Source organism: Lynx rufus, unplaced genomic scaffold (genome assembly GCF_022079265.1).
Source record: "Lynx rufus isolate CCGP_SWC_20201006 ecotype Redwood Valley unplaced genomic scaffold, mLynRuf1.p SCAF_40, whole genome shotgun sequence".
In the NCBI taxonomy this organism is placed as follows: Eukaryota; Metazoa; Chordata; class Mammalia; order Carnivora; family Felidae; genus Lynx; species Lynx rufus.
Window position 1 is genome coordinate 1,894,219 of NW_025814857.1, and position 111,361 is coordinate 2,005,579.

Genomic DNA, 111,361 nt, shown 5'->3' on the forward strand with positions numbered 1-111,361 from the left:
CAAACGAAGACGGTGCTCCTAGCCGTGTGATGAGCGTACGAAGGCTCAAATTTCTCCGTATCCTCGCCAACACCTAATATTATCTGCCTGTTTGATTATAACCTCCCTAGTGGGCGTGAAGTGGGATCTCATCATGCCCTATTTCTTTCTTTAGAGAGTATTTATTGACTTCATGCTGGGGCAAAGTCCCAAGGTGGGGGGAGGGCTGAGGAGACAGGGCTCAGGGACGAGGTGACTCTTTCAAGATGTGTTACAAGCGGTCAGATGTTTCAGGAGGGGGGAACTGCCTGGACTGAACCCCAGAGGCATCGACATGCCTGTTTCATTTTGGAAATGAATTGTGCCCTAAGTGCAGTATTAGAATCATAGGAGGTATGAGAGGGGCTGCGACCCAGGTCACCTGGAACACCACTCTCAGGAGCTGTGTTTTATCTCAGAGACCAGTTGCCATTTGTGAGCTGGGGAGTGAAAGAAAAACAATCTGTTTCCGGACAGCCACCCTGAGTGTTGTGTGGAGCATGGATTCCTGGAGGCAGCACTGGAGGCAGCGGGACCAGGGAGCAGCTGCTGTAATAATCCTGATGCGATATGGTGACAGCTGGAACCAGGGCAGAGACGGTGGCAGCAGTGAGTGCGAAGAAGTCCCAGAAGACACAGGGAACAGATCTCTGAGTGGGGTGCTTTCACTCGGTTCTTTCACAAGCTTTTGCCACAGAAAGATCATCTTGGAAAAATTCAAAGGTCAGAGTTTCTAAGGGAAACTTCCGACAGATGACAGAAGGAGAGCTACTGACCTCTCCATGCCCTGAGCCCAGGGCCACCCTCTCTGCTAGAGCCTGATGGAAAGAGTGAGGGCAGCTGAGGCAGGAGGGACCTGAGTGCCAAGAGTACCGAATAATTAGATGTGCCCTTCGTTTTCACCAAGCCAACTTGGCCAATGTTCATTTTGTACCAATTACATGCAGAGGAGAGAAATGCAAAGAAAGATGAGTCCCTGGCTTCCAGAAGTTTCCCTCTAGATAAAATTAACATCAGGGTACATTTTGAAAAATAACAAGAGATGGAAATGCCCACCCAAGGTGGTGACAGATGATTTCCTGCTAAATATATAAGATTTGACTTTCAAAGACCTCCAGAAAGAGGTGCATGATGACCTTGGGCCCAGGGGACACTAGCATTTGGGTACTGGGATAGAGAGGTTAAGGGAAGCACAGTGGGTAACAAAAACCTCAGGTGAAAAGCCAAGGGGACAGGGAGGTACAAAGCCCTTTCAGGGGACAGTGAGGTCACCTGTTGGACCAGAGGTACTAAGGCAGGGCAGGCTGGGCATTGAACTCCAGGCAAAGGCATGCGGCCTGATCGTGTAGGCAACTGGAAGCCAAGAGAACATCATATCCAAGGGAGGACACGAGTAGGGTGGCAGATGCTCTCAAAGACAAGCCACCACTAAGTCAGCAGAGGGAACTGGGGGAGTAAGATGGCAAATGTCACTCCCAGGGCTCTGTTAGACTGGGATGGGGGCCAAAAAGAAGTGACAGGAAGCTGGGACATGTGATCACAAATGGGCTGGGTGTGGAGGGCGAGAGTAAGAAAAGGAGATACCAGTGCACGAAAACCTCTTTCTCTTAGGACTCTGCCTAAGCAGAAAAGGAAGGGCCAAACCCTGGGGAGAGAACCGGCTTCAGGGAGCACTGCGCAGAGAGGCCTCAGTGAGTATGCCTGCCCGGGGAGGTTGGCCCCATTGTCACTCCAGTGCATTCCAGAGGCATTCATGGGAGGCAAGGTGAGGCGGCAGGAGTTACGCCTAGCCGACTGTCCCACATTTTCCATTCTAAAGTGCTTTCCTTCAAGCTCACAGGGTTTGTTTTTTTTAAACAGTTTTTTAAAATTGTGGTCAAATATACATAATGTTTATCATTTTAGCCATCTGTAAGTGCACAGTTCACTGGCATTAATTACATTCACAATGTTCTGTAACCATCACCACCATCTATACGCAAAACTTTGTCATCATCCCCAACGTAAACTCTATCCATTAAATAATAACTTCCCCTTTTCCCCACCCCCAACTCATCGTAACCTCTATTCCACTTTCTGTCTCTATGAATGTACCTATTCCAGCTTATGCACTTCCTATAAACAGAATCGTACAGCGTTTGTCCCACTGTGCCTAGTTTATCTCACTAAGTGTAATGTTCCCATGGTCCATCCACGTGGTCATATCTATCAAAATTTGGTTCCTTTTTATAACTGAATAGTATTCCATGGTCTGTATATGCCACATTGTGTTTACCCATTCATCAAGCAGTGGGCACCTGGGTTGTCTCCACTTTTTGGTCATTATGAACAATGCTGCTACGATCATGGTCGCACAAACATCTGTTCACATCTGTGCTTCCAATTCTTCAGGGCATGTGCGCAAGGGTGGAATTGCTGGATCATATGGCAATTCTAGATTGAATTTATGGAGGAACAGGTGTGAAGGAGTATCTGACTGTGGGTTTGGGAGTGACTAGTCACTTCTTGGCTTGGAACACCTTCTTTGGAGCCTACTTGTTTAATTGGGTTGTTTGTTGCTGCTGCTGCTGCTGGTGGTGTTGAGTTATAGCAGTTTATGTTAATCCCTTGTCAGATATATGATTTGCAAATATTTTCTCCCATTTGGTAGGTCGTTGCCTTTTCACTGTTGATGGTGCCCTTCGAGCTACAAAAGTTTTTAATTTTGATGAAGTTCAATGTATCTGTTTTTTCTTTTGTTGCCTCTGTGTTTGGTGTCTGAACCACCAATATGGCTAGATCCAACATCATGAAGATTTTGCCCAATGTTTTCTTCTAAGGGTTTTATAATTTTAGCTCTTACATTCAGGTTATTGATCCATTTTGAGGTAATATTCGTATATGGTGTAAGGTAAGGGTCACGTGGGCTTTTTGTATGTCTTTTTTTTCTCTCTCTCTCTGTGAGAAGGGAGGTGTTAAAATGATCCGGAACTCAGCATTGGCTCCTAAGTCTTTAAGGAACTAGGTATGAGGGTAACTGGTCTCATGGCACGAGAGTGGGCTTCAGATTTCTTATCTGTAGACTGAGCCCTGTAGAGGGCTGAATTGTGTTCCCCCAAATTCATGTCCACCAGGGACCTCAGAATGAGATATCACTTGGAAATATGGTCTTTGCAAATGTAATTAAGTTAAGGATCTCTAGATGATACCACACTGGATTTAGCACGGGTCCTACATCCATTGACTGGTGTCCTTGTGAGAAGGCCATGCAAAGACAGAGCCAGAGATTGGAGTGATGTACCTACAAGCGAAGGAACAAGGAACCAGAAGCTGGAAGGTGGGAGGAAGGAGCCTCCCCTAGAGGCTTCAGAGGTAGCACAGTCCTGGTGACCCCTTGATTTTGAACTTCTTGCCTCCAGAACTGTGACGGAATAAATTTGTGTTGTTTTCGAGCCATCAAAAGTTTGTGTTAATTTGTTACAGCAGCCACAGGAAACTAACATCCTCCCTCACAGAGTCCTGAAATTATTAAATAGGATCATACTCAAGTGCATATCATAGTGTTGGGCACACTACCTAAGTCCTCTCCAGAAATTCTTGTTCTCCTCTTGAGCTCCGCTTACAGCTGCTCACATCCACAACATAATGCAGAGCTGGTCACCACCTGCCGGTGTGCCCTCCCGGCCGGCCAAGTTCTCTGAGACTGCGTCCGCTTCAACAGCGGGCACCCGGCACATCCATGTCACTGGAGGGAATGGGATTAGCTGCACTGGAGTGTGGATGCCAGGCAGGCCACTGACTGGCTGGGTAGCCTGGCTAATGTCACTTTTCCTACCTGAAAATTTGTTGTGTCGTCTGTAAAGTGGCGATAATAACGGCAATGGCAGCCTTCTCTTTGGGTCGCCAGGAGGACTTGACAAGGTGATGCAGGGGACGGACAGTGCATCTGAAAACTCAGAACTGCAAGGGGCTTCAGAGATAGTCTGCACCACAGACCCACCCCAACGGGGCTTCCCCCAGCTCCAGAGAGGCCACTCCAGGAGAGAGTGGGTTTCCAGCAGTCGAGTGAAGAAAGGGCCAGATGGTAAATATTTTTAGTTTTGTGGGTCACGCAGTCTCTGTCACAACTACTCACTCCACTGGGCCCCGTTAGTACAAAAGCAGTTCTAGACAACAGGTAAACGCATGGGCGTGGCTGCGTGCCGACAGAACTGTATTTATGGACATGGAAATGTGAAGGTCACATCATTTCACGTGTCATAAAATATTCTTCTATTTGATTTTTCTCAGCCATTCTTAGCCGGCAGAGCAGACGAAGACAGCCATGGTCTCAGTCAGTGGTTCACGGCCTTAGTTAGCTGTGTATTCGACTCATCAGGGGAGCCTTCAGAAAAACACTAGTGCCTAACCTGCCTGAGGTCAACTACATCAACATCTTGGGGAGTGGGGCCTGACAGGGGGTAATTTTAAAAGCTCCCCTGACACCCAACAATTCAGGTACAAAGTCAAGAGAAATGAAAACACATGTCCACACAAAAACGTTTACATGCAGGTTCATAGAAGCATTAGTCACAATAGCCCCAAACTGGAAACAACCCAAATGTCCCACTTTTGGTGAATGGAAACACAAAATGTGGTTTCTCCATACAATGGAATAGTATTCAGCCAAAAAATGAATGGGGTTCTATTACCTACTACAACCATGGATGAGCCTTGAAAACATGATGCTTAAATAGAAGAAACCAGACACAAAAGGCCACATATCATGTGATTTTTTTTTTTTTTTGTAGGAAATGTCTCGCAGAGGCAAATCCATGGAGACAGAAAGGAGATTAGTGGTTGCCAGGGGCTGCGGGAGGGGAAATAGGGAGTGACGGCTCAAGGGTATGGAGTTTCCTTTTAGGATGATGGAAATATTCTGGAAGTAAATAGTAATGGTTAGGCAACACTGTGAATGTACTAAATGCCACAAAATTGTTTACTTTGAAAGGGTGAGTTTTATGTTATGTGAATTTTACCTCAGTTTATAAAGGAATCTGAAAGCAGCACGCCCAGTGCGAAGGTAGAGTCTAGCACAGAGGCCGTGGGAGTAGAAAGGTCACTAAGGCCTTACTAGAACATACTGTCAGTACAGATGATGGAAATACACAGGAAAACCTGGAGGCACGAAGCAGTGAGAACTTGTGAGAGCAGTGAGTCAGGCCAGATCATGGAGCACTCTGCAGGCCACGGACAGGAATCTGGATTTGCTCTGAGCGAGATGGAGTGCCTTTAACATGAGATTGATGGGTTTCAAGCAAGGGAACATGATCTGATTTACTTACTAAGAGGCTCCCCCTGGCTGCTGGGTGGAGAACGGGCTGGAGGCAGCTGTGCAGTTATTCAGGGCAGACTTGGGTGCACCCATCCAAGACGATTTAGAAGGCAGAGTTTGCAGGACTTGGTCATGGAGTGAGTGAGACCAGGGAGGGGTCAAGGCTGCCTCGTAGGTTTGGGGCCTCAGCAACTGGGATATCAGTGGTGCCATTTACTGAGATGGGGACCACGGCAGGGAGTGGCAGGGTGCTTTTCGGGACAAGGATGAACAGTTCTTATCTGGACATTGCAATGCCTCTGAAAAAGCATTAGACAATGCAGAGCAGGCATTTGAAGGTACATGTACCTTCCCCAGGGCTGGGAAGGTAAAGGTGGGTGTGATCGGTATGTGAGTGTGAATAAGCTGGCCCAGAAGAGAGAAGGGACTGAGATGTGAAAAGATGCCCAACTCATCACTCATCATCAGGGAAACACAAATCAAAACCACAATGAGATAATCACCTCACGCCTGTCAGAATGGCTAAACTCAGCAACACAAGAAACAACAAGTGTTGGTGAGCACGTGGAGAAAAAGGAACCCTTGGGCACTCTTGCTGGGAACGCAAACTGGTGCAGCCACTCTGGAGAACGGTAGGGATGTTGCTCAAAAATGTTAAGATAGAACTATCCTATGACCCAGGAATTCTATACTGGGTATTTAGCCAAAGAACATGAAAACACAAATTCAAAAAGATATACGCACCCCTATATTTACTTACAATACCCAAATTATGGAAATGTTCATCAATAGACAAATCAAGAAGTGATATATATACATATGTATATAATATATATTATATATGATTCATATATATATATATGAATATTACTCAGCCATCAAAAAGAATGAAATCTTGACATTTGCAACAACATGGATGGAACTAGAGAGTATAATGCTAAGTAAAATAAATCAGAGGAAGACAAATACTATATGATTTCATTCATGTGTGGAATTTAAGAAACTGAATGAGCAAAGGAAAAAACAGAGAGAGACAAAGCAAAAAACAGACGGTATACTCTAGAGAACACACTGATGGTCATCCAGGTTAATAGTTTCAGAAGCTCCTTCTTCCCCTACTGTGAAGAGTGAACAGGAGAGAGGAGAAGGAGAAGTAAGGGCCCCACTCGTGTAGGGTGTCCTTAGTGGGGACGGAGAGAAGGGGTTGCTTTAAGAAGTCTTGAAGAAGTAGAATTGCCAGGCACTCAACCGATATATGTTAATCAATTTTTGTTCAAGTTCATATAACCAGGTACAGGCAGATCCACGCCACTCCAATTTCTCTGCCTTGGTTTACCCATGCCAGGTGATAAAATTCTGCAGTCAAACAGGTTTGGCATTTGCATAGGAGTTAGTGGAATCGAATGATCATTTTGGATGGGCTGGGGTTGAGCTCCTGTAATATTCAAATTCCTGTACACTAGCACCATATATACACGTGTGTGCTTATGTGTGTATGTGGGGAGAGGTGTTTCATGTAGCGGTGCCCCAAAGGGGAGGCAATGCCTGTGGAAAGCCAACAATGCAATGATATTACTATTAATGGGGTGCTATTTTCTACATTTGTGCTCTGTAACTTCTGCACTGCTTTGATTACATGCAAAGACCTAAAGAGGCCACATGTTGATTTCTGTGGTTTTGAGTCTTCTCACTGCTGCAGGGAGACTGCACCAGGTAAGTTACATAAGGTCCCTTACTCCTTTGCATTGCAGGGGCAAATGTTAAGTCCTATTCCCGCAGAGTAGAAAATGCTGCCTCGGAAATATTGCAGAGACATAAGTTATTTTTTGGCAAGTGCTTATGCAAATTTCATATTAACTCGACTGAGCACTAGAAAGAAATTTACAGAACAGTCTCTCCCATTAGGAAAACATGCAGGTATAAGGTTTTGCCCTGCTTGACTTGGCACGCAGGCTTCCAGAAGACGAGTGGGTGCTCTGCATTTAGATTTCCGGAGAAGAGGACTCCTTCTCATGATAATGAGACTTGAAACTGAGTCGTGACCCATGGGCATTTTGCACCCGTCTTCCTTTCCTTCTACACTGTTCTCATTGCGCCATCATGGCCACTACCGTCACCCTTATATGGTCCTTGGTGTGTTAAGAAAACACCACCGGGCCTCCCCCGGCTCCCCATCTCTGGTGCCTCTTCGCTCTTCTCCCTGCCTCTGCATGGCATCCAGCTTCTCCTCCGCTCTTCCCAGGTTTTCACTCTTCGATGGCTCTGTCACCTACAGCAGCATTTTCTAAGGCAGATGCTGGACTAACGCAGCCCTGAGTCTCCTTGAAGAAATGGATCCAGGAAATGCCAGTCTGATCTCATCACCCTGCAGCCTCACCCCAGCCCCACTTAAAACGCACTGGGGTTCTCAGTCACGTTTGGATAGAGTCCAGATCTTGCCTGCTCCGTGAGCCCTGCGCGACCTGATTCTAGCCAACTCAAATTCCCTCTGCTGCCCACTCTCTCATTTCTGGGCGTCTCTCTCAGACACCCCTTCCCCCTCCAGCCCTCACACATGCCCATCTGTCTGCGCGGTGGACTAGTACTTCGATGCTTCCCTCTGCTCATAAGTGCCTGTGTCACGTGAAGGCACAGTTGCTTGTCGTGTGTCTCCTCCCCACAGGGCACCTTGGACTTGCTTTCCTCTCCTGCCCTGAGAATAGGGTCAGGCCCCCACACACATCCCCTCCTTTCTGTAGCCACGTACATCCTCTGAATCCAAACCCTTCTCCTTAGGCCCATGGCTCCCAGCCTCTTCTCCGAGATAATGCCAGGAGCCATTCCTGTGGACCATTTGTGCTGTCCCTGTGCTATGCTTAAAACCCTTCAAATGGCTTCCCTCTGTTCTTAGGATCAAATCTTTGTCATTAGCATGGCATTCAAGGCTCTGCCTGACCTTGCCTTACTATAAAATCCAAGAGAGGAGACTGAGGAATAATTTGTTAACAACTCAAAAAAATGTGAGGGAACATTGTTTCAGAATCCATTTTCAGAGCTTCTGTTTACATGTGGAGTGTGTTTTAAAAATTTCCTACCTATCAGGGCCCTGGGTGGGCTGAATTTTGCTGGTGGTTCCCAGATTTGTGAATTTCACTGGCGAGTAGATTTCCTTTCTTCTCTTTTCTTTCTTATCTTCTTTTTTCTTCCCCCCTTTTTTTTTTTTGAGAGCAAGCGAGCACGCGCAAGTGCGTGCACAAGCTAGTGTGGGGGAGGGGCAGAGAGAGAGAGACTCTTAAGCAGGCTCCACGCTCAACATAGAACCTGACACGGAACCGTGAGATCATGACCTGACCCAAAATCAAGTCAGACGCTTAACTCACTGAGCTACCCAGGCACCACATTCCTTCCTTTTAATTTGGGGACAGATAGGATTGCTAACTTTTTATTTTGCAAAGTAAGCACATTAAACAAAACCCTATTATGTCTTCAGGATATAAAGGACTTTTGTATACCACACAAAAATCCACGATTTCGGAATAAAGGTCAGTATTCTAACTTTATGGGGGATAACTTGCCACAACAACCTCATTTGTCTTATGTCGCCTGGGACTGGTAAAGACTTGCATGTGATGTCAGGCATCTTGGGAACTGTTGTGGCCCACAGTGCTCCCCTCCCTGCAGCTAGCTGTTTGATATGCAGGGAGTCTTTGTCTCCAAGTTGGCCTGCACAGTGGGGAGCACGATGGGAGAGTGTGGCAGCCCTTTGTACCTGCTACGGAGCAGGACCCCACAAACTACTTTGGTGAGGGATGAGGGCCCCAGGCTGTGGGAGGAGAGAGGAAGCCAGGAATGCAGCTGACCTGCCTTGGGTCCCAGGGGCCAAAGGACGAGCTGGAGTTGTTCCCTGCCAGGGCTTTGTCCCTGCCCCTGCCTGCATGTAAGCTCCCTCTCCACTCTGGTGCCCCAAAGATCGGCGAGGGGGTGGGTTTCCCAGGAAATGGCACTCCTAACATGGACAGTGGTGCTTTCGAAATGGGTACCTTCAACCATGGTGGGGCTGGTGGCAAGACCATTCCAAGGGCTCTGGTGAACTGGTAATAGCAAGTGGGGCTGACTTTGGCCATGGGTCAGTGAGGCCCCCTTGGGAGACTTTATAAGGAGGGGTTTGTGGCATTTGGGGGCAAGAACAGGAACCCTGCACTAGTGACAGTGAAGTAACAGCTGTTTTGGAATTTAGAACTAATCTTCCCAAGGATATGGTGTGCAAGGAGGAAGGGGGGGGCAGAGGTTGGGGAGTGGTGGAAAGATGGGCTAGCAGTCAGAAGCCTACCTCAGATTAGAAGAAGCTGTCCCAGGCCCATTTATGCCTCTTTTGTACCCCCAGACCAGCCTGGTGGCCATTTGTCCATGCCGCACTTCTCTGCCTGGGTCAGAGCTGAGGATAGGTAGGCGTTTTGGGAGAGGAGCTTGTCAGGCTAAATGGCTTTCCAACTAGTGACAATTTTAAGGATATAAAAAGTTCAGGAAAGGGTGAGGAGGAACAGGATGGTGAGGTCAAGGGGCTGGTATGGACACAAGGCAGACATGGCCAGGAGTTGGTCCCAGCAGTCATACTGGGGAGCATATATATGTGTAAATGGTACGGGATGTTGGAACACAGAATCACGGTTTCTGAGTGTAGAATTTCCCGAATGTAAATCAACTCCATGTTCAATTGTAATGCAGTGGAGTAGCAGCTACCTGACTGAGAAGCTCACCAAATCCCAGGCTGGACTTCAGCTTGGCAAGGATCAAGGCCTCGATGTCATCAGCCCTCTCAGACTCACACAAACCTAACATATAAGAGACTGAGAGATAAACCAGATCCAGATGAATCATTTTAATAGGGAGAGTTATCTGATAGGCTAACTGACCTCAGACACTTGCAGTATTTTGATTAGTGGCTTTTTTTTTGAGTGGGTATCTCTTGGCACATGGTAAACATCATCCTTTTCTGTTGGTGTTTGGTTTTTTCTGTTTTTTTTGTTTTTGTTTTTGTTTGTTTGTTTTTTTAGAGACAGAGACAGAGGGTGAGCGGGAGAGGGTCAGAGAGAGAGAGACACACACACACAGAATCTGAAGCGGGCTCCAGGCTCTGAGCTATCAGCATAGACCCCAATGTGGGGCTCGAACTCATGAACAGTGAGATCAGACTCAAGCCGAAGTTGGACGCTTAACTGACTGAGCCACCCAGGCGCCCCCTTTTCTGTTGGTTCTTATGGCTGTGTCACGTCCTGTGCTCATTCCGTGCCACACCTGTTAACATTCATCCTTGCCACAGTTCCACCTGCTAAAAGGGAGGCTGGCAAACTTTTTCTGTAAAGGGCTGTGTGGTAGAGATGTCAGGCTTTGCAGGGTCCATGTATTGCAGGGTCCAAGTATTCAACTCTGATGTGGTAGCACAAAACCAGCCATAGACAATACAGAAATGGATGGCTGTGGCTGTTTCCACAAACTTCATGGACCCTGAAATTTGCATTTTGTGTAACTTACCATGTCACAAAATAACCTTTTGATCTTTTAAACCAGTGAAAAATGCAAAAGCCACTCTTAGTTTGCAGGCTGTACAAATAGGCAGGTGGGCTGGATTTGGCCTACAACTACCCCTGAGCTAGGGGATAGCGTTCCTGCATATTATGCCATGGCCACTGCTTTGCTGGTGGGATTTAGGCATCTCCACACATCTTTACCAGGTAGAGCTCCATTAGGGTGTGACTGCTGCATGGTGAGTGCATTTTCCTCACCTCCTCGTGCCTTCTCTGTGTGAATGAGTATATAGGTGCTGGGGTTTGCCCCTTAGAGCCTGTAGGGGTCTTAAAGACCATGATGTCTAGTGCCCTCCTGGTACACATGTGACCACTGAGGCCAGGACACAAGAGAAAGGCCCAGAACACCCGAGAGTTGGTGGGAAAGACTGGGGGCATATCTGCAGCCTGGAGTACATAGTAACTGCTCAACCTCACAGTAGCCAGTATTTTTTTTTTTTTAGCTGTTACAAGACTCACAAGAACCTCTCTGCTCACTGTGTCTCAGATCACCCATTTCTCATCATATCATGAAATCCTCACCATAACCTTTATTGGTCCAGCCAGGATCTCAACCCTGTCTGGCTCCAAAGCACACGTTCTTAGCAGCCATTTACTCACTGGGATTCCTAGTGGTTTCCCTGCCTCTTTGATACTGCAGGACTGTAGCTGGTTAACTCCCCAACCTCAAGCAACCTCCACTTTTGCTCCTTTCCCCTCATTAATTATTGGGGTGATGCAGGAAGTTGTGAGAAATAAAAAATAAGGGGGAAATGCCTGGATTATGCTGTGTATATAGTGTTACCTAGCTACTAGGCATTTGTTAATTCTCCAGGTAGTTAGTGTCATTGGATAAGTACTGCCTGAAAATCAAGACATCCACTTACTCCTTACATGTTTTGTTTTTCTAGCCCCAGGATTCAGAGCAATGGATGGAAGTCATACGGGGAAAGATGTCGGGTCTATGTAAAGGAGACCCCTGCCCCCTACTATGGCTCAGGGGGCAGGAGACACTTGTGCGGAGGTTGTCTCTGGAGGTGCTGGCGGGGCAGAGTGGGGTGGGGAGCCCAGGAAGCCTGCCTGGGGTACACTGGGGGTAGGTGGTAGTAGCCACCCTCTAAGGAGGATGTGATCCAGGGCAGCCCTTGCCGAATAATGGCAGGGACAGGCTCGACGCCGCCGCTCTGCCACTCCGGAGAGCAGTGGAGCTCTCTCTTTGTCCTGGAGAGCTGGCTGCAGCTGGAGCCCTTCTGGAGGGTGTTCACGTCAAAGGCTGCGGCGGGCATTTTGCGGTTCAGGGCAGTGTTGGAATCTGATTTCGCTCAGCCCCGGAGATGGACTCCGTTTGCGGGGGTTCATGGGAAAGGACTGCAGCGCGTCTGTCGATCATTGAGCACGTTTTCACATCGACGCTGCAGATGTGAACTTGCGCTTTCAGCGCATTCATCAAAGCCTCGGGAGAGCTGACCCTGTGTCTCCCCCCTCATCTCCCGGGCCCAAGGCGTTCTGGCTCCAGGAGCCCTCCCCCCGCCCCGCCCCGCTTTTCTCTCGCCTGCCCCGGCGCCCCCGGCCTTGGGCTGATTTCCTTGAGACGTGCCGCTGTTTGCCAACAGCAGGCAGCCACGAAAACGGCCCCTTTCTTTCATCTCCGGACGGGGTTCCACTACAGTTTCCTGCAGGGATCGGCGAGTGGGCGGGCAGCCAGTTGTGAACAGCGAGCTCAGCCAAAGCGACTGGGGCAAGAGCACAGTGCTGCGTCCTGGAGCCGCAGCTGGAAGGGACTCCCAGGGAACAGCCTTTTACCGGGAAGACGCCAAGTCCGGAGGGAAAGAGCCCTGTCCAAGGTCACCGGCTGGCAGAGCGCACCTGTCGTGTGCGCCGCCTGGAGTCCGCTCCGGGCCGGGAGGAGTCTGGCGCGCGGAATGGAAATCACTGCACACCCCGGCCGCCCGCGCCTCTGGCTCTTCTGCCACTGTTGACACTCCGGACCGGCAGGCTCACCTCTCGAGGACTGGGCGGGGGTGGGGAGGCCTTTCGGGCAACCAGCAACGCGCTGGCTCTCGCCGCAACCCGGGCGGACCCACCCGCCGGGTGCCCACCCTCCACTGCCTCGCTCACCAGCCGGCACCCAGGGTGAGGGCCCGCCCTCAGACTGCGGCCCCGCCCCTCGCGCGGCGGCCCCGCCCCCCGAGACTGCAGGCTGGCCCCGCCCCTCGCGCCACAGTCGCAGCCCCGCCCCGCCGCACCTGGCCCCAGCCCGGCGCGCCCCCCAGCGCCAGAGCTCGCTCGCGCTCCTCCTCCGCCCTCCCGGGGGTGTGCGGCGCGCACCGGCTCTGGGCGGGGCCCTGCAGTGGCGGCGGGGCTCCTCCTCCTGCTGCTCCTCCTCCTCGCTCCCAGCGCCTCCCCGACCTCCCCCTCGGGCGCTCTCGCGCTAACTGCGCTCTTCCGGGGCCCCTCTGCCCGCTTCCAGCCATGGTGCTCTGGCGCTCGGCGTTCTTCATCTGCCTCGCTTTCTCCTTGGCCACTCTGGTCCAGAGAGGTAAGGCGGGCGGGGGGCGCGCGGGGACCCCGCCCTGTGGGCCCGCGGGGCGGGGGCTCGGCGCCCCGCGGCCCCGTGGTGCGCATGAGCGGCCCGGCCCCCACCTCGCAGGCCTGCGGCGGAGGCTGCGGGCGGGTGGGCGGGGCAGTGGGGGTGCGAGCCCCGGGCCCGGGGGGACTGACCTTGCCGCGATCCAGGTGGTCGGAGAGGAGGGACCGGGACCCCTCTGGGTGCTGGGCTAGAAACAGCGGGTTAATCCTCCCTTAAAATCCTGAAAGAGGTGTCACCGCCGGTGACAACAGCTGTCCCCAGGAGATTGCTTTTGGGAAAACCTTGAAGAGAGCACACTCATTCCCTTGAGCGGGGCTTCTCAGAAAGAGCACACTCATTCCCTTGAGCGGGGCTTCTCAAAATGTGTTTTGAGGCCACCTGCAGCAAAAGCACCCAGGGAGCTTCCTGGGCGAATTCCTACCCCCTTTTGTCAGGATATTTGCGGGGACGGGATGGGGGGGCAGCGATGTGTAGGTCTAACCAGCTCCCCAGGTGCTTCTGGTGCCCGCCCCAGTTTTCTAGCCATTGGCGACTTTTGCCAAGGAGGTAGAGAGAAATGCTGCGGAATCAAAAGAGCAAGTGTCCTAGAGCCGCACTACTCCAAGTGTGGTCCAAGGGCCCTCGTAGGCATCACCTGGGACTTGTTGGGAATGCAGCATCTCAGGGCCCGCCCCTGACTTAGTGAGTCTGATTCTGCGTTTTAACTAGATCCCCGTGTTGTTCGCAGGCATATTTGAGGAGCATCTTAGAATAAATGCAGTGTGTGGTTAAAAATAGGACCTCCAACGTGTACAGACAGAATCTTCTTACACTTATTTATATCCCATCTCCACATCAGAAAAAGGTTTGAGGAAAACACTGCAATTAAGTAGAGTTGGGCTCTGAGCTTCCTGACAAGGAAGGCAAATTCAGCTAGTGAAAAACATGAGCTCAGCAAAAACAAAACTTTGTCCTTGTACTGAGTGCTAGTGAGATTTATGTTACACACGAGGAACACTGGAAAACAGTCTAAGGTAGTTTTACAAAAGATGCAGAAATATTTCTCATGTGGGCAGCCATTCTGGACCTGATACAAGAAGAGCCATTCAGCATTCTACAAAGGTGTCAGGCTCTGTTCCAGACACCGATGATGCAGCAGTGAATCAAACTAAGACTGCCTTCCTGGAGCTAACGTCCTGGTGTGGGGAGAAAACAAGCATAGACATCACAATCTACATAATATATTGTTAGTGCTGTGAAGGAAAATAAAGCAAGTTACAGGGTTGTTGCATTTTCTGTTTCATTTTTCTTCTTCGGGGTTAACATTTTAATTTTTTATGATGCATTTGTGGGAAAAAGTGTAATCGCTTGATTGACTTTTGTTGGTATGGAATGTTTGAAAGTGCATGCACAGAAAAATTAGAAAAATGATATTCCCTCCAAAGCTATATTCTTCAACATGGTATGCACACTGAGAGGAGGAATAGAAATGAACAGGTCTCAGATTTTCACCATGATGTGTCATACCAGGTGATTTAGGAGGTGCTGGAGGAGTCTGCGAACCATTGCAACCATTTTACAGGTGAAAGTGGCACAGAGAAATGTGAGGTAACTTGCCTCAGGTGGCAGAGCTAAGATTTGACCCCAGGCTTGTCTGACGCCACAGTCCTTGCTTATAAGCACCTGGAGGGTGCCCTCCTGCCTTGGGAAAGTTTTCTGAATTTCACTTGGTTTGCTCGGCCTTGTTAGGCCTAACAATGGCATTTTGAGGGGACCGGGAGTATGTCACTCTCAGATCTGTGGCCCTGCCACCAGCTACCACCTCCTGAGTGCTTGCTGTGTGCCAGGCACCTCACATATCTTGTTTTCAGTTGCCCCAACGATTTTGTAGGAAGGCATTACTTTGCCCTTCAGGCTCTGGCAAGTTGAGACAGACTGTATTTTAGTAGTTCTGCAAAATCCTCTGAGGACAAATATGTTGCCTGTATGCACCTACAGAAATGGGAAGCTGATCTTTTGTGTGGTGGGGGAAGAATCACAGTGGTACAGGAGGGGAGTAATGATCACGAAGGTTCCATTTCCCCAAATGCCTTCCACGCACCAGGCCCTTGGTGCCTCACACATGTTTACCCCTCATAACCACCCTGAAGGTTTTGACAGTATGACCCCTCTCACCTTCTTGTGTCCATAACGGCCATTTGTATATGGCCTTGAAAAGTAACTCACTGGTAACCCATTTCTCAGATGAAAAATGAGTGGCCCAGTGAGGTTTAGGACTTAAACTCAGGTTTGTCTGAATAACGAAAGCAGGGGTCATGAACGTAGATGACCTCTCTGCCTCGGTTTCCCCATTTGTAAAATGGGGATAACCACAGCATCCACATCAAGGGATTGTTAGCAGGATTGAATGAATACAGATGGATAAAGTGCTTAGCACAGTGTGTGGCTCCCAGCGAGCTGTTAGTAATTCTTACGTTGCCTAAAACATTCCAAGCCACGGTTTAAAAATACGCAGTGCAAACCTTGAAAATATTAAGCTAAGTGAGAGAAGCCAGACACGAAAGCCCACATATTGTATTGTCCATTTATATGAAAGGTCCAGAGTTGGAAAATCCATAGAGACAAAAAGTACATGACTGGTTGCCAGAGGCTTTTGGGGGGTGATTGGGGAATGGAGGAGTGACTGCTTCACAGGTGCAGTTTCCTTTTGGGGTGATGAAAGTGTTCTGGAACTAGATAGAGGTGATGGTTGCACAGCCTTGTGAATGTACTAAGAGCCATCGAATTGCACACTTTTAAAGGGTGAGTTGTATGGTGCGTGAATTATATCACCGTTAAAAGTTTTTTTAATATAAAAAAATTTTTATATGTCCATTTAAAAAAATTCACTGTAGTCCAAGCAGAACAAATGAGAGTGATGGCAGCCTGTGACCCCTGGGACTTGGTCACATAGGGGAGAGAGGAGAGCAGTGGTCCCCAAGTGCTGGTGGTATTGGGATGCTAGGCTGGGATCGAGGCAGAAGCCCTGTGGGCCTACTTGGGATGGGATATTGGGTATGAGCCAGACAGGCCACAGGGGCATGTGCTGGGTTGGCCAGATCTGCCCAATCCCTCCAGCCTCCATCCCTGACTTTCCTGGGTTCTTCCAGCACTTGGTGTTGGTGCTTTTCCTGCTGTGTGCCCACTCCTACTCTTTGCACCTAGCATGTCCTCGTCTGCTGCTCTGGGTGGGCTTGGGGAGGCCTGGCTGCAGGGGGTCCTGTCTGCCAACCCAGACTTGGCTCTCCCTGAGTCTTACTCACAAGTCCACTGATTAGCCGATCTCGGTTTGCATGTAAAAGATTAAAAAGTCACCGTAAACGTCTAACCAAAACTTGTGGGCAGTACTTGAAAGAAGGGAGATGATCCACATGAGGGTTAGTGGGAAGCTGTGCTGGGTTCCCGCAGATAGCCAAGCCCTAATCCCTGGCACCTGTGACTGTTAGGGTACGTGTAAAGAGGAATTAAGGTAGCTAATCAGCTGGCCTTAAATAAGATTCTCCTGTGTTATCCTGGCCAATTGAGGGACAAGGGTCCTTTAAATATGGAAGGTGGAGGTAAAGGAGTGAGAACGGTGCGATGTGAGAGAGATTTGGCCCAAAGATGGAGGGCCACAAGCTAAGGAATGCACACACAACCTCTAGAAGCTGAAAAGGGGGACAGACTCTCCCCGAGAGCTCCCAGAAGGAACAGAGCCCCGCTGACACCTTGCTTTTAGCCCAGTGAGACCTGTGTTGGACTTCTGACCTCCAGAACCGTAAGATTAAAGAAATGAAGTGTGTGTTTGAAATCTTTCGGAATTTGTTGTAGCCGCAAGAGCAGACTAATAGAACAGCTAAGGGGTAGATAATAGCTTCCTCTTCATTCCTTGAAAAAACTAGCTTGTGCCGTCTCCTTACATTGTTTTGGTTTTGCTATCTTAAACCAATTCCCAATATGCTCTGAGTTCAGGAGTTTAAATGTGCAGAAAATTGGATTGCAGTGATGTTCTTGGTGTGGAAATGGGCGTTTAGAAGCACCTCTGAGGGCCCTGGGAGACCGCTACATCCTTTTTGCCTGGGTTTGATTTTTTAGAGCTACTTCACAAGGAAATTGGAGCTGGTGCCTACCGTGCCCCCGCCCAGAGGCCTTTTCCTTCTCTTCCCCCCCCCCCCCCGAGTCCTGATGGCTGCTTGACGCAGTGCTCTCTGTGGCCCAGCAGACAGATCGAGGGGTTTGGATTTGTCTGGCTGCACCTGCCCCTTTGCTGAGGAGGAAGGATGTGCGGCCCCACCGGTGTCCTGGCTTCAGCTGATTGTGTGGTTCCCACTCTCCCCAAGCTGGTGGGGGAAGAGAACCAGAGCAGGAATGGGGCCCGGGGGTGGTCCTAGACCTCCACTCGAGCGTCAACCCACTTTGAGCTCTGTTTTTATGACTTTTTGGTCCAGGGCTGCTCATAAGATGTCACGGGGGCTCTGCAGCTTTAGACCAACAAACACACTTGGAAAACTGTGGTTGAATTCCACAGAGAGTAGTGCTCAGGGAACATCTGTTTACTGGGGGGCTAGACAACATCTGGCTGGCAATGCCAGGTGGTTCGTTTGGGATTACTTTCCAAATTAGAGACGGTACCCTCAGCAGGAAATACTGTTGCAGTGCGGAATTCACTGCCACCAAAATAGTGCCCCGGCACAGACTGGGCTCATTTTGACATTCTTTTTATTTTTATTGCTGCTTCAGCTAGCCTGGGATGACGGAATTAACACACAGCCTGCATTCCAGAGTGGCCCCCGCCATTTGCTGGCAACAGTTGCCTTATCTGCACCAAGAGGCTGCTGATGTCTGCTTTGTTGGCCTCACAGAATTGTTGGAGTAGCCAGTTAATTGCTAATGCAAATGGGTGGTGTGTTAGGTTCCCTAGATGGGCCAAGAAGGTGAAGAGGCCACCTTCCTAAGGCGGTTCCAGTGAGAATTCGGGCACTCGTGTTTACAAAAGCCTTTACTTGGCCTGCACGAAAACGCTCCTGAGTTGGTGAGCTGGGCTCAGAGTCCGAATGAGCAGGAGCGGCTCTAATTTAGTTGCTCTTTATAGCCCTTTCACTCCCTGTGGAGCTCTGGGCTGCTCTGCAGGAGCGATCCCTTTTTTTACCTTTCATCATTCATTCATTTGGCTCCTCGCTCTGGCTCAAAAAATGCAAGAATCCACAGTAGTGCTTAAAAAGAAACAAAAACTGCGTTTTAATCTTTTATTCATCACATACTCTATACCATGTGGACTTGTAGTTTGGGGGCTCCCATTAGTTTCTTCCCACCTCTCCCCTGAAACTGCTCCTGGCCAGGGTCAGCGATGGCTTCCTGTTGGGGGAAACGGGACATCTGAGGGACATCTGCCACCCTCTGGTCACCCCTGCACACACTGGAAGCACTTTCTCTCAGGCTTCTCGCCTCTCTGACCTCAGGTGCTTCCAGGCTTAAAATTAAATTCCGTCTGCATACCTCTGAGTCTTCAGTTTGTATCCCCAGCCCTGAGAGCTCTTTACCTCTAGTCTCCTACATTCAGCATCCCCACAGCTGCAGGGTCCCTGCTAGTGGTCAGGTTCTTGAAATCAATCCTTCCAGTTCAGTTCTCCCCACCCACCCACCAGATCCTGGCCCTGCCCCCAGGGTCTCTGGAACTCCCATCCTCCCCATAATCTGGTAACCACAGGGTTCATGCCCTGTGCAGCTGTGGTAAATTATTTTGATGCTTACCCCTGCTAATAGGCATCTCAGAAGGACCCTGTGCCATCCTGAACTTCTGCTTGTCCCCTCCACACCTGCTTCTCCCACCTGAGTACCTGCACCCTGTCCTGCCGGCAGCGGCTGTGGCCACTCCTCCGGGCGGCTCATTCTTTCACACCCCACATCTGATTGGTCCACAGACTGCCTTCCAAATCCTTCAGATTCCCACCTCCTCCCCCCTCCCCCCCCCCCCCCCGGCTTCCTCTCCTGGTGGGGTCACCAGTGCCCCTCTTTGTGGGGCCCTGGCAGTGACCTCCCAAGTGGTGTCCCAGAGTCCACTCCTGACCCCTACAGTTCAGTCTCCACACAGCAGCCAGGTGATCTTTCAGAAACCTGAGGTATCCTGTCCCTCTGCCCAGAACCTTCCAATGGCTTTGAATTATAATGAAAACCAAATGCAAACCCTTACTGAGGCCTACAAGACCCAACAGAATGGGGCCTACTCATCCTCTGGCCTCTACTCCCCGCCCCCCCAAGTAGGCTAAGCACTCCCCTCTAGCTAGAAGGTCCTCCCGCAGATAGGTGTGACCTCACTTCCGGTCACATGCCCCTACCTTAGGCTGTCCCTGACCCCCTACCTGAAATAGCACCCCAATACCCTTCTATCCCAGCCTGCTTGGGCTTGCTTTAAAGTCCTCATGCCCAGATATTTTCTGTCTGCTGTCTTGTCTCTGCCACCAGACTTTTGCTCCATGAGGGAAGGGACTTTGTTTTCATCTGCTTTGTCACCAGTATCTAGAACAATCCCTGGCACAGGGAGTGGGCAGGAAATGGATTGCAGGCTTAGATACAGCAATTCAACCTCTAATTAAAGTGCTCTTTACAAGATCTGGGCAGAGTTAAGGGAGGCCAACAAGGGCTGGTGAAGCAAACACGGGGAGTGATTTGCACCCTGGGCTTCAAGGGAAGGAGGGGTTCTGGCATCCCCAGGTAGATAGGGCTGGGGGAGCTGGACAGGCCACCTGCGGGGCAAGAGCTCAGACAATAAACACGCAAGCATGCCCCCCATCCTTCCAGTCTTTGCTTCTGCATCCTGTGGCTCATCCTGTGGGTCCTGAGCCGTGTCCCTGGGGGCACTGCAGCAAACTCTGGGTGATGCCACGGATATTTTTTCAATTTTGAGGAACATGCATCAATCGATGTCTGTCAGATACCACACAAACTGCCACCGTTGAATTGGTTGGAAGGAAGCACTTCATAAACAGAGCTGTTAGGTATTTCTTTTGGTTGAGGGGGGATGTGGGGAAAACCACAGAGGGCAGGCCTGCACCTGCCCTCAAGGAACCTACAGAGCTGGGAGCAACTCTGCATAGTGACTGCCGCACGTGTCCTGGCTCCAGACCACTTGTTCACGCGGTAGCAGGTAAGGCCTCCCTTGCGCTCTGACTTCTGGTTGGGTTCAGCCCTTTGGGTCTCTTAATGTCTCTGTGGCTTCCTCACACTGAGAAGTGCCCATCCACTCATCAGCTGATGGACATTTGGGCTGTTTCTACCCTTTGACTGTCGAGCATGGTGTGGTCATGAATATCGGCGTATAAGTCTTTGACCACCTCTTTACAGTTCTGCAGGGCACATATCTAGCGCACGGCCTCGGAAGCCACGCGGCGTCCCTTCTCTAACTTCTGGTTCTTTATGAACTAATTGCCATCATGCATCTTATGGTCGATAGCTGTGCTTTCACCTCTTCCCTTGATGCCACGCTGCTGTCATCGGCTCTCAGGGTGTTTCTCCAGTGAGGGTGTTGGACTAGCTGGCTCTGAGGGTCGTTCCTGCGCTGATGTTCTATGAGCTTCACTTGGCCCTATTTGCACAGGCTCCCTCCATGAGAGGGCGAGCACAGTACCCAGCATGCGGCCCCCTTGGAAGCGCCTGCACAGTGGGAGTTTCAAGGGCTTTGGATTATCTCATTAACGTAAGGCAGCTGGGCATTTGTTCTTCTCCCCCTCTATTTCTACTTGAGAAAGAGTCACAAAGGGTTGAGTACTTTCTGTCCTGGGTAGAGGCTGTTGAGCTGAGTTTCTCTCCCAGGGCACTATTGACATTTGGAGAGGGATCATTAGGATATTTAGCATTCACCCCCGGCTTCTACCCATTAGATGTCAGTAGCACCCCGACCCACCCCGAGTCTTGCCAACCCCAAAATGATTCCAGACATCGCCCAGTGTCCCCAGTGGGCAGAACTGTCCCAGGTTGAGACCCACGGCTGTAGAGACAGACATGTTGTTTGTAATTTCAGCCTCTGTTTTCAGTATTCCTCGTGAGTCCCTAAAGTTTTCTGTCCTTGTGTTGCCTGCAGATAGACATGTGGGTGTAAGTCCGATCGCACCCAATCTGGCTTGGTATCCGCTCAAGCTGACGCTAGGCTTCTTGGCTAGCTTTGAGCTCATCCTAGTCTGGTCAGGTACATCCCCAGTCTCTTCAGGTAGTCATTTTCTGCGTAGATTTCCACAGATGGCTCATCCCATCTAGTTTGTGTTCATCCTTATTAGTTTCACTTTTAGATGGTGACCTTGTCTCTTTAAATACCTTTGACGATTTTCTGAGAACCAGTGGAGAAAAATTGAACAGAAAAATGAACCGAAGACTTGACCAGGCAATTCATAGGAGAGGAAATCAAATAGGACAACAAGCATATGAAAAGATATTTAACCTCATTAGTAATCAGAGCTGCAAATTAAACTGTAATAAGATAAAATTACCTACCCTCCAGCAGGCTAAAAATTATAATAAAGCCTGACGATACCAGGTGCTTACATGGTTACAAGAGTAATATGCATTCTTTGTGGTAAACTTGGAAAGTGTAGAGAAAATCCAAATCCCGTAACCCAGGTTTAAGCAGTGTTACTGTATTGGAATATAGTATTTCAGTAATATTTATTATGCAGAAATATATATTGCACCTTATTGGTGTCAAACTGTGCATATAGCTTTGACCTTTGTTGTGAAATCTAATATAGATCCAGAAAAGTGAGCAAGGCCTTTAACAAGTATAAAGTGAAAATGTGTCCTCACCATGCAGATTGAGAAACAGAATGTTGACAATACCCCCGTAGACATTCGCAAGCCCCCTCGTGATCCCAGCCCCCTCTCCCCTACCATCTGATTTTTGTGGAGTCATTTTATTTTCTACTTCTACCACCTGTGTATGTGGCCCTAAATAATACGGTGTAGTTTGGCCTGCATTTTAACGTTATAGAAATGGAATTGCACTGGATGTACGTTTTTGTGTTTTGCTTTGTCCCCCAACATGGCTAATGATCTGTTGTGTGTGTTTGTAGTTCATTCATTTTCCTTGCTATGTATTTTTCTGCTGTTTGAATATACTGTAAGTTTTTGTAATGCGTTATCTTATTGACATATATGGAGATAATTTCCAGTTTTGACTGCTTCAAGCAGTGCTGTGCCATGACCATTCTGCAGATGGGCACAAGTTTCTCTGGGAAAGGAGTTCTCAACCTGTGGTCTGGGGACCTTTGGAAAGCCCATGAGACAATTTCAGCTTGAATTGCCAATATTATAAGTATCAGTGGATATACCTCAAGCACAAGATCTCTGACATTCTCAATTGTTTAGTATTGGAGTCATAAGGCCAAAATTTTGAAAATTGCTCTTCTAAGGTTATACTTAGTCGCATTTCTGGGTTAAACGGTGTTTGTAATTTCAGTCTTAACAGGTGTTGCTGCACAGTCTTCCAAAGTGTTTTTATGGGTTTATCTTCCTATCAGCAGCGTATAAGCATTTCTTTTGTACCACAACCTCACAACTTGAGTATTACGTTAGCTGCTGGTGGGGTTATACTTTTATATTGTTATGGTTGGTTTTGTATCTCTCCGCTTACTCATGAGGTTGAGCATCTTTGCATATATTGTCCAATTTGATTTCTTCCTTTATGCATTGCCTGGTCAAGTCTTGGTTCATTTTTCTATTTTTTTAAATTAATTTATATATTTTTAATTTACATCCAAGTTAGTTAACATATAGTGTAATACTGATTTCAGGAGTAGATTTTTAGTGCTTCATCACTTACATATGACACCCAGCGCTCATCCCAACAAGTGTCCTCCTTAATGCCTCTCGCCCATTTAGCCCATCCCCCCACCAAACCTCCTCCAGCAACCCTCAGTTTGTTCTCCGTATTTAAGAGTCTCTTATGGTTTTCCCCCCTCCCTGTTTTTATATTTTGGCTTCCCTTCCCTTATGTTCATCTGTTTTGTATCTTAAATTCCACATATGAGTGAAGTCATACGATATTTGTCTTTCTCTAATTTCACTTAGCATAATACACTCTAGTTCCAACCACATTGTTGCAAATGGCAAGATTTCCTTCTCTTTGATTTCTGAGTAATATCCCATTGTGGATACACACACACACACACACACACACACACACACACACACACCCCATTCAACTGTCAGTGGACACTTGGGCTCTTTCCATACTTTGGCTATTGTCAGTAGTGCTGCTATAAACATTGCGGTGCACGTGCCTCTTCAAAACAGCACACCTGTATCCTTTGGATAAATACCTAGTCATACACCCTTGGTTGTAAGGTAGTTTATTTTTAATTTTTTGAGGAACCTCCATACTATTTTTCAGCGTGCCTGCAACATTTGCATTTCCACCAACAGTGCAAGAAGGTTCCTCTTTCTCTGCATCCTCACCAATATGTGTTGTTGCCAGAGTTGTTAATGTTAGCCATTCTGAGAGGTGTGACATGGTAGCTCATTGTGGTTTTCATTGGCATTTACATGATGATTGATGTTGAGCCTTTTTTCACGTGTCTGTTATCATCTGGATGTCTTCTTTGGAAAAGTGTCTATTGTCTTTTATCCATTTCTTCACTGGATTATTTGTTTTTTAGGTGTTGAGTTTGATAACTTCTTTATAGATTTTTGGATACTAACCCTTTTTCTGATATGTCATTTGCAAATATCTTCTCCCGATCTGTTGGTTGTCTTTTAGTTTTGCTGATTGTTTGCTTCACTGTGCAGAAGCTTTTTATCTTGATTAGGTCCCAATAGTTCATTTTTGCTTCTGTTTCCTTTGCCTCTGGAGACATGTCAAGTAAGAAGTTGCTGCAACCGAGGTCAGAGAGGTTGTTGCCTGTTTTCTCCTCTAGGATTTTGATGGCTTTGTCTTACCTTTAGGTCTTTCATCCATTATGAGTTTATTTTTGTGTATGGGGTAAGAAAGTGGTCCAGGTTCATTTTTCGCTGTCCAGTTTTCCCAGCACCACTTGCTGAAGGACTGTCTTTATTCCATTGGATATTCTTTCCTGCTTTGTCAAAGATGAGTTGGCCATATATCTGTGGGTGCGTTTCTGGGTTCTCTATTCTGTTCCATTGATCTGAGTGTCTGTTTTTGTGCCAGCACCATACTGTCTTGATGATTACAGCTTTGTAATACAGCTTAAAGTCCAGGATTGTGATGCCTCCTGCTTTGGTTTTCTTTTTCAGGAGTGCTTTGGCTATTTGGGGTCTTTTCTGGTGCCATACAAATTTTAGGATTGTTTGCTCTAGCTCTGTGAATAATGCTGGTGTTATTTTGATAGGGATTGCATTGAATATGTACATTGCTTTTGGTAGTATTGACATTTTAACAATATTTGTTCTTCCTATCCAGGAGCATGGAATCTTTTTCCATTTTTTGGTGTCGTCTTCAATTTCTTTCATAAGCTTTCTATAGTTTTCAATGTATAGATTTTTTTACCTCTTTGGTTAGGTTTATTCCTAGGTATCTTATGGGTTTTGGTACAGTTGTAAATGGGGGATTGATTCCTTAATTTCTCTCTCTGCTGCTTCATTATTGGTGTGTAGAAATGCAACAGATTTCTGTATGTTGATTTTATATCCTGTGACTTTGCTGAATTCATGGATCAGTTCTAGCAATTTTTTGGTGGAGTCTTTTGGGTTTTTCACGTTAGAGTATCATGTCATCTGTGAAGAGTGAGAGTTTTACTTCCTCCTTGCCAATTTGGATGCCTTTTATTCCTTTGTGTTGTCCGATTGCTGAGGCTAGGACTTCCAACACTATGTTGAATAACATTGGTGAGAGTGGACATCCTTGTCGTGTTCCTGACCTTAGGGGGAAAGCCCTCAGTTTTTCCCTATTGAGAATGATATTAGCAGTGGGTATTTTGTATATGGCTTTTATGATCTTGAGGTATGATTCTTCTACCCCTACTTTCTTGAGGGTTTTTATCAAGAAAGGATGCTCTGTTTTGTCAAGTGTGTTCTCTGCATCTATTGAGAGGATCATGTGGTTCTTATTCTTTATTAATGTGATGTATCACATTGATTGATTTGCAGATATTGAACTGGCCCAGCATCCTAGGAATAAATCCCACTTGATCGTGGTGAATAATTCTTTTAATGTATTGTTGGATCCGATTGGCAAGTATCTTGTTGAGAATTTTTGCATCCATATTCATCAGGGAAATTGGTCTGTAGTTCTCCTTTTTAGTGGGATCTTTGGTTTTGGAATCAAGATAATGCTGGCTTCATAGAATGAGATGGGAAGTTTTCCTTCCATTTCTATTTCTTTGGAACAGCTTCAAAACAATAGGTGTTAACTCTGGTTTTTTTATTAAAAATTTTTTTAATGTTTATTACTGAGGGACAGAGACAGAGCATGAGTACGGGAGGGGCAGAGAGAGGTGGAGACACAGAATCTGAAGCAGGCCCCAGGCTCTGAGCTGTCAGCACAAAGCCTGACGCAGGGCTCTAACTCACAAACCGCGAGACCATGACCTGAGCCGAAGTCGGACGCCCAACCAACTGAGCCACCCAGGCGCCCCTGTTAACTCTTCTTTAAATGTTTGGTAGAATTCCCCTGGAAAGCCATCCAGCCCTGACTCTTGTTTTGGGGAGATTTTTGATTACTGATTCAATTTCTTCACTGGTTATGGGTCTATTCAAATTTTCGACTTCCTTAAGCCATACAGAGAAAGACAGATACCATATGTTTTCACTCTTATGTGGATCCTGAGAAACTTAACAGAAACCCATGGGGGAGGGGAAGGAAAAAAAAAAAAAGAAGAGGTTAGAGTGGGAGAGAGCCAAAGCATAAGAGACTCTTAAAAACTGAGAACAAACTGAGGGTTGATGGGGGGTGGGAGATGGGTATTGAGGAGGGCACCTTTTGGGATGAGCACTGGGTATTGTATGGAAACCAATTTGACAATAAATTTCATATATTAAAATAAAAACAACTTCTATTTCTTCATGTTTCAGTTCTGGTAGTTTATATGTATCTAGGAATTTGTCCATTTCCTCCAGATTGCCCAATTTGTTGGCATATAATTGCTCATAATATTCTCCTATTATTGTTTCTGTTTCTGTGCTGTTGGTTGTGATCTGTCCTCTTTCATTCGTGATTTTATTTATTTGGATCCTTTCCTTTGTTTTTTGATCAGTCTGGCTAGGGGTTTATTAATTTTGTTAGTTCTTTCAAAGAACCAGCTCCTGGTTTCATTGATCTGTTCTAATGGTTTTTTGATTTAGATATCAGTGAGTTCTGCTCTAATCTTTATTATTTCCCATCTTCTCCTGGTTTGGGGCTTTATTTGCTGTTCTTTTTCCAGCTCTTTAAGGTGTAGGGTTAGGTTGTGTATCTGAGACCTTCCTTCCTTTTTTAGGAAGGCCTGGATTCCTATATACTTCCCTCTTATGACCACCTTTGCTGCATCCCAGATGTTTTGGACTGTGGTGTTATCATTTTCTTTTCTTTTTTTTTTTTTCTTTTTTTTTAATGTTTGTTTATTTTTGAGAGAGAGAGAGAGAGCGTGCATGCAAGTGGGGGAGGGGCAGAGAGAGGGAGAGACACAGAATTGGAAGCAGGCTCCAGGCTCTGAGCTGTCAGCACAGAGCCTGATGTGGGGCTCGAACTCACGAACCCACGAACTGTTAGATTATGTCCTGAGCCAAAGTTGGAAGCATAACCGACTGAGCCACCCAGGCACCTTTGGTGTTATCATTTTCATTGGCTTCTATGTACTTTTTAATTTCCTCTTTAATTTCTTGGTTTACCCATTCATTCTTTAGTAGGATGTTCTTTAATCTCCAAGTATTAATGGTCTTTCCAAATTTTTTCTTGTGTTTAATTTCGAGTTTCATAGCATTGTGGTCTGAAAATATGGACAGTATGATCTCAACCTTTTTGTACTTGTTGAGGGCTGATTTGTGTCCCAGTATGTAGGACCTGTTCTGGAGAATGTCCCATGTGTATTCAAAAAGAATGGGTATTCTGCTTTAGGGCAAAATGTTCTGAATATATCTGTTAAGTCCATCTGGTTCAGTGTGTTGTTCAAAGCCATTGTTTCCTTGTTAATTTTCTGCTTGGGTGATCTGTCCATTGTTGTAAGTGGGGTGTTGAAGTCCCCTACTATTATGGTATTATTATCAATGAGTTTATGTTTGTGATTGATTTATATATTTGGGTGAACCACGTTGGGGGTATAAATGTTTGCAATCAGTAGATATAAATAAGGGGTCTATCCACCCAGAATGACAAAAGTCCCTCTTTCATTTCTTGTTACAGTCCTTATTTTAAAATCTAGTTGGTCTGATATGTGTACTCTAGCTTTCTTTTGGTTACCATTAGCATGGTAGATGATTCTCCATCGCCTTACTTTCAATCTGAAGGTGTCTTTAGGTCTAAAATGGGTCTCTTGTAAGCAGCATATAGATGGGTCTTGTCTTCTTATCACTTCTGATACCCTGTGTCTTTTGATTGGAGCATTTAGTCCGTTGACATTTATTTAGAATGAGTACATGAAAGATACAAATTTATTGCCATTGTGTTGCCTGTAGAGTTGGGAATTTCTGGTGGTGTTCTCTGGTCCTTTCTAGTCTTTGTTGCTTTTGGTCTTTTTTGTTTTGTTTCATCTTTTCTCCCCTCAGAGAGTCCACCTTAAAATTTCTTGCAGGCCCAGTTTAGTGGTCACGAGCTTCTTTAGTTTTTGTTTGTTTGGGAAACTCTTGATCTCTCCTTCTGAGTGATAGCCTTGCTGGATAAAGAATTCTTGGCTGCATATTTTTCCAGTTCAGCACGTTGAATAACATATCCTGCCACTCCTTTCTGGCCTGCCAAGTTTCTGTGGATAGGTCTGCTGCGAACCTGATATGTCTTCCCTTATAGGTTAAGGATTTTTTTTCCCATGCTGCTTTCGTTATTATTTCCTTATCTGTGTATTTTGTGAATGATCTGCATTAATGATGGTTGTTTTTTGCTAAATCCAATGGGAATTCCCTGTGCTTCTTGGATTTTGATGTACATGTCTTTCCCCAGATTAGGAAAGTGCCCCTTTTTCTCTCTCTTCTTCTTCTGGGACTCCTATGATTCAGATGTTATTCCTTTTTAATAAGTCAGAGTTCTCTAATTCTTGTATCATGCTCTTTTGCCTTAGTTTCCCTCTTTTTTCCTGCTTCATTATTCTCCCTAATTTTATCTTCCATATTGCTGATTTGTTGCTCTGCTTCATCCATCCATCCACTTACCCCCAGGCTCCGTTCAAGATCACATCTCCATTATAGCATTTCAATTTCGTCCTGACTAGATTTTACTTCTTTTGTCTCTGCAGAAAGGGATTCTATGCTTTTTTCAACCACATCTAGTATTCTTAATTTTGTGGTTCTAAATTCTAGTTCAGACATCTTGCTTATATCTGTGTTGATTAAGCCCTTGGCTGTCATTTCTTCCTGTTCTTTCTTTTGGGGTGAATTCCTTTGTTTTGTCATTTTGAAGGAAGAAAAAGAATTAGTAAAATAAAAAATAAATTTAAAAATTAAAAACAACACAAAAAATCAAATAAGGGAAGCTAGATCCTAGGAGTGTTTTGGTCTGGTTGTTGAAAGAAGTTTGATAGAATAGAGGAAAAAAGGGAAAGAAAAGAAAGAAAAGAGAATAAAAAGAAAAAAATTAAAAAGTATATAATAAAATAGAATAAAATAAAATGAAAATGAAATAGAAAAAAAATTTACAAAAAATGAACATAGTAAAAGGAATTAAAATTAAAAGAAAAATAAATTTTTGTTTCTATATCCCAGAAAAAGAATAGTAAAAAAAAAACTTAAAGACAGAAGTAAAAAAAAAAAAAAATTGATTCATCAAACGGAATGAAACCCAAATGTAGTTACATCCAGTTTCCCCTAGAACTGAAACTATGAAGCCCTCTATAGTCTGTACACTAAGTGGGCAGAGAGACTTGTGCTGATCTTCTAGGGAATGTGCTTGGAGGGTGCAGTTGGGCAGGACTTGGTGTAACGGCTCTGTTCTCACTAGGTAGCACTGCTTAGCTTACTGGGGTGGATGGGTGTGGTGCACTTGCACGTGCGTGTGCCTGTGCCTGCACGTGTGCAGGAGAGGTGGAAATGGCTTCACCCGGCTCCCTAGACTCTGGCACAGGAACTTTGGGCTCTCACCAACCTGCGATCAAGCACCCCTCTTTGTCTCAGGCTTCCATCCACTCCCTGCCTCTATCCTGTCTGTATCCAAGCCGTCAGCATGCCAGGAGGCTCTTCCCTCCAGAGTTTTATCTCAGATGGGGCTGTGTTTCCAAACCCCTCACTTCAGACACCCCTGCGGCTTGGACCTGCTCGGACCCACTGGGGAGGGTCTTGCTGAGCAGTGGCTGAGTGCCGGCTTGCCCCAGAGAATGGTCATGTGATTTTACTACAGCAGAGGTTCAGAGATTGTGGCCGGGTGCCAGATTGCCCCAGAAAAATTTCATGTGATAGCACAGCAGCGAAGGTTCAGAGATCATGGCAAATCGCAACACACAGCCGGCGCCGGTTTCACTGCACTCTGGTGTCTTTGTTCCAATACCAGCAAACGTGGCTGTTCTCTGGGGTTCACTGGGACCTTTGCCTGTGGAGAGGCCGTATAGCCTCTACCAAATGCTCTCCAAGCAGGGGAACTGTTTCTCCCCATGTGGCCCATAGACCTCTCAGACCCTGCTGCTGCATGCTCCTGGGGATTCACCCTTCCTCCCCACCAGAGCACCACCAGCTACTGAGTTCTGGAATTTCTGACTCTGCGCTCCTTGCGCTCCTCTCTTTATAGAGTCCTAATGGTATTGAAACCCTCTCCTTTCTCCCCATCAGTGGTTTTGGGGGAACAGATTTCTTGCTCAGTCCCTTGTGAGAGTTTTCACTCTCTCTCTCTCCAGCTACTGTTGGGGGAGTTGTTTTCCTGCACTCTCCCGATGTGCCACACTCTCCCCTACTTTCTCTGTTCTCTCTTGGCAAAAACAGTTCCCTATCTTCCTTGGCTTTTCTCTCCCCCAGTTCCTCTCCACACTGCATACCTGCTGAGTTCTGTGGCTCAAGTTATACAGATTGTTGTGTTAATCGACAGATCCATTTCCTAGGTGTGCAAAATGGTTTGGTGCTGATCTAGCTACATTTCAGGGACAAGATGAGCTGAGAACTCGTGTGCTGATCCACCATCTTGAAAGAAAAAAACCCATTTTTCTGTTTTTATATTCTCATTTACAATGCTTTATTTCCTCTTGTGCTTGGCTATTCTTGGCTGTGTACTGCTCATTGTCCTTGAAATATATATGTGGGGATTCTTTGAAGGCTAGGATAAATGTGCCTTGTTCCAGAGATTTGTATTTGATTTTGTCAGGTGCTTTGGGATGCTATTCATCTTGGCTCACCTAAAACAGGTTCCTAAGCTTTCCCCCTTGTTTCTCCAGCACTAATGCAGCCTTCCTTGCAGCCCTCTGGAGGCCAAACTGGGAAAGGACAAGCTTGTTTCTGAGTCACCCTTATGTCAAGGGTGTAGGTCTTTAGGGTCCCGATTTAATGTTGGAAGAATTTGCTGTTAGATTTCCTCGATTTAGGTGGCATGGCCCATGTTTCAGATCCTTTTGCCTTCCTTGGAAGGTTGTGGAAACAAGTTTATCCAGTTTGGCAAATGCCTTCAGGGCAGACAGCTGGATGTGCATGGGTTCCTAGTCTCCAGAAAGCAGGATGTCCTGCCTTCTGATAGGTTTTGTTGTGGTTGTTTTTACCATCTTGTCAGCTGTTCAGGGCTTTTAAGGGGATGTTCTTAAAATCAGCCCTTTTCGTCATTTGTAATTGGAATGTCAGTCTGAATGATGTGTCCTGCCATTGCTAAAAACACAAGTTGGGATACATAAATATCGTGTGTGTGTGTGTGTGTGTGTGTGTGTGTGTGTGTGTGTATCTTTATCCTGTTTATGTAACCTCATATTTTCTTAAGTAAAATTGTTTGGAATGCATGATTTTTGATGAATATTGCAGTGGACTCTAGGTCTTTGCTGTTATAAATTACATTTCAAAATCTTTGTTCATAATATTTGAGGATAATGGTACCTAATTACGGGGTGGCTAGGAGAGGTGGGAGCGAGAAGGTCTGAACCTTAGTGCTTAATTCATGCCAGTGATTGTAACTGTTGTTATCACCCGCGCATATGGAATGGCTTGAGGGGGCACGTGGAGCAGGCCTGCCTAACGGCCTCAGTGTTTTCTGTGAAGGGAAGACAAAGACAAGTCTTGTGCTGCGAGTGTGAGGAGCCAGCTAGAGAGTGAAGGTTGGAAGGAGCAATGCTGGAGGATGGAGGAAGCCGATTAAGGAATTTTGGATTGCCCAGGCACCCTGAGGGCCTGGCTCGAGGAGCACACCTGGAGCCAGCGTCTGTGCCCGTGCCAGTCAGCACGGGGATGCCAGGCCTGTTCCTGAAACCTGGCCCCAGCCCAGAATGCAGCAAGGCGAAGTCGGCTCCTTCCTTGAAGTGTTAAGTGCTGCTTGCACCTGTTGGTGCTGGGCTGGCCCAGATGACTCAGGCACTGGCTTTGCTTCAAGGAGCTCCCAATCCAGTGTGGCCAGAGGGTGACCTGTGGTAGAAAGGGAACCCGGCCACTGCCAGGCAGCTCCACTGTGCTCCATGAGTAGGAGGGAATGTGCTAGAAGTCAGGGGGGGACAGCCTCAAGCAAAGGGGCAGTGGCCAGGTAGCTGCAGCCTCAAAAGAGGAGGGAGGGCTGTCTGACCGTGAGGATGGTTTGTTTTGTTTTTGGTTTTTGGTTTGTTGTTTTTTGTTGTTGTTGTTGTTTGTTTGTTTTTTTGTTTTTTGTTTTGGTGCAGCCACAATCCTCCCTTTAGCTGAGGAAACAGGCAGAAAATCACAACGGGACTTGCCCATGATCACGGAAGGGACCTTTGTATCTGCTGCCTCTGAAGTGCAGAAGCCTTTGTGTAACAGGTTGATTTCCCTTCCCCTCCTGCATATTAACATAATTCCATTCTTACATACTGCACAATTCAGTGGTTTTTAGTATATTCACAGAGTTGAACAATGACCACGCCAGAATTTTGGAATACTTTTTCACCCTGGAAAAAAAAAAAAACCCATTCCCCACTCGCTAGCCCCACCCCCCTCCCCAGCCCTGGCCACCACTAATCTCTTTTCAGTCTGTATGGATTTGCTGGTTCTCAACATTCCAAACAAACAGTCACATGGTATTTCTCCTCTCGTGACTGGCATCTTTCATTTAGCACCATGTTGGCAAGATGCATCTGTGTTCTAGCACGTATCTGTACTTAATGCCTTTTGATGGCCAAATAGTATTCCATTGTGTGGGCATAGTATTTTATTTATCCATTGGTTAGTTACAGACATTTGGGTTTCTACTTCTTGTCTGCTATGAATACTGCTATAAACATTTGCATACATGTTATTGTGTGGGCTTAAGTTTTCAATTCTCTTCAGTGGAATTGCTAGGTCACATTGTAACAGTATATTTAACTTTTTAAGGAACTGTCGGGCTGCTTTTCAAAGCCGCTGTATCATTTTACATTCCCACCAGCAGTATATGACGGTTCCAATTTGTCCACATTCTTACCAACTCTTTTATTTCTGTTTTTTGTTTTTTAGGAAAAACCCTAATGAGTGTGCAGTAGTGTTTCATTGTGGCTTTGGTTTGCATTTCCCTAATGACTCATGAAGCTGAGCATCCTTTCACGTGATTATTGGATCATGTCCTTGAGTGACAGTCTGTCCAGTGCAAAGGGCATTAAACTGGGGGCCAGGAGACCCAGAGCTATCCCTAACCCTACCCCAGCTCACAGTGGGTGCTTCACATTGTTAGATTTATTGATTCCCCAGTCCTTTATGGTCCAGGGTTTCTGTTTTAAATTTGTCTTCCCAGCTTCCAACCCCTTCTTGTCTCTTTCCATCCATCACCCTCTCCCTTTCTTTGATTCTTCTCACTCGTCTGAGGACCTGCTCAAGTTTTCCTTCATCCTGTCACAGCTCTGCCTCCTGCCTCCCTTTTCAGCTCCTTTCCTTTCTCCTTCCTTCAAATTTCTATTCACTGCACTTTCTCCTCCTCTCCCTTAACTTCTCAAACAGGAACATGACTTCTGTCATTTTCCCCACTGGTCTACAGAAAGGTTTCATTAAGGCCACTGGGGTAAATGTGTTTTTTTAAAACTTGGTGTTTGAGGTAGCAGGTCCCAGATGGTTTACACTGGTGACCTTTCTGGGGAGTGGAATTAGAAGGAAGGGGGTGACTTCCTCCCTACTGTAGTCTTACTTGGGAATGTGCATACAGGGAGATTCCTGAGTACATTTACTTGAGAGCAGGCAACAGAAGTAATGGGGCATAGAACTGATAATGGAGGTTTAGACTAGTGATGTCCAAACAGTGGGCCCCAACAGCCTTTGAAATGATACTGGAGTCAAGCATTGTCTGTAGACACAGTACTGAAGCTAGGTCATTCATGTACTGCAATTTTAAAGTATATTTAGATGTTACTCTGATTTAAAAATTGCAGAAATCTTAGAGTTTGATCGAGCAAGTCTTCCTTAAATTACACTTTTTGTGAAATTTCCTACTTTCCCAAGTGTTTCATGCATATATACTTTAGGGTAAACTTTTCAAAATAAAAAAGTCCATTGGGATTTCGATTGGAATCACATTGACTTGATTTTTAGAGAACCAGTTTTTTTTTTATCAGTATTGAACTTTCCCATCCAAACACAAGGTTTCCCTCTCTATTTAGTTCTATGTTCTTTTTGTGTTTTTTTTAAAAATTTTTTTTAATGTTTATTTCTGAGACAGAGACAGAGCATGAGTGGGGGAGGGGCAGAGAGAGAGGGAGACACAGAATCCGAAGCAGGCTTCAGGCTCCGAGCTGTCAGCACAGAGCCCGATGCAGGGCTCGAACTCACGAACCGTGAGATCGTGACCTGAGCCGAAGTCAGTCGCTCAACCGAGTGAGCCACCCAGGTGCCCCTCTTTTTGTGTTTTATAACTTCTTCATGTTTATAATTCACATTTCATATTACTTATTCCCAAGTACTTTATAGTATATACTCCTGTTGTAAATAGGCTCTTATTTTCCCGTTAAATTTCCTAAGTGATGGTGTTTGGGATCTGACAAAGCTCCTGAGTTTGTATTTATTTTTTATTACCAGCCACCTTCCCAAACAATCTTTATATTTCAGCTAGTTTTTCACTTGATCCTCTTGGCATTTCTAGGTATATAATCAAATATTCTGCAAATAGTGATGGCTTTGCCTCTTCTTTTCAAGTATTTTCTTCCTCTTTGTAACCTCTTATCTGATTCTACAGGCTAGCACACTGAGGAGCACGTTAAGTAATAATGGTGCTAAAGGGCCTCCTTGATTGTTCATGATTTGGGTTAAGGATAAATTCTTACTCCTATTTTACTAAAAATTTGGCTTTTTAAAAAATCGGAATTAAGACACTGTATTTTATGAAGTGATGTTTTGGCATATCTTACATCTGTCTGTTCCCCTTTAACTTATTAATATAACAAATTACATCACCGGATCCTTCTCTAGCATCCAGGTGATCCTTCAGCCCACTGTGGTTTGTATATATTCTTTTTAAATATCTAACTGGATTCTATTTGTACACTTTTTTAATTGAAGTTAAATTGTTATATAACATCGTGTTTTCATTATACAACATACTCATTTAGTGTTTGTATACGCTACGAAGTAATCATCACAATAAATGTAGTTACCATCTGTCACCATACAATTGACCGCCCTCCCTCACCCCTCTGATAACCACCAATCTGTTTTCTGTATCTGCGAGTAGGTTTTGTGTTGTTTTGTTTTTTAGATTCTGTATATAAGTGAAATCATGTATTTGTTTTCTCTGACTTAATTCGCTTAGCACAGTATCCTCAAGATCTATCCATGTTGTTGCAAATGGCAGTATTTTCTTTTTTTATGGCTGAGTAGTATTCTGGTGCGTGTGTGTGTGTGTGTGTGTGTGTATGTGTATCTCACCCTTTTTTATCCATTCGTCCATCGATGGACCCTTAGGTTGCTTCCATATCTTGGCTATTGTAAGTAATGCTGCAGTGAACACAGGGGGACATCTATCTTTTTGAATTAGTGTTTTTATTTTCTTCAGATAAATATCCAGAAGTGGAATATCTGGATCATAGGGTAGTTCTATTTTTAACTTTTTGAGGAACCCCCATAGTATTTTCCAGAGTGGCAGCACCAATTTACATTTCTGTAAACCATGCATGAGGGTTCCCTTTTCTCCACATCCTCTGCAACGCTTATTATTTCTTTTTGGTACTAGCCATTCTAACAGGTGTGAGGTGGTATCTCATCATGGTTTTCATTTGCATTTCCCTGATGAGTGATGTTGAATATCTTTACATGTCTCTGTTGGCCATCTGGATGTCTTCTTTGGAAAAAATGTTTGTTTAGATCCCCTGCTCATCATTTTTATTTTTATTTTTTAAAGATTTTTTGAACATTTTTATGTCTTTTTTTTTTAATTTTTAGAGAGGTGACAGGGGGAGATGGGCAGAGGGAGGGAGGAAGGGAGGGAATGAGAGAGAGAGAATCCCAAGCAGGCTCCATGCTCTTGGTGGTTCTTGCTCTCTTTAGATTTTCTTTCTTCTTAACTAATTTTTGAAATCTTACAGTTTTAGGATAATATTCTTTTAATCCAACTGAATGTAAGCTCCATAAAGACAAGATTTTTTTTGTCTGTTTTGTTTACTGCTGTATTCCCAGGACCTAGGACACATAGAAGGTGCTTACTTACAAATATTTGTCAAATGATTGAAAGAGGAAATCAATGAATAAAGTCAGGTTTATTGCATTTATGAACAAAGGTTGTGAAAGCTGTGTTTTGTTATTTTGATTTCCATTGTGTTAGTAGTCTCTTTCTCATTTGTAATGTATGTATCAGTTAGTTTCTCCTCCATTTTTGATTAGGTTAGTGAGTGATTTATCTATTCTGGTGATCATTTAAAAAAAAAACCTAGGCACAAGTTCCCTATTAGAAGAAATGAAGCCAGGTTCACTTCATCCTTCAATGACACTGTTGGATAGCAGAAGACATCACCACAGTCTCTCTACATATATCTGAGGGGAAAAGTATGTGATCCAAGATGCCTCTTAGAGGCAGCACAAAGGCATTCGGAAAAATGTAGGGCTTTCTGTACAGAAATGTTGATAGTAGCTTTATTTGTAATTACCAAACACTGGAATCCTTTGTGGTCTTTGATGATTAAATGGATAAACAAACTGGTCCGCCCACTCCATGGAATACTACTCAGCAATAAAAGGAAACAAACTATTGATACGCACAACAACTTGGGTGAATGTCAGATCAATTACACTGTGTAAAAGAAGCCAGTCTCAAAAGAATACATGTTGCATTATTCCATCTCTATGAATTCTTGAAATATCCTTATAGAGATGGAGAACAGATTAGTGGTCATCAGGGGTTATGGGCAGGTGAGAGGGAAGGTGAGAGGTGGGTATGGTTATAAAAGGGCAGCATGAGGCACAGAGGTGTTCTTTTTGTTGACCATGTTGATGGTCGCATGAATCTACGCCTGTAATAACATTGTATAGAACTTACAGGTAAAAATAGGAAAACCTGAATGAGTGGATTATATTAATGTCCATATCCTGATTGTGACTGTATACTATAATTTTGCATCATACATATGACTTTTAGGAGAAACTACACAGAGTGTACAAGGGATCTCCTTGCCTCCTTTCTTACAACTGAACTGAATCTATAATTATCTCAAATTTCAATTAAAAAATGTAATGCTTTTTAGGAGCTACATGTTGCTCAGGAGACATCTGTTTAATAACCTAACACAGTCAAGAGGTGGTTCAAATAAGGATTCAGAAAAAGGTAGGTTTAAAGAAGGGAAGCGTTGATAGTGAACACTTTGAAGAGATCTGAAGCATTTCAATGGATCTCAGGCCCTAATGCCCTCTCCCTGTGCTCCCAGAGAATGTCTGCCCCCCTCTTTCCAAACTGAGTTTTTTTATCTTCTTTCTCTCTCCCCCAGGCCTTGGTACTTGGGAAGTCTTCAGTGTTTGGTGACTAAATTATCCTGTGCTAACTTTCTGCTCCATAAGCCTATAAAAAGCATTCACTTGAAGGATTTCCTTTAAATGAAAGCTCCCTTGGTCATTGAAAATACAATTGGATTTGCTGCGATTTGAATCGCAAGCAGCATGGTCAGAGTGCTTCTGTTGTGTTTAAGCCAGACACACAGCCCCTGGAAGAACACCATGTTTCATGTCTGGGAAGCCAGGCTCAGGCCCTGGTTAGAGGCCAGATGTATTTATAGTGAGCAAGACATCACCCTGCCCCTCCTCCTCATACCCTGGGTACTTCCTTGCTTCTCGATCCTTCTCCCACTCCCTGTTATGCAGGCAGCTGGACTCCAGTCTGGTTCCCTGTAGTCTCTGACTAGAATCACTTTCACACTGGCTTCCCTGCAAACATCCCATCTTGAAATGCAGTTTAATTTTTTTATGGCTTTTGAAAACCTTGAGATATGATTCATATACTATAAAATTCACCCCTTTATACAATTCAGTGGCATGTGGGGTGGTCACAGAGTTGTGTGACCATCACCTCTGTCTAGTTCCAAGACCATTTCATCACCCCAAATGCAAACGGACGGCCTATACCCATTAGCAGTCACTAGACATTCTCGCCTTCCCCAGCCCCTGACAACCACTAACCAGCTTTCAGTCTCTAGGCACGCACCTATTCTGGTTGTGTTATATAAATGGAATCACGCAGTATGTGGCCCTTTGTGTCTGGCTTCTTTCACTTTGTGTGAGGTTTACAAAGCTCATCCAGGTTGTAGCATGGCTCGGGCCTTCATTCCTTTCGATAGCCAGATAATATTCCATTGCATGGATAGACCATTCCCAGTAGAGTTCTCTGTGAGGACATGACTTGTAGTTGCCTTGTTTGCCGAAGTTTCCTGGGGCTGAGATCAGAGCAGGGCAGCTTGTCAGGCTCCTCAATAACTGTCTGTTTGATGAATGAAGGAAAGTTGCTGGTTTCCCCCAGTGTCTGGTGATTCTTGGTGTCTGCTCAGTAGAGACCCGGCTGGGGATTCCTCTCCCTGGGCTGGGAGGCGGGCTGCAGGCCGGGGAGATTGGGAATGGGCACGGTGTGGAGGAGGAAGGGCTGCACCCTGGGGCTGTGGGTGGTCAGGGAGCCAGGGAGCAGGCTGGGGCTGGCCAGGTCCCAGGTCTGCCTGGGCTGCCAGCTCCTCCTCGCCAGCTTGCTCAGTTTCTTTAGCAGGGAGATGTCCAGCTTCTCTGCGGTGAAGGGGTGGGGTGTGTGGGCGGTGGAGGGGAGTGGCAGGTCTGTGCTTCTTTCTTGGCCACTTTCCTAGGCCCCTCCTCATTCCCTGTCCCACTGTTCTCCCCCGACACTGACTTGCACCCAGTGGAGATTGCTTGAGGTTGGGGAGTTAACCAGCTACGGTCCCACAGTGTCAAAGAGGCAGGGAGAGGGGCACCTGGGTGGCTTAGTCAGTTAGGCGACTGACTTTGGCTCAGGTCATGATCTCGCAGTTTGTGAGTTCGAGCTCCGCGTCGGGCTCTGTGCTGGCCGCTCAGAGCATGGAGCCTACTTCAGATTCTGTTCTCCCCCTCTCTCTACTCCTCCCTTGCTCATGCTCTGTGTCTCTCTGTCTCTCAAAAATAATAAATAAACATTAAAAAAATTAAAAAACATTGACATCAGGAGAATTGACCTCTTTATGATGTCACATCCTTCCAGCCACAGCCTAGTATGTCTTTCCAGTTGTTCAAGTCTTCATTTATGTTCTTTGATAGTGTCTTAAATTGTTTCTTCACTTAGTTCTAGATAGTTATTAAGTCCCTCTTTTTATTGAGGTACAATGTACACACAGGAAAATGCTCAGATGTTAAGGTTTTCAGGGTTCTTCAATAGCATTTACAAGTTTTTGTGCCCCCAGCTTTCGTAAGGTTCTCAAGGATTTCTTTTATCGAGGTAAAACTTACAAACAGTAAACACTAAAGTATTAAGATCCGTAATTTCCCTTTACATCACCTCTGAGACTGCCTGCCCCCAAATCCAAGCAACAGCTGATCTGATTTCTATGCCCTAGGTTAGTTTTGTCTCTTCTAGAATTTCATAGAAATGGCACCATATAATATTAGCTCTTTTGTGTCTGATTTTTTTTTTTCACGCAGCATAATGTTTTCAGGGTTCATCCATGTTCTAGTATGTATCTGCAATCCGTTTTATTGCTGAGTGGTTCGTGTCATGTGGCTATATCACATGTTGTTTGTCCATTCTCCTGCTCAGGGACATTCGGGTCGTTTCCACTCTTGGCGCTATTACAAATCAAGCTGCTAGGAACATTGGTGTAAAAGGCTTTTTGCAGACCTGTGTTTTCATTTCTCTTGGATGAAGGCCTTGGAGAGCGTGTTTAACTTTGTAAGAAAGTGCTGGAGCTTTCTAAAGTGGTTGTGCCACCTCCCCTCCCACCAACAGTGTAGAAGAGTTGCAGTTCCCCCCACACCTTCTCCCATATTTGATGCCATTCCGCTCCTTTGCCTTTGCTTTCTCTGTTCTGATCTCCTCCACCTGCATTCTTCAGGTGGCCGTCTCTCCCTGACCCCCTCCTGCTGCCAGTGCTTTTCTGACCTTCCCCAGGGGTTTCAGGACGCAGGGAATGTACATGTGCTGGGTCTGCCATCTGGAGCCAGAAGTCAGGGCAGATTCTTAGGTTTTTGAGTAGTTTCCAGTATGGTGCTTTACCTTGAAAGTGTCTGTTACAAACATAAAAATGCAATTGTTGTCCCGCCTTTTGTCTCCCTCCTCTCTGCATTTGTTTTCAAAGTAGAAAAGAACAAAACTGATGCTTTCCGTTCCCTCCAAGCCTTCTGATAAAGGAATATTAACCTTCCAGCCTAAACTTTACCGCACGTCCAAGAATAACTGAAGAGGAAATGGTACTGTTGGCATTTGACATGATTTCAAATGTTAAAGATCATTGTATGGGCAGGATTCACTGGACGAACTGTGTGAGACACATGGTGGAAGGTGGGGGGGGGGGCGGGTGAAACCCTTTCATTCAGTCCCCAGCATGCACGTCCAGTGTGTGTGGCTGCTACCGTCCCTGCCTGTCGCGTCTTCAGGAAGATAACCGCCTGATGCTTTTTCTTATGCAGGCTTTCCTCAGAGGGTCAGGAATGCTAGAGCTAGTAGGAAAAGGGCCGTGTGGGGTGGGACAGTGGTTCTGGCTGTCCCAGTCCTGCCAGGGGGGGTGTAAGATGTGGGGCCTGTTCAGTGGCAGCAGTGCCTGGGTTGGGAGAATATCTGAGAAAAATCCATTGTGCCCCAGGTGTTAAAACATGTTGCATGAACAAAACCCATAGTTTTGGGGTTTGATCTATTGCTTAGGTAATCTTTTCAAGAATAGAGTGTGATACTTCTAGAGTGGGATGGACACGTTTGTGTACTAAGCTGCTGGGAAGCAATTGCATAAGCTAGAACGCATTGCTGCTTTTTTGTTCCCACCTCCGAATGTCTGGTTCAAAACCTCTGTACTCTGTAATTTCTCCTCCTGTCTTCGGCTGCCTTCTATCAGGGATGTGTTGTCAAAACGTGAACATGCTTTCAGAAAGGAATATTCCATCCTGGGAGGGAAGCACACACAGCCAGCCCGGGCTGTAGGCCTGCTGACTTTAAACATCTCCTTTCACCAGAATTTCTCCTAGCCAGAGAAGCCGGGGTGGGGGTGGGGCGACTGGGGAAGAAACCTAATTATGCAAATTTTGATCTTAAAGCTTTATTCGTATGTTTCCTGGCAGGCTGTTCTTTAATCTCAAGAGCAAGATTGCTCAGAATTACCATATATTCCAGTTAATTGCATTAAAATTATAGCAAAGGTTGTTTTTGCTATAATCAAGAATGATTTTGATTAATACTTACAAAATCAAATGCCTCCCCAGTGGTGGGGATGACAACAACCTTCTCAGTCAGCTGTCCCTTCTCTTCCTTCCCTCCCCCTTTTCCAAAGGCCAAAGGCACAAACATTTGAAACGGTTTTATTTTTTTAAATCTAGTTGCCTCTATGGATAGCGATTTTTTTTTTTTTAAGAAAATTTCTCAAAGACCGAGGATGATTATTTTCCTGTGTTTAGCACAAAGGTTATAAAAGAGTCCTTTCTCCAGGAGGGCAGTTGGAGGGCCTGAGCAGAGGTCTTGGCTGGTGAGGGTGACAAGAACACATGCCACGTGATTGGCAGAGATTCGGAGCGCTCGAAAGGCTATCTTCTGTTGGATCAGTAGAGGTTCTCGGGAAGACCCAGAAGAAGCCTTTTGGAGGAGACGCGACCTGCCACATGGAGAAGACGTTAGAATCCTACAGATAGGAGATAGAAACAAAATGGGAAAAGGACCAAGGTGGGGACAGTGGGCCTGAAAGGAATGGCTGCACTCGAGATTTTTCAGTTGAGTTGATGGGCTACATGTGGGTGTGAGGGGCAGGAAGAATCAAGTGTCCTGTCACAGCCCAACTTGCAGCTTGAACAGCAGTAACTGGTGGTTCCACTTACTCGGAAGGCAGTGGTTTGGGGGATCCCGGTCTGGGGAGGGAAAGGACAACGTTTGCTCTTAGTCCTGCACAGAGGCCACCTGGTGAGCCAGCCAGGGAATCAAGTCATTGTAGGGTGTGCTCTTTCACCCTGCAGCTGAGACCGTACCTCTCTTAACCTAGTTACTCCCCAGTTAACGTCCGCGATAAGACCCACTTGGCAGAGACCGTCCTGAGAGCGTTCCAGGCGGTGACGGGTGACGTAGAGTGCTTAACGCGGTGCCTGTGCTGAGGAGGCCCTCGACACCCGTGAGAAGCCAACTTCTTCCAGAGTCCTTCTGCCAGAGTAACAAACCCCAAAGGGAAGATCGCCCATCTTCCCCATCAGCAGAGAGGTGGGGCCTTGGATGTGGCAAGGACACGTGGAACCAGTGTTTGACCAGTGGAATGACCTGCCACTATCGGCGGAATGACCGCCCTTGAGAATACCTGCACATGTACTCTGCGAGGACAGCAGAGCAGCGCTCCTGTCATGACTCACGAGATGGGGAAGTAGAGGTAACTCGGGGCAATACCGTTCCAGCCACCAGGAGGGTGCGTGTCAAGTGGAGGCCTACAGCCATGAGTTCGGGGGTCTCAACATGAGACGAAAGCCAAGTCCGCATCACCCAGGGAGGGGAAAAGAGGAGCGAAGGGACAGATGGGCGGACGGACGGAGGAAAGCAGACAGGAAGGAGTAATGGCATAGTTTAAGGCTGAGGAGGAGATTCCAGTCAGGAACCAGCTAAGGGATGGCTGACCAGGAGGTCGAAGGAAAATCTGAGGAAAGAGAAGTCAAGGTGCACCGACGCAAAGAGCAGGGAGCCGTGTCTTGTGCTCCGGCTCAGTTTCTGAGGACGCCTTCTGGGAGCTGTGGGCGAAGCCAGCCTCGTGGGGTGAGGCCAGCTCCAAGGTTCTGGGAGAGGCAGCACTGGGCTTTGAGTGCACTTGGCCCCGCAGGGCTAGGGCCCCGGTCTTACTTTGCTGCAGAGGGGAAGTGTGATTTGCACCCCGGCTCCCCATTCCTTCGTTGGGCTGCCTTCCCTTTCCTTCCCCATCTGGTGGCTGTGGCAGCTGTGACATTAGCTGCTCCCTGTGGTCTGTGTTAGTCACAGAGCTGAGGAAACCTCCAGGCTGAACTCTGGGGCTGGGTGATCAGAGCTGGGGGTGGGCGGTGGCTTCCTGGCCTCTGTGTCCAAGACCATTCAGCCCCAAAGATGGGCCCCTAGACTGGCAAGTGGCTGTGCCTATTCTGACCGCCCCAACCCAAACCCCGAAAGCTAGCTGCTAGGTCCAGGTCAGGTTTACTGGCAATGACCTGATGTATACACCAGGGGAGCTCTGTAAGTGAGCCGGAAGCTTCCAAATCCTCTTGTGCCCTCTTGCCCCCTCACTCTCTCTTCCGTGGCCTCAAATCACATTTCTCACTGCATCCTGTTGATTGTACCCTGAAAACCTGCCTCCTCTACACTCCCAGCTCCATTGCTGAAGTTCTCCCATGCGATCGTATTCTTTTTCTGTGAGCTATAATTCACATGGCATATAATTCACCCTTCATGGAGTTCGGTAGGTTTTGTTTGGTACAATCACAGCGTTGTGTAACTGTCACCACTGTTGAGCTCCAGAATATTTTCATCATCTCAAACACAAACCTGGGCCCGTGTGGCAGTCACCCCCTCCCCCCCATTTTCCCCTCTCCGTGGCCTCTGGAAACCACTCCTCTTTCTGTCTCTATGGACTAGCCTGTTCTGCAGATCTCATATAAATGGTACCACGTAACACAGGGACTGTAAAGTTTGGCTTCTTTCATCTAACATGATATTCTCAAGGTCCATCCATGTTGTAGCAGGTGTCGGGGCTTCATTCCTTTTCATGGCTGAATACTATTCCATTGTATGAATGCACCACATCTGGTTTATCCATTTATCTATCGGTGGATGGGTCTTTTAAAATATTGACATAAATGTCATTATACTCTATGTATCCTTGTTCTACTCAGTTATAGGTCTCCAGGATCTTTCCATGTAGGTCCCTGTCATCCGTATAAACGGCTGGCCCACATCCACACTACGGCTGTACCTAATCCGATGGAGGCATTTCTCCACCAATTGTCGTTCAGGCTGTCTCCGAGTCTTCCATACAGCAGTACTACAACAAGCATCTTTGTGCACTTCTGTGGCTGGATGCTGAGAAGTGCTCGCAAGGTGACAGGATTCAGAGTCACATCTTGATAGATACTGCCAACAGGTACCCCGTCCCTCTGGCAGCAGTGTGCCCAGGTGCCGCAAAGACAGTATTTCTCCTGCAGTTGACGTTCTTAGTAACTGCTCTTCGGATTGTGTTTCCCTGGATGTTTCTCTTGTTTTAGTTTACCTTCCTCAGGGCAGGGTTGCCGCCTCTGAGCAAAACTAGAACTGCTAATCACCAGAACCAAGGCTGGAGATGAGGCCAGAAGTCCAGGTGAATTACCTGTGGAGTGAAAGCAGACTCTCAGATGTCTGCAAGAGCTGAGACCTTGTCAGCACTGTGGCAAGCATCATCCTCTGTGTGCCCGTGGGCCCTGTGTAAAACCTTCTCTGGGCTTTGTGCCCAGGAGTGGGGCCGTGTGGGTCATGGGGCACACACATGCCAATTCACCCCAGTGCCGCTGAGTTACTTTCACAATGGCTGTGCCGGTTCATATTCCCACCAACAGGGCCCCTGGGATTCCATGTTCCCACATCCTTTCCAAATCTTGGTTTTATCCATTGTGCTAATTTTTCCCTTCACTGTAGGCATAAACTGGGATCTCCTGGTGTTGAGCAGCTCTGGTGCCACATACAGTGCCTTGTGCGTGCATGTGCAGATGCCTTGGTATCTCTAGGCTGTGGATGGATTCTGTATTCTGCTTAGATGTTCTTGGTCCCTAGCCTTTCTCCTTCCCAAGCTGTGTTCTTCCTACTTTTAGAACCTTCTGTCAAGCTCACAGTTTCCTGGGGAGGTTTCTGGATCAACCCTACCTACTCCTAACTCTTGATTATTCTAGAATGCCTAGGTAATGTGTACTTTAATTGTTTTCCTACGGCTGCTGTGACAAAATACCACAAAATAGATGACTTAAAACAACAAAAATTAATTTTGTCACAATTCTGGAGGTCCAAAATCAAGGTGTCAGCAGGGCCAAGCTCCCTGGCTCCCTCTTAGACTCTGGGTAGAATCCTTGTAATAAAATCTACAGCCAAGTACAAGTACATAAACAATCCCCAAAAGAAGAATGTTCGTGTCCTGATGGCGAGGCAGTGTGAAGGTCCACGTGGCCGCTGTCCTTGAGCTAGTGCTTCAAGATCCGTATGGAAAAGTGAGACAGGTACTCGGCGAATTCTCACGTCTTGACTTGATGCCTTTGACTGATTTGTGCTTTGGTCTTCTCATCTGAATGTAGGAGGGTGAGCAGCCTACCTTTCCGTAACTATTGTAATAATTCACAAGACTAGCAAATGAAGTTCCTTTAGGGTGGAGTTGATACCCACTAGAATGGAGCCCCTTCTGTGTTTTGGGTTAGAGTCACCAGAAGATGTTTTTTCTCAGGTAGAAAAGTCTCTGGTGGTTGGACCACGATCATTTGTCACCTCACCTTGTGCTACTGCCCTTGCAAGTGCAATAATTGGAGAAAGCTGCACAAATGACAAGACAGTGGTGTGATGTTCACAAATGTCGACTTGTAGCAAAGATCTAATGATACACTAGGTGTGAATTATGGACCATAATTAAGGCCTTTGTCAGTCATATTACCCAATTAGAATATACATAATTGTAAGTAAGACTCTTTTTAAAAGAATAATTGCTTGTTGAAAGTGTGACATTACAGGGTTAGCTGAATAACTACGATCTGGAAAGATTTCCAAATCAATGTTGCAAACGTGTTCAGAACAATGGTGGACACTTGGCCTGCTTCAAACAGGTGCCAGCTGCTTTGGTGACTTCTCTGGAGCAAGGAATGCTTGCTATTCCCCAGGTCTAGGATGATGTCTGGCACGGCGTGAATGCTCAGCAAAGGTTTGTTGCCAGAACAGATGAACACGTAACATTGAAGGAAGGAAGAGAGTGTATCAGTCTCCTCTTGCCGCTGTAACAAATCACCACGAATTTAGAGACTTAAAGCGACTCGGTTATGTTCTGTTATATTCTGGAGGTTGAAAAGCTGAGAAGGGTCTCAGTAGGCTAAAATCAGTATGTCAACAGGGCTTTGTTCCTTCTGGAGGCACTAGGAGAGAATATGTTTCCTTGACTTTTTTTCAGGGCCTGGTGGTCACCTGAATTCCTTGGCTCATGGCCTCCTTCCTGCCATTACACTGACTCTGACCCTCTTTCACGAATAGGGACCCTTGTGATTACCTTGGGCCCACTGAGATAGTCCAGGGTAGTCTCCCCATCTCAAAGCCTTAACTTAATCACATCTGCCAAGTCCCTTTTGCCACATAAGGTGACATATTCATAGGTTCCAGGGGTTAGGATATAGACATCCTTGAGGGATTCTGCCTGCCACAGGGAGTGTCATATGGTTGTTATTACTGCTTTTTAAGATTTTATTTTATTTTTAAAAAAAATTTTTTTAATGTTTTATTTATTTTTGAGACAGGGAGAGACAGAACATGAACGGGGGAGGGTCAGAGAGAGAGGGAGACAAAGAATCTGAAATAGGCTCCAGGCTCTGAGCAGTAAGCACAGAGCCCGACGCGGGGCTCGAACCCACGGACAGTGAGATCGTGACCTGAGCCGAAGTCGGACGCTTAACCGACTGAGCCACCCAGGCGCCCCTAACATTTTATTTTTAAGTAAGGTCTACACCCAGTGTGGGGCTTGAACTCACAACCCGGAAATCAAGAGTTGCATGCTCTAATGACTGAGCCAGCCAAGTGCCCCTACCTTTTTAAATTGAAGTATAACTAACATACAACGTTAGTTTCGGGTGTACAACGTGATTCAACAAATTTGCACCTCACTCAGTGCTCACCATGTAAGTGTAAACCCCATCTATCACTGCAGAACATTATTAGGATATTATGCACTATATTCCCCATGTTGTACTTTCATCTATCTCCACAACGTTTATTTTATAACTAGAACTTTCTTTTTTATTTAAAAAAAATTTTTTTTTAATGTTTATTCATTTTTGAGACACAGAGAGAGACAGAGCATGAGCAGGAAAGGGGCAGAGAGAGAGGGAGACACAGAATCCAAAGCAGGCTCCGAGCTCCGAGCCGTCAGCACAGTGCCCGACGTGGGGCTCGAACTCACGAACCGTGAGATCATGACCTGAGCGGAAATGGGATGCTCGACCAACTGAGCCACCCAGGTGCCCCTATAACTAGAACTTTCAACCTGTTAAACGCCTTCATCTATTTTGCTCATTCTCCTCACCTCCCCCACCAGTTCTCTGTATTTAAGAGTCTGTTTCCTTGTTGACTTGTTTTTTAGATTCCACATATAAATGAAATCATATGGTTGGTATTTCATTCTCTGACTGACTTATTTCACTTAGCAGAATACCCTCTAGGTCCATCCATGGTGTTGCAAATGGCAAGATCTCATTCTTAATGGCTGCGTAATATTCCATTATATATATACACCACATCTCCTTCCTCCATTCATTTACTGATGGACACTTGGGCTGCTTCTATAATTTGGCTATTGTAAATAATGCTGCAACAAACATAGGGAGGCATATATCTTTTTGAATTAGTGTTTTGTTTTCTTTGGGTAAATATCCAGTAGTGGAATTATTGGATCATATGGTAGATCTATTTTTAATTCTCTGAGGAACCTCCATACTGTTTTCCAGAGCGGCTGCACCAGTTTGCATTCCCACCAACCGTGCCCGAGGGTTCCTTCTTTCTCTACATACTCCCAACACTTGTTATTTCTGGCCTTCTTGATACTAGCCATTCCAACAGGTATAACAGGATGTCTCACTGTGGTTTTGATTCATGTTTCCCTGACAACTGATGATGTTGAGCCCCTTTAATGTGTGTGTTGGCCATCTGTACGTCTTCTTTGGAAAAGTGTCTTGAGGTCCCCTGCCCATTTTTAATTGAATTGTGGGTTGTATATGTGTGTGAATGTGGGTGGTTTTTTTTTGGGGGGGGGTGTTGTGTAAGTTTTTATTCTTCATATAACCCCTTATTGGATGTCATTTGCACATATCTTCTCCCATTCACTGGGTTGCCTTTTTATTTTGTTTGTTTTCTTTGTTGTGCAGAAGCTTTTTATTTTGATGTAGTCCCAGGAGTTAATAATTGCTTTTGTTTCCTCTTGCCTGGGGAAACACATCCATAAATATGTTACTAAGTGTGATGTCCAAGGGCTGACTGCCTAGGTTGTCTTTGGAAGTTTTATGGTTCCTCATATTTAGGTCTCTGGTTGGTATTAACTTTGAATCATGTTATATAAAAATGTTTTGTTTTTGAAATAAAATTAATAGTCTCAGAAAATAAGACAATAGGCATCACCTGTGGATAATTACCATTAGTATTTTGGTATATAGTATTCCAGACTTTATGAGAACAAGAAATGAGAGACTCTAGAGAGGGTTGGTGAGGTGGGAGTGTATCTATAGGCCCTCAGAAGCTATTGTGACGATTCAGGTATTTGCTTCCCTCCCCCCACCCCAGCCCAGGGGTGTATATCGTATTGTTGTCTCCATCAGCCCCAGAAGTTTCCTTGAGTCCCTAGGGAATCTCGCTCTGGGTCCCCATCCCCAGGCAACCACTGCTCTGTTTTCTGTCACTATAGATTAGTTTGCATTTTCTTAAAAACAAAGCCAACATACAAAGATTAGTTTGCATTTTCTAGCGTTTTTATAGAAATGGGATCAAAACAGCATGTACTCTTTCTTTTTGGTCTGGCTTCTGTCACTCTGCGTAATTATCTCTGAGATTTATCCATGCTGTGGTGTATATCAGTCCTTCCTTTTCTTCCCTCAGTTGGGTGAAACCTCCTTTTTAAAGGTTTTGGTATTATGAAAAGAAAATGTAGGGCTAAGCGACTTCATTGGACAAAGGTGATGAGTTCTCAGGCGACCTGCGCCATGTCTGGCCTTGCTTCAGGTGCCACGGAGGGGAAGAGGCACAGGAGCTGGCCTCAGACCTCCCAGACCCGCTTTCTGTGGCAAAGACTGCCATAGATGGGGGTTAGAAGTCAGGTTGCTGGATTTGTTTCTTTGACAAAGGTGCCAAGACAATTCAGTGAGTAGCGCTGTGTTGCAACATTTGTTGCTACCTGTGGGTCTGCTGGCTGCCTGCAGGTGCTAGGTGGGGATGAACATGGTCTGCAAAATGGCTGAGGTTCTTTTTTTTTTTTTAAATGTTTATTTATTTTTGAGACAGAGAGAGACACAGCATGAGCAGGGAAGGGGCAGAGAGAGAGGGAGACACAGAATCTGAAGCAGGCTCCAGGCTTTGAGCTGTCAGCACAGAGCCTGACGCGGGGCTCGAACTCACGAACTGTGAGATCATGACCTGAGCCGAAGTCGGACGCTTAACCGACGGAGCCACCCAGGCGCCCCAAAATGGCTGAGGTTCTTAATGGCGAGCATGCCCACTGCTGAGGTTGCCTTGGTTCATGCTTTAAGGTGCACATGTGGGCTGCAAAGAAGCTTACGAAGCAGACAAATTGGATTCTGCTCCTGACACACAGGAAGCTTTCTTTGCACGTCTCCCTCTTCCCTCCAAACTGAGGCGGGAAGGTTCTACAATGTAGACTTGCAGGATGCTTGTCATTTCCGATGGACTTTTAGAAATTGCCTGTATCCTCAAAATCTGCACATCCCTCGCATGCTCCACCAGCTTGTGTACAAAGTAGTAAAAAAAGGAAAGTTCAGCTGCACAGCTGTGACTTTATTTTGCACAGTATTAAATAGCTTATTTGATTTATATTATTTCATAGAACTGGCTGATTGACAGATTTACTTGGCCAGATCAAGCACACACAGGCCTGGATATTGCTGTACATCCCACGACACCTGTCTCCCAAACCTGGGTGGGGGGGGGGGAATGTGTGTCTCCTTTGGGGATTTGTGTTGAAGGGTGAGCCAGATTGATTGCCTGCTTCAATGATAAACTAACCCGGGGAGGAGGTTACGGAGGAGGATGTATTTATACCCACAGGCTGGCTCTTTCTATGTTTGACACTGCTTCCCAGATTGCTTAGTCAGTGTTTACAGAGCACCACACCAGTGCCAGAGGCCATCAGGGCTTCATCCCTTAATCGTGTATACAGGTGTTGATAGAAGCAACAATCTGCCGCTGGGTATATCAGGGAAGGGAATTAGAGTAAGCCATTACTTGGAAATATGACATACATGAACAGGCTTATCGAGAAAAGTCCTATGAGTCGAAGGGAGGAAGGGGTTGAGGAAGAATGTGGTGAGTGTGACAGGCAGATGAGACCTCCTGGCCAGTTTGGGCGTCAAGACAAAAGAGACATTTCCAGCAATCCAGCTTTTTAAGGTATGACCTTAAAAACACCTGCCTGGACCCTCAACTCAGGTGTTCCTGAGAGGGAAGAGGTTCCTAAGCTTGGTCAGCCTATCCTTTCTGGCTGAGAACCTCCAACTTCTACACTGGAGGTGCGTTTGCTGTCTTCTAAAGGATGGTTGATTAGGTGACGTTTCAGGTTGTGCCCAAAGTTAATATTGCTCTGAGATAGTTGACCTCACTTTTGTGAAGTTTGTTTTTAAGAAACCGTCACTTGCTGTTATTTTTTGAAATTTTTAACTGTGCAAGAAAAAAAAAACCCCATAACCTGAAGTTTACCATCTGGTAAACTTTGTACCGTCCAGTAGTATTAAGCATATTCATCTTGCAAAACTGAAACTCTACCCATTAAACAGTACGTCCCTGGTACCTGGCAACCACAATTCTACTTTGTGTCTAGGAATTCAGTTACTAGGGACCTCCTAGAAGTGGAATCACACAGTGTTTTTGTCCTTTTGTGACTGGCTAGTTTCACTGAGCATTATGTCCTCAAGATTCATCTGTGTTGTAATCACTTGCTGGTATTTTATTTTTTACTCTACTCCACATTGTCTAAGATTTTCAGAGTGGGCATACATTACCTGAAAACAGAGGCAGAGTACAAGAGGGGTGTGCAGAGAGAGGTAGGCAGGGGCCAGATCAAGCCTGGGCCTTGCAGGCCATAGTTGAGCATGTAAAATTTATATTCTGTAGCAAAGGGGGCCTCTGAGAGTTTTGAGCAGGGAAATGATGTGCTGTGATGTTTGTTTAAAAAAAAAAAAGAAAAAGAAAAAGAAAAAGGGGTCTCCCCACCAGCTGTGTAGAGGATAGGTTAGGGTGGGGAGTAGACCTGTGCGGGCTGTATGGGTGGCCCTTGCAGTCATCCAGGTCAGTGGGTGGACCAAGGGCATGTCGTAGTAGTGGAATTGACCATTCATGATGGCATGGCTGTGAGCATGAGATGTCCAGGACATTGTGCAGGTTTCCAGATTGGACAATGGGTGGGTGGCTAGGTCATTCAGCCAAAGAGAGGAGGAACGCAGAAAAAGGTCTTGATTGGAGGGGCAGGTGCAGGTGTTTGGTTTGGGGCATCTTGAATGTGAGGTGCCGTGAGGCCTTGAGGACTGATGGGGGGATGGGGGGGGAGGGAGTGTTTGGTTGTGAAGAGGAGAGAGGGGTGGGGATGTACAGTCAAAAGAGGGTTTTCTAGTTTCAAAGGGGAGAGATGTGAGCATGTTTAAAAATAGACGGGATAATACTTCCCAACTTGATCTGCAGATTCAAGGCAATTCCAGTCAAAATCCCAGCTGTTTCTTTTGTAGAAATTGACAAGGTGATCCCAAAATTTCTGGAGAAAGAATAGTCTTTTCAACAACTGGTTCAGGGACCACTCAAAATGGGTCTGAGCTCCAAAGGTAAGCACTGACCGTGTAAAACTCATGGAAGAAGAAAACACAGGAATGGCTCTTCAGGTCCTTGGTCAGGCAAAGCCTTTTTAAACGTGGCAGCAAAAGCCCTGGCGCAGAAAGGAAAACGAAGATAAATTGGGGGGGGGCACTCCTGCACATCCCATATCTGATGAGGGACTCTATCTGGATTCTATAAAGAGCACTTACAACTCAACAATAAAGACAACCGAATTAAAAAACGGGGAAAGAATCCGAGTAGACCCTGAGACCTGCTTCGGTTTCCCGACTGATCCAGAAACCAATTACCAGGTAAGCCCTTCGTTCAGATTGAGCGTTAGGTGTCTCTTTAATTGTCTTCCTCACTTGCAGGCACTCTCTTGTTAGAAAGTTCTCAAAACTTCGGTGCTTAGGGGAGGGATATCATAGGTTTTCCTCAGCAGAAAATTTGTTCACTGGTTTAAAGAATGAGTTGAAAGTGTTGGTTCCCTGCACATAGCTGGTCTTAGGTTTCCAATCGAAGCACCTGCTAGAAGACTGTTTAATTTGAGGCGGTGAACTGAGCACTGTTATAGGACAAGGCCCTGTAGTATGTGGGGGTATGCAGAAAGGCTCAAGGCCTGGTCCCTGTCTTTTTTTTTAAATCTTTTTTTAATGTTTAGTTTTGAGGGAGAGAGAGAGCGCGTGTGCGTGCGAGTGTGGGGGAGGGGCAGAGAGAGAGGGAGACACAGAATCCAAAGCAGGCCCCAGGCTCTGAGCTGTCAGCACAGAGCCCCATGCGGGGCTCGAACCCACAAACCATGAGATCATGACCTGAGCAGAAGTCGGAGGCTTAACTGACTGAGCCACCCAGTTGCCCCCCAGTCCCTGTGTTTAAAGAATTTACAGTCCACTATGAGCGTGACAGGTCCAGTTATAAGATGAAGCATGACCAATGCAATGAGTTTTACTCGGCAGAGGGGGCAGGCACCAGATGGGCTGCATGGAGGAAGTGCCCCTGAGGATGCTGATGAAGTCTACAGAAAGAGAAGGAGGTTAGGGTAAAGAGAGCAGTGGGCATGGAGGTAGGAAAGTACAGAGAATAGTTGGGTTTTGAATGATAGGCAAGGGGTTTGGAGTTGATTCTTTAGGCAATGGGGAGAAGTTGGTAGTTTTTGAATAAAAACGGTGACCCAAGCAGATCTTTGTATCACATTTTTTGGGCAGCAGAATGGAAAAAAAGACTGAAGCTAAGGAGGGCAGCTGGAAGGCTGTTATAATTGAAATGAGATGAGAAACTAAGGGAGTGACCACAGAAGTGGAAGTGATGGGATGGATATGAGATTATTGTGGTGGTAAAAGTCATATAGCTCCTGCTATACAAAAGGGAGAAGCCAGAATCGGAAGGACAGGAAAGACAGAAGCTACTTGGGCATGTTTCTTTGGGGGAGCTGTGGAAATCTACTCTGAATCACATGGCCGGCAGGATTGGATTTCAGGAGAAGGGTCTGGGTTGGGGACCTGTAGAAACCGCTGTGGGCTGGCACAGGTGGTAACACTGAAATCTTGATGGGCTGGTCAAGTGTAAACTCAGATTCTACCTCCAAGCCTGTTCATGAACATGGATGGGGAAGTCCCTAGCTAATGCCGGACCTCATGATGTGATTGCTTTGCTTTGCCTTTGAAGTTAATTGGGTACATCAGGCTGTCTGTCCAGGCTGGCTCTTTAAGGGGCCATGATACACTCCAGGCTTCACCCAGACACATCTGTATTACATAATGAACTGTCTTACAATGGGATTCTCCTGTTTTTGTTTAACCACATTGGCGGGGAGGGGAGATTGTTTCAAAGTAAACCTTTTACTGGATTCTGTCTCTAAAATGAGTGGGTTGGACTAGGTGATCCCTGAGGTCCTGTTCAACTATGCCTGGCTCTGATTTGGAAGTTTCCATCTATGCAACATCAACCAGAGACGTCTTCCCACCTCATTTAAGAAATTACACAGATATGGGTGGCTCAGTCAGTTACGCGTCCGACTTCGGCTCAGGTCAGGATCCCACGGTTTATGAGTTTGCTCCCTGCATCGGGCTCTGTGCTGACAGCTCGGAGCCTGGAGCCTGCTTCAGATTCTGTGTGTCCCTTTCTCTCTGCCCGTTCCCTGCTCGTGCTGTCTCTCTCTCTCTCGCAAAACTAACACATTAAAAAAATCTTTTTACAAAAACAGAAATTAAGCATATAGCCACTTTACATTTCTCTTGGCTTCAGGGGAAAGGAAATGCCACATACATTGTAAGTAGTCAAGAGCCTGTGGCTTAGAAGTGTTTGGGGATCACCTGTGACACTGTTGTGTCTTGATTTGCCAAGCTTATCTCACATCAATAGGATGTAAAGGTTCATCAGACAACTAGGTGAGTTCAGATCAGAATGTGGCTTTCCTCTCTACGTCTATTAAGTTTTTGAACATTTTATTAAGCCTCTTCCATAAGCTATTTGCTTGTGTATTCTTTTTAAAATTTTTTAATGATTTGTTTTTGGGAGAGAGAGAGAGGGAGACACAGAATCCGAAGCAGACTCCAGGCTCTGAGCTGTCAGCACAGAGCCCGACATGGCACTTAAACACGTGAACTGTGAGGTCATGACCTGAGCCGAAGCCAGACGCTTAACCAACCGAGCCACCCAGGCGTCCCTTACTCATGTGTTTTTTGAGGGCCTCCTACTTAATAACCTGTTACTAGCTTCTGCTTTACTTAATGCCAAATATAATAATTATAGCTAATATTTGAGAGATTCCTGTATGTCAGCTACTATGCTAATCACATCCTGTATAATGACGAATTTAACCTTCACAGCAGCTTACTGCAGTAGTCTAGCATTATCACCGTTTGACAGAGGAGGAAACTGAGGCACGGAGCCATCTCTTGCCCAAGATTTCTCTGCTGGTGAGTGGCAGAGCTGGAACGTCGGCACCCTGGCTGTTTGGTTCCAAAGCTGGTCACTAGGACTGATACCCTCATGTGTTGTGTTGGAACAGCCTTGGACTGGAGTTGAGCTCCAGTTTTTGATGTGACACCAGCAGTATCACTCTCAGCAAGGCATTTAGTATCTTGTACTGCTTCTTAGGCACTGTGGCCCTAAGAGCAGTGTGCCTCTTGTCATAGGGCTGTCGTGAGACCCAAGCATCCTGGCACATCATGATGGCACTTTATTTGTCTGTGGTGGCTTTGTTTTGGGCGTGTCACCCACCTTATTCCATTGGGAGATTGAGGAATCAGGTATGACACCTTCAATTACGTATGGGGAGTAGGTCATTCGTATGACATCAAGTGAATGCTCCAGGGCCCCTGGTCTGTGAGTGACAGCATAGTATCTTCGGGCTCCAGTGCCATTTCTGTTTCTGCTACCAAATGATTAACTGCTGGGGTCCTCAGGTTCCTGCCTGATAAGGCATCTGATCTCTGAGGTCCTGGGGTACCCCTGTGCACAGCTGAATGCTGGGATGGCACCTGGACACAGCTACTGCATTTTATTGAGATGTGATTCACATAACTTAAAATTTACTATTTTAGGTTCAGTGGTTCTCAGCATACTCACCCTTATGTAACCCACGTTCCCCCTTGCCCCCCACTTTGGCTGAGGAGTCCCTTAGCTCTCAGGTTTTACCTCTGTGGAAAAAGGTTATCCTGGGGGCGCCTGGGTGGCTCAGTTGGTTAAGCATCTGATTCTTGATTTTGGCTCAGGTCATGATCTCATGGTTTGTGAGTTTGAGCCCCATGTCGGGCTATGTGCTGACGGTTCAGAGCCTGCTTGGGATTCACTTTCCCTCCCTCTCCCTCTCTCTCTACCCTCCCTCTCCCCCCTTCTCTCCCCCCTTCTCTCCCCCCTTCTCTCCCCCCTTCTCTCCCCCCTCTCTCCCCCCTCTCTCCCCCCTGTCTCTCCCCCCTGTCTCTCCCCCCTGTCTCTCCCCCCTGTCTCTCCCCCCTGTCTCCCCCCCTGTCTCCCCCCCTGTCTCCCCCCCTGTCTCCCCCCCTGTCTCCCCCCCCTGTCTCCCCCCCCTGTCTCCCCCCCCTGTCTCCCCCCCTTGTCTCCCCCCCTTGTCTCCCCCCCTTGTCTCCCCCCCTTCTCTCCACCCCCTTCTCTCCACCCCCTTCTCTCCACCCCCTTCTCTCCACCCCTTCCCCCCTCTCCCTTCCCCCTCCCCTCTATCAAATTAACATAAAAAAAGGTTATCCTTGCAGGCATTCCAGACACCTTTGGTATTTCTCAGAACAGCCATCAGAGACATTTATGTTTCTGTGTGGAAAGGAGGAATGAGACTGTCCTCTAAATCGGCAACAAAACTAAACAAAACCCTCCTCCTTCCACCTTTTAAGTCAAGGTCCTTGCCAGGTACATAGGACACTTGGATGCTTTCTGGAGATCTATGAAAGGATTTTTGGCCACGGCACCTTGCTTACCAGGTTCCCCCTTACATAGGTGCGTGGAGCGAAGTGTGCCCTGTGAGTACCCGAAATCAGCTGTCTGGGTCGCATGTTGCAGATATACTGATCGCGGTGGCTGTTGTGGGCTGAGATGCTGACCCCTGCCTTCTGGTGAATTGTTCCCTTCACATCACTGTTGTCCTCTCTGGGAATGCGTTAAATTTATTCATGAAACTAGTGGGAGCTCAGGTGGCAGTAGCTAAATCCATTTAGTAATCAGAGTAAGAGCAAAACCATTTTCATGTCCCCTTGCAACGCTGCAGTGCTTAGCTAACCCAGAAGATATTAATTACTCAGCGTGCTTCGAGGTGTAAAAGCATAAATTTATCAAGACAGATGTGTTCGAATGTACATTGAGGCAACAGGAGTTAAAATGGTGCAAAAATTCACGGAAATCAGGGAGCAGCATAACTTAGCGTCTTAGTGGTTCTCACCCACTCTAGCACGAGGTGGGAGACAGATACCTACTTGTTTGTGTTGGGGCGGGGTGGGGGGGGGCGGGAATTACTTTCACCAGAGACATTTGTAAACTTGACCATGCATGGCAATGAGTTTGTCTCGTAGATTTTCCACCAGCGGTTTTCAGGAATGTTTCCATGGTAGGCAGCAGGGAGGTATGAAGTTGTCTTTCTGACCTGCAGGTTTTCCTTTTATTACTCACAGCCCCAGCGGCCCCCTGCCAGGGTACAGGGGAAACACACCAGCTTGACATGCAGCCACATCCGATATGAGGTGTTTATCATATCAAGGTGGAGCATCCTTAGTCTGTGGCTCATTTCAGGTTACGTCAACCTGTGCCCCCAACCCTTCCATGAGTAGGCTCTGTCTATAGAGACTGATTTTAGTCTTCTTCCTGAACCCAGGTGCTTGAGGGGCTTATGCCACAGCCCCACTTCCTGGGTTACGGTTTGACCCCTCAGGTCCAAATTTGATTGTGGCCTGTCTTCTAGTGGGTCTTCCCTGCACTTTGTTACCGGCCTTACTGTCGACCAAGTCTGTTTCCTCCTGGAGAAGTAGCTCCACTGTCCTGGAGTTGTGGAACAGAGGCAGGTGCCGGCCCCTGTGCCAGCCAGGGTGTTGTCCTGGCTCTCTTGGACAAACTGAAGTATAGTGCGGGTATTCATGGGAGCTCCGTTCGGACAGACAAATGGAAAATGCTGAGATGACACATCATGATTTAGCAGGCTCAGAAGTCCGTTGTGTGCTTTTTCATGCACAGGAAAGGGTCAAGATTTTAAAATCTGAAAACCGAAGCCATTTAAGTATTATTCACTTACAGTTTGTACTGAACCCTTCCCCTCCCCAGTGCTGCCCCCCCTGCCTGCGCAAAAAAAAAAAAAAAAAAAAAAAAAAAAAAAAAAGCTGCTTATGCATGAAAAGGAAAAAGGTAGAAGAGCAGCTATGCTTAGAGTGCAGGGGCCAGGTGTCCCTGGGCACCTGACGGGCGCTCCTCTCCCTGGCTGAGCTGTGATGGCATCTGAGATCTTGGGCAGCCAGGGCTCCAGGCTGCCTCTGCAGTTCTTAACTCAGCAGGGAGCAGACACGTTCCTCTGCAGACAGGAGTTTACTCTTGGCATGAGACCCAAATGGATTTGTCACAAAGTAATAGCAGAGACTATCTACTGGTAATTCCGTGTGAACAGATCGAAGGTACTCCCCCCCGCAAGCAGTCGGAGTTGGGATAATCATGGTGAACGCACCTGTCGGGTGTGCCTTGCTCTCCAGCCTGTGTTTGGCATTGGCATACAGCTGACCAAGTCCGAGGACCTGCTTCGAGCAGCTCCCTGTCTGGAGCAGCACTGTCCAGCGGAACTTTACGTGATGATGGGAATGTTCTCTGGCACTGTCCTGACACAGTAGCCGCCAGCCACACGTGACTTTTGAGCACTTGGAATGTGACTTGTGTGGCTAAGGAACTGCAACTTACAGTTTTTACTGAATTTTCATTTTATTTTATTTGATTTTTTTAACTTTTTAAATGTTTATTTATTTTTGAGATACAGAGTGACACAGAGGGGCAGAGAGAGAGGGAGGGAGAGAGAAAGACACAGAATCTGAAGAGACTCCAGGCTCTGAGCTGTCAGCACAGAGCCCAACGTAGGGCTCGAACTCACAAGCTGTGAGATCATGACCCGAGCCCAAGTCGGACGCCCAACTGACTGAGCCACCCAGGAGCCCCTGAATTTTCATTTTAATTGACACAGCCACATGTGGCTAGTGGCTGCCATGTTGACTGGAAAGGACAAACACAAACAACCGGGATGGGTGTGCCTTCGGCTTGAACTCAGTGGAACAGGTCGGGGGACAACAGAGGAGGGAGTGATTAATTAAATCAAAATGAAAGGCTACTAGCGGGGCACATCAGGCGGGGCTCCCTTGGGCATCAGACATTTAAATGAGGGCTTTGGCAGGTGCTGGATCCCAGCCAGTGCATGCTGGAATTCTCTAACAAAGACCTGCAGTGCCTTCTTTTACAGTCCTCATTAAAATGCACCCTTAGCTTTAGACACCAGTCACAGTGGCCATATGAGGTCAAGTTTGTTTCCTCCCAAAGGGACAAAACCTACTTTAGGACAGACACAAGCTGCTGGTGTGTCTGTGGGTAGAACTGGCAATCTGCTTCTCAAATGGATCTTTTTAAGGGCAAGTACAAGTCCATGGGTAATGTTTCCAAAATTCTGCCTGATGTGAACAGACATTTGCAGACAGGTGGTACCAGCTCACTACATGCCTTTTCCATTAAATGAAATTCTTTGTGGTCTTCTGCAGTGGAATGAGGCAACTTAATACCCCCCCACCACCGTACAGTGATTTGGGGCTTGTAAATTGAGCCTGAGATGAATCAGCTACTTTTTAATGTCTATTTACACCCAAACTGAGTTGTTCTACATTGCATACAAAAGACCTAGAACACTACCCTATTTTAGAGCATTCGAGGTATGATCTCTCTCATGAGAATATTTGTTCCCTTCTTGATTTTAACAGCTGTGCTTGATTGTAGACTCTGAAGAAGTCTTAATTAGCTCCAGATGTAGATTGATGCTGAGTGGTTCTGTCCACAAATGGTTTAAGTCCACTGAATCCAAGGTCAATGAGAGCTTAATAAATACTGCAAAATTATGTTCTGTTGCTCTTAACTCTTGATGACGTATAGCAGGATATATCAGCAAACTGGGGGAATGGCTCAGGCCAAAAACATATTACTTGTGCAAGATGTTAATTGGAAGACTGAACGTAGGCTTGCAATTTTGGGGTTTTGAAGGAAGACCCAGTAAAATGATTGGCTTATGATTTGGGAGGGGTTGATCCAGAACTTTTAAATTATTATGATAAGAGAAATACTTGTGCCTGATTAAAAACAAGTCAGAGAAGCATTTAAATTAATAATAATGCAACGTTCCTTCTCCCTGACCCCTAATCATGTGTAAGTTTCCAGAAAATTTTTATGGATATAGACATACACACAAATGGAAAACTATTTAATACTGTATCTTGGAGCTCTCTCCCATGTCAGTGTATATGCTCATGCTGTTCTTTTCTTTTTAATAGACTTCATTTTTTATAGCAGTTTTATGTTCACAGCAATATTGAACAGAAGGTAGAGTACCTCCTGCCCAAACACATGCACAGGTCCCTTCTCAACACCGCCCACCAAAGTGGTACATTAGTTACAATTGATTAACTTATACTGACATTCTATTATCACCCTAAGTCCATACTTCAGGGTTCACTCTTGGTGTTGTATATTCTGTGGGTTTTTACAAACTGACACTGATGTATACCCACCATCAGAGTATCATATGGAATATTTTCACCGTGTTCCACCTGTGTGTGCATCCACCCCAACCTCTGGCAACAACGATCCTTTTGTTGTCTGCACAGTTTTGTCTTTCCAGAATGTCATAGGGTTGGAATCCTACACTTTGTCAGTTTTACAGTGGGCTTCTTTCATTTAATAATATGCATTAAGGGTTCCTCTGTCTTTTCATGGCTTGATAGCTTTTTTTTTTTTTTTTTGCATGAAAGAATATTCCATTGTCTGGATGTACCACAGTTTGTTTATCCATTCACCCTACTGAAGGAATCTTGGTTGCTTCCACATTTTGGCAATTATGAATAAAGAAATTATAAGCATCTGTGTGCAGATTTTTGTGTGGACATAGGTTTTTTTAATTCCTTTCAGTAAACACCAAGGAGTACAGTTGCTGGATTGTATGGTGTATCTGTTTAGTTTTGTTAGAAACTATCAAACCGTCTTCCAACGTGGCTGCACCATTTTGCATTCCCACCAGTAATTGAGATTTTTTTTGTGTTCTACATCCTTGCCAGTGCTTGGTGGTATCTGCAATTTCGGCCATCCTCAGAGGTTATGTTAGTTTCAGGTATACATTATAATGATTCCACAACTCTGTATATTACGTGCTCATAACAATAGGTGTGATAAGTGTGCTCTTCATCCCCCCCCCCATCTATTTTACCCATCCCCCATCCGCCACCCCCACTGTCTGGCAACCACCAGTTCTCTATATTTAAGACTCTGGTTGTTTTGTTTGTGTCTTTTTTTTTTTTCATTTGTTTTGTTTCTTAAAGTCCGAGAAAGACAGATACCATATGTTTTCACTCATATGTGGATCTTGAGAAACTTAACAGAAGACCACGGGGGAGGCGAAGGGGGGGGGAAAAAGTTAGAGAGGGAGGGAGCCAAACCATAAGAGACTCTTAAGGACTGAGAACAAACTGAGGGTTGATGAGGGGTGGGAGAGAGAGGAAAGTAGGTGATGGGCAGGGAGGAGGGCAACTGTTGGGATGAGCACTGGGTGTTGTATGGAAACCCATTTGACAATAAATTTTAAAAAAATAAAATAAGTGAAAAAATAAAGTTGACTTGGTTCCATTGGAAAAAAAATTCCACATATGAGTGAAATCATATGGTATTTGTCTTTCTCTGACTTCTTTCACTTAGCATTATGTTCTTTAGGCCATCCATGTTGTTGCAAATGGCAAGATCTCATTCTTTTTTATGGCTAAGTAGTAGCTCATTGTTTTAATTTGAATTTCACTGATGACCAAGATGTGGAGCATACTTTCACATATATAGTTGCCATCTGTGTGTCTTTGGTGAAGTATCTGTTAAGTTTTTTTGGCCCATTTTTTCCTCTTTGGTCAGCTGTCATTTGTGTATAGCTTTAGAAACACTCTAGGGCACCTGTGTGGCTCAGTCTGTTAAGCGTCCAACTTCGGCTCAGGACATGACCTCGTGGTCTGTGGGTTCGAGCCCCGCATAGGGCTCTGTGCTGACAGCTCAGAGCCTGGAGCCTGCTTTGGATATTGTGTCTCCCTTTTTCTCTGCCCTTCCTCTGCTTGTGCTCTCTCATGTGGTTAATCTCTCTTTTTCTTTATCTCTTTTTTCCAGAATTATTGAGATATAATTGATATTACACTGTATAAATTTAAGATACAATGTGATGACTTGATACATGTGTATATTGTGAACTGATTACCATGGTAAGATCATTTAAACCCCCATCACTTTACATAATTACCATTGTTTTGTGCATATGGTGAGAACATTTAAGATCTACCCTCCTAGCAATCTTCAAGTATATGATACAGTATTGTTCACTATAGTCACTATACTGTACATTAGATCTCCAGAGCTTATTTACGTATAACTGGAAGTCTATACCCTTTAAAAATTTTTTTTTAATATTTATTTATTTTTGAGAGAGAGAGCGTGCGAGCGAGCAGGGGAGGGATAGAGAGGGAGACACAGAAACCGAAGCAGGCTCCAGGCTCTGAGCTGTCAGCACAGAGCCCGACGTGGGGCTGAAACCCACAAACTGCAAGATCCTGACCTGAGCCGAAGTCAGATGCTTAACTCACTGAGCCACCCAGGCGCCCTTTGGGAGTCTATACCCTATGGCCAACATCTCCCCATCTCCACTGCCTCCCAGTCCCCGGAAACCGCCATTCTTCTCTGTCAATTTGACTAGTCTACATAGCCTATCTAAATGGGGTCACACAGTATTTCTTTTTCTCTGTCTTACTTCACATAGTATGAATGCTCTCAAGGTCCATACATTTTTTTTTCTTGAAAAGGCAGAATTTCCTTTTTTTTTATGGCTGAGTGATATTCTGTGTGTGTGTGTGTGTGTGTATGTGTGTGTGTGTGTGTGTGTGTATCTTGATCTTTATCCATTTATCCATCAACGGTGGACACGTAGGTAGTTTCCATGTTTGGCTATTGTAATGCCACAATGACTATGGGGGTGCAGAGACCTCTTTGAGATCCTGATTTCCTTTGTTGAGGATGACCCATACTGTTTCCCATAGTGTAGTAGCTGCACCAATTTACTTTCCCACAGACAGTACACAAGGGTGCCCTTTTCTCCACATCCTCGCCAACACTTACCTTGTCTTTTTCATTTTAGCCATTCTAACAGGCGTGAGGTGATGCCTCACTGCAGTTTTAATTTGCATTTCTCTGATAATTAGTGATACTGAGCATCTTTTCATGATCCGGTGGGCCATCTGGATGTCTTCTTTGGGAAAGTGTGTATTCAGATTCACCTAACTGGGCCTTATGTGGGTGCGGGGGATGACTAGGCACCAGAGGCACCTGGGGGGTGGGCCACATTTTCATCGGGTTGTTTGTTATTAAGTTGCAAGCATTCTTTGTATATTTTGGGTAACAGTTTTTTGTTGTTGTTGCTTTGTTTTTTTTTTATCAGATGTGTCTTTCGCAAATCTTTTCTCCAGCCTGTGGCCTGTCTTTTCATTCTCTGGACAGTGTTTTTCACAGAGCAGAAGTTGTTAATTTTAACGAAGTCCAGCTTAAGTTTTTCTATGGATCATGCTTTTGGTGTTACATCTCAACAGTCATTGCCAAACTCAAGGCATCTAGGTTTTCTACTATGTTGCTTCTAGGAGTTTTATCATTTTGTGTTTTATATTTAAGTCTGTAATCCACTGGAGTTAATATTTGTGAAGGATGTAAAGTCTTTGTCTAGATTCTTTTTTTTTTTTTTTTTGGAGGTTGTTGTCCCAGCTCCATGTGTTGAAGAGACTGTCTTTTCTCCACTGTGTTGCTTTTTCTCCATTGTCAAATATCAGTTGACTGTATTTATGTGGGTCTGTTTCTGGGCTCTCTATTCTGTTCCATTGATCTGTTTGTCTCTCTTTTTCCTAATACACACTATCTTGATTACCATAACTTTAAATTTTTTCTTTTTAACGTTTATTTATTTTTGAGACAATGTGAGAGACAGAGTGCAAGCAGCGGAGGGGCAGACAGAGGGAGACACAGAATCGGAAGCGGGCTCCAGGCTCTGAGCTGTCAGCCCAGAGCCCAACGCGGGGCTTGAACTCACAAACCATGAGATTATGACCTGAGCGGAAGTCGGACGCTTAACCGACTGAGCCACCCAGGCGCCCCTTAATGTTTATTTTTGAGAGAGAGAGAGCGTGTGAGTGAGCACGCACACGGGGGAGGGGCAGAGAAGAGAGGGAGACACAGAATCTGAAGCAGGCTCCAGGCTCTGAGCTATCAGCCCAGAGCCCAACACGGGGCTTGAACTCACAAACCATGAGATCATGACCTGAGCAGAAGTCGGACGCTTAACCGACTGAGCCACTCAGGCGCCCCTACCGTAACTTTATAGTAGGTCCTGAAGTTGGCTAGCATCAGTCCTCCAACCTCATTCTTTTCCTTCAATATTGTATTGGCTATTTTGGGTCTTTGTGCTCTCCATATAACTTGTTAAAGAAAAGTTTATTTTTGAGACAGAGCGTGAGTGGGGGAGGGAAGAGAGAGAGAGAAGCAGACGGAATCCCAAGCAGGCTCTGTCCTGTCAGCACAGAGCCCAATGTGGGGCTCAGACTCATGTGAGATCATGACCTGAGCTGAAACCAAGAGTCAGACGCTTAACTGAGCCACCCAAAACCCCTCCATATAAACTTTTGAATCCGTTTGTCAGTATCTACAAAATAACTTGCTGACATTTTGATTGTGATTGCATTGAATCTATAAATCAAGTTGGGAAGAACTGACATGTTGACAGCATTGAGTCATCCTATCTATGAACTTGGAATATCTCTACATTTACTTAGTCCTTTGATTTCTTTCCTCACAGTTTTGTAGCTTTCTTCATCTAGATCTTAGGCTTTTTTCTTTCTCTTTCTTTCTCTTTCTTTCTTTCTTTCTTTCTTTCTTTCTTTCGTTAGATCTATACCAGGATTTCTTTTGGGGGGCTGCTAATATAAATGATGCTTTTTAAATTTCAAATTCCACTTGTTCATTACCGATATATAGGAAAAGGATTGACCTTGCCTCCCCCAACCTTGCTGTCGTCACTTATTAGTTCCAGGAGTTTAAAGAGTTTTTTGCATTTGTGAATCCTTTTGGATTATCTGCATAGATGATCATGTTCTCTGTGAACAAAGAGTTTTTATTTCTTCTTTCCCAATCAGGATCGCTCGATCGATCTCTCTCTCTTTCTTGTTGCAGTAGCTAGGACTTCCACTATGATATTGAAGAGCAGTAGGGAGAAGGGACATCATTGCCTTGTTTCTGATCTTGGAAGGAAAGCTTTAGTCTCACCATCAAATATGGTGTTAGCTATAGGTTTTTTTGTAGATACTCTTTCAAGTTGAGGAAGTTCCCTTCTATTCCTAGTTTACTGAGAGCATCCCATTCTTTTAAACAGCGATGTAACATTTCATTGTATTGAACTACGTTTTGTTTAATTCCTCTTCTTTGATGGACACTTGGTCTGTGTCCATTTCTTTTTGGTATTTTAGGCAGTACTGTTTTGTACAACCTTGCTCATACCCCTTTGGGCACATGTGCAAGTATTTTTCTGTAACAGGTACCTAAAAGTGCAATTGCTGGCTTGAGATATACATATTTAAATAATTTGAATTTTTTAAATGTTGAAATAATTACAAACCTACAAGAAACTTGCAAGTATAAGGAGGTTCTCCCCACCCCCACAATCACCTGAGAGTAAGTTGCTTACCTGATACTCCCATCACCCTCCCCCTAGTCACCCCCCACCCCCCACCCCGCACATCTGCAGTATACCTTTAGGGAGCATTTTCTTTTTTTTTTTTTATTATGAAATTTATTGTCAAATTCGTTTCCATACAACACCCAGTGCTCATCCCAACAGGTGCCCTCCTCAATACCCATCACCCACCCACCCCTCCCTCCCACCCCCCATCAACCCTCAGTTTGTTCTCAGTTTTTGGGAGTCTCTTATGTTTTGGCTCCCTCCATCTCTAATCATTTTTTTTCCTTCCCCTCCCCCATGGTCTTCTGTTAGGTTTCTCAGGATCCACACAGGAGTGAAAACATATGGAATCTGTCCTTCTCTGTATGACTTATTTCACTTAGCATAACACTCTCCAGTTCCATCCACGTTGCTACAAAAGGCCAGATTTCATTCTTCTCATTGCCAAGTAGTATTCCATTGTGTATATAAATCACAACTTCTTTATCCATTCGTCAGTTGATGGACATTTAGGCTCTTTCCATAATTTGGCTATTGTTGAGAAGGCTGCTATACACATTGGGGTACAAGTGCCCCTATGCATCAACACTCTTGTATCCCTTGGGTAAATTCCTAGCAGTGCTACTGCTGGGTCATAGCGTAGGTCTATTTTTCATTTTTTGAGGAACCTCCACACTGTTTTCCAGAGCGGCTGCACCAGTTTGCATTCCCACCAACAGTGCAAGAGGGTTCCCGTTTCTCCACATCCTCTCCAGCATCTATAGTCTCCTGATTCGTTCATTTTGGCCACTCTGACTGGCGTGAGGTGATATCTGAGTGTGGTTTTGATTTGTATTTCCCTGATGAGGAGCGACGCTGAACATCTTTTCATGTGCCTGTTGGCCATCTGGATGTCTTCTTTAGAGAAGTGTCTATTCATGTTTTCTGCCCATTTCTTCACTGGGTTATTTGTTTTTCGGGTGTGGAGTTTGAAAGAATATCCAATGGAAAAAAGACAGTCGCTTTAACAAATGGTGCTGGGAGAACTGGACAGCAACATGCAGAAGGATGAAACTAGACCACTTTCTTTCACCATTCACAAAAACAAACTCAAAATGGATAAAGAACCTGGATGTGAGACAGGAAACCATCAAAACCCTAGAGGAGAAAGCAGGGAAAAACCTCTCTGACCTCAGCCGCAGCAATTTCTTACTTGACACATCCCCAAAGTCAAGGGAATTAAAAGCAAAAATGAACTATTGGGACCTCATGAAGATAAAAAGCTTCTGCACAGCAAAGGAAACAATCAACAAAACTAAAAGGCAGCCAACGGAATGGGAAAAGATATTTTCAAATGACATATAGGACAAAGGGCTAGTATCCAAAATCTATAAAGAGGGAGCATTTTCTTCAAGCAAGGACATCCTTTTATATATTCTCAGTGTAACTATCTGAGTCAGGAAATTAATGTTGATACCTTACTGCCACCTAATCCTCAGACCCAATGCAAGTTTCACCCGTTGTCACCGTAATGTCTAATACAAGGAATTCTGATTTACTGTCCACCTAGATTTCCCAGTTGTACCACATTGGCACTGGTGTGTGTAGGTGTCTCTAAATATTTTTTCAGAATCATTTCAGAATCAGTGGCAAGCAGGCCGCTCATTAACTGTTAATACTTCAGTGTGCATTTCCTAAAAACAAAGATACCTTCTTCCCTGACCACAGTAAATCCATGAAGATGGGGAAATTGACAGTGATCCAGTATTACCACCTGGTCAACAGACCTCTTTCAAATTTCACTAAGTGTCCCAATAATGCCCCTTATGCATTCAGGATCCAGTCCAGGATCACCTGTTGGATTTAGCTGTCACAATTTCCTTGATCTCAGGGATTGCTGTTCAGTGCTGAAAGCTGTTGGCTCATGTTTTGTCCATTTTGTAGTGTTCGCAGTGGGAGAGCTAATCTTATGCCAATTACTCCATCATAGAAAGAAGCAAAAGTCTACTCCAGAATTTTAGAAGCTAGGTTACTAAGTGTCATAATTTTTATTTTCTTGGTGGATTATATGCTTTATAAAATATTGGCCTTTTCTTATTTAGATGTTGGGGTCTTAAATTTTATCGTCATATTAATATTGCCACATCTGCTTTCTTCTTGTTAACATTTACCGGTGTATATTTCTGTTATATATATTTTGTGTGTGTGATTGTGTTGTTTTATGTGTATATTTTGTCAACAGCATATAGTTATATTCCATTTATCTTTGGATAGGAGATTTACCCTCTTTGTACTCATTTTTTTTTTTTTACTGATAGGATTGTACATATTCTTGTGTTAAGGTTCATATTTTCTGTTTAGCTGGTTTCTTTTTTCTGTTTGGTGACTTTTGTTGGATTGATTTTTAGCTGTTGGTGTTGACCTTTTTTTTTTTTTCCTTAAATGAGGTAGACGTTCTGTATCCTATATGTCTTCTTTTAGTGGTTACCCTTAATTCTTTTGCTATGGGAAATGGATTTTTAAAAATAAGACACGTTTTTAGAACAGTTTCAGATTTACAATGCAAAGCTTGTAAAGACACTTCTCATATGCTTCACATTCGGTTTCCCCTATTTTTAACATTTTACATCAGTGTGGTGTATTTGTCACAATTAATGAACCAATATTGATATATTATTATTAACTTAAGTCCATACTCTCTTCAGATTTCCTTTGTTTTAACCTGAAGTCCCTAGTTTTGTTCCAGGATCCAATCCAGGGTACCAGTGACCTTCCATCATTATATCTCCTTAGGCTCTTCAGGCTGTGCTGGGTTCTCAGATTTTGTTTTGTTTTTGATGACCTTGGTTTTGAGTACTGGTCACATCTTTTGTAGGATGCCCATCAATTGGAATTTGTCTCATGTTTTTCTCATGATTATGCTTGGGTTATAGGTATTTGAGAGGAAGACCACACATGTATGGTGCTTGTCTCATCCCACGATATCAAGGGTATATACTATCAGCATGACCCATCACTGTTGATGTTAACCTTGATCTGATGTAGTACTTCTTAGATTTCTCCACTGTAGAGTTACTCTCTCCTCCTACCTACCTTCTCATATTGTAATCCTTGGAAGGAAGTCAACACGTATGGAGTGGAGAGTTATGCTTCATCTCCTTGAGCTAGAAATACCTACATAAATTAATTTGAATTCTTCTGTTTTATCCCTTTTATGTATTTGTTTATGTGTTTATATCAACATGGACAAATGGATATTTTATACTTTGTATTATAATCTAATACTACTTTATTGATTAAATTGTTCCAGCTTTAGCTGTTGGGAGCTCTTTCAGCTGGTCCTGTGCCTCATTGACATATACCCATCAATATCAATATTTAAAAAAATACTTCCTGGAACTATAAGATGCTTCAGACTCCTATATTTCTTGTTCCAATCCTAGAACCTGCCATTTCTCCAAGGAGATCTGTTTTTCTTTAACTGGAGAATGGTATTTAGAAACCACGATCTGGGTGCTAGGTGTGCTTATTGCTACTGGGGTGTTACTGCTTCTAGGCCCTCTCAGGTCACAGAGCAGAGGTGTATGTCCGCATACTAGCCCATGTTTATATACACACGTGTCTATAAGTATTTCTATATGTAACCATCTGTATGTATGTTAAGCTACACATGATTCATACTGAGGTCTCCAACTCTAATCCATTATCACATAGGTCATTTTAGCCTTCTCTTATCTGTAACCTCTATCTGAAACAGTGAGAAGCCTGGCTTCTACAGTTCACCACCCATTTACCGATGTGTTCAGTTCAGTATACATGCATGGTAGTTTGAGAATTGATAATGTATATACCCCTGTAGGAAACTACATGCCCATCAGAGGGAATGATAACTGTCAAATTCAATAGCAGGCATAATTGGGCAGATGGGTCCACCTCTGAGAACAGATTCTCTCGTTAAAAGCTTTTCCATGGCACAAAAACAGACACATAGACCAATGGAATAGAATAGAAACCCCAGAACTAGACCCACAAACGTATGGCCAACTAATCTTTGACAAAGCAGGAAAGAACATCCAATGGAAAAAAGACAGTCTCTTTAACAAATGGTGCTGGGAGAATTGGACAGCAACATGCAGAAGGTTGAAACTAGACCACTTTCTCACACCATTCACAAAAATAAACTCAAAATGGATAAAGGACCTGAATGTGAGACAGGAAACCATCAAAACCCTAGAGGAGAAAGCAGGAAAAGACCTCTCTGACCTCAGCCATAGCCATCTCTTACTCGACACATCCCCAAAGGCAAGGGAATTAAAAGCAAAAATGAATTACTGGGACCTTATGAAGATAAAAAGCTTCTGCACAGCAAAGGAAACAACCAACAAAACTAAAAGGCAACCAACGGAATGGGAAAAGATATTTGTATCCAAAATCTATAAAGAGCTCACCAAACTCCATACCCGAAAAACAAATAACCCAGTGAAGAAATGGGCAGAAAACATGAATAGACACTTCTCTAAAGAAGACATCTGGATGGCCAACCAGGCACATGAAAAGATGCTCAACGTCACTCCTTATCAGGGAAATACAAATCAAAACCACACTCAGGTATCACCTCACGCCAGTCAGAGTGGCCAAAATGAACAAATCAGGAGACTATATATGCTGGAGAGGATGTGGAGAAACGGGAACCCTCTTGCACTGTTGGTGGGAATGCAAATTGGTGCAGCCGCTCTGGAAAACAGTGTGGAGGTTCCTCAGAAAATTAAAAATAGACCTACCCTATGACCCAGCAATAGCACTGCTAGGAATTTACCCAAGGGATACAGGAGTACTGATGCATAGGGGCACTTGTACCCCAATGTTCATAGCAGCACTCTCAACAATAGCCAAATTATGGAAAGAGCCTAAATGTCCATCAACTGATGAATGGATAAAGAAATTGTGGTTTATATACACAATGGAGTACTACGTGGCAATGAGAAAGAATGAAATATGGCTCTTTGTAGCAACATGGATGGAACTGGAGAGTGTGATGCTAAGTGAAATAAGCCATACAGAGAAAGACAGATACCATATGGTTTCACTCTTATGTGGATCCTGAGAAACTTAACAGGAACCCATGGGGGAGGGGAAGGAAAAAAAAAAAAGAGGTTAGAGTGGGAGAGAGCCAAAGCATAAGAGACTGTTAAAAACTGAGAACAAACTGAGGGTTGATGGGGGGTGGGAGGGAGGGGCGGGTGGGTGATGGGTATTGAGGAGGGCACCTTTTGGGATGAGCACTGGGTGTTGTATGGAAACCATTTTGACAATAAATTTCATATATTGAAAAAAAAAAGCTTTTCCATAGAGCCTTTTAAGTTATGTATAATCAGAGCTACTAGATATGGATGCTGGGGTCGGGGGATGATACACTGAGTTGACAGTGGAATGGGATGAAAGAACCTCGCACATATCGATGGAACTTTGGACTCCAGTATTCCTCATTGCAAAAGTCCTACATATCATGGAGAAGGCTTTTTGTAAGATTGTACTTCATGTTCTGTACAGTTGAGCCTTCAGCCTTCTAGTGGACTGAAGGTGGTTGTTTTTTTGTTTTTGGTGAGGGTAAGTTGTTTGTAGAAGGTTATCACTAAATATATCTTTGGGTGGCTTCCACTGATTTCCTTTTCTTGTGTTACCTTCGTGACACTGTATCTAAAGGGAAGTAACCATTATAAGTACTATTTTGTTTTATGCAAAAATAGTTAAATCTTTTTTTTTTAATTTATAGGATCTGGGGACTCTGATTTACGTCTGGAGGATGCATTTGAAGAAACTTCCTCAGTAAAGCGTGAGTAGTAAATCAGACTATTAAACAGCAAACAATAATGATTAGTATACACCACCCGCTCAGGAGACACACTCAAGGAAAACAGTAGGTGGCCTATATTGATCAGATAAAATATGGGTGTCATAAATTGCATTATTTAAGAGAAAATCTGAATGTTTAACATCATTTGTTTCCTTTGCAAAGAATACCAAACAATGTAATAGCTGAGACAGCATTTTCTTCAGCAGCAGCCTCAGAAGACTGCCTTTCCCTAGCTCAAGAAGAGGTACTTTGAAGTGAATAAGAGATTTGTTTCTCCTCCTAGATTTTTTTATGACTTTTCTTAAAATGGTGTCTGTATGTTATCTCTCAAATGCTAAGCTTTGTCATCAGTTTCTCTTTAGTTTTTTTTGAAAAAAATAAACCATTGAAAAAAATAAACCATTTAAAAAAATATGTGAATGTTAGAAAGTGAAGCTGAGATTTTGTGTGATCTTTCCCCATCCTGCTAACATACACTCCTATCCCAGGAGGGAGCTGCTGAAGTGAGTTTGGATCTGCTGGTCCCAAATGATTTTTTGTGCTGTTACATACATCTATACACATAGATTGTTCGGTGGTGGTGGTGGTGTTGTTTTTTGTTTTTTGTTTTTTTTTTTTTGCTTTATATAACACATGTAGAGCTTTTTAATTTACTTACATGTGTGTTATTGCACAACCTTTTTTATTTAATATATACTGAAGACCTGAATGAATATATCTATCTGTATTAATTTCCTACAGCTGCTGTAACAAAGTACCGTAAACTGGCAGGTTTAAAAACCAGAAATGTATTCTCTAACAGTTCTGGAGGCCCAAAGTCCAAAATCAAGGTATCGGCAGGACCACACTTCCTCTGAAGGCCCTGGGGCAGAAAGCTTCCTCACGTAGCCCTGCTTTGTGGTGGCTTGTAGCTGTGAGACTCCAGTCTGTGCGTCCATCTCAACAGGGCCTTCTCCTTTGTGGGGTGTCGTCTTCCCCTCTGTCTCTTACAAGGAGACTTTTTGTTGGATTTAGAACCCACCTGGATAATCCTGAATGATCTCATCTCAAGATCCTTAACTTAATTACATTTGCAAAGACTGTTTTTCCAATTAAGGTCACATTTATGGCTTCTGGGGATTAGGACTCTGCTGTATATTTTTGGGGCCACCGTTCAACCTATATCATCTATATATCTTCATCTTTATATCTGTCCTTCAGATTTAAACTTGTGTTTCGTGGAGCTGGCATTCCAGTGGTGTGGCTTTGGCCATGGCCCATGATGCCATTTCCTTACTGACAGATGATGTGATTTGTTTTCGTTTTGCATAATTACAAATAGGGCTTCAGTGAACAGTCTTGTCCATATCCCTTGTGCACGAGTTCAATGGAACTATATATTTTAATAGATTCTGCCAGAATGTTTCCAAAATGAATGTTTCATTATATATTCACTGAACACTGTTGAGTTCCTTTTCTCCCAGATCTGCACATCACCAGGATCACGTTACCTATCCAAGCCATTTTACCAATATGATGGACAAAATATCTTCTTGCTTATTAAGCATTTCTCTAATTATAGTAAGATGGAGCATCATGCCATAGATTTACTGGCCATTTGTATTTTCCTCTTTGGTGAATTGTCTGTTCCTATCTTTTCCCCATTTTCTTGCTGGTTTGCTTGTCTTTTTTATGGGTTTGTGGGCTCTCTGTATATTCTGGATGATGAAGGGGAGGGGCTCTGGAGCCAGACTTCCTGCGTCTGAACCCTGCCTCTGCCACTTATTGTCACCGTGGATGAGTTACCTGACTTCTCTGTGCCTCTGTTTCCTCGTCTGTTATGTGAGGTTAACAACGAGCCCTACCTACTAGGATTATTGTAAGGATTAGATGCGATGGCCCATGTGAAGCACTCAGCACAGGACTGGTATGAGGTGAGGGCTCAGTAAGTTCAGTGGAATAGAATTGAGAGCCTAGAAATAAACCATTCTACGGCCAGTTGACTTTTGACAAAGATGCCAAGATTGATTGTTCAATGGGAGAAGAATAAGCTCTTTAATAAATGGTGCTGGGAAGACTGGATATCCACATGCAAAAGCATAAAGTTGGACCCCTGCCTCATGCCTTATACAAAACTAACTCAAAATGGGTCATAAACCTGAAACTACAAATCTCTTAGAAGTTCATTTTCTTTTTTTTTTTTTTTTTTTTTAAATTTTTTTTTTCAACGTTTTTATTTTTGGGACAGAGAGAGACAGAGCATGAACGGGGGAGGGGCAGAGAGAGAGGGAGACACAGAATCGGAAACAGGCTCCAGGCTCCGAGCCGTCAGCCCAGAGCCTGACGCGGGGCTCGAACTCCCGGACCGCGAGATCGTGACCTGGCTGAAGTCGGACGCTTAACCGACTGCACCACCCAGGCGCCCCAGAAGTTCATTTTCATGTATGGTGTGAGGGAAGAGCTTAGGGCATTCTCGGGTCTTTCCTGAGTATGCACACAGTTCTGTCCATCCAGGTGGCCTTTTGGATTCCCAGGAAAATAAATATACTTAGTTTATTAGCAATGATGGCTTTCATGAAGTCATTTAACATCTTCCAAAATAAATATGACCAAAAATTAACAAACCCCAAATAAATATAAGCATAAAGATCCCCAGTTAGGACATTTGTTCTTTTCCTGATGGGAGACCTTTTACTATTTACATCATTTTCTCAGTTGTGTACCTGCCCATCTGATCTCCATCACCTATGAGCCAGTGTGTCAGGGACCCATAGGACCACCAGCATGTGATGTCTTTGGTCAGATCATATCCTTCAAAGCCTTATCACACTGCCATCCTTTTTTTTTTTTTTTCTGTCTTAGCTTACGTCTCATGCTACTGAGGGTCAAAGAGCTAGACCTGTCCATCTCTCCTAAGCTCAATTATGTTTTCTCGTGGAGAATGTTCTCCTTTGTATATTGTACCTTTCTTACATAAAGAATCCCTGGACCTTCTAGGTCCGGCTGTTGTGAAGGACCTTCCTTCATCAGCTCAGCAGTGATTATTGAGTGCATGCTTGCTGCCAGGCACTACTCCAGATTTGCCCTCACAATGTTATTTTCTCTGAAGAGACACAGTACACGAAATAATTTCAGGTATCGCTGAGCACTCTGGAACAAGTATAACAGGGAGATGGGACCGGGAGGGCCCAGGGAGGTGGTAAGGGGTGGCTACTTTACCTGAAGTGGTAAAGCCCCCCCCCCCCCAGACAAGAAGTGACCTGCAAGGAGTGGGGAAACAGCTGTCAAGGCCAAGGAAGCAGATGTAAGAGTCCTGAGGCAGAAAAGAACTGTGCTGGCTCTGAGGCTTGGAAGGTGGCCTGTGTGACTAGCGTGTGGTGGACGTTGGAGAAAAGACAGAGAAGTTGGAAGGGGCTGGGTCATATGGGGTCTTTAGGGCCTGGTGACCACTTTATTCTAAGTGCAAAGGGGAAGCTCCTGGAGTCATTTTAAAAACTGCTTTATTGAGATATAGTTCACATAAGATACAATCCATCCATTTAATTTTTTTAATGTTTATTTTTGAGAGAGACAGAATGTGAACAGGGGAGGGACAGAGACGTAGGGAGACACAGAATCTGAAACAGGCTCCAGGCTCTCAGCTGTCAGCACAGAGCCCAATGCAGGGCTCGAACTCCTATACCATGAGATCGTGACCTGAGCCAAAGTACAGTATTTAACCAACCACCCAAGTGCCCCATAATTCACCCATTTAAAGCGTGCAATTGAGTGACTTTTTAGTATATTCGCAGGGTTGTGCAACCATCACTACAGTCCATTTTAGAACCTTTCCATCACCTCAAAAAGAAACTCTGTACCCCTTAGCTGTCACTCCCCAATCCCCTGATTATTTCCCTCCTCCAGCCCCTGACAACCACTGATCTCCTTCCTGTCTCTCTGGATTCCCCTATTCTGGATATTTCCTATAAGTGGAGTCCAATAATGCAGACTTTATGTTTGGTTTCTTATACTTGGTGTAATATTTTCGAGGTTCATCCATGTTGCTTTCAGAACTTTGCTCCTCCCTTGCTCCCTCCCTCTTCTCCTCCCCTCTCCACCCCTTTTCCCTCCATGTGTTCCTTTTGCTGTGTGTGTAATCATGTCATGGGGAGTGTGCTTCTGCTTTTGCCCTCTAAAGCTGCTTATGTTTGTCCCTATTTCCTCGGAAGGCCACGGACACCATCATTAAGCCACAGCTGGGCGAACCTGGCCGGTTTTGTTTACTATGTTGTAGCACATAGGAGAAAGACTCCCTTCTGGTAGGAGTGCCATATTGCTGGCAGCATTTGCTGAGCAGCAGAGAACATTTTCTAAGTTTGTCATTTTGAGCTTCACAGAAATAGGTGTCTTTATTTTAGGAGCTCACTGCTTTGATGAAGTTGACCTACTATTCTAATTCCTTGGTAAGCAGCTAGACTTTCCTCGTCCCAATTGTGGGTGATAAATCCCATCTAAAGGTTCATGACAAGAAAATCTGTAGTTAATAGTATCTTAAAAATCCCACAAATCCAAGCTCATGTTCCACATCCCCGCAGGCTTCACATGCATGAATGTTCTCTCAAAATGGCACCTACAGCCATTGATAAGACTATTGATAAGCTATTGATAAGACTGTGTGGTACTGGCATAGGATTGACATGATTAGATCAATCAAACAGTCTGAAAATAAACCCTTACATGTGTGGTCAGTTGATTTCTTTTTAATCTGGAAAAAAAGTAATTTTACATGAGCTATTGGAGTCCTACAGATTTTGACTAATATTATGTAGGTGGCAATTGCTTTTTTGAGAATTGCTCAGGTAATGGTTTCAGCATCATAATTTCTCCTTCCTACCCATACCTATCACCGTAACATAGGTATACATCCAGAACCTTCTTCACACACGTGTGCTGTACTTCTTTTTACAGCTTAAAGTCCAGCGGAAATTCTACACCTAAAATCCCCTCTAAACTGATGATGAGCTAGATTCGAAAGTACATTGACAGTAGGTTATCACACGTGGTCGCCTTACCGTAAAAACCTGTGCACTGGTGTGGTTTTCACATTGAGGTGCACGTTGGTGTACCAGCTGCCTGCCCAAGGAGTTAAGCAAGCACAGTCGTATCAAGGGAAGGACTTGCCATATTCTCAACTTCCATGTGCACTTTTCCTAAAACTGACTTGTGGTAGAACGGACGTGCAGTTGTAGTGATGATCTTCTCCCCGCCCCCCCCGCCCCCGTCCCTCTTTGTTAAAAATAATTTTTGAAGTGAAATTCACATAATGTAAAGTTAGCCATTTTAAGACATTCACTGTGTTGTGTAGCCATCTTGTCTGTCCAGTCCCAAAACCTTTCCATTCCCTGAAAGTGAAGTTGCTTACCCATTAAGCCGTTTTTCCTCCTCCCTCACTCCCTTTTCCCCCAGATGATCACCAATCTGCTTTCTATAGCAGTTGATTTGTCTATTTTGAGTATTTTGTATAAATAGTATCATACAATATGTGACCGTTTGTCTTTCACTTAGTATATATGCCACCTTGTAGCCTATGTAACAGTGCTTCATTCTTTTTATGACCAATATCCCATCGTATGGATAGACCTCAGTTTGTTCACTCGTTGGTTGATGGACATTTGGCGGTTTCTGCCTTTTGGCTGCTGTGAGTAGTGCTGCTGTGAACATGCGTGTGTACGTTCTTGTTTGAGTGCCTGTTTTTAATTCTCTGGGGGCATATACCTGGGAGTGGAATTGCAAGGTCATATGGTCGTTCAGTGTTTAATGTTTTGAGGAGCCACCAGACTACTTTGCACAGTGGCTGTACCATTTTACATCCCCACCGGCAGTGTAGAAGGATTCCAGTTTCTCCACACCCTAGCCAAGTTACTTCCCTTTTTTTCCCCTGAAATTTTGTACCCTTTGACTAACATCTCCCCATTCCCTCTCCCCCCGACCCTGGGTAACCACCATTCTGCCCTCTGATTCTATGTATTTGACTACTTGAGATGCCTTGTAAAAATGGGATTGTGCACTATTTGTCCTTCTGTGTCTGGCTTATTTTACTTACATCATGTCCTCTGGGTCCATCTGTGTTGTCGCAAATAGCAGGATTTCCTTCTTTTTAAGGCTGAATAATGTTTTACGTACATTAGCACATTTTGGTTATCCATCGGTGGGCGCTTGGATTGTTTGTTTATTACAGCTATTGAGAATAATGCGATGAACAAGGAAGTGCGGATCTCTCCCAGAGATCCTGATTTCACTCCTTTGGGCTATATGCCTAGAAGTAGGATTGCCACATCCAGTGGTAGTCCCATCGGTTTCATTTTTTGAGGAGCCTCCATACTGTTTTGTTCGACGCAATTTTATCGCACGTGTAGGCTTGTGTATTCAGCGTGAAAGGCACAGAACCGTTCGTTCCCCACCAGTATTGTTAGGTGGAGTAAATTCGGTCTTTTATGAGACCGAAAACAGCTAATTCAGCTCAAAATTGAAATAATCACATAAGTGACTTTTCTTGAGTCACTTGTTACGCTTTGAGCAGTATAATTGCTTTAATAGCCTTTCCCATTTCTTTGCCCAGAATGTCAGAAAGTTGTGTACTGAAGGTTGAGCTTTTAATCAAGTATTTTTTCTGCTCCCTTCTATTAATTTTGTATCGCCTCATAGTCAGTTACCATAGATAACTGAGTTAGAACAATTCCAATGCATTCTCTTAGTCCCCTGGGTCAGGAGTTTGGGTTCTGTGTTGCTGGGTCCTCCACTCAGTGTTTTCTACAGAGCTACAGTTGACATAACAGCTGCGGCTGGGCTCTGACGTGAGGTTGGAGGTTGTGTTAGTTTTCTGTCACTGCTGTAATGGATCACCGCAAAGCTGGTTGCTTAAACAATACACCTGTATTGTTTTATAATCATTGAGATCAGAAATCTGATCTGGCCGTCACTGAGCTAAAACCAGTGTGTCAGCATAGCCGTGTTCTTCTGGGGGCTATAGACAACATCGATTTCCTTGTCTTTTCCAGCTTATTCGGGAGGCCTGCGTTCTTTAGCTCATGGTCCTTTCCCTCCATCTTCAGAGCCAGCGGTGCCATGCACCATCTGCAGATCTGTCTCTCTGGCTCTCTCCCTTTTAAAGATCCTTGTGATCGCATTGGACCCCCACAGATAATCCAGTATAGTCTTCCCATCTCTGTATTCTTAACTCAAAAACACACGTAGAACCTTTTGCCGTGGAAGGTAACGTATTCACAGGTTCTGGGAATTAGGACATTGCTGTCTTTGTTGGGGGAGCATCGTCTTTCTACCACATCTGCTCTCTGGCTCCCAAATATCCATGTCCCTCCCACATGCAAGAGACATTCACTCTGTCCCACCTTCTTCACAAGTTTTAACCTATTACATCATCGACCCAGATTCCAAAATCTTAATTTAATCAGCACAGATGACCAAAATCTCACCACCTAAATTCTCTACGTCAGGCGTAGGTAAGTTTCTGGATATAATCCATTCTAAGGTACGGTCCTTCTCCATCTATATACCTGCGAAACTCAAGAAACCGGCTACTTGCTCCCCAGAATATAATAATAGAGATATCCCATTTACGGGAGTGAGCAAATGTAAGGCAAGAGGACTTTACTGGTCTCTAGCAATCCTCAGAGCCATCCTTCCGTTTCCATGAAAAATAGCACGTGTTTGCAGCTGAGTCGTTCTATCCGCCTGTTTCTCTGCCTGTAGAATTGTGGGAGGCTAAACGGCGTTTTTCCTTTTTGTTCTCTTTCTGTCGCCTTGACTTCCAAGCTGGCAGTGTTCCTGCTGCTGTCAAATTCTCAAGAACCTTATGGACCTCCCATGTGTGTCATGGAGATCACTCCGTTGGACAAGAGGCTCCTTCACAGATCTTTCCTGGATGACCCCATCTCTATTCGTGGCTTCTGCTGAGGTGGCTGAGGGAAACCATGAGTCACATGTATAATCTCTTCAGAGAGCCTTTGTGTGACTGAATACTCTGACCTTTTGACCCTTCCAAGGCACTAATGCAAGGTTTTCCAGGCACACCATTGGCCGCCTCTTCAGAGCATGCTCTCTTGGCAGTGAATTTTAGCACTTTTTGCAATTAGGTCAGGATGGAAGTTTCCCAAATCATCAAGTGCTGGTTCCTGTCTGCTTATGAGTTCTGCCTTCAGTCTTTGTTTCCTCTCACATTTTCCTATGGACGGCAGAAAGAAACGAGGTCAAACCCTTAACACTTTTTTGGGGGGGACCCTCCTCAGCTAGCCTATCCAAGTTCATTATTTGTAAGTTACGCTTTCTGCGCAACTACAGGACACACAGTTCAGCCAATTTCCAATAGCATGTTCCTCAATTCCATCTGAGACTTCAGTGGCAAAGCCTTTAACAACCATGTTTCTATCAACAGTCCGTTTGTGGTGATTTAAGGACTCTCTAGCATGATAGGAGTATTTTCGACCATGTTCTTTCTGAATCCTCATTAGCTGTCACTAGTTAAGATACGTATTTCTACTGACAGTCTGTTCGTGGAACCTAGGCTTTTTCTGTGATGCCCCTCAGCATCCTTCCAGCCTTTGTCTATTACCTGATTCCCTAGCCACTTCCACATGTTTAGGTATTTATTACAGCAGTACTTTAATCCTACTACCCAAGTCTATAGTTTCTTATTGCTACTGTAACGAATTACAGCAGTGTGCTGGCTTAAAACAGCACCGATTTATTCTCTTACAGTTCTGGAGTTCAGAAATCTATGATTTGGGTTTTCACTGGACAGAAATGAAAGTACTGGCAGGGCTGTGTTCCTTTGGGAGGCTCTAGGCGGAAGTCGGTTTCCTTGCCTGTGTCTGCTTCTGGAGGCCGGCCACCTGCATTCCTTGGCTAGTGGCCCTTCCTCTATCCTCACAGCCAGCAAAGTGGCATCTACACATTTCTCCCTCACTCTCAGCCCTGCTTCCCACATCACGGTCTCCTCCCCCTGGCTCTCCTGGCTGTACTTTCCCCCTTATAATTACCTGGGGCTTCCTACGCAATCTGGGATAATCTTTTCATCTCAAAGTCCTTAGCTTAACCACATCTGCACAGTCTGTTTCCCCGTGTAAGGTGACCTACTCACACAGTTTTGTTGGCAGAATTCATTTCTGTGCAGCTACAGAACTAGTGGCCACTTCTTCAAGGTCAGAAAAAGGAAGAGTGTCGGCTACCTTTAATGTCAGCTCAGGGAAGGCCGAAAGCCCTCTTTCCAAGGACTTACCACCTGATTATGTCTGAATCACCCAGAATATTCTCCCCTTTGAGTAATTCATTCATATTTATTGGCATCCTAATTATATCAGCAAAATCCCTTCACCTCTGCCATATGTCATAACCCGATCTTGAGAGTGACCTGGTTGCCCCCCTCCCCCGGGCCCCTGCACTCAAGGGGCTGGGTTTATATAGGCTGTGTACACCAGGGGGCAGGAATCCTGGCAGCTGCCTTAGGATTCCACCTACCATCTAGGACATTAGGTAAAACGGTCATTCTTTCTTTTTTAAGTTTATTTATTTATTTTGAGAGAGCGCGCACACACACGAGTAGGGGAGGGGCAGAGAGAGAGGGAGAGAGAGAATCCCAAACAGGATCCGTGCTGCCAGCACAGCCCAATGCAGGGCTCGGCCTCACAAACCGTGAGGTCATGACTTGAGCCGAGATCAAGAGTCGAACGCCTAACCGACTGAGCCCCCCCAGGCACCCCAGAACTGGCATTCCCTTTCACCTGCTATTGTGTAGTGAAGAATCTAACTCATTCTCATAACGTTTGGTGCTCCTGCCCTGGTTCACGCTAAGGGCCAGTTGGTTTACACGCAATTGCTTTTGCACCATGTAAAAAGGGCAAAGCACATCTGAGGATTACGAAAATAGTTATGACTGCATAGACCCCCAGGGGTTCTTGGAACACTCTTTGAGAACTACTGTCTGAGAGCTATTTATGTGGCATCCATCTGTTTTCCCCTAAATCAAAGATTTCTTCACCATCAATGCGCGCTGAGCATGTATTTGTGGAGCTGGGGCGAGCAGGAAGGTCATTTTAGATGTCTTCTGTGGTATCAAGCTCTGCCTTTACAATTTCACTCCTGTAGGCAGTCCTATAAGTGGGGTCTACCTTTGGGGAGGGCGACTTCATAGCATCTTTGAAGCAGCTCTGCTTCTGAGCATTTTCTTTCTAGGCACACCACTTCGTGTGCACAGCTGTCTTGTGTTTTATATCCACCCCCAATGGAACGCTAAAATCCCACAGTGAAATGGCTACATTCTAAGCAGCCGTGCTCTCCAGCCAATACAGAGAATAAGGTCGGTGTCTGGAACTGACATGAGGAAGGTAAGTGACAGAATCAAATGTATGTAGTATGAATCAACTTTTATCCAGTAAGCGTATCCAAGCACACGTACGGGCGTGCATGCTTATGTGAAAACATTCAGAGTAGCCACCTCTGAGGGTTGATTCGAGGCCAGCTTTAGTATTTTCTTTGCGTTCTCTACAATCAGATTACTTTTATATTAAGCATACATTACAAATTTAAAAAAATTCTGTACCATTGGATTACTTTTATATTGACCATATCTAACAAATTTAAACTTAAACAAATTAAAGCCATCTTTACATGAGGAAGAACTCTAGGTGTCGGAACTGGGGAAACCTTCACGACCCCATCCTTCCCTCCTGGTTTAGATGAGAAGGACTTGTCCAAGGTCCTGCTGCAAGCTAGCAGGACCGCGGGACTGGAGCCCAGTGGCTCTGGCTTTTCCTCCAGTGCCTTTTCTCCACAGCACGCTGGCGTTACATGTGTCTGCACGGGGAGGGTGATGGCCCCAAAGGGTAGTTTAGCGTCAGGTGGTGCACCCTGGCCAAAAAAGCCCCAGAAAAGGCCGCTACTGATCCACAGGTCAACCTGCCCCAAAGAGGTATTACAGTCCCTCGCCTCCAAAATGGTAAGCTCTGGCTTTATGGTGATGACTGGCCTGCGTGGCAGTGTGCCTCGCCCATGGAAGATGAGATCCAGTAATCTAGAAAGAAGATGAAAATGGGACTCTGGTCTTTAAGAGGTAAGCACGATGTGCTAACAGAAAAATAGTGACCCCAGGCCCTCTGGAAAAGTCGTATTTTATACCCTCATCTCAAAGAGACTGAGAACTGTGTTATTTGTCCTGTAAAGATATCCTCTCTGGAAGATTTTCATTGTGTCGCAAACCATTGGGATCGAGAAAGAACAAGCTTTAGTTGCCTGGAAACTTCACTCGTGTTACCACCTCATTCCAAGATGTTCTTACTGCCCTTTCCTACTTGATTTGCTCTTTAGTTGGTTTTTTTTTTTTAAACATTTGTTTAGGTTTGAGAGATGGAAAGAGAGAGAGAGCACAAGTGGGGGATGGGCCGAGAGAGAGGGAGACACAGAATCTGAAGCAGGCTCCAGGTTTGTAGCTGTCAGCACAGAGCCTGACATGGGCCTCAAACTCACGAACCATGAGATCATGACCTGAGCCAAAGTCGGACGCTTCACTGACTGAGCCACCCAGGTGCCCCCAAACTTTTTTTTAACAGACTTTTTTTTTTTTAGGTAATTGTAAACCCCTGAAGACCTAAGAAATGCTAAAGAGAGATTCCGTGTATCCACTACCCAGTTTCCCCAAAGGTGACACCCTGCAAAACTATAGTATAATATCATAAGCAGGGTATTGATATGGACACAAAGCCTAGTGTGTGTGTTTTCACTACTGTGCGGTTTTGTCACCTGGGTGGGTGAGTGTGTCCACCACGATAGTCCACAGGGAGCTGTTACATCACCATAAAGACCCCTCCTGCTGTCCTTTTATGAACACTGACCATTATCTCCTCCCCCCGCCCCCGCACCTTTCTAGTCCCCACCCCCTAACCCGTTGTCCATCTGTAGAATCTGGTAATTTAGAAAATGTTACGTAAATGGAATCACGTAGTATGTAATGTTTGGGAATTGCTTCTTTTTTTTTTTTCACTCAGAATTCCTTTGAGATCCATCCAAGTTATTACAAGTATCAGTAGTTTGTTGCTTTTTCCTTGCTGAATAGCATCCCATGATGTAGATGTACCACAGTTTGTTTATGAAGGTCATCTGGGTTGTTTCCAGTTTTCAGCAGTAAACATTTATATATAGGTTTTTACATGAGTGTGAGTTTTCCTTTCTCTGGGGTAAATGCCCAGGAGTGTAATTGCTGGGTCTATATGATAGTTGTAGGTTTAGTTTTTAAAGAATGTCGCGAACTAGGTTTCCAGAGTGGTTGTACCACGTGACATTCCCACCGGCAGTGTGTGAGTGACCCAGCTTCTCCGTGTCCTTGTCAGTCAGTACTTGGTGTTACCACTAGATCCTAGTCATTCTGGTAGGTATGTTGGTGGCCTCTCATTGTGATTTTAACTTGAATATCTTTTGCTCATTTCTAGTTGGATTGTCTGTGTTTTACTTTTGGATTTTAGGAGCTCTTCATAGATTGTAGACACAGTCTTTAGTCATATATGTGTTTTGCAAGTATTTTCTCTTAACCTGTAGCTTGTCTTTTCAGCTTATTAACAGGGTCTTTTGCGAAAGGAAATGTTTTAATTTTGATGTAGTCTGGTTTATCTTTTTTTTTCTTTTGTGCAACATGGTTTTGTTAGCAAGTCTCTGCACTCTTCACCAAGCCCTCAGTCCCAAAGGTTTTCCTCTGTTTTCTTTTTTTAAACATTTTAAAAAATGTTTCTTTACTTTTGAGAGAGAGAGAGAGAGAGCCAGCAGGGGAGGGGCAGAGAGAGAGGGAGACACAGGCTCCAAGCTCTGAGCTGTCAGCTCAGAGCCCAATGTGGGGCTTGAAGCCACAAACTGTGAGATCATGACCTGAGCCAAAGTCAGATGCTCAACCGACTGAGCCACCCAGGCGCCCCTAACCGTTTTTAAATGTACAGATCATTGGCACTGAGTACATTCCCCATGTTGTGCAACGATTACCACTACTATTCATTTCCAGAATTTTCTCATCATCCCACACAGAAGCTCTTTACCCATTAAACAGTAACTCCCCATTTTTCTCTACTCTTACCCCTAGTAATCTCTAGCGTCCTTTCTGTCTCTAAGAATTTGCCCATTCTGAGTGCCTCATGTAAGTAGAATCCTACAATATTTGTCCTTTCGTGTCTGGCTTCTTTCACAGAGCATAACATGTGCAAAGTTTGTCCATGTTGTAGCCTGTGCCAGAATTCTATTCCTTTGTGCGGCTGGGTGATACTTCATTGGATGTGGACCCCATTTTGTTTGTTCACATGTTGATGGACATGTGGGTGATTGCTGCCTTTTGGCGATTGTGCAGAGTGCTGCCATGGGCATTGGTATGCAAGTATCTGGGTCCCTGCTTTCAGTGCTTTGGAATGTTTACCTACTCGCGGACTTACAGGACCCTGTGCTAATTCCGTGTTTAACCTCGAGGAACTGCCATGCTTTTTCACAACAGCTGCAGCATCTTCCATCCCCTGTACCAGTGCGCCAGGGGCTGGTTTTTTCACATCCTCTCCGACACTTGTTAGTGCATTTTTCTTTTCAGAACGGCCTTTAATGATCGTGAGGTGGCAGCTCCTCGTGGATTTGATTTGCATTTCCCTTAACAACTAGTGATGCCGAGCATCCGGTCATGTGCTTATTGGCTGTACTTGTATATCTTCTTTGAAGATCTGTTTAAGTCCTTTGCCCAGTTTTTTTTTAAAATAATTTTTTAAGTTTGTTTATTTTGAGAGAGGAGAAAGAGAGTGAGTGAGTGAGCAACAAGCGTGGAAGAAGCAGAGAGAGAGAAAGAGAGAACCCCAAGTAGGCTCTGCACTAACTGTTAGTGCAGAGCCCGACTCAGGGCTCCAACTCAAACCGTGAGATCATGACCTGAGCCGAAGTCAGACACTCAACCGACTGAACCACCCAGGCGCCCCGATGCAGAAAAGTTTTAATTTGATGAAGGCCAATTTATCTTCATTTTGTTCCCTGTGCTTTTGGCATCACATCTGAGAAATCCTCACCAAATCCAAGATCATGAAGATTTTCTGCTACGTTTTTTTTTTTTTTTCTAAGAGTTTTATAGTTTGAGGTCTTTGATTCATTTGAATTCGTTTTTATATATGGTGTCAGGTACGGGTTGAACTTCATTCCTTGGCGTGTTATGACCAGTTTCTTGGTGCTCTTGTCCAGAATATACATATTGGCCGTATATGTAAGTGTTTATTTCTGGACTCTGTTCTATTCCATTGACCCAGGTGTCTGTTCTTATGCCAGTACCACACTGTTTCGATTACTGTACCACTGTACTAAGTTTTGAAGAAGAAATCTTCCAACCGTGTTCTTCTTTTTCAAGATTGTTTTGGCTATTTGGGGACTCTTTAGATATTCCACATGAATTTTAGAATGGGTTTTTCTAGGGTACCTGGGTGGCTCAGTCGGTGAAGGGTCTGACTTCGGCTCAGGTCATGATCTCACCGTTCGTGAGTTCAAAACCCCGCATCGGGGTCTGTGCTGACAGCTCAGAGCCTGGAGCCTGCTTCAGATTCTGTGTCTCCCTGTCTCTCTGTCCCTCTCTTGCTCACACTTTCGCTGTCTCTCTCTGTCTCTCTCTGTCTCTCTCTCTCTCTCTCTCTCAAAAGTAAATAAGCATTAACAAAATTAACAAAAGAATGGTTTTTTCTGTTTCAGAAAACAAAGTGTCTTTAGGATTTGGGTAGGGATTGCCTTGAATCTAGATCACTTTAGGTAGTATTGTCATTTTTTTTTTTTTTTTTTTTTGGGACAGAGCGAGACAGAGCATGAACGGGGGAGGGGCAGAGAGAGAGGGAGAGACAGAATCGGAAACAGGCTCCAGGCTCTGGGCCATCAGCCCAGAGCCCGACGCGGGGCTCGAACCCACGGACCGTGAGATCGTGACCTGGCTGAAGTCGGACGCTTAACCGACTGCGCCACCCAGGCGCCCCGGTAGTATTGTCATCTTAACGATGTTTGTCTTCCAGTACTTGAACGTGCAGGACTGGGTTGAGTTGTGGTGGTTTGTGGGTTTTGAGAAATTGGTCCATTTCTTCTCAGTTGTCAAATATATGAGCGTAAGTTCATTACATTTTATTCTCTTCTAATGGCTACAGACTCTGTAAGGAAACACCTGGTTTCATTCATTATAATGGTATTTTGTCCTTTCTCCTTTATGTTTCTTAGTAAGGCTAGAGGTACGCCAATTTTATTGACCTTTTAGAGAAGCGGCTTCATTGATTTGTATTTTCTATTTTCAATTTTGTTGATTTCTGCTCTTATTTCCTTCTGTCTGCTTGCTTTGGGTTTGTTTCCCTACAATCTAGCATTTCATTTTCTAGCATCTGGAGTTAAGAACTTAGATAATTGATCTGAGGCCTTTCTTCATCTCTAAGCATTTAATGCTAGAAACTGCCCTTATCACTGCTTTAGCTGCATCCTGCATGTTTTGGTGGTGGTGTTTTTCACACAGTTGTATTTAAAATTTTTTTCTTTGACGCTTTCTCTCTGATCCTGGTTTTATTTGGAAGTGTGTTGTTTATTTCTAAGTGCCTAGGGATCTTCTTGTTTTCTTATGGTGTTTTTGTTTCTAGTTTGATTCCATTATGGTCAGAGACCCCACTCTGTATAATTTCAGTGCTTTGAAGTTTATTGAGCTTGGTTTTCTGGTCCAGGATGTAATCTCTGCTGGTGAATGTTCCATGTGTGCTTAAAAAATTCCTTATCCTGCTGCAACTGAGTGGAGCGGATATTTACTTGATTGTGTGGTTCGGTTCTCTGTCATTGCTGATTTTTATTCTAGTAGTTCTGTCAGTTGCTGATGGTGGAAGTCCCAACTCTAATTGTGGTTTGTTTGTTTTTTTTTCCTTTTAGCTCTATCAGTTTTATCTCCATTTGTTTTTACGCTGTTGTTTGGTGCATACAAGTTTAGGATTGTTCTGTGTTCTTGGTGGATTGACCCTCCATCATGATGTGATGTCTCCCTTTATACCTAGTGAGAAATGTCAGGTCATGTCCTACTGTGTTTTTACACTCTTTCCAGAAGATTCAGACTTACATTTCTTTGATCCACAGGCCTTAAGGCCCTATCTAGAAAAGACAGGTAATGCATTGTAAATTACCTGGGCAGTTTGAGGATTACACCACCACCACCATCACCACCATCATCATCATCATCATCATCATCATCATCATCATCATCATCTAGAGAGAGAGAGAGAGCATGAGCGCATGCACACCTGAGTGGGGGGAGACAGAAAGAGAGAGAGAGGGAGAGGGAGGGCGCATCTTAAGCAGGCTGCATGCCCAGGACAGAGCCCAATGCAGGACTCCATCTCACGACCCATAAGACCATGACCTGAGCAGAAATCAAGAGTCAGACCCTCAACCAGCTGAGCCACCCAGGCACCCGAGGATTACATTTTTGATCTGTAAAACTCACTGAGATTTTTTTCCCCACAAATATTGCTGTTTCTTTTCTGAGTGCTTGCCATATATAGTACTGTCTTTGCGTTTCTTCTCCCTTAAATTTCCTTTCCCTCTGCCGCCTCCAGTTGTAGAACAGTTTATGGAACATTCTGTAAGCTCAAGAAAAGAAACTATTAGAAAACTCATGCATGTCATGCCATGTAATAGATGTGAAAGAAGTCCATATTTTTAGAGGAATCCAGGTGAGCTGAAAAAGCTAATAGTTACAGTAGTAACAACCACGCTTCTAGAAAATATTTTGTTGGTGTTATACTACTTTCAATTGATAATAGACACCCCCATACCCACCTGGGAACATAGCCTCAGTCCATCCCTGGGCAGTATGATTTATGATTCTGGTGCCAGGTTGGTAGTGGTGGAAACCAGAGCCTGAAGCCTCCAAGGGTCATGCACAAGCTCTTGAACTCCCTGGACCCACGGGGTCCCATCCAGCAGATCTAGGCTGAATACTTAGCTCCATGAATCCCAGGATCCTATCTGGGAGCATGTCTGCCTTACCACCAATCCTCTGAAGAAAAGTGAACAGAACTCGTCTCATTTAAACCTTCTACATTTCTTTGCCTTTCTCCAAGGGGTTGTCAGAAGCCTTAGAGGGGCCTCAAGGACCGAGACAATGGTACATACTCACGATGTGACCTACCTGAGCCAAGAAATGGCTGCTGTATTTTGTTACTAAATGTGCTTTCCTTGCTGCCCTCCCTCCCCTTTTAGAGAGATGGGACCATGGCACCACTACAACCAAGAGACCAGCAGCAACCAGAGCTCCAGCCAAGCCTGCAGGTAATATGGATGTTCTGAGGAGGGCAGGAAAGAAGAACACTGTGGAACTCTCTTTGGGCCAATGTCCACGGAGCTACCTGCAGCTTAACCTGTTGACTTTCTCTTTTATGTTTTGGGGCCCACTGCAGATAATGATTTTAACTTGGCTGATGCCTTGGATGATCGAAATGATCGAGACGATGGCCGCAAGAAACCGAGCGCAGGAGCAGGAGGTAAGTCACAGAAGGTTGGAAGCGCTGGCCAGCACTGCGGCTCCCTGGCCGGGTCGTCGCTCACGAAACTACAACAGCCCGCAGAGTCACCCGGGCATGGCAGGCCTGGGGGTACTTCAAGGCCCAGGAGAACCCTAAACCGTAGTTATCGAACTTTTTGGTCTCAGGAATCCCCAAATCATTGAGGATTTCAAGGGCTTTTGTTTATGTAGGTCACATCTAACAATATTGTCTTTGAACTAAAATTTTAAAAAATATATGTAATCATGTATTCATTAAAAATGAACAACGAACCCATACACGTTAACAAAAATAGCATGTTTTTGTAAGAAATAACGGGCAATCCAAAACCAAAATTGAGTGAGAAGAGTGGCATCATTGTACATGTTTTGCAAATTTCTATAATGTCTAAGCAGAAAAGCTAGACCCTCTCTGCTTCTGGATTCAGTTGTAATGTGTTGTGATGGCTGAGGTGTATGAAGGAAATCTGGCTTCGTATAGATATGTAGTCAAAAAAGGGAGGAATATTTTCATAGACTTTTCTGATCAACATAGTTTTTTTTCTTTAGTAAGACACCCAAACTCAACCCGTGGCCGTTTGTTACCATTTAACTACAGTGTGGGACGTGACCATACCAATGAACTTTTTATACGTGATTCCTTACAACCCCACAGGACTCTCTTGCACTTTTAGTGGAACCTCTCCTCATTTGTGGTTTTGCATATTATGTATGCATTGGTCATTTGGAAATATTGGTGTCCTGAGGTCTTGTGAACTTCCAGATAATGCCCATGTTTTAATACGCGGTATCCCAAATTCACATTTGCTGATATCACCCCCATCTCCTTAGATAAAGTCTTTAAGTACTGGGAAGCTGCTGAGATCAGAGAGGTGGATGTAGATTTTTCAAAATTACACGTTTTGTTTGAAATCTTCCCATTGGCAACAGATACGGCCAGTGGTGTTCTTCGTAGTGACCACCCCATTTTATTCATTTGCAAGGAAACATGTGCCAAATAGTCAAGCCACCATAACCATAGTTTGATCATCATTCATTCTTCCTAGGCAAAGTGGTCTTTCAGAGCACAAGGCAGATAATACAGCTCGGAACTGAAACACTCAAGTGCTCTCCAGAGTAACTACAGTTGAATCAAAAAAGCATTAGTTTTCTATTGCTGCTGACAAATTGAGTTAACACAGCACCTGTTTATTAACTCAGTTTCCTTTTCATGAGTGGGGAGTTGAGGAACTGCCAAGCTGAGTTTTCTGTTCAGGACCTCATATAGCTGCAATCATGGTGTCCGCCAGGTCCGGTCTCCTCTGCGATCGGGTCCTCCTCCAAGTTCATGGGGTTGTAGGCAGAGTACGTTTCCTTGCAGTTGTAGAACTAATTGCTGCTTGCTTTTTCAAGACCAGCAGGAGGTAGAGACCAGGGAGAGCCCAGAGAGGAAAACTAGCTCTGTTGCTTCTAGTGGCTTCACCCTGGTTTAAAGGGCTTTACCTGATGGGGTCTGGCCCACCAAGGATAATTTCCCTTTTAATTCATGCAAAGCCAAACTGATTTGGGATCTTAATTCCATCTGGAAAATCTTTTCATGCTTAAAGTGATGGGATGTTAAGCAAGGTATGTACTCCAGCAGGAGGGAATCAGGGGCCATTTGAGAGTTTTGCCTACCACATTCATCAAGGGTATTCTGAACTGGACGTCCTTTTCTGGGGATGTTGGGCAACATATTAACATAAGGTTTTTGTCCCTGAAAAAGGTGTTTTGGAATTGAAATGTGTGTTTTGTTTTCTCCAGGTTTTTCAGACAAGGATCTTGAAGACATATTAGGCGGTGGGGAATACAAACCTGACAAAGGTAAAGTTAGGAGTGCTGGTCCGTCTAAATACCTTAGTCTTGTTACAAACGTGATTACATGGCGACCAGGTTGATTGAGTCGTCCTGACGCAGCCTCTGTGATGGGAGAGGTAGTTGCCAGACATCCTGCTGACAACTTGCGGCTCACTTGGAACAATGTGGGCTGTGCTGCTCAAAGCCGGGATTTATAAGCCAATTCGGAAAAGCCACGTTGTTCCCCTTGATGTCCCTAAGCCAAGGTGCCACATGGGTTAGGATCTCCATACCGAGTCGGAGCCTCTTGCCCAGGCAGCGCCAGGTACGGGTCAGGGGACTCACTGGGAACAACTCCCACCTCCAGCCTGGGGATCTTGTCACCCTTGGGATGCAAAGAGCAAAGCTCATCATGACCAGCATTTTTTAGGAGACCCATAGCAAGTCCGGCATCTTTTAAAATATCTTTTTAGTTTAAGATGCTTTAAAACTCATGGGAAATTATAAAAATCGTTCAGGAGAATTTCTGTGTACTCTTCACCCGGCTTCCTCTGATGATGACAGCTCACATAACCATAGTATGTTGTCAAATTGATACAGGCTGTTACTAAGTCACATATAGGCCTGATTGACATTGCATCAGCGAGTGCGTGTACTCGTGTGTGTGTGTGCGTGCATGCGGACACACGTGGGTCTATGAAATTTTGTCATGTGTGTGAATTTCAGTAACCATGACCGATCGGGATGCAGAAAACAGAACCACAAGGAGACTCCCTCGTGCCAACCCTTTCTAGTCACGCCCTCCCCCCAAACCACCAAAGATTTAAACCTTTTATCTTAAATACACATCAAGAACTGATCCTACCATGGAGACTGTCAGCCAGATTCAATGTGACAAAATATGTTATGGCTGGAATGTGTGATTGTTACTTGCGGTTGTAGCCTGTTGTGACGGTAAGTTGTGGTTGTGACTTAATGTGGTTATACGTGCACGAGTTAGGTGTGTATCTGCTGGTAACCCTGCTACGCTCCCCGCAGTCCTGCCTGTGGCATCAGCATGAGCTCCCTTCTTGTGGGGACCGTGTGCCTTTCATATGGAACCGTGTTCTCTTCTGATTAAAGGATACTGTGGTCACATCTGTCCTTCAAAACCCCTTTCCAGACAATGTCATCTTGAGTAAAAAGTTCTAAAAGCCTTTAAATGAAACTCACAGGTGTCAGAAGAACATGGAACGTTTAAAGGGCAAACCCAGCAAATTGGCCAATTACTCCTGGGTGACAAATGGTATTTCCAGATGGTGAGGTGCGGGCAGTGATAGCGTGTGGAAGCGTGCGCACAGATGAAAGTCTGAATGGCACGTCGGGGGCTTCCTTATTAACGGTACATGTTTTAGCAAGGAAGAAGTGTTGGGAAATTCTTTAATTAGGCTCATATTTGAATTTCTCTTCTAAAGAATAATCAATTGTTAGCTTAAGTTATACCGTCTGTCATTATAAGCATCATTAAAAGAAAATAAAGGGGGTCCCGGCAAAAAATACAAGTGTGAGCCTGAAACATGGTTATGATGAGCACACGATGAAATTCTCAGACACTCGCCTCTGTGCGGACATGCAGATGCCATGAGTGAAGATAAAACATATTTCTGTACATGATGATCTTCAGCATAAAAACAATCCTAATTAATGTATTTTCCAGCTTTGGGTCTTAGGCACATCGACTCAACTATGGTTTTGGAGTTTATTTCTGAAATAATAGGTTATCTGTTACGTATTTTTTTTTCTCATGAAAATATTTCTCTTGGCCTTGCAGGAGCCCCATATTTTGTTCCTAGGGGACACTGGCAGTCTCTTGTCAGCAGGTCCCGTCAGCCACCTACTGTGTGCAAGCCTCTGCTCCCACTCTTGAGTTGCTCTTTGTTCCCTAGTGACCATCTGCTGCCTCACACTCTTTTCTCCCAGCTTCTCCTGGTGCTCTCCCACTTCCTTGGTCTTGTTCACCTCCGAAACACCGTTGCCTGCTGGGAATGTTTCCTTGGGGATCCTATTCAGTACATCGTTCTCTTCCTCACTGGAAGCGATCGACGTTAGAAACAAAGATCTGAGTGTTGAGTGTGTTCATCGCTTTGTGAGATGTTGCTACTTCTCTACCCTTTCAGTGGGCAGAAGTTGGTGATAAGTACATGGATGTATACCAAACCATGTACACACATGTATCTGTAATTATTTCTCTATTCGTCAGCACGTACATTCACCTCAACATGAATTCCTACTTAACTCTCCAACTGGAATCCGGTGCTGAAAGCTTTATTTTAGTCTTCCTTTCTGTAACTCCCCACTCTGACAGGGAGAAACCTTCCATTCGTCAACCATTTGCTTACTTGCTCAGTTGTGGTACCACGGGTAGCATAGTCAGAATTGTCAGCTCATGCCTCTGTGAGAAATAGCTTTACTATTGAGAGTACAGGGTTTATATGTAAATTCTTGTGTCTTTACCTTACAGTTTCCAGTCGAAAGAGCATTTTTCAAGGTGACTTGGGTCAGCCCCTTTATCCCTCCACCTCCATCCGGCAGTTGTGTCCTATGTTTCTCAAGCAGTTAGACCCACTTGTCACAGTCTGCATTCCGTCCCAGGATCTCCCACCCACCTAGTTGATGCTTTGTTTCATTCTTTTGCTCACATACGTTAAAGGTCACTCTTCACGATGTACAGTTATGGGTTCTTACAAATTCATATAGTCATGTGTCCACCACCCAGGTATAATACAGAACAGTTCTATCGCCAGAAATGTTCTATATATCCCTTTCGTACCCAGCCCTTCCGCAACCCCAATCTGTTTTCCATTAGTGCAACCACTACTGTGTTTTACTTCTTTATAGTTTTGTCTTTTCCAGAATGTCCTATAATTGGAATCTTACAGCATGTAGCCTTTGCTGACTGACTTCTTTTGCTTAGCGATATGCATTGGAGGTTCTTCCGTATCTCTTCATGGCTCAATGGTATCTTTCTTTTTAGCATTGAATAATATTCCTTTGTCCAGATGTACTGCTTTTGCTTATTTGTTGACCTGTTGAAGGACATCTTGCCTGTGTCCAGCTTTTGATGATTATAAATAAAGCTGCTGTATACATTTCTAAACGTTTACATACAGGTTTTTGTGTGGACCTAAGTTTTCAATTCCCTTGGGTGAGTACCTGGGTCCATGGTGGGTCCACGTTTGGCTTTATGATAAACTACTGAGCTCTCTTTCTTCTAAAGTGGCTGCGCCATTTTGCTTGCTCTGGAACAACAGATGAGAGTTCCTGCTGCTTCCCGTCCTTGTCAGCAATTGGAATTGTCAGCTCCTTTGGATTCTGGACATTTTAATAGTTAGGAGGGGTATCTCCTCATTTTTCATTTGTATTCCCCTAATGGCCCGTGACGTTGAACATCTTTTACATTCTTCTTTGGTGAAGTCTGTTCAGGTTTTTTGCCCATTTAAAAAATTCAAGTTTTTGTTTTGTTTTATTTGTTTGTTTGTTTTGCTTTTATGAGTTCTGTATATGATCTCGATATGAGTCCTTTATCAGGTATATGATCTTGGAAATCTTTTTCCCAGTGTGTGGCTGTCTTTTTTTTTTTTCTTTAAGAGTGTTGTTTGTTGAATATTTATTTCTTTATAAAGGGCAATTTTTTTTCTTTTGTGAATGATGCTTTACTGGTTAAGAACAGTCGAGGTCATGGAGGGTTTTTTTTCTTATGTCTTCTAAAAGTTTTATAGTTTCAGCTTCTACATTTGGGTCTTTACCGTTCCATTTTGAGTTAATCTGCGTACGGTTATCGTTTTGCATGTGGCTATCCAATCGTCCTGGCACCATTTTCTGATAAAATTATGCTTTCCCCCCACGGAGCCGTCTTGGCTCCCTCGGTGAAAATCAGTTGACCATAAGTGTGAGGTTGTGTTACTGGATTCGGCCTGCTCTGTCAATCTCTACCACCAGTCTTCAGCCAGGGCCAGACTGTCTCTGCTGGGCGTGTGCTCAGCTTCAGGGCAAGGAAGGCTATGTGGAGAGTGTATCAAGTCCCCTATGGCTGCCTTAGCTCCTCACCTCCGTACTGAATCCCTGGCCAGTTGACTGCTTGGTGTAGCTGATGGTGCTCCGAGTCACGTGAGTCTTTGGCAGCTGCAGCATTTTGTGGCCTGTCTGCCCCTCCGCAGACTAGCTGCTCTTCTCACTGGACCTAAATGTGTCTCTGGATATGGCTGTCTTGGATTGGCCAGAGTTACATTTGCTTTGTGAGGAGAGGATTTGCTGGGCTCCTCACTCCATTCTGCCTGAAGTCCTCTCTCGTAGTATCGTTTGACTTTGGAATATTCTCTGCTTCCCCTCAAGCCTGCACCCGCATTTCCTCCCCTTGGGTCCTTACTTTAACCTTGTAACTGGCCTTCTGGTCCCCGTTTGTCTTCCAGACAGCTGCCCGACAGAACCATCAGGAACATGAAACGGATATAGTCAGTCGTCTGTTTAAAACTATTGTGTAATAATGAAAAGACAAATAGCCCAATTAAAAAAGGAGCCAAGGGGTGCCTGGGTGGCTCAGTCTGTTGAGCGTCTGACTTCGGCTCAGGTCATGATCTTGCGGTTCGTGGGTTCGAGCCCCGCATAGGGCTCTCTGCTGACAGCTCAGAGTCTGGAGCCTGCTTCGGATTCTGTGTCTCCGTCTCTCTATGCCTCTCCCCCGCTCATGCTCTGTCTCTCTCTCTCTCTGTCAAAAATAAACATTTAAAAAAATTTTTTTTAAATGAGCGCAAGATTTGAACACTCTATAGAGTTCTGTGAAGCTGCTCAAAATCATTATTTATTGGGGAAATGCAAATTAAATCCACAGTGAGCTACCATAAGACACCCACCAGAATGGCTAAAATTAGAAAGACTGACAATACCAAATGTTGGTGCGGATGTGGGTTAACTGAAAGTGTCATGTATTGGCGGTAGGAATGTAAAGTTTCCTATCAAACTGAATGTATAGAGCTAGTCAGTGACTCCGCAGTTTCACTTCTATTCACAAGAAATGACAGCTTCTGTCCAAAAAAGACTTCTAAAGAATATTCATAGCAGTGTTTATAATAGGAAAACAAAAACAAAAAATTGGGAACAGCCCAGTACCAACAAGAGGACGGATAGACAGTGTGATGTATTTATATATTCAGAGGACAGAATGAATTCCCGATACGAAAACGTGGGTAAGTGTCAAACACATTATGCTGAGTGAAGGAAGTCTGTGAAAAGAGGGTATATAACTAGATGAGCCCAATCTTATGAAATGTGAATGCTTGCAGAACTGATCTGTAATGTCAGAAATGAGATCCGTAGCTGCCTGAGTTGGGATGTGGAAGGGGATTCATTGGACAGGGATGTGAGAGAACTTTCTGGGGTGATGGTGCCATTGCATATTTTGGTGGGGGCTTGAGTTCTACAGGTGTATGCATGTGCCAGAACTTATCAAGTGTAAATTTGTAAATTTTTACCTTAGAAAAGGCATCGTAAGCAAATGTGGAACCCTGGGTAATAGATAATAGGTTCAGGGTGGGGTGTACTGATGTCTGCGACTGACTTTGAAATGCAGCATAAACATAAGAGATACTGATAGATGGGCAGACAGATGGAAGGACATAAGATAAAGCAAATAATGCAAAACGTTACTTGCAGAATTCAGATGGTGGGTAGGAGTGTTCACGGTACGATGTTTTCAACTTCTTAGTATGCGTGAAATTTTTCTTACTATAGGGAAAAATGTTTAAGGAAGCCAAAACAAATGGGCCCCCCCGCTGCCTCCAGGATAATTTCCGCCCTTGGCCTGCTGACTGGTCTCTCCACCACACAGCACCAGGTTCCTTTCAGCTCCCAATATGCAGACGGACTGGTAGGTGCGCCTCTCTGGGCACATGAATTCCCGCTCATTTTCCAGCGAGTGCTAAGCTACCCCTCCCTTAACTGAGGCCTCAGAGATCACCTCCGCTCTCAGGATGGCCCTGGGGTGCACATCTTGCCTTTGTTCTCCTCCTAGAACCTCTGTCGTCCTGCCGGTGCAGGCTAGCATAGACCGTCCTGAATCACACGCTTTCACCCCTGCTGGATTTGGCTTCCCAAAGGCAGGCGCCTTTTTTCTCGCGTATCCCTGGCACCCCAATAAATGTTTGCTGCAATGAGGGGGACTAAAGTAGAACAAGCCCTCTCATGCGTGCCTTCCAGTGAAGGGGAGAGCGACACATGTGACTGGTTTGGCTGATGGCCCTCTGGGCCCCATTTGTGATGGGGTCGTGGCATGAAATGCTTTCTCCTGGACCCTGAAGGGCCCTCTGTGCAGCTGGCTGGGTAAGCGCGCTCTTAGAGGCTGTGAACTCTGTGATCGGGTCTGTAAATGCAGCTTTCCGCCAGGTGAGCTCCAAGGGGATTTTGTGAGATGGGAGGGGATGAATAGGAAGCTTCCATTTGGCCACAGGCTGTGCCCCTTAACGTCGTACGCTTTGGTGGAAGCCGTAACCTTAGCAGTGATGGTGACTTGTGTGGCCCCTTCATGAAGCAAATGCTTTGCCTGATTTTCCTCTGGCTCCTTGCATCTGTTCTCAGTTGGTAAAGGATCCGGAGTGGAGGAGGGGTGTCATGAGTACACCTGGATCACCCGCGCTGGTGTGTTGTCTGAAACCCCTTGATAAGTTGACCCAAGGAATCCAGTGGGGATGTGAGGGGAGAGCGGGCCGGGGAGGGCATCCAAAGGGACAGGCCCTCATTCAGGGCCACAGCCTTCCTGGTCTTGGGAGGGTTTTCCTCAAAGATTGTTCTGGGACAGTAGCTGTTTGGTGGTCTGGCTGGAGGATGACCTTTCTCATCTCTGAGGTGGGGGATGGAAGAGATCCAGGCCTTAGAGACTTTCCAGAACACTGAGGAATGATATCTCCAGTGGTTAGCTTAGGCAGCCGTGTTCTGGTTGTTTTTTTCCAGTTTGGTTCCACTTTGTATCCATGGGTCAATTGAAGCAAGTCTTTTTCCTTATTTATTTTTTTAACTTTTTAATTTATTTTTTATTTTTCATTTCTGCTGCCAGTTTTTCTATAATGAACATTAAAAAAAAAAAACCTGGAAGCCCTAGCTGTGCGTGTTGGAAGTCTAGAATATTTACAAAAGTCCTGAATACTTGAACCCCGCCGCCCCCACCCCCCAGCAGTTCTAGATAGAATCTCCCCACTGGTACATGACTCTCCGTGCCCTTGGCAAATCACACGTGTGAGGCACTCACTGTGAGTGAAGACTGGCGTGTGTGTGCGCACACGCGTGCACACACACGCATGCACATTGTTAGCTTTTGTATTTGAAGATGCTATGGATAGAACCCTTGTGTTAATGACCGGGCATGTTTAGGAGTTCCTCACGGAGGTCATGCCTCCTGCTCCAGTGCTCCCTGTGGGTACAGCAGTCACCGTAGGTATAGGAGGAGTTCTAGCTATGGGGGTGGCTGTGGCTACAGCAGTCATCGTAGTTTCAGGAGCCAGTTGTCCCTAGAGCTATGGTCTTGCACATAGCTATCTACATGGACAGGTCTGTGTACTTAAAGCAAATTGCAGCATGAGATCTGCTCTGCAGGGGAGTTTCTCGAACATCAGAGGGCAACGCTAGTCTCTTTGGTATGCAAGTATGGTACATAGTTGTGGACTCAGAAGGCAGGTGGAGATATAAAACATACTGTCCTTGGGGCACCTGGGTGGCTCAGTCGGTGAAGCTTCCGACTTTGGCTCAGGTCATGATCTTATGGCTCATGAGTATGAGCCCCGTGTCGGGCTCTGTGCTGACAGTGCAGAGCCTGCTGGGGATTCTCTCTCTCCCTCCCTCTCTCTGCACCTCCTCACCCCCCCCCTTCTCTCTCTGTCTCTCTGTCAAAAAATAAACATTAAAAAATTAAAAAAAAATCATCCTATCCTTGAAAATGAAGATCCTGCCAGTGAGCTGTGGAACAGCTTCTGTGAGCTGTCCCTCAAGTTGTGGGACATCATGGGCTTGTCTATTTTTAACATTTTTTATAAATTATATGAAAGTACTTCTTTACTGTTTCACCATCTAGGAAGAATCACCAGTAATACTTTGGGAGTAATATGCTTGCGGTACTTTTTCTGTACATAACAATACATTGGTAAATATTTCTTTTTGTAAAAATGGGACCATGCTACTCTTTTAAAACCAGTTTTTATTCAAGAATATCTTGACTATAAGGGGCACCTGGGTGGCTCAGTCAGTTGGGCGTCCGACTTCGGCTCAGGTCATGATCTCGCGGTCCGTGGGTTCGGGCTCTGCGTCAGACTCTGTGCTGACAGCTCAGAGCCTGAAGCCTGCTTCGGATTCCGTGTCTCCCTCTCTCTCTCTCTGGTCCTCCCCTGCTCACACTCTGTCTCTCTCCCTCCGAGATGAATAAACTTAAAAAAATTATTTCTAAAAAAGAATTATCTTGAGTATCCTTGTCAGTCATTAAAGAGTACTGTAAAATACCGTGTTAATGATTACGTGATGTTATACCAGAATTTGTTTAACCACTACTTGTTTTGAGAGGGTTTATCCTAGCCAATATACAACCGCCATCATTTGCCAGATAAACTCCTAGATGTTGAATTGCTGGGTCACAGCAAGTGTACACCACTGGGAAGGAAATGGATGCCTGTTTCCTCGTATCCTCACCTCCACTGGATATTCTGGCTTTGAAATCTTTGTAAATTGGATCAGTGTAGAATGCTGTCCTGTTGACATTTGCATTTCTTTGAACACGAGATCTTCTTAGACACTCTTAGTATATTGTGTCGAATCGCCTCTTCACATTCGATGCCTATCTTTTGTTTTGTTTTCCTGGAGTCTGCATCTTTTCTTATTGATTCGTAAGGGCTCATTTTATACTAAGGATTATTAAGCCCTTCTCATATATTCCAAAAACATCTGATTTACCGGTTCATTAAGTGATCGGCCTTGGGGTGGTTTCCACTTCTTGGCTTGTATGAATAACGCCGTCCTGTTCACATTTCGTGTAACATTCTCCTCGCTCACGGTCCTACAGATTGTGAGGTTCAAGGTGCTATGTCCTCGTGACCAAGTACTAATAAGGAGAGGGAGGGGCACACCTGGGTGGCTCAGTTGGTTGAGCATCTAGCTCTTGATTTTGGCTCAGGTCGTGATCTCACAGTTCATGAGTTCGAGTCCCACGTTGGCTGTGCTGAGTGTGAAGCCTGCTTGAGATTCTCTCTCTCTCCCTCTCTCTCTGTCCGTCCCCAGCTTGCGTACATGCACACGTGCTCTCTCACATTAAAAATTTGTTTAAATATATCAACCATGTTTAAAAAAACAGTAAGGAAAGAGAGACTTGCGGTGAAAGAAAGAATGGGTTGAATTGCTCGGACCTATCTGGAAATCTGGTGATGTGCGCACACCGGTAGAGGACGCCTGGGTGGGGGGCCTGCCCCCACCCTTGATGGTGGCCACCTGCAGCACAGCTGAAGGGCCAGCAGTCACACTCCAGGTCGTCACGAGTGACCTCGCTGGTGACAGGTTAATGCGCAGAGGACCTCGTGTCATCCTTTCTGCTCGGAACTCTCCAGAGGCACTGATTGTGCTTTTGCAAAAGCCAGCTCTCCTTGTGTTGTAGATAACCATTCATGTCCAATCAGGGTTCTTTAAGTCAAGGATTCAGCCCTAAGTGGGAACATAGCAAACCTCACTCTCTTCCCCCCTGCACTCTGTCCAAAATAGGCCTCACTTTCCAGAGCAGTTTTAGGTTCACAGCAAAATTGAGCAGAGTGTGCAGACTTTCCCTGTGCCTCCTCCTCCCCACGGGCTCCCCCGTCACGCACCCACCCCCACGGACACACACGTGTTACAGTCCACGCAGGAACACGTCCCCAGACTCCCGACTGGTGAAGGAAATGCCAGAGTTCGTTGCCTCCAACACCCCAGAGCGGGTTCCCGTAAAAACCCTGGGCTCTGGGGACGCAGCGTCCCTCCATTAACGAGCACTCTGCCCTGAGGAGGGAGGGCTGGAGGAGGTAAGTGTGTGTGTCTGTGGAATTCTGCATGGTGTTGTCACGCCCCCGGGTACAGACGCGTGTGACCACTACTGGGCCCCGATAAAGACCACTTCTGTCCCCACACGGTCCTCTCCCTCCCTCTCCCCCCACCTTCATCCCTGCCAGCCGCTAATCTGTTCTCCATTCCCATGATATTGCAGAGCCTTTTGAATTTCAAAATACTGGGTGAGAGATTGTCAGTCATCCTTTGCTTGTGTGCCAAGGTAGAGGTGGAAGGCCTTAAAAACGTCAGGGTCATCACATGGTCCTGCAGCCTCTCGCTAGGGTGCTGAATGTGTAGCTAAGAGCTGATTTGTTTTTTTTTAAGAAACAGATTTATGTAAGCATTGTGTATAATCAGCCCAAGAATAAATACTTCTTACAGGGGTACACGTAGTGCTGTCCCTCAGAATGAGTCTCGTCTGGCATGCGCCCCGCTCTGCCACCTGCTGGCAGGTCCCTCCTCTCTGAGCCTCACTGGTTTGCAAAGAATCCTGCGTATGAGGAGCTGGGATCAACACGTGCTCCATGCACAGTCACTGTCATTTTACAAAGAAAAAGTCCCGCTTGGCAGCTGGGGCTTTGCAGATGACAGGCCACAGGAAGCAGATCTGGCTACAGTCAGGCAGAAGCCCCGTGGGGATTTATTGGTGGGGGCTCTGTGGCAGAGGTGCAAGCAGAAGGGTCAGTGAGTTGGGAATAGGCTGTCCCCCAGCCTTGGGGTCACGGGCTCACAGCAGACACTAAGTGCTTTTCTTCTTTCTCCAGGTGATGGTCGGTATGGCAACAATGACGACCCTGAATCCGGTGGGTGTGCGTCCCGAGGTCTGTGTTGGAAAGCCCAAGGACATAGTGCCGGCCTGCCGGCGTCCCGACCTTTCCCCTCAGCGCCCCCAAGTAGGGAACCGTGAGGCCGGTGGCAGAGGGATGCAGTGATTTAAAGGAATGAAGCAGGAAAAGCGGGATCCCCAGGGAGGTGGTCCCGTGGCAAGGCTGCCGGCCTGAGACCCAGAGGCCACGGCCACCTTTCAGGCTTCACAAGGTGGACAGCCTTATGGACGAGGAAAAGGCCTTGGCAGACGCCTTAGCTGCAAGTGTCTGCACCCTGTCATGCTGGCGTGGGGGTCATGGGCATCTGAACGAGCTTAGCTCAGTGGCTGGAGGAGAGCCAGGGGTCCGAGCCGCGGCACCGCCCCCTCCTTTGCCTCACGTCTGCACCCTCTCCTTTGCCTAGGAATGTCAGCAGAGGCTGGCACAATCGCCGGCGTGGCCAGCGCCCTGGCCATGGCCCTGATCGGCGCGGTCTCCAGCTACATCTCATATCAGCAGAAGAAGTTCTGCTTCAGCATCCAGCGTGAGTGTGGCCACCCCGCGGGGTGTTTCTGGGGAAAGGGGCAGGGACAGCACACTCGGGCCCGTTCCGCAGCCCACTCGAGGGAAACTCCCGATGAGGCCTTCCGGCATGGACAGGTCGAGGCCGGACTGGAGTGTAAGGTGGCCGGATCTCTGGGGGCCGCGCCCGGGGACAGGGATACCATGTCTCACAGAGCTGGACAGAGCCTGGGGTCTGCACTCCACCTCGGGCCTCACCTGCTCGTGCTGCCGGCCGCCTCGGGAGCACAGGGCCGTGGCCTCGGGTGCTCGAGAGCCAGGCTGCTGGGATGTCGAAGGGCTTTAGAGGAGCAGGAGCACAAGGGGCAGAACGGAGTGTGGGTTTTGCCCCACTTTCGTGCTAGACGTTCATTTTCTGCTATAGCTCAGCGTGTCTGCGTCGTAAGTCGAATAGCAACCAGCACAACGGTGTCTGCCCAGCCTGCGGGGACCTGTGCTGGGGGGGGGGAGGGCGGAGGGGGATGCCGGGGAGGGGGAGTGAGAAGAGCACCCTGGCTGCTTTCACAAATACAGCTCTGATGTGTCCCTCCTTGCTGAGGGTGTGTCTCTAAAACACGCGATTTTTAGTTCCAGTGAGAGGGCCTGGTTCAAGCATGGCTTTCCTCTTTTGTGAAGCTTAGGAGCATGTCCTGTGAGGCGGCCTCTGCCCTTAATTGTAGCCTGGGGCCAAGCTTCCCAGCAAATGAACTTGGTCCCCAGAATGCTTAGATGTACATATTGCAGAAGCGTCTACCTGGTTTTCCTCTGGCAATCATATTTGCTTCCCTTGCTCTTGTACAATATGCTTAACCAGGGCTACCACATACAGTTACACAGGCTGTGCACAGCAGTACTCCTGGGGCACCGTTCATGTCTCAGTGCACAACCTGCACAACTGTTCATGGTCGCCCTGCTTGAGATCCTGTTGAGCCACCACGGACCCACCAGCTTGGCTGTAAAGTACTGTCCACAGGGAAGTGTCGAGAAGGAGTATTGAACTAGAAGCTGGATTGTCCTTAGAGCTATCCCTTGTCCTAGTTCAAAAGCAAAGAAACCAGGTGGCTTAAAATGACACAATCTATTCATTCCCTCATGGTTCTGGAAGCCGGGAGTCTGAGATCAACGCATCAGACTCCCTGAGCACTCCCTTATGTGCTCTCTGGAGGCTGTAGGGGAGGATCCTTCCTTGCCTCCTCCAGCTTCTAGTAGCTCCAGGTGTCCCTCGGCTTATGGCTGCATCCCTCCAATCTTTGCCTCGGCCTTCACATGGCCTTTTCCGGTGTCTTTGTGTCTTCTCTTATAGGGACATTTGTCATCCAGTGCAGGATTCACCCTAAATCCAGGCTGATCTCATCCTGAGATCCTGAACTTAATCACACTTGCAAAGACCATTTTCCAAATAAAGTCCCATGCATAGGTTCCACACGGCTGAGGACTTGGCCATGGCACTGGGGGACCACTGTTTCCCGTGGTATGGCATTGCCCCACCACCGAGATGCGTACAGTCCGTTGTTATCAAAGCTGGGCAAGATGGCTCATATGCCGGGAGATGGCGCGAAGACGTTAGGAAGCAGGTTGGATAAAAGAGAAACTATTTACATTTTTTAATGTTTATTTTTGAAAGCGAATGAGCAGGGGAAGGGGCAGAGAGAGGGGGAGACCGAGGATCTGAAGCAGGCTGTGAGCTGTCAGCACAGAACCTCATGTGGGGCTCGAACTCACGAACCGTGAGATCATGACCTGAGCCAAAGTCGGACGCTCAGCCGACTGAGTCACCCAGACACCCCAACGGGGAACCTATCTAAAAGCTGGGCCCATGGTTACAGTATGAACGGCTTCCCAGGCGTTGTGTGCTCCCCACCTGCCTGGCGCTCCCCGGCGCCGGATGGGGGTCCTCGCCCTGCTGGGTCTGAGGGCATCCTCGCTTTATCAGCAAGGAGACAGGGAACAGCATCGGAGGACCGTTGACGGGAAGCACTGTGTCCCACACAGGTGCCAGGAGGTAGGGACAGGAAGGGGGAAAGCAGCAAATAGGCCTCGTGACTGTGCGTCCGCATGTCTGTCTTGGGGCTGCGGGGGGAGGGGCACCAAGGGCAAGTGCCAGTCCAATTTGGGGACACCTGAAAGCTGTGTGGCAACGCTGCGAGAGGACCCGGGTTTACCCTCTTTGTGAGGGCAGCCTCACTCCATCTCTCAGGCCTCCTCCTTGGCCCCCCATGTTCCCCTCACATCAGTGGGCCCCCTGCCCCCCCGTGGCTGGTGCCCCCTGTGCACGTCTGCTCTGGGGCCGCCCCTATCCATCGCCACTGCCGTGGCCTCTGCTTGCCCAGGGCCAGGTCTGCCTGTCCTCCATGTGGATGGTCCCGTCAGCCTCCTGCCTGCCCCGATCTCCCCCACGGTCTTCTCTGAGCGGCCAGAGGGGGCAGCTCTGCCTGGACCTCCCATGTTCCCCGCTGACCTGCAGGTCACGGTCCAGCCCCTGAGCTTGGCCACCGAAAGCCTTTCCTGGTTCAGCTCCAGCCACGCCGGCAACCTCTGCCCCCCACAGCCAAACTCCTGTCCCTGAGTGCTCCGCGCTCCGCTGTCCCCCCCTCCTCACCTGGCTGCTCTGATCCTTGGGCCTGGGCACCCTCCCAGGAAACTTGCTTGCCCTGGCAGCCTGTGCCGAGTGCGGCCACGGCGCCCCCCGCCGGCCGGGCGTGGAGCCGGTGGGGTGGAATTGGGCTTGGTTCCTGTGGCAGTGACTGCCCTGCCCCCACCCCCATCACTCTCAGGACTACGTGCGCTTCGTCCACTGATGTGTCCCTGGCACCGAGGCTGGGCTGGAACTGGCAGCAGCCCATGGATGTTTGTGGAGTAACTAAGCTCCCTGAGAAGCTGGGGGCCAGGACTTGCCATTCCCACCCCTTCCGCCAAGCCTCTACTCACGGTGGCCACGGCCACAGCTGCACGCAGGTCGGGAAAGGCAGAGCAGAAACCGTCCTGCACCCCGTCACCGGGAAGCCCCAGGGAGATGGCGTGTGGCTACTAGGAGAGCCTGTCCCCGTCGTGGTTCTCGGGGACCTCCAGCCTCAGCTGCCACCAGAGGGGCCCAAACTTGGGGGACTTTCTGCTTTCTGTCTCTGCCCTCAGTGACAAAGTTACAGTGACAGGGTCAGTGCGTTTCACAGGAGGCCCCTGTGGTCTGTTGCTGGGGGCGAGGTACTCCAGAGTCCTAAGCTTTGTGTCTTGCCTTCAGATGCAGCAGAAGGTCAAGGTAATGACATGCTTTGACTTCATTTTCCTCATCGTCCACCCTCCCCACCCCGCTGTTCTTGCTGTCTACCCTGACCCCTTCCCTGGCACTCACCGACTTGGCTGTGACCATAACCATCTTCAGCTTGCCCTGGTGTGTGTTGGGAGGGTGCCGGCCAGGTCCCCAGACCAAGCGGGTCTGGCTGCAGGGACGCATGGACTGGAGGGTAGGGGCCCCGTCGGGAACCCAGATGCCCACTGGTGGTCATCGCTGAGGAGCACACCGACAGGGCTTCCACGGGCAGAAGACAGCTTCCCTGGGTCCCTCACCTGCCTTGTCCCAGATGGTGGCCCAGCCACACCCACCACCGAGCAGTGCCCACATTCCTCCCGGGCCCGTGTGCTGTCTACCTTAAGCTCGGCAAGCACTGGGGCAGGCAGGCAGGCAGGCAGCCTGGGTGTAGCCTGCGGCGGCAGCGGGACGGAGACTGGCACCTGCTCAGTCGTGTGGTGGCTGAGAACCATGGCCCAATTTTCCCACGGGCCCTGGGCTCTGCTACGGGCTTCCGGTCCCCGGCTTCTCCTGGGCCACAACAGGGACTCCTGACTCTGCCTAAGTAGCAGCAGGCCGGGGTTCGCTCTGAGTCCCGAGTTCGGGCTCTTGCACCCACACGGTGCCTCTCAGGGACCCGAGTGATGGCATGTGGCAGATGCTTGGAGAGTCCCCAAGCCCCTCATGGAAGTCACTGGGGAGAAAGGCCATAGGACTGACCAGAGCAGCGGTGGGTGGGCCCGGGTTCCTCTGCACTAGGGTAGGGACAGCACGTACCGCTTTGGGCTGGAGGAGCCTGTTGGCCCCGAGCTGCGGGTGTTGCTGGGAAGGCCGGAGGCGGAAGCCCCGTTCAGCCATCTGCCCCTCCACCCTGCATCTGTCAGTCACTCATGTGGCGCTTGGCTCCTTCCCCACCCTCCTGGCCCCTGGGCTGGCATGTGGACCCGTGGGTAGTGCTGACCCTGCCATCCGGTGCCTTCTGTCCTGTCCCTGGTCCCACACGGGGTAGCGCCTGCCCTACGGGGACGGCGGTCAGAGGCCACTGCCCTGTGTCATCTCTGAGGACAATGACGAGAGCCCCTGGGCTTGGTCGGGGGCCCTTTGGTTCTATGTCAGTCACCAACTCTGCCCTTTGCCCTTTGCAGAGGGTCTGAATGCAGACTACGTGAAGGGAGAGAACCTGGAAGCCGTTGTGAGTGAGGAACCCCAAGGTGAGAACTTAGGGCTCATGGTCTCTTGCTGAAGGGCCGCTAGTCGGTGGGCCAGGCACTAAGCACAACTTTGCTAGGGAAGCACAGAGGCGTCCGTTTCTAGAATTTCCAGCCAGAGCAGGGGGCTGTGGGGTCCCAGGGGTTGCTGTGCTCTGCCCTTGATGAGGCAGTGAGGCAGTGTCCAGCCTCACGCCACCAGGGGCACAGGGACCACAGCCAGGGCTGTCTGCTGGCACGTCAGGGACTTCGGCACACTGTTGGGACCGTGCTCCCTGCCGGCGACAACCGATGCCTCCCACACAAATGCCAACGGAGCTGCGGGGCATCCTTCAAATTAGACCCGTAACTTTTCATCTTGAAAACTGCCACAGGCCCGAGGGAACTTGGCTAAAACACAGCTTCTTATCCCAGCCCTCGGCCCTCCCTGCCTGCCCCTCCTGCACCGAAGCACTTTCTGGGTGCAGGAGCCCCTGGCGATTGGAGGCTTCGTGAGGAGCGGCCAGCCTCTCAAGGCAGATACGTGTCACAGATACAATGTGCCAGTGAAGACGAGGAGCAGGCGGGGAGCCCGGGGGTGCGTTGTCGCTGGAGCTGGGTGACGGGGAAAAGTGGCGCACGCTGCTGCTTAGGCCGGGTACCCAGAAGTCCTACACTGACTGGACTCTGCGGTTCCAGAATAAAACAGAGGAAAACAGACTCTACGGTGGCATTCGCTGTAGTAATTTTTATTTGTTTTTATGGTTATTTAGACAGCTGGGGAGGGACAGGGAGAGGGAGACCGAATCCCGAGCAGGTTCCGTGCTGTCCGTGCGGAGCCCGACACGGGGTTTGATCTCACGAAACCATGAGATCATGACCCGAGCCGCAAGCAAGAGTCGGACACTCAACCGACGGAGCCCCCGCGGTGCCCCCCTCGCTGTAGTAATTCTTAAAACAGCGAGCCCTTCACGCAACTCTACCACTGGCCAGCAAGCCCAGTCGGGAGCATTCCCATTTTCCAGATGAGGAAACAGAGGCTGAGCTGTCTACAGGGTTTGCCTAGCTCCCTCCTCCTCTCTGGGGATGGAGGGCGTGCGAGAGGGGAGGCTGGCTAGGAGCGGCTGAGCTGCACCAGCCTCTGGACACAACAGGCCAGGAAGCAGGTTTCCGCCCCGGCAGGGGCTTGATCGTGCATGTGTACCTTCCGTGCGGGGTGGAAACGACGCCCTCCTGACCGCTGCCTTCTCTCCCTAGTGAAATACCTGACGCTGCAAACGCAGTCTGCGGAGCCGCCGCCCCCCGACGCGCCCCGGATCTGAGGGCCCCGCTCCGCAGCGGGCGGACATGGTGCCACCGCTTGCGACCGGCTCCTTGTTTCCTTTGGACCCCCAGCTGCCGTACTGCTTCGCTGTCGTCATTGGCTTCTCGTCTTAAGTTTTCCAGAAGAGCTGTGGGTGTGTGTGAGTTTGGCTTCCGTGCCGGCCCCGCCACAGGGGCCCTGAAGACGCTCGGTGTGGAATCCGAGAGCCGGCTCTGGCGGAGAGCCAGCACCAGCCTCGAAGTCACCGGGCCGCCACCCCCCAGGGCCAGCCTGTCCCCGGGCCTGAAGGAGCTGGGGGCTGGGGAGACCGAGATGAGGGAGGGCGGGAGGACCTTTTTGCTCAGGGGATGAGACTCTGAACCCAGGGTCGTGTGATCCCCCACACGCTGCGTTGACTCAGCGTGGCCCTGGCAGTGGCCTCCAAGTGCTATGCGTAGGGATCCAGCAAGAACCTGGTTTGCTTGGAGCAAACCGGCGAGCATCAGGTAACCACACACGCACACACACACACACCACCTAGTGGGGGTCAGGGGGTCCGGGGGCAGTAGGGGGGGAGGGCGACTTTCGGCCCTTCTTTCCGGTCCCAGCGTTTACACTGCTGGGCTCCCAGACAGCTGCTCCAAGTGGTGGCCTTTCATTTCTTGAAGGGCAAGCATGCATGTTTGGATAGTCCTACCCTGAGAGTTTAGGAACCTTCTGGACAAGTAGGAAGCTGTGACTCTCGGGTCTAATTCTTGGTGCGGTCTCCCGGCTGATGTGATTAGTTTTTAGGAATCGTTGATGCATTGAAATGAGTGCTCCCCTTCCACTCTGTATTCTTGTTTAAGCCGCAAAAGCTACAGACATCAAGGACGAGCAGCGAAGCTGGAAGCATGCATGTTGTTTGCTTGAAATTGTATTTGACGTGGCAGGGGGATGGGGAAAGGGACGTGTCCTTGGTTTACTGAAACCTGGCTGAGTCCGTGTGTCCACTTCCCCTGCCTGGCCTGTTCTGAAGAGCCTTTGGGGTGTTATGCTCACTGCGCTAAATACCAGAACCCAGGGCCTGGCCTGTCACCCGGCCCGGAGCTGTCTGGTCTGGGCTAGCTTCCTGGAACGTTCCATTTGGCCCCCATGTGGTCCTGTCCCCGGGAGCTCTGCTGAGGCCGAGCTAAACTGTGGAGCCACCATCCGCTGATAATCAGCGTGTCGTGTCCAAAAGCACTTCCAGAAGCATAGGTCGGCAGGAAGGCGGGGTCCTATAGATACGACTGCATGTGCCCCCTTTCGCCGCCGACAGCCCCAAGCATCGTACGGGCTGTGTGTTAGCGCCCTGGCGTCGGCTGAGCTGGGATGAGGCGAGTCCAACTTGTAACAAAACGGTCGAATCGGGGCGGGCCCTGCAGGTTGTAGAACACACGCCTCGTGTGCCGGGGTTCGCAGCTGTCGTAAAAACACACATGGGATGGTCCTCTGCTGCAGCGCGCATCCCCAGGCTGCCCTGCAGACCCATGTCTGTGCGTGTCGGTGGCCCTGAAAGGCCCCTTCCCCCAGCGTGACCGTGTGCGTGCGAGGCGGGTGTGTGGCACTGAGGAGACCCCTCTGCGTAGAGCCTCGGGGTCATCGACTTGGCCGGGCTCATCCCTGCCACGGACGGTGAGGGCCGACGGCCCCACCCCTGGCTGGTGCTGGGCAGCTGTAGAGGGTTTCTGGATCCCTGGCCTGCCGCCACCCAGTGTCCTAGGTGGTAGGACTTGGGCAGGGATCAGGGCAGCGCTGGGCGGCTCCCCCAGTCCGGATGGCTGCCCTGCGAGGTCCCCGAGGCATTTTGAAGGAAGAAAAACAAGGCAGTGGCCGTGCGTGGTAAATTCTCTCCCTGCCACGGGGAAGTCCGAGAAGTCAGTCACGGTGGCCCAGAAGGAGGCTGCGTGTGCTGTGCCCCTGCCCCCCGTTGTCAGCTATGACTTTACAGGGAAGCTTCTGTGGCGGCGGAGACCCTGCACTCCCACCGCTCTGATGTACAGTGCTGCGTGCGAGTCCCTTCGCTCACAGCAGCGACTTCAGTTAAGAGACCCGTTTTGCGCTCCCTTGTGAGAACGGCCGTACCCCAGCGCCCGGCCCTCCTGGTGACGGGCCGGGCCTGGAAAGTCACTGGGTCACCTGACTGCAGAGCTTCCGCCCCTCGGGGTGCTGGGCACCGATGCCCGCAGAAGCATCGCCTCTTGGAACTCTAATTGAACGTTGCGTTGACGGCCCCAGGCCCGCCCCAGATGATGTGGAAGCCCGCGGGAACTAGAAGGGCCAGTGGAGGACACGTGACCCGTTTCACCTTAACCGGGCAGTGGGGGCACAGTGTGGATGACCGAGCGCTGAGCGCGGGAGGAAGGGCACGTGGCTGCTGGCTGCCGGGGTGCCGTGGGGCCCGCCGAGCTGGGAGTGCCTGTGCGCTTTGTCCGAGGAAGAAAAAATGGAGACTGGGTCAGAATCCTCTGTACTTTTTGTGTGCTTGTGTTTCAACGTGAATTGTCAACTGTCTTGTGTTTGCATTAAACAAAATGGAACCTAACAGCTCATCGTGTCGTGAAGGCACTTCCTTTGTCCAGTGAGGCTTCTTTCTTGAGGGAGTTCGTGATGAGGAGGTGACCTTATTCCCTTCCTCCGCAGCCTGAGGCGTTTCTCCAGAAGGTTTGAGTCCTCCCATGTAACCCGTTGGTGAATGGCTTGGTGTCCGGGCTCCTGGGTAGCTCCTCCGGTACCAGGAGCTGGGGCCCGGAGCCGCACAGGGACTTGCCCTGTGCGAGGTCCACTGTCGGGGGTGGCGGTGTCCGGGGCCGCCTGGAGACGGGCAGAGGCCGTCTCCACGCTTGCCGTCCTCACAGCCGGCCGGGGTCCGGGGCCGAGGTGTGTGCCGTCGCCTTGCTCATTCTAGCCGTACTGCAGGATGGCTGTTTGGGAGCGACGGTGCCCTTGTCCTAACCCCGTGGCTTGGCTCACAAACAGCACAGCCGGACACTAGAGCTGAGCGCGATGCAGCGGGCGCCGGGTCCTCGCCCGTGTGTGCCGCACCGGCCACATAGTAAACGGCAGCGAGTCCTCGCACGCACACCCGCCAGGTGAGGCTTTGCTGAAGGAGGTCTCCATGGCCAGCAGGGGGGCCGGCACAGCAGGCGGCCCTCCCAGCCTTGTGGCTCGTCACCGCTGGGGACCACAGCTGCGGTGACTGTTGCAGGGGGGACATGGACCCTAGGCCCTTACAAGAAGGGAGACCCGCGGGGGGGGGGGCAGCAAAAGGTCCCCAAAAGGCCCCTGTGCCTGCTGTAGACTTGGGGTACGGACCCGGTGCTTCTTGGGAGTCTCCCATTTCCGGCTCTAGGACTCAGGGCCTGGAAAGAGCACCCGGCCCCCTCGGAGTGGCACCTGACTCTGGGGTCCCCGGACCCATGGGGTCAACA

The 111,361-nt window shown here is 46.5% G+C and overlaps 1 protein-coding gene across 1 annotated transcript; it reads left to right on the forward strand.

Annotated features, from left to right (window-relative positions):
- Nucleotides 1-13,245: 13,245 nt before the first annotated feature.
- Nucleotides 13,246-108,465, forward strand: CD99L2 (CD99 molecule like 2). The gene is made up of 9 exons (XM_047097738.1): nt 13,246-13,393; nt 71,252-71,311; nt 88,571-88,639; nt 88,768-88,851; nt 90,654-90,713; nt 101,531-101,569; nt 101,997-102,116; nt 106,565-106,630; nt 107,864-108,465. Exons 1-9 carry the CDS (start codon nt 13,327-13,329, stop codon nt 107,926-107,928), a joined length of 630 nt encoding a protein of 209 aa, XP_046953694.1. The 5' UTR covers nt 13,246-13,326; the 3' UTR covers nt 107,929-108,465.
- The last annotated feature ends 2,896 nt before the right edge of the window (nt 108,466-111,361 follow it).

Bases quoted from the DNA above. Each gene is read 5' to 3' on its own strand.
- CD99L2 (XM_047097738.1), top strand. From the start codon at position 13,327: ATGGTGCTCTGGCGCTCGGCGTTCTTCATCTGCCTCGCTTTCTCCTTG. The intron at 88,852-90,653 runs GTAAGTCACAGA...TGTTTTCTCCAG, and splicing joins ACCGAGCGCAGGAGCAGGAG to GTTTTTCAGACAAGGATCTT. The intron at 102,117-106,564 runs GTGAGTGTGGCC...TGCCCTTTGCAG, and splicing joins GTTCTGCTTCAGCATCCAGC to AGGGTCTGAATGCAGACTAC.